Source organism: Centruroides vittatus, unplaced genomic scaffold, assembly GCF_030686945.1.
Source record: "Centruroides vittatus isolate TY-2023 unplaced genomic scaffold, ASM3068694v2 contig_943, whole genome shotgun sequence".
NCBI lineage: Eukaryota > Metazoa > Arthropoda > Arachnida > Scorpiones > Buthidae > Centruroides > Centruroides vittatus.
In genome coordinates this window covers 1,904,422-2,048,600 of record NW_027122626.1, presented here as the reverse complement: position 1 = coordinate 2,048,600, position 144,179 = coordinate 1,904,422, and the positions used below count along the sequence as shown (strand labels likewise).

General features: G+C 29.4%; 1 protein-coding gene across 4 annotated transcripts; it reads right to left on the bottom strand.

Annotated features, from left to right (window-relative positions):
* Positions 1-48,329: 48,329 nt before the first annotated feature.
* Positions 48,330-135,191, bottom strand: LOC136985031 (nephrin-like). Of its 4 annotated transcripts, none has more exons than XM_067282221.1 (23): positions 134,846-135,191; positions 84,627-84,761; positions 72,104-72,225; positions 68,450-68,507; positions 66,878-67,030; positions 65,706-65,873; positions 65,143-65,433; positions 62,942-63,153; positions 60,497-60,584; positions 60,221-60,357; positions 59,903-60,056; positions 59,653-59,711; positions 59,209-59,452; positions 55,604-55,900; positions 55,061-55,339; positions 54,501-54,806; positions 54,010-54,297; positions 52,479-52,655; positions 52,178-52,207; positions 51,919-52,067; positions 51,246-51,357; positions 50,616-50,728; positions 48,330-50,159 (listed from the first exon to the last, which is right to left on the bottom strand). In XM_067282221.1, exons 1-23 carry the CDS (start codon positions 134,916-134,918, stop codon positions 49,899-49,901), a joined length of 3,906 nt encoding a protein of 1,301 aa, XP_067138322.1. In that variant the 5' UTR covers positions 134,919-135,191; the 3' UTR covers positions 48,330-49,898. The 4 variants fall into 4 exon arrangements, with proteins under 4 accessions (XP_067138322.1, XP_067138323.1, XP_067138324.1 ...); XM_067282222.1 differs by having other exon boundaries at positions 51,919-52,064; positions 134,846-135,187; XM_067282223.1 differs by lacking the exon at positions 52,178-52,207 and having other exon boundaries at positions 134,846-135,187.
* Positions 135,192-144,179: the final 8,988 nt, after the last annotated feature.

The following is a 144,179-nucleotide window of genomic DNA, read 5'->3' as shown; positions in this document are numbered from 1 at the left end:
GAAAAAGACGATTTTCACAGTATTTCTCGGTGTTAACACCTAAACACTGTGAGCTGTGACCATGACCTTTGTCATAGGGCACTACAGATAAGTGCCCTATGACCGAATGGACCAGTGGCCGAATGGATAAAACCACTGAATATTGGTAGTTTGTATGGGTTCACACCTCACCAACGGGCTGGCCAAATAAAATTTTCCGGGTTTTCTTTACTTTTTAGCACCAAAATAGGGACCAGTTTCTCATAAAAGTCCTCCTGGGTGCCATTCTTCTCGGCATATCGCCCACGTGTCACACTGCCGTAACCAAATAAACCACCTAAACCAAACCCGATAATTTTCAATAAAATTTGAATTATCTATTAACTTAAAACATATTGATAAATTATTAAGTGGTCTTGTATCATTTTAAGGCTAGATTATATGAAAATTATATATTTATAAGGACAATTGATGGTTATTCAATTTTCCTTATAAATTCTACTCTCACTTTTAAAGGTTTTATTTTTCGTTATGAAATGATTTATTTGTTAAAAATATAATGAAATTAATATTTTTATAAACTTTATAAGCTCGTGAAAATTATTTAAATGTGATAATTTATTAAGGAACTATAATTAACATAACTTTTAGTAAAGTAAACGATAAAGGATTTAGATAATTAATAATGGAAGTCTAAGAATTTTTTCTTCCGTTTCGAAAGAAAAAATGATAGAATTTGTAAGGAAGAAGATAGATAGTCTCTACGTTGATAGAGAATAAAGCAACATGTTCATTCTTGTTTATTGTTTTTTCAATTTTTTTCTTCCTCTTTTGTACTTTTTGACTGTGTCATTGGTTTGTGGGGAAAACTTCGATTTTAGAAGCTTTGGAACTGACAGCTTTACAGTTAATCGTTAAATCTGATACGTACGTCGAATATTGATACGCTCGGTTGAAATTTCTCTTTCGTTCTTTTTATCAGAAGGCAATATAATGGAATTTTTTAAGGCCACTAATTATAATTTTATCAATTTTAATATTAAATTCTTAACTGTTAATGAATGAATTTTAATTTTATGCTAAACAATCCATGCGTATATACGGCGCAAACAAATTGATGAGACAATTATAAAACTTTTATATTTTCACATTTACAACTAATCCACTTCTAAACTTTTCTAGTGCATTTAAGATAAAAGATATTTCTTGATGTATATGACAGATAGAGCCAGCGTGAAGAACGGCAATGATTCGGTTGCGGCGAGAAGAAAAATAAGTTCTGTCTTCACTCCAACCAGAAAACAAGATGACTTCTGACTGCACCAATCTGTCATTTCCATTACTGGACACAGTTACTCTGGACCTGATAGGTCCTGCGGTGACCTGTTTTGTGTCAACGCGACTCCAGCGCTTGTAAGGAAATCAATTATACACCTGATGTCCGCAGCATCTTATTACCTCAGTTTGATTTATTGACTTCTGGTTTATTCTTGATTTATTACCGATAGAAGAAAGACTACTCAAAATTTCATCAATAATATAAAGCAAAATATCTTATATTATTATTTACAAAAAAATAATAATGAACCGAATTTTTATCTAAAGGTAAATTAGACATAACAAGAAGGAACTATATATGAATTCAAATATTTAAATCCCTATTTTTATATTGTGATCAAATATCACGCGAAGAGTTTTATTTCTATTCAGATCAATATGCATTATTAATGGAATTTTTCTTAGAGAAGAAGATAGGTGAATGTTAAGTAACCCATCTACTATTTACAAATATCTAGGGAGAGAAATTACGATCGTGAAAAAATACGCAAAGCAACTAACGTTTATCAAAATTACGTCCATCTTAATGCAATCCGGAGCAATTTGAAATTGGATGTAATCACTATGTGTAGTCTTTCTTTACGATCTTCTCCCGTCTTTTACGACAATATATATCCTCATAATCTCCAAGGTTAGTTTTGGAGAAAAGAGAATTGGTTTCGAAAGAAGCTTTCTACGCTACCACTTTAATAGTATGTATTACTACTTTAGACCTGTTGGTAGAAAACTCTAAAGCTAAGAACGGTGTCTCTTTGCAGACTAATAAAAGTTGGAAGAATCGTAAAGACTTGTGATTGTAACTTAAAAACAAGAATACCTATTTGCGCTCCTATTGGGTCGTTAAGAGGGGTTTTGATGAGGCACGGCTCTTCTCTTTCCCTGAGCTTAACAGAACTAGAGTTGACAGAGTCTGAAGCAGCTTCGATTTCTGGACTAACGTCAGCTGGTGGAGTCACATGTCTAAAGAAACAAAAGCTAGTCTTACCAGCACGTGCTACCATTGTATCAAGTTGGGCGCTTGTACAATGTTAATCAATAAAGCACGTAATATGATATTTTACTTTTTGTATAGATTTTTGAATATCTTATACAGAACAAATGGTGTGGTATCTATAAAATTTCCTCTGTACATTTTCCCTGAAAAATTACTTAATCTAAAATTAACAAGCTGTTATCAGAATAACTGCATCTTATTAAATTATTTGTTTTGATGTGAAAAAACTAATTTGATATTACAAATTAATTTTTTATATACTTTTGATTATATTTAACAATTAATCTTTAGAATCCTACACAGATATATTCATCTTATGTAAATATAAAACAAATTTAAAAAAAAGAAAATGTTTTATTAAAATAATTATTTCTAATTTAAATTGTTTTCGAAAAATATTTCATCTTATATAAAAGAAAAAATTTAATTTGCTATCATGTAATCCGAATATAAATCTACATAAATTATTAACTCGCATTACATTCGAGTAATAATTATCATTTATTATTTTACCCCGTAACAGGATTCTATCCGTTAATACTTGGATGGATATAACCCTTAAATTGGATATTTAATAATTATCTTTTATTTATTTTGTGCTTTCGCTTTGGTCAGAAGTTATCAAATTTAATTATTGAATTTACAAATTCATTTTCCACGAGAATATTTTAACAAGAAGCTCAAAAGTTGGTTTGTGACCATCCAGATAGAAACTATTGTATCTATATCGTCCGTAAAAATTATCTAGTGGAAAGAATCGAAAATATTCTTATTTTCATTTAATTTCGGGATGATATGATTAAATTTATTATTTACTCACTAGAATCAATTTTGTCTTATTACAATTACGACTCATATTAAAAAGATAATAAGTATACATTCTATGTACAAAGAAAATTATGTTGAGATTAATTAATTAATTACTTAGAAGGCTTTTTCTACTCCGTCTTCTACATAAAATAAAAATAATTTAATATGTCTAAGCCGATTAATGAAGAATGTTTCTTTTTCGGTAATATACTCGGTCGGTAAATAAACTCGGTCGTTTTCTTCGGAGCATTATGGTGAATGAAAATCTTTAAACGGGAATATTTTACGTAAAATTCAACATTTAGAAATAAATTTTGTTTAAAATCGAAATTTTGAAACAAACACGAGACTTTTCAGTTAAATAAAGTTCTATTTCTCAATGTAATTTCGAATTTCAGATTGAACTACATCCAGACTAATTAGAAAATTCAATGAAAACTTTACAAGATTGATTAAAAGGAAACTTAATGACATTTTAAATAACTTCATCATGTTATGATGTACACAGTACATCAGATTATTGTATTAAATATTTTAAAATGACATTAATTCGCAGTCTTTTAAATTAAAAATTTTTCTATCAAAAATGACAGTTTGATTCCTCCTAACAAATAAAGACCAGAACAAATTTCTAAACTTTAAAATTTAAAATTTTCTCTTATATATATAGATTTTACACACGCATATTACAGCGAATATACGTCAATTTTCTTTATTAAAAAAAATTATAAAATATTTTCCGAATCCAGATTTAGAATTGGACGAATTTCGAATTTTTAACGTTACTTATTTCGAATTCTGAAAAAATCTGTTCAATTCCGAAACATTCATCAGATTTAACTGCTACTTAACAGAATTGAAGGAATAATAGAATTGAAAACTCTCTCTACTATAGTGAATTGGCTATTTCCAATCATCTAAATCCCTTTCGTTACCCACGCTGAAACGGAAATAGGAATAAGAAAGATATCCTTTTGGTAAATATCTGGTTAGTAGTGATATTGTCAAAAATGAATATTCCCTGTAGATATAATTCGATTTAAATTTCATAAATGCATTAAGAGTTTTAAAATTTTTACGCTCTTCTTTTTTTAGAGAGAGAAAGAAACGTATCAAAAACAGAAATTTTACAATCTTCAAATTTATATTGTTTTTGCCAAGTTTCGAATCTGTTTATCTGTATATATTTAGCAAATATAATTTTTTAGTTTAATTGTAAACTCCTCTGTATAAATATTTCATTCCTCTTTTTCATTATCTTATTAGAAATACCTGAAAAATTTCTATACAATTTTGACAAAATTTTCTCTATTTTTGTTGTAATTTAAATTTTTAAAAGTAACAGTCTTTGTTGAAGTAGAAATATGACACTCGAGAAATAAACAAATAGAAAATATTGAAGAGACGTAAGAGAATGATTAAATACAAAATTGATGAGATTAAATTAGTAAAATTAATTTAGTTATTGTTTATTCTCGTCTTTCATTTCCTAAAATATATAACGTGAAGCGTTAATGGAAACAACATCGATGATAATGCAAATCAAAAATTGGATTTTCTCTTTAAATCACGGTAACAAGCAAATGAAGCTATCTGATTCGATAAGTAAAATGTGTATTGGATTCGACTGCCAAACGAAATTCGATTTGCTTAATTTCATCTCATTTAAAGTTATGAATTCGTAATTTAATAAATGAAATAATAACATTGATCATTATTTTTATAACCCGAACTTATAAGCGATAATTTAAATCTTCGATTAAAAAAATAAAAAAAGAGGAAAAAGTCAATAGTTTTGTATCGAATTGTATACAGTTTTAAACAAAGTTGTAAGACGATTTGCCCTAATTAAAGACGTATTTCAAATAAGGAATATTGTCATACTAATTTGTTGTAATTAGCTTGTGTTATAATGAAGCTTTGTCATAAAATTTTAAATCGAAAAGTTTACAACAAAGAGATTTTAAATCGTTCTCTTCTGATTACGATGAGATTATGGAACGACATTTAATTTTTGTCACCTGCAAATGATGATTTTAATGAGAATGAATAGAATTATAACTTAGTAATACTAAAAATTAACCATTGGCAATTTAAATTTCCATATTAAGCAAATAAGAAACGGTAAATGTACAGTACGATATAATATAATATTCTGTAAAAATGTGTTATTAATAGATATAAGTTTATTAAAATCTTAAAAGATTGATTAATGTCTTCTCGTAATATTTACGAAAAGTTTTAAATAACATTATGCAACTTTTATAAAGACTTCAAGAGATATAATACGAGATATTTCATCCAAGAATGATCGATGAGATCGTGTCTATAACAAAATAAATTTTACATTTTGCCTTTCTTCTGTTATCCTTTACAGAAATAAGGATAAGTTAAAACTGTAATTACATTCCCTAAAGAGAATTAGGAAAGTTTAAACAAATTAAAGAAACTGCCAAGTCAAGCTTTAAACTAGTAAGGAATAAAGTTCGGAATAAATCGGATTTCAAAAGTTCATATTTAATCCAAGTCTGTTATCCGAAGAAACTATTTTACAGAACTGACTTATTTTATAACTGAGATTGGGGATAACGCTCAGAATTCCAAGCATGAAATCACAAAGATTGTGCGATCAAAGGGAATAAACGAATCTTATTTTGCTTTAGGAGATATGTGATCGTATAAAAATTGCAGTAATAACACTTAAAATATTTTAAAAAATGATCCAAAGTTTATTCAACATATGGATTAAACACGAAGAAACTACCAAAGGATTTCTCTGATGGTTAATATATTAGATTTAAAAGTAATAAAAGAGTACAGTTTCGATAAGAGTGTGTTGAGAATTGGAGTTTTCGAAATTTGCCAATATTCTGAAAAATATAATGTTTATTTTTTTTCTTTCATTTCTAAAATTTTTACAAATTCAAAAGATTTTACTTCGGTAAATAGAGTAAAAGTTTAAAAGTTGAAGATTCTTTTAAAAAGATTTTGAGTATTTGTTTATCGATATTTTAGAAATCACATTTTCATATTTCCACTATTGTAAGTTATTCAGTATAAAAAACTCTACAAAGAAAATAAATATAATTCAAAAATAACTCTAAAATGTATTTATAAAGTATCAAAACAAACAAATAAATAAATAAAATAAGAAACAATTTTTTTAACGAAAGACTAATGCAATATTTCGAGAAGCATTTTTTATTTTTTTTTTGTTTTTAAGGATTAACGTGGTAAAAAATATTTGAACGGCGAATTTTAAGGGATTTGAAACCTTACGAAATATAAAGATAATGAAGCAGTTTAAAAAATAATAAATAAAATTACTTTACTAAAAAGAATTTGTTTTGTTATCGTTTTTATCAACTGTTACAAAATGGTAGAATTCTCTGTAATGGATATCAAAATAAAATCGCTAGAACGTAAAGGAATGAAGAATATTTCTTTAGTCTTTACCGTAAATATACGTAAAGATTAGGCGTTATTTATCATCAAGGTTTGTCTTGTATTCACAAGAGAATCATTGGTACATGGCTAACGACCGAGAGAATGGACACAGCTCACAAAGATTGATGTCGCCGTCAGAAACAGTTAACTCGGATAACAGACGACCTTTTCGTGTGACATTGGCCCTGGTTGTTCTAAGACAGGCGACATCCAGTCGAAATACAAGACGGAAATGGAAAATATGGAGAGTGCGGAAGTTGTAGAGTATTAGAAACTGCATCCTATCGAATCAGGTACACGTCTGCCAGTAATCGAATCGCTATAAGTGAAGAGAACCTTTTGTACATCCTTTCACGCTATCTAAACTACTCTGAACCTTTTATCTGTCTTCTGAAGAACGATAAGGGCAGGGATTGTCGACAGAAGTGCCATGTTGTCAACACAGATTATTTTCCCTTCTTCTATTTGAATTTTCTGAATACCACTTTAACTTATTCCAGTTGTTTTGATGAACTTAAAAATATATCATTCAGAAAAAAATGAATATAATAACAATTTAATTTTTAACTTTATATATATATATATAATTTATCTTTATTAATAAAAATCAGTCAAAATATTCAAAATTACTTTTACTCTCATTTAAATTTTAAAATAAAATTTTTGAGATTAAAAATTTTATTAAATTAATTAAAAATAACAACTGTAATTCGTTTTACAATATGTATTTTGATGTAAGTACAGTAACATAACCACAAGGAAGAAGAATTAGAAAACGATTACTTGAAGCAGTTCGATAAAAGACAATCGAATCTGTAGGATTATCAAACAAGTAAACGTTAACTGCAAATAATTAAGATAACATAAAAGCAGAGATTTTAATAACAATTAACGGAATTATATCCGAATAATTCAATTAGCAACTCTAACTCTGATGATGATAAGCTTTAATCTCCTAGAGAACTAAAAATCAATAAAATAGCAGTAGGCAAATATAGTCTATAACAAAACTTTTCGAACACAATTGGCCATCCAATTGTATCTACTATGGTATGAAGGATGTAGTGATGTGTCACTGAAAGAATTCTGCGGCATTGGAGAAGCGATTGCATTGTAAACATACTGGCAAAGCACTTATGAACGGTAAGTCCCGTTACTTCCGACTGACAGTTATTGAATAGCAACACGAAGAATTTAATTTTCCATCCAATTCGAATTTCCTACATCATTAAGAGGATTTTCTCACAAAACATTCATATCCGCTGGCGATCCGATGAAGTGGATTTTCGAAACAAAGCCAAATTACTTTCTTCGCTAACGGTGAGACTCTATAAACACAACTGTAAGTAGCCCTCTTTCGAAACGAAAACAATAGAATTTGCAAAGAATCAAAAGTAAATAATGACGTTAAACTAATATAGTATTGTAAATGGCTTTGATTAAATCGTTTCTATACGTTCTTACAAATAAGGCAAATATCAAGAAAATTGTAATAATTAATTTACATTTTACTGGCAATCGGAAATAAGAATATTTCATTGACTATAGATTTATGTAATTATGAAACGTCAAACACTGGAATTATCTATCTTTAAATATCAGATGAAATAATTTTATCTGTTTAAAGAGCTATTCCCAAAATTTATATGCTTATACAAATTTCTAACTCATTCTCAAAACTCCAAAATTAATTTTCAAGTTATATCTCAATCTAAAAAGTTAATTTTTTTTCCATTTATGTATAAAATGTGAAATAAAATTGAACGAAAATCTTTATTAAACATAATAATTAGCATTTTTAATAAAAATAAATTGTTAGAATATACGTACGTTTAATCTAAAAAATAACGTAATAACATTCCAACAAACAACATCATGTTTAATTAATTAAATAACAAGATAAACAAGAAAATGAAAAATAATTACTAATTAGAGACGATACTTTAAGAATTTGCTAATTAAGAAGATGTCAATGTTGTTATAATAATTTCTATCATCGATGCTTTCTCAATGAGTTTTCGTTGTCGCTAATCATTATTACTTGTAGATTATATGAATGGAACAATTACTCCAGAAAACTTGTAAGACCGGGAATTGTCATTACTGGAATACAATCTCAATCTTACCATCGATTGTAATTAAATCTCCTAAGGATGAATGGTTTTCATGTAAATGAAGTATTAGCTTCAATTACGAGATAATTGAGTTACACGCTGTAATAATTTCTACATATGGTTAAAGATTTTCCAGAATCTCTTCAAGTGTTATCCCGTAAAATTTATATTTACGTTTACGTATTAAGAATATTAATTCTCTTCTTTTTTCGTTAGTTAATATTATTTATTAAAGAAATAAATATTTGTTTAAAGGTAACATGTACAGTACACTAAACGTAGCAATTATACTATGTTTTTTCATTGTTGAAAGCGAAAGTTATAAATTTTCTTTTCGGGGAAGTTATGAATCTTATCTTCTGAATAAGTGTATGGATGTTGCTAGTATCATGAAATTCCAGAGCTAATACTTTATACATAATATTCCTGAATTTTTCATGCATAGAAGTAAACAGGAACGAAAAACAAAGGTGTGAGCAGATAAGACATTTCAATCACAAATGATAATTTTCATTAAATTTGTTCACGTTTGAAACTAAAATGTTTGGATAAAACACAACTATATATCAAATTAAAGACATTTATGTTATACAAACAGTTATTATATACAATATTATTTAGCTAAATATGAATACAAAAATCAATTTAAAAAAAACAATTCGTACATGACTTAAAACTGAAAAACAAACTTTTGTAACAATTATTTTACAAAAATGTATAAAAAATATTATTCATTCTATTAAAAACAATTAATTTATCTTTCATTTTACTAAACTTTATACAGAAAATGAGTTTGTTTACATAATATTCTCTACCATATTATTTTAATAGAATGCTTTGTGTTGTGTATAATATCCTATATAAATGCAAGGTAAGACATGGTAAACAAATTTGTTTTTTGTAAAGAATGTTTTATATAATATTTTCTAACATCTTTCTTGGCTTATTTCATTATTTAATGTACTTGGTTAATTTCTTTATTCTCTGTTCATTGAAATTTGTTCGTCAGAATATTATTGCTCTTGAAATATTCGTATATTTTAAAACACAGGAAAAAATGTATATTCTGAAATAAAATATTATTCAAATATACACTATAAAACACGTGTGTGATTATTATTTATTAAAATTTATTCTAGAAAAAAAAATTATAATAATTAACACTTGTGAGCTAAGGAATAGAAGAAATTAAAGGAATAAAAAGTTATTCAGGATTTGCATTAAAATACATTAGTTATAACTTAATGATAATTAAAAATAAAATTTTTAAGTTTTTATATAAGTTATTAATGTAATTTATACATGAGAATATATAATTATGAAAAAATACTTATTTTTATGCATAAAATAATGAAATATTGATTTAAATCGGTTTGAATACATAAAGAAATAAATAATATTAAAACTGAATTCATATTTAATAGAATATTCAAAACTTTTATTATTTCAAAAAATATATTATCAAATATTTACAGTGGAGACCTGTTATTATTAATAATTTCGTTATTTATTATTGTATAATATGTTGAAATATTCTAATATAAAAAAGAAAGGTTGAAAATATTCGTATTTAATCATTTTTACGTGAATATTTGTTTTTATGTTTTGAAGAAAGTTACTTGCAGACAGTTATAAATATTTATTATTCTTAAAATATTAAATTTAGCTATTATGAATTTATTAAAAAACAAAAATTAATAAATAAATAAACAAATTGAGGCAAAAGTAATTTGTGAAAGAACCAGAGATTTGCTGAAGAAATAAAAAAAAAGCAAAACATATGAAATAAGAAAACTGAATTAATATTTAAATAAAAGGTAACGTGCAAAATTATTTTCCATATTTAACGTCTCATTTATCAAAAATTTGTAGAAGAAAATCGTAGAAAAGGGTATTATTCTTTGTAATATGCTAATAATTTATCTTGTAAACGATATTCTCAATAATTTATTTCAGATTAAAAGGAACAGAATGTAGCCTATGAATGCTTTTTATATGATTTCAGAGAATGTTTAGCGATCTCAACGCGAAAAGACTTCATTTCTTGTAAAGAACATTAAATGGAGTCCTTTTTATAGATCTTTTAGGGTGTATTAGAAGAAATGAAGCGTCATCAGGTTGATCTGTCCACTGCAGCCTTCATTGCCAAGACTTTGTTCGGTTCCAATTTAGTCATGTCCCTGTATTGTGTTCTATGGGTATCATTAAGCGTTCTCTCTACCTATTACTGTACCTGGCAGGCTCCAATCTCGATGCTGCTTAGGTAGGTGATGATGTGGCATTTTGTACGTCGAAAGTTTCTTTATTTAATGGATCGTTTTTTCCTAATTTATTTCGTACAATAAAATTTCCTTTGTGTTATATTTGGCAATTGTAAAATTATATATATTATTATTATCTATAGCTTCTACAATCTAAATTATTTAAAACATTCAACACACATACATTAGATATTTTAATTTTTTTTTTAGTTTTGATATAACATTACTATTTATTTTTCGAAAAAGTTTAAATCTATCTATACCTTATACATTAGTTTTTTATACATAGTTTATTCCAAGGTTTAGTACAAATTTATAAGAATTAGAAATAAAAAAACAGAATATATCTACATTTTACAGAAATCCATTTATATGCATTAATATTGTTATTTATGCATATAAATGTTGTAATGTATATGACATGGGTGACACTATATTCACTATTTCCAACCCCCAATCTCGAAAAAAGGACCAAAAATATAATATAATCAGTACTTATAAATTAATATTTCACACGTGTATAAATGCATTGTAATGAGGCGGGGATGGGAAACTCTGCCCTCAATCTCTTAAAAAATTATCAGTAATATTCATTTGTAAATAATTTTATTCAAATTAATACCTTAATCTTATTTTTTAACATAAAATACTTTTAAATATATACTAATAAATTATCTTATTTTATTTGTATCATATATAATAGTATATTAAACTGTAAGTAATGTTAAAATAATTTATGACATACTCTAATGTTATTGCCTTTCTGAATAATAATTATAGATTTATACATTTAATTACTTTACCTGAATTATACTCATATCTATGTATAAATGAAATACATAAATATGAATTAAATTAATAATATTAAAATTCTTAAATGCACTCCAAATATATAAAATTACATCCTAAATTCAACATCCTAAATTGGATATTGTATATTCAACAATATTCAAATTACACACACACACACACATATATATATAGAGAGTTATTCTAAATAATAAGAACATTGTTTGAATAAGAGAAAATTATTTAATTATATAATGGAGCAGATGTTCATACGCTAAGGAAAATAGTTCCATGTTTATTACGAAGTAGAATACGAAACTTTATGATGAACATATATTAAAAAATTATGAGATGTGTTTAAACTGTTGTTATTTTTTGAAAATTTTCATATTTTTGCAAGAAATTTGAATTTATAAATAAACAAAAGATGTCATTGACGTATTGTAGCGTAAATTTTCGATTTTTTTAGCCATAGCGGCGAACTGATACACATTCAAGATTTAGCACATCGCCGCCATTTTATTCTGGGAAATACTACAGTTACAGTGAATGATACTAATTAGGTAATAATAAATTAAATTTATAAATAATAGCTTTTATTAATTAATCCTCAATCTAATATGTCCTCTAAAAACCATATTTTATATTTAAAATTGTTACTCAGTTCCTGTATTTTTGTTTCAGAATAATAAATTTCATCTTATGTGAATACTTAGAATGCATTACAGTGACTAAGTTTATTTTTTGTTTAAAAAAAAATTCTATGTGTAGCTACTTATGAATACTGCCATGTATAATTTACTGTGATGAAATTTCTTTATCAAATATACTGATGAATTCATAAATAACACGATGGTTACATTATGGAAATAGTAAAAAAATATAAAATTAAATAAAATCTTTTTATAGAAAGTATAGTACAGTACATACCCTCGAAAGCGCCTAATACGTCCTATCTTCCTACTAGGAAGTACTAAGTAAACTTGTTGTCACTTACCCATGACACGTGGCCAATCTTCAAGAAGGGGAATCTTTTCGCTTTCTCCAACTGTCCACGAAATATAAGCTTCCTCTTAACTCCCACCGAGCTTGATGCTCTCGTACTCTGACGGTACTTTACGATGACCTTTTCTTCCATCTCTTTCTAATCAATCTCTTGACCCTCCTCACTTGCCTCCTATTTACTTTAGGAGGCCTGACCAATCAAGGATAAGACGTCCACCACTTGATGGGGAACCTTAATTGTAGCCACGTGCCAGATGAATACAAAATTTACGAACCCATTCCTTTCTTCACTTGGAAGGATTTAGGATGTTTACTGTTTGTCTCCCTCAAAAACCTTTTTAAGCCGCTCTTTGTTCTTAATATTGGGTTTAGTTCGTTTTGCAAAAATTAATCAAAGCTTATTCGACTCTGTCAGTGAACAATCCAGAGAGATGCTCACGAAACGATTCAAGAAACAAGTCTTGTGGAAAAGACTTAATGAATTTATAGATTAAAATCTAAAATATACTAAAAAATGAACAGAAAATGGAATATGTAAGCTGGATTTGAATGAATTTCATTGATGTTTCATAAAGAAAAAATTGTTAAACTAATTGTTGAAATTCCAAACTTGAAATTCAAATCTTTTATTACACATTGTTATCAAGAAAAGTGCTCCGGTATATTAAAATATATATATATAAATGTAATTTTACAATGGATAAAGTAGTGTGATTTTAAACATTAAAATAAATGTTTTATTTGATGTTACATCAAAAAATTGAAAGTATTATTTCAATCAACATATCACTTTTAAAGAGATCAAGTTAAGTTTTTAAATTCAAAATATTTATTTGAGATAAATAAAGGATTGCATAAATTTTTAAAACGTACTATGCAAAATATTTAGTATAAAATGACTAAAAATTGCTTTCGAGAAACATAAAAAAACAATTTGTTAGCAATTACATTTAAAGTATAAGAAAGTATAATTTTATCAACACGTTAAATCAAAATTAACCGTGATTAATAATTTCACCAACCAAATACAGTATTATTTCCGTAATAAATATTGGAAAAAAGTATTTCAAAGTGGAAAATATTGTATCAGAAAACAGGTGGAAAGTATTATAAACGGCACTATAAATCCTTAAATTAAATAGAAAATTTGAAACGTAAACATTGAAGTTAGATATTGAAAAACTTTCTAAATTTAAAATATTTCCAGTCAAGTTTGATTACGATTTCTTCTGTGGGATAGATCTAGTATTTGTTACTAAGGTGCTCCGCAAAAGTATAGAACCGCTGCAAATTTACTATACGAAGGTTAGGAATTAACACGTATGATGTGTCTACCTTTCTTATACTGTTCAGGATTTATGAAAACATAATTTGTCGAAACTCATAGTTTCCTACATCGCAGCGAACAGCAGAAATTGTAAAAAATCTGATTTTAAGCACCACAAACGTATAGAATCGATTAGTAAATGAATGCAAAAAGCATTAAATACTACAAAATAGTTTAATTTAGTCATTTATTTGCGTACCTCCTGTATACTAATAACATCGAAAATGCGATTTGGTATGCTATCAACAAGGTTTTTTTTATGATCGATGCCTCAAGGGAGTTCCAAGCAGTGAAATTGCTTGTTTTAAGTGTCCAACGAAAGTATTTTGTTTCATCATGCCTCGTATTACCCATTTAACAGACTTTGAGAAAGGGAAAATTGTAACTTTGAGAAACATTGATTTAAGCCATCAAGCAGTAGCAAATAACATTAAGAGTTCGACTTAAGTCGTTCAGCATTATTTGTCAAATGCTGCAAATTATGGACCAAAGCGTAGAAGTGGACTTTTTTTAAAGCTTACCCCGCCAGACCACAGACGAATTGTTAATGCAGCCTCTAATTTCACCGCGTCCACGCGTCAAATTTGGGACGATTTGAGTATTCAAGTACAGTACATCACGAAACCATTCAAAGAGTTTTACACAACAACATTGTTCGGTCTCGAATGAGAAGTACTCTTGCTCTTAAGCCTGAGCACAAAGCTTCCCGACTCGATTTTGCTAGGAAAAATACGACCACTCAATGGAATGAGGTAAGTTTTTTTGTTTCGTTCAGTCCTATCGTGCTAGCACAAAAAATAACAACCCTTTTGTCGCCTAGGTAATCTTTTTGGACGAAAAAAAATTTAATTTGGATGGACCAGATAGTTTAGCGTTCTACTGGTGTGATTTACGAAAAGACCCCAAGTACTTTTTGCGAAGGAACTTCGGTGGTGGGTGTGTTATGGTTTGAGGTGATTTCTCTGCATTGGGAAAACTGGATTTGGCATTCGTTATCTGTCACATGGACAATGCCGACTATCAACAAGTTCTGGAAAACAAATTGCTGCTATACAAAGATAGATTCAAAAGAATTTTTCTTATTTTCTAATAGGAAAACTCATCTATCCATGTATCACGAGATACGAAACAGTGGTATGAAAATAAACGGATTGAACTTCTGAATTTGCCAGTTCTTTCTCCTGATTGCAACCCTATGGAAAACATTTGGGGGATCTTGGTTCGCCGAAGTTATGACCAAAATCGCCAGAAGGCCACATAAGTACAGAATCGCCATCTTTCTCGTAAGTTTCAAGTGTGAAAGTATTTTTTTCATTATGCCATTTAACAGATGAGAAAGGAGAAATTGTAGCTTTGAGAAGCATTGGTTTAAACTTGCGAGAAAGATGGCGATTCTATACTTATGTGGAAGTATGTAAATTGACTTCATCGCTGTTTTGCAGTCAGCCACGAATTAGAAGCTCAAGTTTCCTAAAATTACGTTTTTATAAGTTAGGTGTTGAATTACGCATGTTTTCGTAAGTATTGCCAGTAAATGCTATTAAACAATACCAAAATGAATACTGCATTTTAAATTATATATCTCAGTGGCGCGTTATCTTATGGACAAAAACGGCAATTACCTGGGGCCCCACCAACAGGAGGTCCCAAACTAATCTTTTATAAGAAAATATTTTCCCAAAGTAAAATGTGTGAAATCAAAACTTACAGTACATGGGGTCCCCTAATTTAAATTTGCGTTAGCCCCATGAAGCTATAACACGCCACTATTAGACAGTGTTTCTGTGATATTTAATAGCATTTATTGTAAATACTTTTAAATTATTTTATCTGTAATTACTGTTCTGTAATATGTAGATCTTGCAGATCTTGTAGGATTTTGCAAACCACTTGATAAATCTCGATGAGTTTCGAGATTTATCAAGTGGTAGATAATTAATTACAGCTTTGAAGATGCAATTTTTATTTTAAATTAGTGCATTAAAACATAATCTTATAAAATATCATATTTTATTTCAAGGTAATTTAAAATATCATATCGAAATTCACAGAAAATATTTAAAGAAGAAAATATTTTACGGAACTTTGTCCGTAATAATAAAGTGGTTCTTTTATATTAATGAATACTCCAATGAGAATTGAAGAAATTTAAAATAAAACATTGAATATTCTATATATTTAATAAAATATTGTTAATTCTACAATAAAATTTTCTAAATTAGAAGTCTCTTGTATGCTGTACTATAAAATATAAAATAATGTTTACCTTTTAAAGTATGTTTAGATAAAATAATTATAAAAGAGATAACTCGTAATGATTTAAAATAATAATAATAATGAGAAGAACAAGAACACGAACAAATATGATCAAACTTCAAAGAATTTCAAACTTTCGTTTTAATGGAAAGATCAATCAAAGTGGAGGAATGGGTAATTAAGTCAATGTTGTCATTACTTAAGGTATGAGTAAATTTTGCTAGAACACCAGTTTAAAATTCTAATAAATTGTTAATCTTAAAAGCTAAAAGAGTAACCCTCACAATAAAATTAATTCACTGTTTTGGAAAAATTAATCGTTTAAAATTAACAAACACTCGTGAATAGTCATCTGAATGCCTCCTGTATTTAAATTTTTATTCTCATATTAGTATTTAATTATTACTGTTAATGCTAAATAAACTCCTAATGTTTCGAAAAGTTTTCCATTAAAACTTCCAAAATAACTTTAAATATATTTATAAGAATTATAATTACTATGAAAAGGAAATAATTAAATATCGATAATACCTTTTCTGTTAAAAGCACAGGAATAAGTAAAAGATTGAAAATTGAATGAATTTGCAGATAAGTGTTATAGCCGACATAAGGATAATAGAATGAATTAATTCGGAATATAAACACATTACCAACTGACAATATCTGCTATCTATGAAGAAAAATAAATGCTCACAAACTATTTAGTTAATGAATTAATGAAAAACATTCAGAAATTTGTAAAAATTTAATAAAACTTTATCAATTTTCACGAGATTTTATAACAAATATTGAAATTTTTCCATTGGAAAATTGATACTACTGCATCATATTTTAATGTGTTGTTCTTTATCCATATCGTAGTACAATGAATAAAATTCTTTCTAATTTAATAAAAAAATTTAAATATTTTTATTTTTTATAAGATTGGTAATGGCTATTTTGACTGTTTACAATATAATTTTATATATAATCAAACAATTTTTAAAATAAAATTCGTTTTTAATGAAGTATATTACTTGTACTGGAAATAAAATGTTGATATTATATTATATTATATTAATAAAACTAAATTTTAAGTTACTAACTGTTTAATTGAAAACATGTTAATGGTATTGGGTAGTGCTTAAAAGTTATTTCTCTCTAAATAAATAAAAACGAACATTTTACGATTTAGATCTGCATAAACTTGTTAATAAAGTAGCTGTTCTGTTTCTGTTATTAATATTTTAATAGGATTTTGAATAATTTAACATGAAATTATTTAAGATATATTAGTTATATTTACATGGGAGTAATATAATTATGTCTTACCTAAAGATAAAAATTTATAAAAACGACAGGATCAAACTGGAAAAATATTATATTGACACATAAAATACTAAAATAAATTTTTCATGTAATATTGATCTATCAGAATATTAATATTATATAAAAGAATATTCAAATTTAAATTCAGTCAAAAAAGAAAACAAACTCGCAGCTAAACAGGATTATGCAAACAAAAAATATTTTTTTATGTTCAATAACGAATTGAAATGGTAAAAATAGTTTGTCACATCGATTTATGTTGAAATGAAACAAATCAATCAATAAAAATATTATTTTAATCTTCCACATTGAAGAAAAAGGGGGAAACAATAAGCACATCAACAAAATTAAATGCAAAAGGAAAAAAAAAACTTTAAAATTTGTGAAAATTTAACAAGAATAAAGACAAATTATTTTCGAAATAAAATAGGAAAATAATATTTTTAAAAATAAAGTTTCACGATTTTAATGCAAAAATTAAATTTTAAAATAAAGATAATTTCACATTTAATTTTTTTAAAAATCTTCATAATAAGGAATTATTTTTTGATATTATTTTAAAAAATGTAAAAAAATTATAACTTTTCTATTCACTTTTATAAAATTATAATTCTGTATAAATTACGTATAAATTTTATAATATAAGGTAAAAATATTCGTAAAAGTTTCTCATTTTATATCGAATATCTCTTCATCATGTCAATTATTCATAATCAATTAGTCATTTTACATCGAGAAAGATGAAAGCTTCACTAAACATTTACGAAGATTCAAATTCGATTTTTATGGCATAAAAATAAAATTTTATTCCCTATTAATTTAGAAACAAATACTTTCAATATAAATATTTCATTAGAAAACGAAGAGTTCGAACAAATCTACTTAAACAATTTATTGAGGCGATAACGTAAAAAGAGACGTATATATATATATGTATATATATAGAAAATCTACTTTTATGTTATCAAAATTTTCTAAAATTACAAAATTTAAGGAGATAAAAATATCATTGAGTTTCCTCGAATTTTCGAAACCAAGATATTTTTGAATAAAAGAATTTCAGAATCGTGCAATAAAAATGAAATAAAATTATTAAATGCAACCACCGTAATGAAATTCGTAACATTTACGATCATTTTATTATTACGGCTATCACCGTTTATCACTTAAATATCAAAAATTATTTGACAAGAAATATCCATGCTAATACGATCTTTTTGAAACTTTCCTTTCCTGAATACAAAAGATTTGAAAAGTTAAAAAAGAATTAAATAAATTGACGTGTATTATTATTATTCCCTATTAAAATTTCACTTTTAAATATTTAACTTATTTATAATGAATTATTGTAAAGAAATAATAAAATAAATAAGTGTAAATTGTAGAAAGTAAATAAAAAATATCACTCAGTTCAACTATTTTAAATCCTGTTTATGAATATTTTATGAACAAATTTAGTAATATTTACGAAGAGAAATGATTTATAACTGTATTGAAATAAATTATATTGTTTTACTGTTTTTATATTTATTTCAAATTATGCGTATAAATATATATATAAAAAATAGAATTGTAAAGAAATTTAATTTAGAAAAATACTACATGAAAAATAAAATTTGACAAGATTTATTGTCGGTTGAACAGCTTGTCAACAAGGAATTCTCCTGTCACTATAAGCATCCCGGTTCGAATCCCATTTGAATTACGTGATTTTTCATCTATAGTTCGGATTGGGACTTCGTTTCCCATTCCTTATTTATGCTAGTTATTCAATTGTATGTTAGGCTCTCTTCTAATCTATAAAATGCGAGATGCACTTTAATATAGGCCATAGGAACTGAAAAATAATTTATAAACAAGATGATTTAATCTATAATTTAAGAATAAATTAATTAATATGCTTACTCATTGTATTGTCGAATATTATTATTTATTCTTAGCACTATAATAGTATTTTATCTGGCTCATTTTAAAAAATAAATCTCAATTAATAACAGATGATAATTAAAAAATTGTAGCCATTATTTATACACGTTACCTATGAAGTTCATTATCTAACTTATAAAATGTGGAAGAAATTATATTATTTTGTTTTTTTTTTAAATCTGCATTAATCACTATTTAAAATATTTATTATAAAAATTTTAAATTAACTTTTTAATTTTTAGAATTAAAGAACTCCGTACCCCAACACATTATCATTTAATTTACATATAAATATGTTGTTTTCTTTATTAAATCACGTTTATTTTAATTTAATAAATTATGCGGATGGTATTAAATTCCTAAATAATGATTAAGAATTTTGTAAAATATTTTAAATCAGTTTTATTTTTTACTGAATTTAAATCGTTTTAGAAGTAATTCAAAAAACGAAAACAGGATATTTTTTTTAATATATTCAACACATGATATGTATAAACCATATCGTCTGTGGCCGTGTTCAGAGATTTGACTTGTATAAACAATATTTATTTACAGTTGTTCAATAAGTATAAACAATATTTAATTTTTGCAACCGTATTTTTAAATACTGTAGATGTAATCTAAAATAAAATTCAAGGAAATTCATGAGTGGAATTACGAATATGATATGCTGTGGTAAAAGAATTTTCTACTTGGTAAAATATCTCATAAAATCGTTCATTTCGCAATTTTTTAGATGGATATTGGAGAAGAAAATGTAAATTTTAAACTACATTCAAACCTCTGAACAACGGTTACTTATGGGAGTATAAAAATGGCCGTTGTTGGAGGTTCGATTCTGTATATTTATATCAGAATTGAAATAGAGGAATATTTTATTTCAGATTAGAAATTTAAACAGCAAACATTATTTTATTAATTTTAAAAAATTATATTGAAAACTTTAAAAGAAATTGTAAAGAAACTATCACTTCTTTTCTATTTAAACACATTTTTCTTTTCCGTTCTTCAATCGAATTCTGACGAGATGATCTCTTTCTCTTCACTTTTTTTCTGATTTAAATTATTAAAAAAATGAAATGATTTATCGTAATTGTAAATTCTTTAATGCTAAGAAAAATACAAATAATATTTTTTCACAACAAAATTGATTTGATGAGAAAAAAAAATTAAAAAAATATATTTAACTCATAAAAGCAATACAATTGAAATGTCTTTGGCAATAAAGTGGACATTTCACGAGAAGTCATTCTCCTTTATTTTTATAAGAAATAGAGAGTAATTGCAAAACTATTGATGTTTAGATTTGGTGCGAGTTTAATTTTGCTAAAGAAAAGCAAAATTTATCTACAAATAATAAAAAAAAAAACTTAAAGGAAATTTAAAAATCTCTATAGAAAAATCTTTCAGTTTAACTATAAATAAATATTTTTAAAATTAATTATAAATGTAAATATTTACTACACGAAATTAATTATAAGTTAGTACTACAACTTAGAATGATAAACAGGCATAATTATGAATTTTCTCAAGATTATTTTACTGTAGGAAACAGAATAAAATAACACGTAAATTCTTATTTTAATGTTAATACATTGACATTTTCATTTATTATCATATTTCAAATTTATTACAGTTTTCTACACATAAAATAGGATAAAATTGCTTAAAATATATGAATAATCTAAGAGAAATTAAATGTAAAGAATTTCTTAAAGTATCGTAGAGTACGTAAATGTTTGTTAATTGCAAAATAAATAAAAAGAAATTAAACTGTGAAGAAGACAAAATTAAAATCGTTTGAATTTTTCTAGTAATTTGGTTCATTCTTTACTACACCACTTCATTCATTTCGGTAATTCATCGAATCCTATTTAAAAATTATTATTTTAATTATGTCAAAAGCATAGTTTAATCTTAACAATTATAATAAATTATCTATAATGAATTCATATTATAGACCTGTTATATTTGTGTGAATTAGACCAATTCTCGAAATGTTAAATCAAATTTTAAATTAATTAATATGTGATAATTGAATATAAGGTTAATTTCGGTCATCTTTATTACTTTTAAACAGAACAATCAAAGGAAATTTACCAGAGAAATTCGCATTTCCACTTCATTATTGAAGTAATTATACTTTCATTTGAGCTGATAAATTTTCTGATAAACTCAATTCTCTTCATTCTGTCTGATAACTTTCTATCGAATTAGAGTTTCTAATGAACTGATTAGATATAAATGTATTTAAATTTAATCAGTTTATTTTTAAATTTAGGTATAAAAATATTTATAAAAAGTTACTCAAAATAAAAATTATCTATTATTCCGACAATGTAAAATAGTATATTTTAAATAAAATATTTTACTATATCTAAATAAACTCTTAAAATATAAGCCCTAAAACTGAATATTTAATAATTTTTCAATTTGTAGTCTTTTATTCGAATTCTTTTTCCATTAGAAACGTGTTATTCACGGCTACTTAATCTAAAAACTATAAAAATATTCCTTAAAATTTGTTTATAAAGCGTATTATATTCGATTTATAAATGAATATTCAATAGTTGAGTGTTTATATGAATAATAAATCTAAAAGGCATTAAATAGTTATTGTTTATGCTTGATTTAAAATAATTTATTTGAATATTTTGTTATTATTTTTTAGAATAAACAAATGATTTTTAATAAATTCAAGTTAATTTGACAATTTTGGAAGCGAAGAAAAATATTCAGTAATTGTAAATAATATTAAAAATTTAATTTTGAAAATTCCATGGATTTAAATTACAAATAAAATTTCTCTGAAAATTATAGTTTAGTATTAATTACATTCTTAATAGAAAATCATTTAAATTAGAAAAGGAATAAAGCAATTATCTCGTAAGAGTTCAATTGAGAGATGAATAATTTGAAATTAAAAACATACAAAAATAAAATGAGTGATGTATAATTTGACTGAAACTATATTCGTATTTAATATCGTCGTTTAAAAGAACACAGCAAGTGAATAATTTTATAATTAAGAGAAAATTATCCAGGATAAATAATCCACTATATTAGATTTATAAATGTCCATTTATAAATCCAATATAATAGGGTTTTACAAACAAATTTTAAAGAATATTTATTGGGTTACAGTCGAATATTTATTGTTTTTTTAGATTAAGTAGCCGTGAATAACACGTTTCTAATAGAGAAAGAAGTCGAATAAAAGACTACAAATTGAAAAATTATTAAATATTCAGTTTTATATTTTAAAAGTTTATTTAAATAAAATATTTTATTTATTTAAAACATCCGATTTTACATTGTCGTAATAATAGATAATTTTTTATTTTATTTTATTACATAATTATATTCCTTCAAGCAACCTTTTACGAATATTTTTATAACTAAATTTAAAATAAACTGATTAAATTCAAATACATTTATATCGATTGATTCATTATATCGACATGTTTAAACATTTCATAAAATATTTTAATGAATTTACAAGAATATTAAAAACATTAACGAGGATAACATTGTCAATGTATTTAAGTTTAAAAATTTTATCATTTTTAATAATATTATTTTAATTAATGAAATATTGACTATCATTAATTAAAATCTTTGTTTTTTTCTATTTTTATACTGTTATTATGAATTGTTATAATTGGGCTGCAATTTGAAAAAAAAATTGTAGATCTATAAATTCCCACTGTCGTCTGTCTGTTTGTCTTTCTTTAATCTTGAGAATGTAGTTAGATGGATGAAATCTGAGACCAGATGTGGATAGCTTAAGGGTAGAAAGTCAAGCCCCTATTAACTATATAGAAACGTCTGATCCAAACCGGAACTCATGTCATTTCAATCCAACGTTTTCCCCTGAAAGGGAACGACTCTTTTGTTAAAAGAAAGTATAATGTACAGGGGCAAGCCATTACTAATTTAAGATGGAGAGCATATACTTTAAATTAAATTAATTTAAAATATGATTAAAAAACAAAGAACAATGAAATAGAAGCTAAACTGCTAAAAAAATTTACCGTGAACATAAGATTGCTAACTCTAAAATTTGTATTCCTAACAAGATAACACAATAGTTTTTTAGGATGAAAATTCACTTTTTCAGCAAAAGTTATAATTTTAGCTCGTGACTTTGATCTGGACCGATTGGGTCTAATTGGCCCAATTAGCTTGAGGCTAGTTCAGCTTTGAATATAATTTTACGTTTCAGTTTAACATAATACAGAAGAGCCTTATAAAATTATGAAATCAGACAGGAATGTTTAATCTCGAGTTATTTATTTGTCTTGCAACAAGAATGCTAGTGGGGGCCATGTGGTACGAATGCATTAAAAGAAACCATTTACTAAATTATTTCATACCATATAATATTTTCAATACGTTTTTGTTTCTATACAAATAACTCAAGCGACTGGATGAATCAGAGGGAACAAACAATGAAATTTTGATTTCATTCTTGTACTCTGATGTATTGTACACAAACAAGTTGATATGTTTTCAAATTCTACTCCTTAAAATGACAATACGATATGTTGTCGTATTGTCTTACTAGCGATATAAAAATTTAATGCGTGGTTATTTTAATAGAGAGAGCCAAAAGTAAATTTTTCTGTCAAATATGTATTTCTTTTTGATATCTACAGCTACAAAATAACTTACTTGTTAGTGTTTAAAAATAATATACATCTTTCGTCCTTAAATTGTAGAATTCTTATGCAGGAATTTAGTTTAAAATTATATAGTTTATTACATGTTATATCTACGGTATATGGTGCATAATATAATTCTTTGTAAATTTTTTATTTGTGCATCTCAAAAGTGAAACACGAGATTTGTATGTGATTTGTATAATGTCATAAAAGTTTTAATTCTCGACTCTTATAAGCGTGCTTGATCTACTATGTGATTAGTTTAGTTTGTCTCATTCAAAACAATAACTTAATACATAAAATTATTTAAAATCTCGTGTAATTTATAAACTACCTTGTTTTTTATAACTCTTTCGTCTTGTGGGCACTAAGAGGACCATAATACCGAAAAATTCCTGAAGTTTTTCGGAGATAGTCTCGTCAGAATGCGATCCCTGGACCCCTTAATCGGTCAGCATCCAGCCCTCATTTTATAAATTACTAATATTAATATTAATATTTGAAAAAAAAAATTAGAGGTCCACTAATGGCCAAATAGATAAAAGGCCGTTGAGCACTGGCAGCTAGGCGCCTGACCAACAGGCTAGCCCGTGATATTTTCTTTGTGTGTTTAATACCTAATAGGAGCCAGTTTCTTATATACACAAAGTCCTCCTACGAGGCATCGCCTTTAGCAGATCGCCCGTGTGCTACGTTGCCATCAAACCAAACTATACCAAAACCATATGAAGATAAATTAACTAAAATCTTCAATTATAATGTTTTTTAAATCTTTGGATTTCTGGAATTGATATATTTTTTACGTATTAAGTTTCGTATCATACAAGAAACCACGACATTATATTTATTTAAGAACTATAATCACGAAAAATAGGATTACTTATATACTTAATTTTAATTATTTCATGTTTTCTCAAGTTTATTCAATTTAAGATTTCTTACTTTTATATTTACTTTTATAATAAAAGTACTTCAAATAAATTAAACAGCATTCTTCTCCCGGTAAAAATTCATAAATGTATTAAAGTTTCATTTATTTAATACTTTTTCTTTTATAAATATTAGAATGTCTTTAAAAATAAATAAAAATTCAAGTTGGCTACTCTGCCCATTGTACACATTAGAAGTTTTTGCTTTTTTTCACTTATCGTCAAATGATGACGAGGTTTGTCAGAATGAAGTCCTTTGAGATAGTTTTGAAGTATTCCACAAGATTTTCCGAATATTTTCCGAATTTTTTTTTTTTTTTTTTGCTCTCTTTCATTCGTGACATTCCAGTCTTAACTGTTGTATGGATTTTTCATGTCTACCTTGCTGAAAGCCTGGTAAAAGCCTGCTTTTTCCTATTTTCCTCTTATATTTTATTAAGTAGCTTAGTTGCATTTGCCATCATTTGTATGGTAGAGTTAAATTTTAGAATATTACGGGAATCATCAACGTCGGTTGATTGGCAGATAATTATTCTTAAAGTTCTATATTTGTTTGATTAAGCGGCTAGCAAATATAGAGTGCTAATCAATAGGAAAAATCTAAGGAATCAATCTGGTATTATTTAAATTGGTTATAAATATAATGCAGGTATTAATTAAGCTACCAAATATAAACTCATTTTTCAGACATTTTAATTTTAATCACCAAAGTTTAAATTTAAGAATAAACAAATTAATTGTAAGAATAAATTTTTAAGTAAAACCTAAAATTATATTTAAATAATTTATTCTTTTAAAACAATTTTTTTTTTCATTACTTGCAACAATTTCATTTAAATTTGCAATGTGAAAATTGCAATAAGAATCTAAACTGATACACTTGTTTTATTTCAACTTTGATTACTTTATCATAATTTGTAATTTTATTTGAACTTATTAATTAAATATATCCAGAAATTTTTAAATATTATCTTAATTTACATGAATAATTTGAATTTATTAATTTTATTTGATATGTTAATTTGTTTTCTTTAGGCTTGAGCTGTCTACTTTTACTAATGACTTACTTTGACGTTCTTTTCATAATAATAATAATAAATAAAAATAAATCAAAATTTTACGAGTAAATGAGTTTTTTCCTACATTTTTCTGCTTTATATTATCATTTTAACGGCGTAAATTAGTTACATAATGCAAGTGATAATATATTTATAATTCTAAAATTATATATACTTTAGGCTAAATATTGATCATTCTTCTGCTATGTAATAGTATACAAAGTTTACATTAACTACCTTAATTATTTATATTCAATAGTATTAAATTTTAGATAATATAATTCAATTCATACTATACATACAGCTTCATAGAGCAATCTGTAGTCTCTTTAAAATAGATTTATATATTTAAAAAAAAGAGAGAGAATATTCAATAATAATAATAATAATAATAATTAATTCTCCAATTTTTAATAAAATAAAATAATAATATATATAATATGTGCATTCTAAGTTATGGATTTGAATGCAAACAATCTTAATTCCGCCATATCGAGCTGTTTACTTCTGTATTCCGATAACGATTCACTACAGACAATAAATGGATATTATGAAGTGGCCTATATTATAAATGTAAATTGTTCCTTTCTGAAAATCATAAAACAGTTTATTTGAATGCAGAAACATGCTATATTTTATAATTTTATTCAAAAATTTTATTATTCCTTAGCCTGTAAACATTTCTAGAGTGTACACGAGTATTCTCATTCAATTAAAAATTGAACATTACGTTATTAAATTTATCAATGTTTACAGAAGTAAAAATAATAAAATCTCAAAAAATCATTTATAAAACTCTCATGCTTTATTAATTCGCTTGTTGAATTAATATTTATTCGGTATGCGACTGTATAGGATATATTTAGATTCTAGGTCTATCTGTATTTATGTTGGAAAACTATTTACTTGTCTTATTAAAAATGATTTGATATTAAATATTTAACGAAATAATAATAAAACGATACAAATTCATAAATATTAATTATATAAAATGAAAAACATTGGATTCAATATCTTCTTTCGTAACAAATGCATAACATATACATAACCAATTCGTGTTTAATTACAATTACGGGGTAATTGTAATTAAAGTACCCTATTTAACACCGTCTAGAAAGATATTAGCAGTACAGCTGCAACCAAATTTGATGTGGTGACATTTCTGGATATGTGGAACACATTTCCGTTAAAAATTAGTATCAAAACGCGTCACAGTCGCACTTTTGGCTCCATAAGCAACAATTATTTTATTTGTATAAGACACTCATGCTATACAGAGCAGACTTGAAAGACAGAAACTTTAGTTGTTCTAGGATACTACTTAATGTGGTACCCGTTCTGAAAATATAAACCCTAAAGGCAATGTGTTCAATTGCCAACCGTAATTGATCTTCATATGTTTGATACGGTTTTCCAAAGTTTCTAAATTTGTAATATTTTTTGAGGAATCGTACTTTTTAAGTATTTCACAAACAAAACTGCTGTTTCGTTGTTTGCAGCACCAAAAGTTCTGTGATGGCGAATTTTGGTACTAATTTTTTTAACGTAAATGTTTTCGGTATAAACTGAAATGTAGCTATATTAAATTTGATTGCATGTGGACTGCTAAATATCTCTCTAGACGACATTAAATAGGAGCATCTTAATTACTATCACTCCGAATAACAAAATGTAATGCATACATACACTGCATTGAAAGATTTATACATTCGGAAAAAATATTCGAATTAAATAAAATAATGCAAAAGAATAGGTAGAGATACGTATAGGAAAAAATTAAATTAATATAAAATATAAAATAATCATTTGCAACCAATTAATTTTATTGCATTATTTAACGAGAAAGTAGAATAGATTAAAATTTGTAATTATAAATATGGAACAACTGAATACAGCAACTTTAAATTAAATATACTCGTATGTGTGAAACATATTCGTACAGTACTAATAATTAATAAAATGTATTATTGAATAGATCTATTAATACATTGAATAACTTATAGTTTTTCTTTAATTTAGTTAACTTATAGAATTTGTTTCATTATGAGATTTTAATGTAGTAAGTTTATTTATGTGGTCTCTCATATGAAAAATAAGATTTTCGATTTTATATTAATATTCAATTGTAAATCTGGACTATATTCCACACGACAAATCAAACCAAACTGTCTTTGGCACAGCGGAATTTGGAGGTCCTGCAACATCCTTCGTGTAGTCCAAACTTAGCCCCCACGGATTTTCATTTATTTGAACTTTTAAAGAAATTTTTTGAGGATCAGGAGGAATTGCAAGACACCGTTCTGGACTACTTCAAGCAACTTGACAAGCAACAGTACCGTGAAGGGATGTTCAAACTAGTGTCATGCTGGGATAAATGTTTCAACGTTTCCGGAGACTACGTCGAGAAATAAACAAAAGTGTGTGGTTTTTGTGGAATGTATTAAATATTTTCTTTAATTATAAATGTTTGTAATTTTGATTTGTATCTTTAATTATCGGACACCCCCTCGTATTAAGTTAGCCTGCATAATAATAGAACAATATTAACTGACGAGCTGATTTCCCTGTTTTCAATTAGTTGTATTTGAAATATCTTTTTATACAGGTTTTGTTTTAAATTCAGTAAATCTATACCAGCTTAGAAAAGAATTTTAGCAAATAATTTAGAAAAATTGTTTAAGATAAAGTAGAAAATTGGCACACTATATTTTCATTCTTATACATTTTCATTCTATATTTTCTATAAATCCTAGGTAGACCTATAGTATACCTGTATATATACCTTTATTCTTTATACACTCACAACACTTTTACTCAACGAGTTCTAGTGTTGTTACTGCCGTTTCCCTTGCTATTTACGTTATACATTATAAAAAAATACAGATTAATAACTGGTATAAAGTAATTACTAAACTTTATTTTTTCTAAAGTATCCATTCCATTGTAATGAATTTAAAATGAATTTCTCATTTTGCTTTCGAAAGATAAGATTTTCATTTTATTTTATTATAATTGGGATTCAAGTTACTTCCATTATAAAAATTTTTCATATCAAATTTATTTTCTTCATTTATAAAAATTTAAATTACAAAATAAAATACAAAAATTAGATAGAAGTTTAGAAAATAAATGAAAGAAGTATCCTTTTCATTGCTACTAAGATCAAAAAATAAGATGATGTTTATAAATACATATACATAACATTATAAATAGAAAAATGTTTAAATATTTAATAAAATAAAGTAATATTTAATTTTAAAAAAATAATTAAATTATAATAAAAGTCTGGCAAAGTTTTTAAAAATTTACTTTGTCATTAGAATTTTCGAATGCATCATTTAAACTATTTAAATATAGTCATTTTAATAATTAATTGCAGAAAAAAATATTTTAAAAATGTCAGGAATACGTTTTTACGGGTACATTCTTCTTTTTAATAAATATATCGAATTAATATAATTCTCAATTAAATAGAAAATTACTTGTAAAAGTGATCAAGATTATATGATTTTTACATTGTTTACAACTAGATGAATTCAAATTAGTCACATAATTTTTTGAATGCCTTAAGCAGCCAACTGTTAGAATTATCTATAAGAAGGAAGGTAAAGTGTAAAGATTCTGCTTTATAGATGCTTACAAATGAGTGAAATAATTTAAAATTCAAAGAAAAATAACAGTTATGGAAGCCAATATAAATGTAATACTGCGAAAATTTCCAAGAAAATATGTGTAAACAAGTATTTCAATATTTAAAGACATGTGGAAAACTTTTTATCTCAGCAGGTAATTTATATTGAATAGTAACACATGTAAGTGCGTGGATATGCGTGTTTTTATTTTAATTATTTAAACTTTATCTTTCTTTTTGAAATTAAGTTTGTGTTTCATTTCACTAAAAAAACTGCTCATAATATTGCAACTAATTAGCGAAAAGATATTTGATATCATTACATATGTTTTCATTTTAAAAATCCATTCTCATTTTATATATCATTTGTGACTTCTGTAATTGCTCGTAAGAAATATCTAGCTCTTTTGTTAATTAAGTTAAACTAATAACGATTGTAATAATAAGGTTAATTACAAAATTTTATTATTTTAACAGACTGCATAATTGCCTGCAGTTATCATCGTACAGTAAATTTTAGTTACGGTAAGTCGCAATAATTCTTAATAGCCACCCTATTTTCCTATTTAAAGTGCATTAGGTGCGATGCAGTTGTTTTCCATCTCGATATATTTATTACAAAAATTATTAGAAGTTAAACGTATAAAACTCTAAAACTAAGAACTTTCTCTAAAAACAACATAATTCTGTATGAAAGGAAAGTTCATAATTTAGCTTCATAAAAACCTGTAAGCATGTAGCAAATAATTTACAATGCATTTCGAAATAAACTCCAATATTTAGCCTATTTTACTAAAGAATGAATTAATTTAATATGCTTATAAAAATCAAATTTGAAAACGTTTGCATAGAATACACTTTAATTAATTAATTTCCATCTTTTGTTGTTCTGTATATAATTCAGATTCATATAATAAGGGTTTACTGAACTATTAAAATATAATTAAAGCTCTTACTTAATTCAATATAACGTATTTATTGAATCGTACAGTTTTACTTGTATAATTAAGATTACATTGCGCTACATACTTAGTGTACATCCTCTTCTAAGCGAATGAACAGGATTTTAACTAACGCATTGTCTACAGCTAATTTTGCGAATAAATAAATAGAATAATCCCTTAATTACATATGTTTATAATTGAGAATAGTTTTTAAAAATTTTATTTACTCTATATTTTAAAAGTTTTGTAAAAAACTATTTTAAAAAACGATTTAAATCAAGAAAATATTATGCTCCGAGTGTATATATTGCTGAATAAGCGTCGCACATTGCTTAAATTTCCCATAAGTTTTGCATAATTTTCCAGTAGAATCTCTTCTCGAGTAAACAGTTTTCAAGGTTTTGACATGTTGAAAAATAGCTTAGCAAATAAACAAGTATTTTAAAATTTGTATTTTCTAGTATTTATTGTCGTTATTGTATTACAATAAATATATTTATTTTCTTTTCTAGATGTTCTTAGAAAAATGGTAATTTATACAGTTTAAAATTGAAAACGTTTTATAAGTTAGATAAGCGTAAATCACATTTTATTCTATTCTTATACACAATAATTTATAAAATTAAATAAATATTAATATAGAAAATTTTAAAAACAATAAAATTATTTTATAATTTTTTCTTCAGAATTATAAGAAATACTTCTATTTTAAATTTCTGACCAATGATATATATATATATATATATTTAATACAGTGGACGTGTTAGGCCAACATTTTTAAATCTATATAATTAGATATTCTGTGTTCAGTGATGCGGTATGGATGTAGGAGTGTTAGCCCGTCACTGCCTTTAGTCAAAATTACTAAATTTTGTCTAAGACAGTGACGGATTACACCTGTAATTTTAACTAAAAACTCCATATCGAATTTAAAAATTGTAGATTCTATGATTAAAACAGCTCATGATTTATTTAAATCTTGTTAATTACAAAATAAATACACTGACCATTTATATAAGAAAGCACATTTATCTCTTTCTTTGTTCAATTTCTCACTTGCAGCCACAAAGCAAAAAGATAAAAGTTACATATCTTGTAACAGACATTGCATGATAAAATGCATTGTTTCGTATTAGATTACCGACTTAAGACTACGTCGAACTACCAACAAAATAAAGATGACCCTTACGTCATTCTGTACAAATCACTTCAGAAGGATACACAGAAATGGAAGAAAAGGTCTACCATTAGAAACAATTACGGTAAATCAAATATCCATTTATCAGGCGACTTCTATGCTGCATGTCTCGGAATGGAAAAGGAATGACATGATGGATATACTGCCACTGGTTAACCCGATCGAAACTAGCTGCAGTTATAAGATATGGTAGTTGAAGCCGACTTAAAGTTTCGAAGCATCAGCCTGAGGAGAATAATTCCAGATTGTGAATCTATTGTGTGAGCAACCTGATGCTGAATCTGTGCTCTTATTAATAAAAATCGTTTACGGCTAAGTGAAAACATATATAGACATTCATATATAATAAGTACTTAAATTAAGAGACGGTGGAATCGATAAACTATTCCATTTTCGTATTATGTTTTTAGATCAGATACGTGAGAAATCTTTGTACTTTTCGTGATCACGATATCTGTAATATAACTAACTCATTGTAAAGATTGTTGTAATGAAAGAGTAAAATAAAATGGAATCCGAAACTCAAGACACGCTATTTAGCTATTTATGAAAGATGTCTTTATAAATAATTGCATTAGAAAAAAGAATGGAGAGTATTATCAGTTATAAAGCCACGCGGTTAAAATAATTAATGATATTTTAAGAAAAACTTAGATTTTTATGAAGTGACATGCAATATAATCACGCAAATAGGAAAATCGAATATGAATTATTCTAATATATATATATATATATATATATATATATATATATTAATTTTTCGTATAGAACAAGTTATCTACAGTTAAAGTTGTAGTAATTTCCGATAACGTTTAGGTTTTGAGCCTAAAGGCTCAAGAAATTAAGGTTCTTTATATTGTATCCGGTCGACCTTTACGACTAGCTGCGTATAATAAAAGACTTCTACGAGATATATAATCACGTTACACCGATGAGACGAAAAAAAAACATCAAGAAATCTAGTCATTAAAGCAGAAGATAGGCAAAAGACTTAACTCGTTTATTATAAAATTGCTCCACCTGATTTAGATGTTTTTTATTTTACAGAAATGCTGCTTTTATTTACACTTTTTAAATAAAACACAAGAGAAAAAAAACAGTTAAATTGTAATTTATATTACAAACAGCATCTTGTTATAAATTTTTTAATACGCACTTTACGAAATGAAAGTAATTGTTCAATAATTATCTTACTCTCTTCACGTGTTTCACCAAATGTTTCGAATTTAATTTTTAAATTTTATGTTGTTTTAGAATGTTTTTAAGTAGCGTTAAGTTTCATTAAAAATAATCCGAAACAAAATATTAAAAAAAATAAGAAAGAAAAGGAAGAAAAGCAAGCTAAGCGAACAAGTTATGTTTTTATTCGAGTAGTCATTAATATAGGGAAGAGAATTTTTAATTAAATAATTTTTGTAATATAAACCAATAAAAAAAATTCGATGGCAACAACTTGTTTAAAAAAATGTAGTTTTGGCCTAATTCGATTACTTAATAATCGTATTAGCAGATATGATTAAACTGTCAGCTAACAGGATTTTGCAAACTCCAAACTAATAAATAAAACTGAAATTAAAGTTTGGTTTAATTTCGCTAGAGGATACTATTAGAAAAACAAATGGACCGAGTCTTATTTTAATGCTCACTAAATTTACTAAGAAAAATATCGAAGATAAAATTTAATTATTCTCATCCAAAAAATTTTCGATACGTCTCAAAGTAATTTAAACATTGTAAAATTTATTAAGTATAAAATATACATACTGTGTATATATATATATGAATTACCCTATATAATTCCCGAAATATCCATTTTTTTATATTTTAAATCTGTTTATTACGCTATACACTTCGATGTTTATTCATCTATATTGGCTACATTAAATTTGTGTGTCGAGGACTTCAAAAAAGCTATTTTGAATTTCTTATTTTAAGACAAGATTGGAGAGAGGAGGAACATATTGGAAATGATGTTGAACACTCGTTTCTAAATGGGAAAAGAAATTAAATAAAAATAAATATCGTTAAATTTAAATAAAAATACATTCGAAATATTAAAAGTAAATCGTGTTTACTACGATAATATCTAATTTTTTTGTATATATTTTTATAAATGGAAGTTCAAAAGATTTTTTTTTTTTACAGTTATTGACAATTCGTAATTGATGATTTTTTAAACAACTATTGAAATTTGATTACCATATACATTCTATTATTTAAATTATTTTTGAATAAAATTAATAAAAAGAATTATGATACGAAATATGTAAAAACATATTCCATAGTATGATTTTTTTAATCACAAAACATATTTTATAAACGGAAAAATATATAGTTTTTTTTTTGTATAAAATAAATATTTTGTATTTTTTAACAGATTAAGTCCATCTTCGTACAAATACAAAATGTATACAAAATTTTGTACGCATTTTTTTTTTTTTTTTTGTTAAAAAAAAAGTTCCTTAAAAATAGCTGCTATTTAGAAGTGGCCGTTGTTGCTTAAAAATGGCTATTATTGGAGATTCAACTGTATAAAGTAGGCTATTCCTCTTTCTTTTAAATTTTTCTTTTGTTTCAGTTGAAAGTCTGAAGTCATATTCGTCTCTTTTAAGGAGAATACTTAATTATTTAAGAAAAATACTGGATTTTCTCAGTATATCTTTGTTGTAATCTAAGTAAAAATAATTCAAAAAATATATTTATGTTACATTACTCAACCAAGAAGAAATTATTTTTAATACTTGTCTTTTAGAAATATATATTTTTAATTCGTTAAGGATACTTTTCGTTCGAATTACTTTAATTATATTCATTCATATATACAACAAAAATATAAATTTACAACTAAGTATAAATATATATATATATATATATTTATACTCATTATTCATTCGTTAAACATATTGATTAACATCAAACAAAATTAGCAAATAACTTAAATATATATACATAAAATAAATGTAAAATTTAAAAGTAAGAAATAATTCATATTGCAATTTTAATATTGGCATTTCAATCCTTATGAATTTTTAATAGATTGTGGGGAAAGATATAATATGAGACAACCATAATTAATCGTAGCTTTAATTAACTAAATGTTAATAATGTATGAAAATAATGTGTTTGTAAATCTAGTTATATTTATTGAGAATGATTGATAATTCGAAACGAAAGTGTCGATAAATTCATGAATAATGGACTATTTTTTATATAATTTTTTATTTCTTTGTTACTGTTTCTATCATACAAATATGAAAGAAACAAAATTACATTTTTGTAAAATGTTAGATGCTATAATTCAGTGTATATAAATTTTTATTACGTAAGTAAACATTTCTCGACAAATTTTATACTTTCTGATATACCCTATCTTCTCAATACCCTGCTGAGACCCTCTCTCCTCTTTGTTATCTTTTTTCTTATCTCCTCATCATCTTCCTTTCTTCAGCTAGCCCTAGACTTTTGAGTAGGCTGTAACTCATAATAATAATTAGACAAAGTTATATAGAAATATTATATTATTATAAGAGAATATAAGTCAACAATTTAATATACTTTGTAAAAAATTTCTATATTTTTGAAATAAAATTAAACAATGAAATTTAGATTTATATAGGAAAAAAAAATTTCTTAAATTATCTTAGTTAGGAAATATAATTTCAATCAATATATATTAAAATATGTAACATCTCGATAAATAAAAAAGATAAGAGCTTTTTATTTTACAAATTTTCAGAAAAAAAATTAACCATATTCATCAGCAGACTCAACTCTGACTCTTCTATCATGTTTCAAAGTAATTTAATTGAATTCATTAACGGCACTCCTTGAAGAACAAAGAAATTTTTATAATGTTAAAAACGAAAAAACCAGATGGCTTTTATAAGTATACTTAATACAATGTATCAAATCATAATAATGTTAAATTAATTTAAAGAAATATACATTAAGTCTAAGTAAATAAGATAATTATATTAAAATTAATTCGAATAAATTTTAATTAAATGAATATAATAGCATCTTTACACTTTAATTTGCATATCAAACGCGAAAAAATAATAAATTTCCGCTCTCTGTATATATTTTTTTAATACACGTTTATGAAAATTATGATCTGTTGATAAATAGAAAGAGAATAAATTACTCACGAAAGCAGCAAGTGTTATACGATTGAAATAGGACAATATGAATATTAATTAGTATAAAAAAAAGATAAATAACCTCGTTAAAAAAACTAAAATATTATATTATTTATTTAATATTGTCCCCGACATTAAAATAGAAAGAAAAATCTTCTTGTACTGTACAGAAGAATCAGACAAGCAACTTGTTTAACATATTTCTTAATAAAATTGAATATACTATTTTAAAATTGACATTTAACTATTAGGTAATAATAACATTAAGGTTGTAAAATAATAAAATTGCGAGGCTATTTTTAAGAAACAAGAAAAAGAAATAAAACTTTCTGAATAATTTTTCTGAACGTATGAGGAAATGAGAATGAAGTCAATAAGAATTCTTTCTTAAATTTACGAAATAATTAAAGTTTTGTTTTTAATTTTAACATGCAAACTTTAAAACATTTGTTTTGGCAACATTATCTTTCTTTTTACTGGAAGAAGTTCTTATTAAGTAAAGATAATGAACTTTAAATTCATAATCAAAAAAGATACGATATAACAGTTCCAACTTTTATTTTATTCTTAAATTTAATCAACGTTTAAATTATGCTGTTTATTATAATGCAAATTAATATATATATAAAATTTAAATTAATTAAAATCTTGTTTGGCATCTTTTTCCGTAGAGATGACATATATCTTAAAATTAATTAAGGCGTAAAATTTCATTTCAAAAATCAAATGTTGTACAGATGATTGAAATCAGAGTTCGTTAAAGCTGATTAACATTTCATTTTCAAAATGTCTTATTAATTAAATGAAATTCCAAATTCAAAATCAAATCTTTATTGTATTAAGAATTTTTTCTTCTTCTTGCGGGGATTTTTACGTAAGAACATAGTACAAAACAATAACTATTTCATTTTAATTTAATATGACCAGCATCCTAGGTTTACTTAACTATTCGTCTTGATATGAACACTAATCTTGTTTAAGAAATTTAAAAAAGTAATTATACATCTGTGGTGTACTCTATGAAAATACAGATACATTTGGTTCTCATCCTCAAATATTTTCAATTCATTTAAATTATAACACAAGCATAACTCACGACCGTCATTACACAAATATAAATATGCATTTTCGATTGCATCTTTGACAATTATCATTTAGAAAAGCGTACATACAGGAGTTCATAATTACTTTATTCTTGTTCAATTTCATCTGAATTGACCACAAAAATTTCTTGACCAGTAAATAAATAGGTTAGTTATTTATTTCTGGATAACATAACGTAATTACATGCCAGTTAATCTCTTCTCTACATTAATCTTATCCATAACATGAAATAATGCCGAAGAAAATAAATTCTCTAAGTTCATTTCTTTTCAAAAATTAAATGAAATTCAAAATAATTATGGATTTCTGACTTTACTATACTGTATTATCCGATTATCCGAGGTAATGTGGATCGAGTACACTGGATAATCGAAAACTTGCATAATATGGCCACAACCATTTCGGATTAAAATTTTCAATATAAAAGATTTATATTGTGTATCACTTTTATGTTATTTTTATACCAAAGTAAATTTAATTATGTGTAAGTACAATAATTTTTACATCATTTATCATACATCAAATACGTGCGATAATTTTAAAAATAAAACAAGTGTATTATTGTAGTTACATTTTAATATCTAACATTGAAGTAAAATGATTAAAGTAAACAGAAACAATTTCATAATACTTATTATTGTTTTAAACTCTCTTTTATGAATTACAGTGTAAGGATGTGTATATAGTGTATATATATATCACTGTTTATTATAGTATTATAGTCTATATTTTCCCTTTATTTAATATTATTCAACTTATTTTGAAGTCACCAGATTTTGATTATTATTATTATTATTATTAGTTTCAAATAACAAATCTTATGAATAAATTACTCGAAGCAAACTACTTTTAAAAACTAGGAAAATATTTCCAAATCATTTTAATTAATAAAGTAACACTCTTTTATAATGAAAGAACGTTCTTATTAATTTAAAAAATTTAAAAACTGAAGAATATATTTGAATCCAATAAAATAAATATATTTCAAGTTTTCTTTACAAAACTCGCTGCTCTGAGTAACATTTCATGTACAAATGTATCTGTTATTCGGTTCTCATATATTATTTTTAGTAAATTGACATTAAACGACAAGCTTGATAAGCCTAGACAACATACAGTAAAAATATAACTTGAATGTATTGGGAATTAATTCAGTGATTGAAATATAAACGATAAGTAAATAATTAAGTAATTATTTATTTAGGTTTCAGCCCCTCTTTAATATAATTTATACGAAAAAGTAAAGTTTTTACAGAAATTTATTCCTTCAAGTGAGGAAAAATTATAAAATAAATTTGACACAAAGGCCTGACAATACCGATGAACTGATAAAATAGGATCAAAGGCTTGACAATATAAGTCTAATAGATGAAAGATATATAGCGATAGGAACTCAAAACTATACGAGACAAAAAACGTGTCTTTTTGTGATAATATTTCTTTTGTCAATAATAAAATGGAACGGTTTATCTTGCAGAAATTCAGAAGTTTTCATAATAAACAATAAAACTGTAAATTTGCAAATATATTCACAGAAAAAAAAAAAAGATGTGTATGTACAGTACAGTATATATTGGAAAACACTAGATACTAACGAGAATCATAAACTACAATGAAAATAAACATTCGTTTACAAATGAATATCGTCAGCATTACGTAAAGTCTTGCATAACAACTTGCTAACAATTATTTTTCTGCCCGATTACTTTTGGGTCGTTCGATTCAAGCCGATACAAGCCAATAAATTCTTGCAACAAACTTTCTTAAAATGTTTGAAGTAATAATTTGGTCTCATTAAAGTCTATTCTCTCGGCCCAATTCAACTAGAAAGTTGTTTAACGATCGATTGTCTCTGATCAGAGAAAGGGCGGTACTCTCCTGTTCAATCAAACAGTTAATTTGTTTTCGGGTTAAACCTCGACCTTAACTTAAAATCATCTCATTTCCTATTTTTCCAGTATATTAGAATATTTTCTTTGAATTTTTTTTTTCAAATTGGTTATGAACAATATTCTCGAGAGTATTTATTATTTTTGAAGAAGTTTTACCTGAAAAAAAATCGAAATAAAACAATATATTTGGATTTTGTTTTCGAAAAACAACGTAACGAGCCGCGATTCGTGAAACAGAGTTATTTCCAAATTGATCAATGGTAACGTGTAGCAAAGGAATGTCTCTAATGTCTGACAAATTCACCTCCCCTCTACTTATCGTGCAAACACCATAGCAAGCCATCTATATTCGGAATATTTCAGTATCATGACTCGTCACCTTATTTTTCGAAAAAATTCAATACGAATTAGTTGGATTTATAATAGATTGGATTGAGTTAATGGAATAATATAATGCAACACAAAGGGTGCCACCCAGGAAGACATCCTGTTGGAAACTGACTCAATTTAGGTGTTAGACAAACGAACAAACACCAGAAAACTCCAAATGGCCGGCCCGTTGATCAGTCTCGAAGCCGACACCATTAGTGTTAAATGTATTTTATTCACTCGGCCACTAATGGGAAAATTGGAATGAGAATAAATTAAATTATTTTTCAACATATAAATTGAAATGACACTTCATTAAAACCATATTAATTTGAAACATATCTTATCATTTTAATTAATAGAGTAAGTAAATTTTATAGAAACAAAATATACAGTTATATTTTATATTATTTGAGACATTTCTTTATTAGTTTTAAAAACAACTTAAGATGAATCTTTGTCTTCATTCATATCCAAATATTATTTCGTGAGAGAGTTTTAACGTAATAATTATTAATACATTTTTACTTTTGACAATCCACAATAAATGATATCGCAACAATCACCAAGCCATAATGAAATTAGTTCCGTATCTTCCGTCCAAGAAAATAAATGTACTCCATTCAAATATATTAATTTTTAAATGTAGTCTTGATGTGATAAACTTTGTTCTTAAATGGAGATTTGCTTCCTTTCTAAATATTACTTACAATAATTATATATATATAACTTAAAGGTAGAATCATAATTCGAATTTAATTATTTAAGAATTGAACTTTTTTCCATCGAAATCGAAATTGATAATAAAAATGTGTAACAGAAATTGTCTCATTGATATGATTTAAGAAGTAAATGCGAGATTCGCCATAAAATGAAACAATTAAATTATTAATTGTGGGAATGTTTCCAATTACCAGCATTATTTTCTAATGTTGTACTTTAATATTTTAGAAAGTGTTTATAACTCTGGTAGGTAATAACTTCTCGACTGTAAAATACTTCCTGAAGTAATTTAAGAGTCATTCTTCTTTTTATATTATCATCACACTTGTTTTTCATACACGTCAAATTTAATTAAATATATGAGTTTGGTAAAATTCTTATCTTTATATACATTTAATATTTATAAACTGCTAAGTTATGTAAAAGTTGAAATACATTTAGAGATTGACAATAAAGGATTTTAATTTTATTTCCTGTATAAAATCACATTAACCAAATACAATAAAATATAGTTGTTTTTTTAATATTAATATATTTAAAATAAAATAATTATATTTTGAATATTTTAAACGTTTATATGTATATTCAAACCTTAATGCATAGGCGCTTGATTTTGCTTGAGAAATTCCGTAATGTAAGGATTTACTTGACCCTTGCTTTTATATTAAATGAAAAATAAATATGAAAACTTATAGAATGAAAATATAAAGTAATTGGAATAGGATGTAAGACGGTGCAACGAATCGACATGTAAAACGAAACATCATTAACTGAATGAGATTAGTTAGACAGTAATTACATTCGCTCTTACAATGGAATATCATTATATTTAGGAGTCACTTTCTATCAAACAATAGCTATAAAAACAACAATACCGGGAGGAATTGATACTATTTAACCAATGTAAATTTACTTTTCATCGAGTATGTTTATTCAAAATATTAACACGCTATAAGTTAATTAAGATACTATAAACATTCCAAATCTTATTTTTCAAAAAGTAAAAAAATAAAAGCCATACCCGACATAATCGAAGAGAATTTTTCCATGTAAAATGAACTATTGCATTTGTACGAGTGATTATAAATGTAACAAACATTAACGTGTTAAGCATCTGATAAGTTTCGACTGGAGATACTTCTGTATTAATTAATTTATAATGTTTACAACATAAAATTATTGTACAATTACTTTAAAATATCGAGAATAATAGCGATAAAAGATAAACAGGCTCGATAAAGCGAATGAATATCAATATGCAAAACGAATTCGGATTTATAGTATAATCAATTGCTCCTAGATGGCGCTGAACCGAATATCTATTTTCGTAATCTATTTTGTGGAAGATGGAATGACTCTGAAGATTTTTGCCATAAACTCGCATATTTCGTCCTTCTACTATTTTCGTGAAATGAATTATAAACGAATTTTTCCGTTTTTATTCGAAGAACTACAAGAGTAGTGACATCCCAATCCATTAACCCAGCTCTTTTCTCGCAACCTATCCATCTTAATTAAATGAAAATAGTGTTGTTGCTTTTACTGTCATTTTATCCAATTTCTTTTCCAGTGCAGAGAGCGGAGAATTCCAATAAATTGAAGAGATGCCATATAGACTAACCCCGATGCCACTCTCTGCTCTTGCAACCAAGTTAAACTAATAGCGACAGCCAAAAAATAATTAGCTTAATAAATATGATTAAGGCTAATATCCATCCCTTATAATTTTATTAATAACAATTAATTACGAAATAAGTAAAATATAGCGTTAACAATTGAAATCCGCGCTTTGCGAAATCTGAAATCACAAATTCGTGCCAATTATTGAAGAGTAAAATTTATAGTTATCATATAATATTCATTTGAACACATCCTAGCAAACTGCAACAACATATAACGACTGAATCTAAATGGTTCTATCGAACGAGAAGAGAACCAATTGCCTAAACCAAAGCAGCAAATTCGTTGTAGAGACGAACTTTGTTAATTTCTCGGAGGGATAATTGCCTAATGAAAATGGTTATTTTGTAAACGATAGTCAGTTTTATCGAACGGATACACGTTAATTTGTTTGCAGAAATAAGCAAAGTCGATTTACAAACAAAAACTTTTAAAGTCGATCGCAAAACATTTATTCAAAGTAAAAAACAAATGAGTCGCTGGAGAAACAATTCCGTTACAAATGTAGAAAGAATTTTTTTTTTGTTATTTTTTATTTTTTGCGTGAGGAAAGGGATTAGAGCTATGACAAATCAGTCTGCGAAAACTCAATTTTAAGTCTTAAGGTGTGCCTACTTTTTTTTATCCACTTAATGCCATTCGTGTTTATCAATCACTTGTGATTGCGTTCTCGAATTTGCCTAAGAAAAGTAATGAAGTATCGCAGAAATTCATAAAACTTTAACTGAGTACTTTGTCGGTGACAGTAATAGACACCGGCAGACGGAATTAATGAAATTTTAGTAAAAATTTGGCATGAATTTGATGAAAATATCCGGGCGGGGCCTTACAAATTACCACGAGTTATTTTAAATGTAATATCGAGTTATTAAGAAATAGTCTTCGATTCCTTTTTACCGCTACTTCTTCTATTAATAATTTATTTATAGCCGAGTTAATTCCCAGAGAAGAAAAATTACAACCAAAGAAATATTTCCTCCTCGAACGAAAAAAAAAAAAAAAAAAGTATAATCATAGGAAATCTGTAAAAGGCACGTTGACAGCTAAAATAATTAATATTCAAATGATCATTTGGTTATTCTATTGTAAGAATGTGATTTTAAAATTTATATATATAAATCTTTCTTATTATTATTTGACAAAAGGAAATGAATATTTTACTTTCTGGTAGAGTTTTCTGAAATCAAATTTTCTAGATTAAAAGTTGTGTTCAAATTTTAAGTTTGATTATTTGTACTTATCGATTTTTTTGTTTTTATTTTTTGAAAATTCATCGTTCATTTTGTAATTCTGCCATTGGATATCAAATCCACTCACCGAGGCGAGGAAACTACTTCAATCTCCTTCAATGTCTTTGGCCATTACTGTTAGTGTGGTGGAAGGAGGGATCAATGGAACAGTTGGTTTGGGATGTCGAGGAAACAAACTCTTGGATGTAATTCCGTTCTGGCTTCGTCTGCGGAATTCAAAAGTGGGACAGTTAAACATTTTGTAGCTCGACTTCGAACGTAAAACTAAAAGTGTTCGTATATTTGGACTTTGCAACAGACGTGATCTGAAAAATTAATTTTGTTTCGTGAAGCTTTCATTGTTGCAATCCTTCAAGAATTTCATGGAATGTTTAAATTTATCTTTTCAAATTTTCGTATTTGACTTTAGAAATTTCATACTTATGTACTGTACATTAATCTACTTCTTTTTATAAGATGCAATTTTGAGAATGAAAAGCAACATTATAAGATTGAGCGTGTTATTTTCAAAACTGAAGACTGCAATTTATAGATTTAAATTTGATAATTTGTTGTCCAGGTCTTTCAGAATTTTGATAATAATAATTATTATTATCTAAAAACAAATATTTTTTATTATATAATTAAATAAAATATGATAATAATTATTTATAAAATTGGTACAAGAAGGGACATGAAAGTTATTAAAAGATGTTTACTGTAGCAAAGGTTGTCGATAAACCATAATAAACTACTTACCTTCTTAATTCTGCTGTTATTTTAAGGAAATATTGAAAATTAAATAGTGGAGAATAGTAATTACTTTAATTAAAAGATAAGTGATACTCGATAAAAATTTGTTAGCAAACAAGATTAAAAATTAATGGATTTTTCATAGTTTAAACGAATATATTTTAAATAATACTGTAGTAATTTAGAAAAACTGGGAAGAAAAAAACAAAATTTAATTTATCCGGATATTTAAACGATACCTTTAAATCTTCTTCTTTTTTTAATAATAAATTTTCAATTTATTTTCCCAATACAATTTTATTTACTTTGATTTTTAACCAGTGGATTAAATACAAAATAATAACAAAAGATTTCTTTAATTCATTTCTTCTGCCTTTGATAAATTATTAAAAGACAAAACTCTATCGACAAAAACAGATTTTCATCCTTTCAGAATTTAAAATAAGCTTGGCGTTCTTCAAATATTAAAATTCTTAAATAATTGGAAAATTCATAAATATTCATTGTTCTTGACTTTTATTTTAAGTCGGTATTTAATATTGATAGAAGATATATTCTACTCCTTGGCAACTTTTATGTAAATTGGTGTAATTAATGTCGACTAACTGTAATTGCTTTTTATCCAAATATAAATTAAAATCAGAAAAATTATTATCGCCCGTTTACAGACGTGGAATGGATACGAGTGACAAATTATGAATATTTTTAATTACATATTATTCAAAAAGTGTCAGTTCAGATATGAAGTTAATTTTTTTTTCTATGTGTACGGCTTAAAAACAAAGTAGTTCAGTGCTTCTGAATATTTCTAAATTTATAACATCATTAATGCTAATTTATTAAAGTAATTCGTTTAAAAATTATTTTTAAATTTAATTGAAGAAATTTTTGACATTTCTGATTAATTCTATCGGATTAGAATGGCTTTTTTTAATAGTTATTGTATTCAATTTTAATCCGGAAAATATTACTCAATTGATTTAAATGGTATAGTAAAATTAGAATTATATTCGTGGGTTAAGAATATAAACTTAAAGTTTCATACATTTTATACATTATCCTATAAATATAGGCTTATACTACTTATTAGCTGTATCTATTCTCTTAAACAGATGTGTATATACATAATATAAATACGTACCTGGAGTCATCGTCGAATTAATGAGCTTATGTTTACGATTAGATCTAATGTTCCTAAATCATTTACATGCTTTGGAGTTAGTAAATACCATAAAGATTAATGTTGATAATTATTAGTAGCAATGTTTCGTAATAAGAGACACGAGTACCTTGGCTGAGTTAAATTGTAATATATAATAGTATGTCTATCTACATTCAATAGCTTAAGCAAATATTAGCATAAAAAATGATTTATATTGTTGTTAAACAGCCATATATAGAGTTAGAATGAATATTCGGACGTATCATATGATATTCGCTTATGAAAATATGTATGGAATTGGCATTATAAATAGCAATAATTTAAAAATCTTTAATATTTGATTTTTTTTCGCCGAGTGGATTCATATTTTTTGTGGTAAAAAATGCTGATATATATAGAGAAAGTTTACTTCCCCAGGGCTGCTCGTTCAGTCGATATCGATTTAGCCTATATCTTCTCTAGTACTCGGACGATATTCGATCGATACTTTGATAGAATTATTAAATCTCGTTGCATTAGTGATAAATAATTCCAAAGGTGATGTCTGGTGTGCGTCAAAATGCAAAACCCATTAAATTGAGAACAGAACGAACTTATCGAATTTTACTTTGTTTCGCATACATTGCGATCAATTACGGCTCTCTATCGCGCTGTTAATGCATTCCTCTAGGAGAAAATGCTCAGCCGCAGTTTCGTGTTCGCTGATATTAATAGGCCTTGTGTATTATCGAAGCCACAATTCAATCCATTCTAAACATTTAAGCTTATTGATTCACTACATTTATTCAAACGACTTAAATGTTAAAGTTCTACCAAACTTGAATGATTAATGTCTTTCAGATCGAATAACTCTAACCTATGTTCTCGTAATGTCTCTTTTGTGTAGTCTGATCGGCTCTTCTCTGTATCTGTTCATTTGAATTATTCCATTATATTAAAGTCCACCTACTGAATGACTTTTTCATTCTGAATTCTTCCGCCATTTTCATTACTTTACAAATAAAACGTTTACAATTCATACGTTTATAGTAATTTCAATATAAACGTTTTTCATTATTGAAATATATCCATATTAATTATAAAATATTTTACAAAAGAAAATTATTCAGATTACTTTACTTATGAAACAGGATATATGATTTTTAATTGACTTAAATTTAATTAAGTAAATTATTAATTAAACTATATTAATGCATTCTTATTTTATAATAGTCTTATTAATATAAATGTTTAAATAATTATGAACACGCCTACTGGAATAGGAAAGATGCAACTTTGCCCTTTCGGATCGAAGGTAGTGCCAATTGAATATCTAAAATTCTCTCCGTTCTCTATAATGCAGGATATATTGTACTGTATAAACTTTATGGTCTGTTTGATCATGGATTACATATACTAAAATATAACAAATAGATTAAGCTTGATTACTTATGGATTTAAAATAATATATGTTAATTTGTTATGGACATATCATATGCAAATTACACGAAAATTAATGTCAAATATTGAACTCCGAAGATTGCTACATTACAATGAAAAGTAACTTATGTAATTTTTAACGTTACTAAACTCTTATATTCATCTACATTCGATTTATCCACTGTGAATAAGTCGAATAAATTTTACATAAGTAAATTGACGTTATTCATCTTTATAAAGTTTCCGGCAATATTTATCATTGTTATACGATACCTTGTAAATTATTTATAATATATACTCAATTATTCGCAGAAATTTTAGGATAAAAATGCTGTCGACATTGTCTGGAAGTTAATATCTCTTCGTTAAATAAATTCATTTCTCTATTATATAGCTAATAAATTTGACTTTTTATTCCTTTTTACGCATTAGAATAAAGACATTCAATGTAAAATGGATCAATAGAGCTTATATAAATTTTCATACATAAGACTTAAAGAATAATTTATTTTATGTTTACTTTTATACATTAAAAGAATTTGATGTACAGTAACTTACATTCAAGTACTTATTATTGTAGGTGTAATCAAAGTATGTGTGCTGTATTAGGATACATTGTAAGACGATTACAATTAATTTTAAAATAATTATAATTATGAAATTAAATGTACTCGTATTACTATTTTACAGTATATATCGTGTAAACTTCTCAAATCTCCGAGGAGTCTTAGAAATAATTAGGCAGCTTCCAAATTTTGAGACTTCTTACTTTTTCGATTCGTTAAATATAACTAGAGAAACGAAATTCGTAATGAATGATATAAAGGAAACGTTTTAAAAGTTTTTAACGAGGGAATCGTTTGCTTCAATATATAACAACTTACTAATTGTATATACCAGGGGTGGCCAACTTTTGTGCACATAAGATCTACTTTTTATCGTAAAAATGTGTCGCGATCGACTTGTTGTCATAGGCATAGTCTAAGTGGGGAGGGGGAAGTGTGAAATACATGCTATGTTTATACACTGTTTCAGTACGAAGTGCACTCACTGCTTATGAGTCGAGTCATAACTGCATGCATACAGTTGCATTCGGTTATAAATATAATACATTAAGTCAAGACATCACTAGCGATCGACCAAAATTGGCTTGGCGATCGACCGGTCGATCGCGATCGACTTGTTGGCCACCTCTGGTATATACGATCCGTTAACACTCCTGAATCCGGTAATTTTTCACTTTTATTTTATCAGCAGAATCAATGCCTTAAGAAAGAATTCCTCATTTTATTTAGCATACTTATACGCTTTTTTGTTGTGATTTTTTTTTACTTTTCACAGATTAAAATGTAAATTTTCACCACATTGTTTACAGTCTTAATTTTATAATTTTAAGCAATTTTTACGTTAAAATATAATTGCTGTTATAAACAATTTTTAATGATAATCTCTTCTCTTTACTGATAGATTAAAATATTACAGAGAAAGTTTTTTTTTTTTATTTTAAAATCTAATTGTTTTATAAATTTAATTTTAAAAAATGTTTTGTAAGGTAATACAAATACAATCTTCTCCTTTCCACCAAGAAGATTAAGATGTATTAAATCTAAAGCTATTAAGTTATATTATATGACATAAAAAGAATTTGCAGGATGATTTCATTAGCAATATAGATCTCCTGTACCCAGAAAATAATGTCATTTTCGAAGGTGTAAAATTCCCTAGAAGCAATGTGTCGATTCTTCGACTGGTAAACGGCTGAAGCCAAGCTTTCAAACGAAGAAAACCACATTTTGTCAAATTTAAAATTCAGTTTCCACCCAATTTCACATTTGCGGTGGAAAAAAATCGTATTTCGAGATTGAAGGGACACGACAAGAATTTTTATTTTCGTACAAGTTTGTATTTATTACCGTTCTGTATACAGCGAAATCATAACTTCGTATCTCCGACACAAAACACTTAACAATACAGAAAATTGTTATTAATAAGAAACAGTGATATGGACATGTAATGTTGACACAGCATTATAAACCTGGCATGTACAAAGGTCTAAAACAATCAGCGAGATCTCCATCTGTCCACAATAGCGCATCACACTTCATTTACTCAAACCACTCTACACAGGATCTTTTTTTTGTGAATAAATAATTTAATTTATTGATATTTTAGTTTTTATTCTGGTGTGCTTTTTTATGTTCGGTCTAACTTACATATCTTTGGTGGGAAGAACGACTAGTGTTTTAGTAACCGAACTTAAAAATTTTTTCACGTAACAGAAAGAATAGAATTGAATCCCGATATTTTGATCTTATTTACAATATTTACATGCAATTTGATAGAAAACAAAGCGAAGGAAGATTTAGATAGTTTTTTTTTTATGTGGGCAGTTTCGATACATACTGAAGAAACATCACGCTTAATCATTCAATAGTATAAATCAGATGTGAACGGAATGTAAATAGAAGCTAAATGTGTAATACTCGATATGTAGCAACAAGGAATCAAAACATTTGCTATTCCAAAAACGTGCCCATTCTTTCTCGTTGAAAGTTAGTTTAAACATTAAAAAAAATGCAGTCGAGATAAATAAGTTATAAACGAGTATGGTCCCTTTTTAAATGTGCTATGCTATGTTACAAAATATAAATTGCAGTGATGAACAAAGCAAATATTGCAAGGAATATAATAAAATTATATAAAGTAAAAGAGTTCGATTAATAACATCAATCTTCTCTTAGTTAAGATGGTTCTCACCTTGAACATCGACGACGATATACCAAGTAATTGCCATCTGCAGACATAAACATAGGCACAAACGACTTCGAATTGATTCTTTTTTTTACAGGCACTCTCTTATCTCTCGGCTCTGTTCTCATAGTAGTTTTCCACGGATCAGTTCCTTTGATTTTCTGCTGATTACCTAATTTTTATAGTAACAACATTTGGAAAAGGACGTGTTTATAAAGATAATACCCTGTTCCCAAGACAGTTTTTAATACTCAGAAACTTCCAACGGAAGAAATAACGGTGGAACAATTTTCCACGGACTCTTTTGCAACTTCCTTCAACGTACGTTTGCTGAATCGGTATAAGGCACTCGTTTAAAATCACATTCTTGTTACTGTTAATTAAACGACGGTGTAAAGCTGTGAGCACCAAAATTTTGTGGTATAATTACACCGTTTGAATAGGCAGGAACCTCCGCTAACGAATACATCTGGGCTTCTTTAAAGTTTATGCCATTGAATCCATCGCACGGATCGTTCGAATGAACACATACACGTACACAGACACATCTACGAGTAAACACCCCCACGACATTTATTTGCAGCTTTCCGGAGCACGTGTCGACTTTGACGAACTTCCATACCTTCGGATGAAAGGAAGGGACCTGGTCCCACACTAATTTATAGTTCACCAGACGAATAGGTGTAGCGGAGACTGGCGTCATACAAGATGGCCGTCCATTTCGTCGCGAACAACAACACCATCTGGCGGAGGCACCATCTGATGAGATTGGTGAGGTGGCACGGGGGAACCCTGGTAATTTGGATTGAACGTTGTAAGAAGCGGAGTGGCGTTGGCTACCACATGCGGTGCAACTGGTCCTACTGGATAAGGAATGTAACGAGCATTCTCACACATGTCGATATTTACAACACTAGCGTGCCCTGGTACTATCGATGGACTTCCGACTTTGTATCCCACCTGTAAAATTTAAAATAATATATTATAACGTCCAAAAGATTAAATCTCACTTTTAAAAATAAATTTAATCCAATGTTAAACATTAAACTTAAATAACTTTAAAATTGAATAACTTCAAAAAAATTTTCTAATTCGATTTAACTTTTTCCTAATTTAGAAATGGCGAATAATTATTTCCAACAATTTTAATTACAGTTTATTTTATTCTCAATGCTACTATTGCTTGAAGTACAAAAATTACAATTCGAATTAATCTTCTTGGTTTACAGAATTAAAATTAAAATTTTAATCCGTCTGTAATCATTTTTATAACAGCATTTGCAACGAAAACTAATTAAAATTTATATTTTACTGATTCGACTGTAGTTAAATATATAAATATATATTATCAAAATAAGAAAAAGTAATAGAAAACAAAGTTTGAATCATATTTATTTGAAATCAATGTCCACTTACCTTTTGATTATAAGCATTTCTCCTTAATGCATCCGCATATGTATCTTCTTCGGCTTCGTAAATATTTTTGTTTGGTTTTTTAGAATTTTTTTCCAGCGTACTATATCGAGAAACTGAAAATATCCGTGAAAAATCCGTTAAATATACTTCTGTGTCATTAACTTCCTATCCAAACATTTCACTGTTATTTTAAAACCAATCGTTTTCTAACTCGTTAAAAATGAAGACATTTAAGAAGAGCTTAACCAGATTTAAAACATTAGTGAAACATTAGAAAAATATTCCTTATAAACCTCGAATAAGTTTCGAAATTGCTTACTCTTTTATTCAACTTTACAATTTTTTTTTAACCATTAAAATTCCTTTTATATATTCTTACAAAACTGAGAATTTGATATGGAAATTTCTTTCTTAAATTACTACTTGTGAATATTATAAATTTAGAAAAAAATTATCGATAATTTACATTAATATTCCATTTAGTAGAGAGAAAGTTAAAATTACGGAAGGTTACAAAAATCTCTTAAACAAAAAGATGTGGAAGAGATGGAAAATAATGATAGGATATTACTATAACATATATGATTGATCGCGTGGATGTAGTAAACACAATATTTCATGTTTACCTACCTTGATCTAAATACCTATAGGTATTATACTGTCCTATCGTCCCGTCAGGTATATAGGTTCCATCACCTTGATCGATCAAGTAAGTCGTAGCTACTGGCTTCCCCTGTTCCTCCTACCGGATAAAATCGAAAAAAAAGAAAAAATTCCAACATCAATTTTATCTCGGCATGTCTCTTGAAGCATGACATAAGAATTTATTTTTTTCTCGCGGAAAGACAAAAAATTCTAAAGAAACAATGTCTTTAGACTTAGATGTTTGATGAATTTTTTCTTATTCTTTTTTAAAGTCATATTCAATGATTTCAAATGTAAACATAGCAAATCAAATTGCTCTTTTCCTAGAATTGTGTAAATTAGTTCTATTCACATGACTGTATCTCCTACTTATTCTTATGTAAATTAATTTACATTTAAATTAACCTTATGTGTATTTCGTTAAGTAAACTTCAAACACTTATAGACCACTTACAGATGTCACCTTGAAAATATCATGATGAATCTACATGGCTAAAAATAAAAAGAAACAAAAGATAGACGAAGGCTCCATAAAAAGATAGTCGTAACAAAACCTTAGATTATCGATTGATTTTTAAAGTTTACAGTTGTGACATTTGCGCGAAAAGGGTTAAAATATTAGAGACAGATGTGACAGAAGACAAGATTCTACACTTACCGAATATTCTCCAGTGCTTCTTCCATCAGAATATGGTTCACTTTTTTCCGACGTACAACTTAATGTTTCTCCGTTCATAGTCTCATTATAGCTACTTGGAGCATACATTTCGATGGTCGCCGCTTTGCTACTGCAGTGGTCACTATCTTCTGAAACAATACGAAAAATGTCTTACGAACAAGCGACATATAGTCAAATTTATCGAGAAGAAAGATAAACAAGAAAATGGTAATACCGTAACCGTTAGTAGCATACTTACTTTGGCATAACTTTGCCAATCGCTGTAACACTTACAAATGCAGCATGCAGGAAAGAAACAGAAAAAGATGTACGATAATAGAGTGACTAATAGGAGTAACACATCTCGAATTTCAATTCAGAAACAAGTAATTCTAAGTTATAAATTAGAAAATGTATAGAAGGGCGTTTTACAAAGTTAGATATTTTTGTAATGAAATAATAAAATTTGGATAAACGCGTATTTTTAAGCCACTTATATTACTTCGGTAAGAATATAGATAAATTATAAGAGGATGAAAATTGATCGGATTTTCCCCTACCTTCCTCTAATCTTTTCTTTCTTCTCTTTCTCACAAAGCAGATTACCAAAATGATATTTAATATTAGTAGAAAGCTTCCCACAACAGAAACTGTGATGATAATGATTCTTGGTATGTCTCCTTTGCCCGAGAGCACTTCCGTTATCACTGGTTTAGTCTCATTTTTAGGTACTTCACCTGTTCAAATAGCAAAAATATTTTATATAATAAGTTCGATTTTAAATTTCTTATATATAATAAATGAGATACCGTAATTGCCAAAAAAAACAAAGCATTTATCCTTGAAGTTTGAAAATTTTAATGGGAAAAATATTTCAAAATTCCCAAACGAATACAGCTTCATTTAAATATTTTTAATATTAAATATCAATTTCGTTCGCTTGAATTATTTGTTTATTTTATCTATTTTTTTATAACCAACAATAAATATAAAAACATATCTTTGTTTAATTAATACAAAAATTGCTATAGGGTGAATAAAATATTGCAATTCTTTAAAGTTGAGGAGAGAAAACATTTTATATTTATCCAGACAATTTTTAATAAGTATTCGCCATCTGTTATTTAAAACTTTTTTCTTATTATAAAAATAATATATTATCTCTTGTTATATAATTGAAAATATTCTATGATATAACTCATTAAAATATTTAATATTTATGCGAAAGATACATAAAATGTAAAGAAATAAAACATGTCAAGACAAAAATAAAAGAAAGTAGTTAAGAAAGAACACCCCACTAAATCAAAATCAACGAGAGAAATGTGTAAAAAGATTATAATTAAGTACAACCATTGTTGTGTGCATGGCATCTTTTTCGGAAAAAAAAAAAAAAAAATAGAGAAAAACCCACATGATCCCATTTTCTTCTACACAGAATTTGCATCGAATAAATTTTATTTTACAAACACAGAATAATAGAGAGTGTTTGAATAAGATAACTGAATATTCGCCACCCTATAAATGATGGCAGAAAACACCGGATGGGAGGGAATGATATTTCGACGATATCGCACACGAAAATGGTCTCCACGGAAATTCCTACATTGAAAGATAGAAAAACGCCCAGTCCGGCCCTTCGACAATAAAGGAAGTAACCGATCTACGCTATGAAGTTAACATTAAAAGAACAAAGTCTAAACAAACAAAAATATATCGATTTTTCTTTTATTATTTAAAAAAGTTCCTTTTCTCCTATACCATACCAGTTCTTGGCTATTGAGCACGAAATTCAGGAAAATATTTTTATTATTATTATTTTTTCCTACTGTCAGAGCTCGAAAATAAAGAAGCAAAGGGGTGTTTATTAGACTCACCCATTAATTCTATAACCAACGATTCAGGGCGTTAGATCCGTTTGTTTCGTGACTCTCGGGAGTTGCTTATATGTTTAACTAACCTACGCCTCCTAGTTATAATAATTCCTGTACAGTGCGCAAATTAATTAAATTTGAGAGTAAACGAACGGGATCGAAAAGAAGAAAATGTGTTTAAAAAAAATAAAATTATTGTAAACTTCTATATACTCACTTGAAGTAGTGACTCTGACGAACTTTTCGGAGACTGAACTTTCTCCCAGTTCGTTGATAGCAATCAATTGAAAGACGTAAGTAGTTCCAATCTGTAAATTTGTGACCGTAAACTCGGTGGCGTTGGAAGGAAACACATCCGTGAACATGAGTGGGTAACTATCCAGCACCTGGTACCTGACACGAAAAGATTGCTCTCTTCCACCGTCGAAACCCGGTAGCCATTTTAAACGAACAGAGTCATGCGTAACATTAAGTGCTTTGATATGAATGGGAGGATCTGGCACGGCTGTTAAACCATCCAAAAAATTAATAAGCGATAAGAATTGGTCATAAAAATACTATCTACACGGTAATTAAGACAAAAATAATAAATTTATTAAAAAAAATCTCTATTATTCTAACATTAAATATCGTAAAAAAGAGAGAGAGAATATATTAAATACTAAACTCTATTTCTGAAATTCGATTTTTGTAAGTTTTTCGACTTACACAATCCTTCTAAGCTGATGGTACTCCTGTCAGTTCCCAATTCATTCCTGGCAACGCAATCGTAAGATCCGTAATCCACGGTACGGATTTGATTGACGTTAAGAACGGTTTCCCAGGTAATATAATCCACTTGGTACGATTCCATTTCGAATTTATTACTGAGATAATCTCCAACACTCTCCCCGTTCCTATACCAACTGAATGTAATATTTGGTGCACCGTTGGCACGACACGTGATTTGAGCATTTTCTCCTTTATCACCCGCAGCTTTTAAAAATGGAGCAGACTTGTCGATAACTGGCTTATCTGTGGAAAACATTAAATAGGATTGAGTCGGGTTTAAATAGAGTCCCAGGTGAATCAGTATCGTCAGAAAAGAATCTAGAAAAGGCATTTCTACAAAACAAGTAAATTATCTTTTCGATTTTAAAGAATTGCAAAGCGTAGAATTTCTAAGCGTTATGTTTATATATATTTTTATTACTACCGATCTCCTGGTTATTTAATATTTTACATTTAAACTTGTAAATTTTCAAATCGCCTTAGGACAAAAAACTCACGTTTCACGACGAGAATTGCAGTTTTGGCATCTTCTGTGCCAACACCGTTGTTGGCTGTGCACGTAAACTTTCCCGAGTCGTCTCTTGAGACGTTGTAGACAGTTAAGTAAGATTTTCCGCCTTCGGCTCTCTGCTGAGTTCTTATCATGTCGAAATCGGAGCGCGACCACGTGATCAGATCGTCGGTGATGGGGTTGGCATCAGCCACGCACTCCAAGAAGGCATTATCCCCTTGATCTACAGTAACGATCTCTGTTATCCTCGTAATTTTCGCACCACCTGATAATATAAACATATCTTATGTAAATAATTTAAAATTTAATTGCTATTCTTTTCTATACACTAAGTGTAAAGCAACCATTAATTAAATTATATTAATAAACATTATAGCGTGTTAGTAGCCGAGGTAATAAATATGCATCAAATTTAATATCCGAAAATTTTCAAGTAAACATTTTATGGTACTATTATGCGGAATAGCTCTTTTACAGGGTAGCGAAGTGAATAAAAGGGGTGACAAATGATAAAAAATAATTCACGTACGGTGAACATTGACTTGAATTGTTATTTTATTGGTGCCTTCTTCGTTAGTTGCCTCGCAGCTATAAGCACCTCCGTCGTCCCTTTTTGCTCCGTTAATATGAAGAAGAGGCCCTACAGCAAAGATCCTGTACTTTGTATTGTCCGCATCTTCCACGCTGGGTACGACGTTTCCACCAGTTGTCCAAGAATATGTGATGGACGAAGGATTGGCTTGAGCGGTGAGATTGATTATAGTTGTCTCCCCTTCAATAACGTCGTAGGTCTGGAGGGAAAACGACTCTGGAAATTCTGGTTTGTCTGAAAGATTCAGTCATATCTCATTATTCATACTGGAAAATAAAAGGTATTTGTAAAAATGCCATACGCGATATATTTATATGTGTATTTGTTTCAAAGAGTATATCAATTTCTTTGACAATTGAAAAGAAATGCCAAATTCTATTTTTAAGAAAAAAATAATTATTCAAAAGTCATTTATGTCACTGCATATATATTAATTTTAACAAAATTCTCAAATATATTAAAGTGTAATATATTTATGAAATAATTATTGGTTGACTATTTAATAAACAAATAGCAAGTGCATCGTGATGTCTGTACTTTAGACGATATTTACATTATGTTCACGAATATCTTTACATCACAGATTCCAGAAAATCATATTTATAATAATATTTACAATTTAAATATTGGTATAACGCGACAAAAATAAAAGCGTAAACATTAAATATAATTCCTAATTTAAGCTTCGTTCAAACCATTACAGAAAATGAGAATTAATAACATCAATTTTAATTATAATTTTATTAATTTATTATATTGGAAATAAAGTGCAATGCATTTAATATTATTAAAATTATTTAATGGATACGGATAAATGAATTTCTTTATTTTAATTTCATTTTAAAATTTAATGAATTCTAATGTTGATTACATAATTAAAACGATTAAATTCAAGAGATTATTTATTAAAGCGGTATTAAAACTTTTATTTGTATTAAGTCAAAAACGAAAGTTTCAATTTAATGTAATGTACAAACAAAAGAAACATCTTATATTCATGTTCAATAATGTTATCGTCAATAAATAATCGAAATACAATTAAATGCTTAAAACACTGTTAAATATTCCAATAATGTAAAGATGCCTAAATCTATTTTTAAGTATAAATTCGAAAGTTTTCTATCCATTTTGATTTTTTTGCAAGTTGGAACCATTGGACACTAACAAAGACATCCAAAAATCAGACTCGTGCATATATATAAATTTTATAATACTTTATTATAATTTCATAATGAATTTTAATATAAAATTTCAGATTGATTTAATATCTAGGAAGTATATTACACTATTTTATACAAAATTAAATTAAATTAATAATTCTAAAAATTGCAGAAATATCGTTTCTTTATACATACATATCCATATATTGTTAATATATAATTTTTTTAAAAATACATTAGAAAATAAGAATGAATAATTCCTAAATATCTCTAATAATTAAAAAGTAAAGATTTCAAAAAATATATATATTTTTTTATTTTAGTTTTTTCGTTGTTTCATATTCATTGAAATGTCATTTGATCTAGTTCATTATAAGGAATGCTTTCATTAGAAAACAAAAATGATCTACCTGTATTACTGCAATCGATACTATTCTAGGATACTAATATATCGAACGTATAGCTTAGAATTTTCTGCATTATGCAAAGAGAAAATTTAAAAAAATACACATATATATATATATATATATATATATTATATACGCCTGTTAAAATTCTGGCAGTAAAATATGATAGCTCTTTTCGATCGGCTATTCTAGATCGATAAAACTTAAAAATTTCTCTCTTTTATTAGTTAAAGAAGCGATGATTAATATAATAATAGAGTTTAAATATGTATAATTTTTGTACTACATTTTCATATTCGTAAATATTTTTATTATAAATACTATAAATCGTTTATAATTTACATTAAATTTTAAAATTTTAATAAAATTCTGAACGTATTTTTTGAAAATTTTTATTATTTCTTTGGTTAGAATTGAAAGCTAGAAGAAATCTAATCTCTAATAAAGCAACAAGATTGAATCTTATATAAAAATCAATGAGAAAAAATATATTTTTATTACCGTATATATTTATTTATTTTTTACAAAATAATAAGGAAAATTATAATTATATTGTAGTAAAGTAATTTTCTATACATTAATGTATTCATTAAGTGTTTTGCAGATATTAGTTACCTATTATGTGCTCAAGTTTCATTTTTAATGATTAATTTATATTTTCCAATTTTGTTCAATGATTAACCCTTTATAAATATAAAACTATTTTCTTAATTCGAATTAAAATTCACGTTTGTTAATTTATAAGTTCATATTTCATGAAATGGACTTAGTTGAAACTTTAGCGATTAATTTTTCTGTTGAACTAATACTTAACATCTCTTCTCAATTAAAATAAATTTTACTTAATTGGAGAAATTTTTTTTTTCTTTTATAATTGACAGTTCGTGAGAGAGACGATATTTTCAATCTAAAAATAGCTCTTTCTTAAATGACAATTCTCTTCTACTTTTAGAAGTCATAATTATCTCCGTGATTTTTCTCAATTGTCAAATTAACGATTAAATAATTAAATACCAAGTTTTAGAATTATTCTTAATTTAATTTCATTATTATTCGGAAACTAACCATTATAGTGCCAAGATTTCTAAACCATTCAAACTCTCCAGTCTTTCTCTCTCTCTCTCTCTCTCCATCCTCCAAAATCCTTCAAACTTCAGAATGCTGTTTTCGCATTCTACACCGCAATGTAAGTTCAAGAACATCGATGAAATTTATAAAAAGAATTTGAAGATGTGAACTTCATTTTTAAAATACGTTATTTCAAATACATACGGGTATATATTGTGTATAGAGTAGGCTATATGTATATATTTATGTACAGTACTCTCATATTCAGTATAAAACTATATATATTAAAAATATATAAGTTTGTAAAGAAATATGACAGAATTCTTTTCATCATATAAAACTTCTTTTTTTTATATTATTATTTTTAAAGTAAACAAATAACAAAATAACTTATTTAATAATAATAAAAAAATTTTTATTGAAAGATGCATTCAGAATTCCAATTTGATATTGAATTGTTGAAGAAACTATTCAATCGGAAATTTATGTAATAAGCATAGTTGCAGGATACAATTGACTAGTTTCTTTTATGATTTCTCAAGGGAAACGTCTTACTTAATATTTATATCTAAAGCTATTTAATATAAATAAGGAATTTAAAAGTTAAATATTTTAATAGGATAATAAGGCATTTGTTTTTATAACGGGACATTTGTAATTAGTAGAGTATCTGCAATACCTGTTACATTCTAGATAAAATCTTCGCGTGTTTCGTGTTTTGAAGAAGGAAAAAAAATGTCACGCAATGAAATCATTTGAATATTTTTACTATAAAAGGCTGAGATAATAAACATCACTAGATAAAACCGATATTTAACAAATTCCGCGCTTTTTATTGAATTTTTCGTGGAAAAAATTCCCGAAGCAATTTTTTTATCATTTTAAGTAAAAGAAGAAAGAAACTCACATAGGACATTGAGCGTGACGGCATCGTGAGCACTTTGTTGCAATAAATGATTAGTGGCTTGGCACGTATAAACCGCACCGTCGTCACTGGATGTCACGTTAAGATGTAGCAAGTTTCTTACGGATTTTCCGCCATTTGGGGCATCAAACACACCATCGGGAGTACCCAACACAAGAAAGCCATCTTTCCACCACGTAATTGCTGCCTGAGGGTTACTGCTTCCAGAATCACACACAAGAGTCACCTATTTCATTTCAAATAAAAAATCATCTTCTTTCATTATTACAAAAAAAATAAATAAAAACCAAAAGAGAATACAAGAAGCGAAACATAACACAATTCTCACTCGACTTATTTATTATATGATTCGAATCTTTTTCAATAAAAATAATGTTTACTTTTATAAAACTTCTATTAGTTTCAATTTTCCGTTTTTTTTATTACCTTTTGATCTGCTTTAGGCTGTTTAGGTTTGATCTTGATACTGACTCCGCTGGGTGGAACTGAAACGGAAGTAATTTTCTCTACATTTTTGATAGGAAAAAATCTTTTTATTACATCTAAAACTATGTATAAAGTTTTATTATAAAAATACAAAGTTGAGATCAGTTTAAGAGGTTTAAGACGATTGAAATTCTTACGAATTCGAGCTAGCAAAGGAAAAATCTCGATACAAACAAAAACCAATAATTACAATGTACTGTGAGTTTGACTTTTCTGACCAAAGGCTCGGGAGCTGCAGAATTGGTGGCTTCACATCTAAAAACGGCTCCGTTATCACTGGATTTAACAACTATGGATAATTCACTGGTGACCACGTTGCCATTAGTGGTGGAAGTAGACTTGATCTGAGGAAAACAAAACAAAAAAAAAGCTCTTTTAGAGATCTATAAATAGAAACAAAAATAGCCACCAACCGAATATAAATGACGTCGAACAGAGATTTCCTTTCTGGATGCCAAAATACATCGAATATATTCCGATCGGATAAGAATGGTTTTAAAATGCCTACCTCCTTCCCTTCCCTGAACCATTTAACTGATGGCAGAGGATTTCCTCCGTGCGCCACACACGTCATCCGATGTAAAGTGTCCGTCCGGATAGGTGTTCCTTCCGCATAACCAAAGATGTTGGGTTGGTCGGGAGGATCTATAAATGGAAAGTATTCGAGAAAGAAAAACACATTTTTAAAGTGAAAAGTCCAGACTAAAGCTTCTACTATTACTAAACTTGGCACAAAAGCTATTATTTAGGCAGTAGTAGTAGAGGGGAAGAGATGATAACTTACAGAGAACACTAAGAACTGCCGTCTCCACCACAGTTTCTCCCAGGGCGTGATTAACGGCGTAACAAGAAAACATCTTCATGTTTCTCTCCTTTAAAAATTAATAAAACTTATAATTATCATCTATTCTGTTTAAAAGATATTATATTTTTTTAAATTAAAATTAAGAAAAAATTCAAATAATGATTTTACTCACAAAAAATAATAACAATAAAAACTGGATAAATTCGTAAAGGTTTTTTTTTTTAATTTTCTCTTCGTTAAGTGTAAGATTATTTTCTGTGACGTCACCGAAAAACGAAGTAAAATTAATGATGAAGAAAATAATAATAAATTACATCCGAGCCAAAATTACAAAATAATCGATTTAAACATTTTTTTTTAAATTTTAATTTTAATCTCCTTATTACTTTTTGAAAAATAAAACCACCTTATAATCGCTTTGAATTTACTTAAGAATAACATATAGACAGGAATTCGTTGTTACTTTCGAAGAGGGAGAGAAAGATAGAAAGAGAATACGTAACAAAAGTTTCTAAAATATATAAATCTCTCGAATAAATGCTATTATGTAAAATTGCGTAAGTGCTGTATGGAATAATGTATTTACTTCATACAATTCGTGGGCAAATAAAGAAAAAAATGGAAAGAATTCGAGAAATAAATAATCCAAAAATCGGAATGGAAAGTAAGAAAAAGAAGCGTCACGTTACATAAATATGAATGAATAAAAGCACGTGACTAATTCGCGCGAGATGCTGAAGTTAAACAAGAACCGGTTATTCGACTTCTATTCACGAACTACATTGTCCAATAATATAATAAATAAAAACAGAGACGTAAAGAACATATAAATAACCATAAATTAAATTAAATTATCATCAATTATTTAAAAAAATTATACGTAGAAAAATCGTTAAGATATTACTACTCTGCTGATATGGAATACAACATTCCGAAAACGTTTACTATTTCAAGATATTTTCTTCATCTTCTAACAGTTCAATAAGTTACAAAGAAAAATTATGTTAAGAGAAGTGTATCAGACATAAATATGGAAGAATTGAGAATTTTTGCCTTTACCAGACAACCGTTGACATGTTTTTAGCCATCATTCGATTGGTTTGAAGCAATTTGTTCCGGCCAGCCGAGTGTTTATGTCAACTTTACAGAGAGAAACAATACGTCACGACTTCAGCGGCAACGAAAAATACAAGACCACAAAACGGTTACTTGTTGAAATCATTTTACTTCACCTAAAGCGGGTTATACGATGTAGTAAAATCCTCATAGAGATGAGCTACCATCACTACTTAAAATAAACAGCTACTATATATGATCTGTCCGATAAGATAAAATTTTAGCTCCTTCCAAATTTTTATTTTTATTTATTTTTTCCTATCGAAGCTGCAACAGAAATCGTCAAGAAAAGTAGTCGTTACGTAACGCTACAGCTCGATGCATCAAATATTTTTTTCTTTTTTTTCAGAAAATCGAAATAAAATATATTTTTTTCTTTTTTGTTTTTTGGAAAATGTCGCGCAATATTGGAAGACGGTACCTTAGCTTTTTCTTTAAATCGAAACTTTAATTAAACGAATTTAATAACATTAACCACAAAATCTATCGATTTAAGGGAAAGATGCTTTCTTTTTCTTCCGATTTTATAACTAAAACTTCTTCAATAAAAAAAATATATATATAGTGGTAATATAAAAAACATTAAAACAATGCTTTATCAAAATCACGTAATCTTTACAGAATGGAATATCGAATCAGAACTTTAAACAATAACAATCCAATATGTTCTGAAATTTCAGTAATTCTGAGAAATTGTAGATTTCAGTCGGTTTCGTTGGGAAAAATTGATTTAATTTGTTTACGTGTTAAAACACCGTAACATATTATTTACAATTTATCGAAATATACAGATTTGTAAACTTAAAAAATAAAAATCTGTAAATTAAAATTTTTAAATTTACAATTCTGAGAAGGAAAAAAAAATTCGAAAAAAGATTGTTTTTAATCAGTTGGAAAATATATTTTTTTTTATCTTTGTAGAATTTGAATGAAGCAAATTATTTAATCTTTTTAAATTACTGCAATTTCCTTTCTTTTTTAAAAAAAATAAAGAGAGAAATAAAAATAAAATTTACTTCTAAAATGAAAATTTTCCAAATGAAAACTGACCTCATTATTATTTATTTATTTTTACAATTATTCGAAAACAGAAATAAATAGAAATCTCATTCGAGTGAATAAATTTTTAAAATTCTAACTATACATTTACTTTAATTTTAATGAATTAAGCTATTCTGTAGACGAATGTTTGACACTCTTAATAAATTATAAAGCATAGACAGATTTATCTACTACCCGAAAATTTATCATCTTTTAAGTTAATATAGACTACAGTAGATGTAAAATAAATCACGAAATGCCTCTGACCTGTCCCGTGATGGTGACAGTGATGTTGGATGACGTCACCCAGCCTCCTCCGGGGTCGGCTATGGTGGTACTGTTGGATTGTATGGGTCTTCCATCCACGACCCAAGATATTTCGGCAGGAGGATTACTCGGATCCGTAATGCACATCATGGTGACGTTATCTGCCGCTTTGGCTTCCTTGGAACCGCTAATAGTGACCTTTGCAGGAGCAACTATATATATATTAAAAAAAAAAAAAAAAACACACTGATTTAAATATAAAGTACGTAAAGTTATTTAGGTCTTCATATATTTAAGTGAATATATATTCAAATTTCGCTTTCAGAATCAAATTGAATGACCTAGTTTCGGTTACTTTACAAAATGGTTCTTGGTATAAAAGAATCAAAGGGAAAATATAATTCTCGTTTCGTGTTTTATGTACTAACCAAAGATTTCATTCGATTTATTTGGTTTAAGAGTGATTGGTTTATATATATAAAAAGCTATTCTTCGAACAAAATAGGTTGCGGCGTCAAACAGATGGTATCGAATTTTAATGTCTTCCTTATCACCTGACTTTTTTTTATACTCACTAAATTTGCCATTTTGATGTTTACATTATTCATGTGGGATTTTTAGCACGTGGCGATTATTTAAAGCATGGCAAAGGCTAAAGTGTTTGATGCGCTCTCGGTAATTTCCAACGAATTGAAGCACTTAAATATTCCTCAGAATATAAGTGGCAGAGGAAACATCGGGAAAGCACGCTAACTCTTGGAGAAACAAAACACGTACCAAACATTCCAGACTGCAAATGCTGGATAAAGTAAACATTGTGACTGAGAAAATCCGTCCCCCGCTTCTCTATCTAACCTTTATTACGAGAAAAGCTAGCAATCAATGAAAGACTCGCGCTGTAAGCTCTGCGGAAAATAAATGGAATTTTCAAAACATTCAGTTCGCGCTGTATCAACTGCATTCGATGCTTCACTTTTCAAACCTTTCCAATTTTATCAAGAAATTCCTTCCGTTCCAATATATACTTTTGTATTCGTTCGAGTAAAACAAATGGAAATTTTTTCCCGGATATCTATAGCTCTGTACAAAAGGATACGCTAGTGGATTAGTAAACATCGAATCGTTTCTTAGAAACTAATAATTTTTCATAATATTATGAATTCTAACCACGATTATTTAAATATATAGACATATGCTATTGGAAAACTTTGCTATTAAAGGTAGATATAGATTAACAAAAGTTTTTCCAATAAAAATAACAATATATATATATTTCCTCTGATTAAAATTAAACTAACAAAATTCTAAACTTTCTAATTAATGTAGAAAAAAATAGGCATAAATTTAACGTCAATATTTTACTTGGTATTTAAATAATGGAAGAATTTTTAAAGAAAAATAAAGGTAAATTATTCCTAATGTGAATAAATAAATTTACATTTTTTAAAAAATTGTATTTGCAGCGTTTGATTTAATTTTTAATGAAATCTTAAGGAAAAATAAGTAAATTAAAGCAGAGAAAATGTGGTAGAAGGTATCTCGCGCCGCATCCTCATTTACCCCATGCCGCAGTCGATCGAAAGAGGAAACGAATGGACAAAAGTGATAGTGAGTCGATCGTTAGCGAGAGATGCCGAAAGGTAGCAGACAGAAAGGGTACGCTAATGACATCTTTTTTGAATTAACCGATGAACCGTGAATCGTTGCTACAATATTGTAATAAGCAAAAGTTTTCCAATTAGTAAATAATATTAATAAAAACTTATTGTTTACAGAAATAAAGTGTTTCTAAAGACTGAAAGTTTAGTTATTAACACCAGAAAACTCATACACGGAGTAGAAATAACAAGTTAATGTATGGTAGTTAAAGGACTGTAATTCAAACGGGCGACGTTTGAAAATTTTTGCATTCGTAGAGAATATTCAGACTTCGTTTACCACTCATGACTTACAAGTTAAGAGAAGCGAAAGTGTAATGAAACCAGAGCACGTGTTCGAGTTATGTAATTACTTGAGTTACCGGTGACAAGCGAATTGAAAAGGCTCTTAGTATTCAAAGTGTTACATCTGATTAGAATTTGGACGAACCGGCGCTAGTACAATCTTTCTCTTATTCAAATAATACTTAAGAGTAGAGAAAGAAAGTCTGCTTGAAAAGAAAAGAAAAATAAACAAGAGGGAGTGAAAATTGATTAACTTACACTGAACTGTAAGTTTTGCCGTAGCCGTCATTGGTTTCGGACTGACGACATTGAATGCCTCACACTTGTACAAGGCATTATTATCAGATGCATCCACCAATATAGTGATGGTATTGGTTGACTCTCGACCATTGGTTGTGTAACTGAAATCCACCTGTTCTTCGTTCTTATACCATATAAGCTGAGCTAAAGGATTGCCGCCTCGGGATGTGCAGGAAAGGGTCAACGTATCTCCCATCCGAATAGTTTCTCCTTCTTGATAACCTTCTATTTCTGGAGGCCCCGGAGGAACTAGCCAAATAATGAATAGAAGATTAAGATTGCTTTTTATTCATTCATTATATACTCCCTTGCCTTATCAATTATTCGCTATAAGAAATCAAATACATAAAAGCTACTAAATTTTTATACATTTGTGGTATACATTTATTTAAGAAAACATTAATTACGTTTATTTCTCCCGTAAACTGTATCAGTTCTTCAAATATTACTAATGTAATTAATTAAAAAATCATTAACCCAAACAAATCCATTGTGAATTTTCAATATGTGTATCAACTTACATAAAACACTGAGTTCGACAGAAGTCCTTAATGGCACGGACAGGGCTTGGTGAACGGCTTCGCAAGTGTACACAGCCCCATTGTCATCTGGATTCGGATACAGAGTCATGGTACTAATGGCATTTTGACGATGATCGTCAGCATCTTCGACGCTCACTTCTACGTTATCTGAAACAAAAAAATGGAAGAAATAAAGGAAAAAAATTTGCAGAACCGAATCTCACGTGACCCGAGCATATATCTGCTTTAAAGTCAACGAATAAAAATCGTTACGACGATCCATTGAACCTATTCTAGAAGACAACAGTTAGAATGATGCCAAGAATGATAAAAATAGAGCAATATATTCGAGGAGTTATATATAAATACAGGTTTATACGATTTCTCCTTTGAACTCTGCTAATTTATGTAAGAATTTTTTGGTGTTATTGCTATAGGATAAAGTTAAATACTGCATATACTGTATTTTTACTATTGTTCTTCCAATAAATCTCGAGATATATGATTCAATGTATAAACCAACAACATGAAAAAATAATCTGTATCCTGCATTTCTTTACGATCCATATGAATATTTGATGTTATTTTCGGATTGGACCATTAAATATTTTATACGATTTATTCTATATTCTTTACGATATAATTAAAAGCAAATATTTTTGCTTACAAAAATTTGTATCAGCGATTAAACAAAAATCTTGCTGATTTATTCGAACCAATATTCACGGAAGATTAAATCGAAAATTAAATGTTGCGTGTTAAGTACTTAAACAGGGTTCAGCATAAAAATGAACAATTTCACTTGTTTAAGCTATCGTCATATTCGTTCAATATAATTCAATTCCACATATCACACTTTAAAAAATTCGTAAACAATTACAAAAATTTGATTTTTTTATCATAGAAAATATATTAAAAAAATTATCAAAGTTATCCATCGCCTTTACATCATGCAGGCATAGAAAAAACTGAATCATTTTCGATATAGAGTTATGAAAAATTATTGTTTTTTTGAAATATTTCTACCGTGAAATGCAAAACGATAAACTTAAAAAAAGCTTCGATACAGTAGTTATCCATTTACATCGGTACTCGTGTTTTAGACAGAAAAGTAAAGTGCAATATGTAAATCAATTTAAACCAAAATAAAAAAATAAAAAAAATAGACTTACCTGGGCGTAGTTCGACGTTTTTCCTGTACCATTTGATTTCTGCAGCAGGCTTTCCTCCTCCAACTACACAAGTAAAGGTAAGTGTTTCGGACTCTCTCACTTCCACCGTGCTTCCATTAGGATGTTGCGTTACTGTAATGGTTTTAGGCGGCACTGTTTCCGAGACAAGAAAAAACAAACAAAATATAAAAAAAATTCGTCCTCCAGGAATTATGAACTTTATGTGACTAAATGAATGACTTTAATTAACAGCAATGTATGGCTATGACAAATGAACGAGCTAAGTGAGCGTATCGATTTTTCTTCGTCTTTTCTCATCATTTTATGAGTCAATTGTCTTGCTTCTTTTAAGTTTTCCTGCTAACCGAGCAAAGAAATGACTCCCATTATGTGAAACCAACGTCGAGACTCATCGTTCTCATTATAATAAATGTTTGGTGTTGTGTGAGTTTGTTCTACCTGATAATAAATTATATCTGTCGGGAATGCTTAGCTTCTAATCCCTATAATTCGCCTTTGTACTCTAAAGGCCCATTGGTTAAAGAAACCGGTGTTGTATTAGCTAGGATACACATCTCTCCAAATCGATTTTTGTATTATTTCTGTACATTAAGCTTATCACTGCTTAGATAAGGACATTTGAGAATTAATGCACTATAACAGACAGCAAGAGCTTCTCTTTTCCGAACACGACGTGATTTAGCTTTTATATAAACACTCGAAGCGCTGTACATTAATTGCTTTCTACTCTATCATTAGATGCCAACATTATAAGAATGAGTTAAGAATATTGTACAACCATTTTTTCTTACTTTTTATCATTAAATTTAGTTAAATCGGTACTTAGCCAGAAAATGGATGTAACTTTAACGTATTAAATTTATTTAGAATTCGAACTAAAATTCTAAGCTCTCATCGAATTGAGATCATTTTTTTTCCGAAAGTATCCGAGATATCTTTAGACTTCATCGATAAAGCTACCTTTGTATAAAATTGCCATTAAGACTGTCGCTTTTAACGGGCGATATCAAAATACGGAAATTCTCGAAAGTAGAAAAATCAAAAGATAACATTTCAGAAACGATACGCGTTTACCATCCTTGTCCAAGATTCAAACATTGTATCCTCGGAAAATGCTACACAACGAAACAAGATCCAGTGTTCCTATTACATAAGTAATGACAGATCTGTCATGGATTGGAAAAGAAAGGAGTGGGTTATCTCGAGAAACAAAAATCCTTATGAAGTAGGGAGGCTTGTATCCACATGCGCTACACTGAAAAGCACTTGTCCGAGAAAGAAAAAGACATTCGCATGCTTTATCTGTCACAAGTCATTGACATTCGAACCACGAAATGAAAGAGAGGTGGTTTGAAAGTATCTAAGGAAAAACGAAAAAAAACATTTCATATATTTCTAGAGAATAATTGAGAGAGATGGAAATCTAGTGTTATTTCAAAATGCTACCGTATTAACACGTGATGCTGACTTATTCTTGTATTAATCATGATTAATCTTTCTAAACTGGAAATTATGACACTGATTACGATGATGTGATTAAAATATACTTACGTAATACTGTAACGTGTGCATCGGCCCTGATGGCTTTGTTGTTCGCTGCTGGACCAACCTGTAAAATAATAATAAAAAGAAAATATGTAACCAAGAATCAGCAACAGATTCGTATGGCATCGTATCGGAGAACTAATATCGCTCATCTATTAAATGTCAAAGATATATGAGGACTAAAGAGCTGCAGTTGCGACACAACTCTTACTAAATCCCAAATGTAATTTTAGAAAGGACTCTTGTCGAATTAGGAAAAAATTCTAAATTTAAAACGAAGTGTGCAGTAGCAGTATCGATCATAGTAAAAAATATCTTTAAGGAAAAAGAAAAAGAAGAAAGATATTTAATGTTTTAGTCAATACGAAGACAGAAAGAATCACGAAAAAGAATGGAGCTAGACTTGTACAAAGTAGATTCTACAGCTCGGCCTGATGACTTAAAGACTCGGTTCTGGCCGAAGAAAAAGCTAATGATGCAAAGAAGACCGACTACTCAAACTGACTTTTGAGAACTGCAATCTGTCATAAAATTGAAAGAATGAATATATAGTGAGGAAGTGTGTTTGCTTGTGGACTCTCGGATATTTTTTTCTCGTAAAGAATGTAAATAAAGAGTAGAACTGTCAGGTGTCGAAAAAGTATTTGGCATTTAGCCGATAGCCCGCTGAACGAAGTGCTTTTCCAGTTTTTTTGTGTTATGATGCCATATTGGATCTATATGCAGCTATCTGTCACCAACAGGGACACCATTATCGTATCCTCTGCCAAACAGCCAAAGAAGCACACAAAAAATTGTTTGCTAAATAACACAAAAGGCAAATGTTTGTGAAACTAATCGAATTGTATATAAAATTAGCACGCGTGATTTAATTTGTAGAGATCTTACAATTGATTCGAACGTGTAACATTTTATTTGTATTAATTAGTAGGCATTTGCTTTAACCGTACTCTATCTATCAATTCTGAGTGTAATAAATTGCGTAAAAACTGTTGGAAATTAAAATGAATCTTTTAAAATGATAAATTACGCTTCATTAATTTAGTGAGTGAGAATTCGGTGGGAAAAAAATCAGGAAAAATGATCAGCTGACATCGTGTGTCCGGTCAATTTATAAGAAAATGTTTGGCACGAGTTGACGAAGTAGGCAGAGTTAACATTGTTATTTTCTGATATATGACTCGATGTAACTTGATTATACTAACCGATGTTTCCTTTCAAGAGTTTTTTCAGAGATTTGAGATATCTTAATCATAAATTTTTAATTTGAAATTTTATAGTCGGCCACTGACACGAAATAAATTAAAAATGACATCAAATTATATTTAGAGTGAACGTAATCGGGAAGGAGGCCAAGCAGAGACGTCTTTAAAATATCTTCGATGGAAATAAGAAGTGGATTGTACTGTTTACTTTAAGTGAACTTTCTAATAAAATTTGCAAAATTATGCAGCCAGTGAATGTTGGAAAATTGGGATGAGGCATTTTATGTAAATGTAAGTAGTAAACTGATTATTGTTCTAACTCCTGTCATGGAAGAATTCCTATATCGTTAGCCCATTTTGCAAATCACATATGGAAATTGAGAAAAGAGCATTCAACATTTCCATCACGTCTCTCGTTTCTTTCCAGCTGCGAAAATTATGAAAAGAAAAATGCTAACATGCAAAAGCACTACGCAACTAACTTTTTTTAAAAAAATATTTTTTCCATACTATTTTTTCCATATTTACAATTTAGGACAGGACATCATCGTTCATTATAGAAACATCATTATAATATCTATCAAATTTCTCTGAATAATTATGAAGGAAAATCATTTGATTATTTCAGGATAACTAAAATCTTACGTTCAATCAACTCAATACTTTTAATTATATTGTTTAAAATAAATAAATAAAAAGAATCAAGCCGATATTTTCATTTACAAAATGAATCTAACTCCATCTGAAAATGTTGAAGATAAATTGAAAGAAATTTTACTCCGCTAATTATGCAAAAGAATTAAAATTTTTTTTTCCTTCGCTTAATTATTAACTTGATTTATATTAAGTTCTAAGTTCTTAATTTAGTTTTATTAATTATATTTTTAATGAACTCTCGATATTATATAGATATATCAAGAGAAATGTAGGACGTCAAAAGTCTAACTTGGTGACTTCCCATTTAAACAGTCCCATATATTTGGTAGGAGGTCGTTTAGACTGCGATCGAATTAGTGAATGCCACGATATTTCTGACAGAACTGTTACAGTTCAACGATTGTGAGATTGTTATCGGCACAATGAAAAAGAAAGATTTATTTATGGTCTGCTAGATATAGTGCTTTTGGTATTAATTTTATAATTTTTGGATATCTTGGGATCGATCAGAGAAGCTCTAATTGTCAAATTCTGCAAAGAGCTTATTTAAAAACCGTTTAAACATTCCACTTTGCGATTTTCTCTCCGTTTTCGTGATGGCAGAAATAAACGCACCACGAAATAATTTTCAACTATGCTATTTAAATACTTGTCAGTTAGCTAACACGAATCAAGAGAAGAATCGAGATAAGGGGCGAAGATCGCCAAAAGGAAAGAGTAAATCCAGAGGATAATTAGGAGAGAAAAGAAGCAGCGACAGAGAAGCAATCTACCACAATCACGTATCTAAACTTCACTAATGACTTGAGACTATTGTAAACTACTATTCTCTTAAAGGAGGGTCAACTATCAGAGCCGTAGAAGGATGGTTCGTCGCTTGTCTCCAATAAAGAACTCGTGACCAGATATCAGTCTAACTTTTAATTAGTCATCGGCGAGCAAACGAACGAACCGAATTGATCGGGATGTTGGTATCCATCGAAAATTTCGACTATAAAAGCGGAAAATCTCGCGGGTATCCGTGGCAAATTAAGTTATCGACGGAAAGAAATCAATCCCGTGCAGGCCTGCTCCTGACGTTCCGCTAATTACGATGGGTAAAACAAGTACTTTTTACGTTTTTCTTGCATTTCTGCCCAACTTTTAATTACCGCTGGCAAAAGAGATGGAATATTCACACGTGGGAAGAAAACTTTAATTATTGCTGAAATGTGAAAAAAGTACGTACATCTGTCCTATTTCCACAATAAAACAATATACTCTCTTGTGTTTCCTCGGTTTTGTTTTATCCCACTACAACAAGGTGACTTCAAGTTACAAAATTCCAACATCTCGGCCTGGCATACAAATTTTAATTTTCCTTTCTCTTTAAAGTATATTCATAAAAAAAAAATTCAAATATACTGCTAATGGAAATACAATTGCAACATCCAATTAACTGTAGAGTTATAAGAGGATATAATTAATATCTTTTATTATATTTTAAAAATCTGTTATGAAATTTCATAATGTTTCTTGAATGCATCTCAGTAGAGATAAATTCCTTATTGGAATTAAAAAATTAATTTCCCTGTAATTATTTGAGAAAATTTCGCATTAATTTTTACAGATCATTTGTTAAATTAATGTAATTTATGAATAAATCACTCACTCTTGTGGCTAAATATTTTTAAAGACGTATCTTGTTAATTAAGTTTCGGAAGCATTTATCACAGATATTACTTACAGTATAATTCCAGATATTATAGATAATTTTTCCAGACAAAAACGAAAATATAAAAACAGATAATTCTCTCACCTGACATTGATACTCGCCATCGTCGTCTAACTGCGCATTTTCTATCTGCAGATTGTGAACTCCATCCTGAGGATTACCTATCATCTGGTATCTGGGATAACCTGGGATTGAGCGGTCGAAACCTGGAAAAATCGATAGATTTTAGTCGACTGGCTTTCTCGCTTATTTTACCACGAAAGAAATATTCAATTATTGAAATATCGAACACTTCGAGAGATATGACTTTGTTATGATGGACTTTTCGCCCGTTTTTCTCTAGTCTTAAAAAAAAGTTTTTCCCTCTTCTTCGACCAATAGGCTTTTTACGAGGTAATTATTATATTCATTAAATTAGCTGATGCCGCGAAAAAGTGCAAAGATTTTCTATAAAAATTGTACAACATGATTTACTACTATAAAACTTCCAAAAAGTGCAAAGACGGACACAAACTCGGGTTATTGACCCGTTAGCTCGAGGGTCCAAGGACAACTTTCTGTTCTAGCTACACATTCTGCCAGTTTTTATTCTTTACTAGATGCCTCTTTTTTTTTTCCTCTTCTAGAATCTACTCTGTTTTCTCTTTTTATACAGTTCGTGCAGCACATCTACCGCGCACCTCATTATCTCCTCTCCAAGATAGAAAAGTAAATGCACTCAATTTTCTTCCTCGTGTTCAATAAAATTTTCAAAATTTTGTGTCGCTTTTGTTTCCTCTTTATATCAGTATCTGTAAAAACTATGTAGAACACAAAAGAAAAGAAAAAAAAAATTTTTTTCTTTAAAATTTCACGAAAGAAACAACAATAAATTATGCACCGGTATAAAAATTGAACATTTTACTAAAAGGGAGAAGAGAAGAAGTGCGATTTTTCATTATAAAATTAATTTATTTTCAAATAAAATTTCATTATTTTTAAATAAGATCGAGTTCGTATGCAGTAAGACACTGACAGACTCGTGCTTTAACTTCAAAAATATTTTTTGCATCTTCAGTTTCCCACGTTATATAAGAGAAATTAAAGTTGATTTTTTAAATATTATTTTGATTTTAAATAAAATTAAAACTGCTATTTTATAATTAACGTGTATAGCTTATAATATTTTTTTTTATAAAACTGAAAAAATATATATATAAATTTTTATATAAAGTATCAATCTCGTGGGTGAATTATAAAAATAATTTTTATTTGAATATCTTTGTGTTTATTAAATTATTTAAATTAAATTCTATATAATAAACTATTTTAAATAATAAATAATAGAAATTTTTAAAACTGAAGACAAACTGTAAAATTACAAAAATAAGAGAGAATTTTTTCCCTCTAAAAATACCTGATAAATGGAAATTACTCTTGAGTTTCTTTTACAAAATAAATTATATAATTATTTCATATAATTTATGTAAATTAATGCTGGGAATTAATTCAATTACTTTATATATTCTCTCGTTAAGTTAATAAAACCAGTATAATGTAAAAGAATTACTTTTTTTTTTTAACTTCACTGTCAATAAATCAATCAGTATGTTAGAAAAAGAATAATACTATATCATTACTTAATTACTTAAAATAATTTTTTAATATATTCTTTACTAAATATTTATTTTTTAAAAAATAATTAACTACTACGTCGTATAATTATAATTAAAATTATCATCTAAATAATTTAAAATTCAGATTTAAATTCAAGAAAGATTAATTGAGAATTTTTGGCATTTAAAATACGAAAATTCATTAATATATAAAGATAACTATTTATTATATTCTTTACTTTTTTTATTGCTATTTTTACAAGAAAAACGTTCATTATTCATTCCGTATCATAATCGAGTGAATTACTATTAAATTTTCATATAATTATAGAGAAGTGGAAGGAAAACGACGAAGAAACTACCTGTATTTGAGATATTTCGCCGTGAGATTCATTAACTTTCATCAATAAAATAGTGAGATATTGCCTGAGGCAAAACGGCGGAGGAGAGTTCTTGACGATTGTGCTCACAGTTTATTTGCAACAAGTTTGTAAAGTACGAAAATGTTTGCCTCAGCACTCGCCTCAGCGAATGAAACTGTTCTTTATTAAAACGTATTTAATACTGGAAATCTAAAGAATCGCCACGACATCGACATTAACGTCCACTTCAGAAAGAAAGGAAATGCGCTGCGAGTTAACGAAGTCGGAATCGTAAGTTAATTTTCGGCTAGAAAAAAAAAAGTCGCGAAGATTCTTCGAATGGATATAATTATTAAGCATGAAAGCAAACACTTCTTTCGCTCCAGTCAACCCATAATTATAAGTAGAAACGTATGAAAGCTGGTGAGACAAACAAAATCGATGCATTCGCTAGGTTCGGTGGGGCGTGGAAATTACACGCAATCGATAAAGAGCTTCTCTAAAATCTTTTCCAAACAAATTTTACTTTCGGAAAACTCTTAATAAATAAGTAATGTCACGCTTGTCGTTTCAAATATTCTGTTGTTTTGTTCTCTGCTAAGCAGATTTAAGTTGACTCTCTAATTCTTTTATCAACATTACTTCAATGCCCATCGTCTTTGACGTTTTCATATTTATCTTCGACTAATGGAGCTTCATTTTTAAACTCTCACTACTCGATACACTCTACAAAGTTTCAACCAAGATGAAAAGACAAAAACTAGTGTTTATTTAAATATGTATATACACAAATATACGAATATGTCTACCTTATAAATTTTATAATTGATTTTCTATCAGAGCTCAAGTATTTTGAATCCCCGAGAATAACTTATTAATTTACGAAAATAATTTCGACTCTGAAACTTATTAATCGAAGTTTATAGTGAATACCTGTTTACTGAAGCAACTTTCTGTAAATAGACCTATAAAAGAATTCCATTGCGAGTTCCAGGTGTAAAACTTTTCTTGCAGTTTCTTTATAAACGAATATAACGTTTACTCAACGTAATGAGTGTAATTGGTCTTCTTGTCTTCGATACACTTTTCCCATTATACGGATAATCAACTTGGCAAATCTGTTCATTCTACTTGTTTCTTGCACTTCTCTGGTGTCCTCTTCAATACTCGTCTCGGGGGAAACAGAAACAGGAATGAAGCGAATTGGATAGTCCTCTCTAATTTACACATCACACAGATCCCGAGTCTCGAGTTACCTGGTCTCGCGGGATGTCCGAGGTTCTAACTGAGTGTATCGTTGGAGAAGCCATGCCATGTCACTTATTGGCTAGCCTTAAGTTTATTTACGACCAGCGAAGTATCTAATCGGAAGGTTTTCTCACGTTGGTGTCAATGATTTCTTTGATGTATGGCAGCTTCTGTTTTAACAACAAAAGCCCTATGCACGAGATCGGATCCGTCTGGAATTTTAAGGAAGCTTCTCTTTCCAAACAAAAAAGGAAAAGAAATTTACATTTTCAGAAACTTGGAGTATAATATAACTCTTTACTGAAGAAACTTTTATTTTCTAATAAAAAAAAGATTCGAACGGATGCACTCTTTTTTGAAATAGTTTTATAGAAGTTATAAAAACTTTATTTATAATTTAAGAATAATACAGGCGTTAAAACGAAAATTTGATCGGATGAGAAAGAACTATTACGTAAGTCTTCGGTAATTCCTCTCGAGACGAGTTGATACATAAAAAAATAAAAAAAAATCTTTCTAGTTCACTACTGAGAGTTGTAAACACAGCTTTATCGTGAAACGGCAAGTTTTTCTAGATCTAATTTAGACACACATGGTCAGAGGGAAAAAAACGAGTGAACCGAGATAAGGAAAGACTCTAACAGAAATCTCTGCGTATATCTTAATAGACAGACGCATTAGCTAATGGAGTCTTCATTAAATATTATACTAGAGAGTTTTTAACATTTATAAATCCAGTTTTTTTTCCTTCTTCTTCCTTCTTTCTCCACTAAAAACACGTTCGATTCAGTAAAATAATACACTTAATTCCAGCTTTTCACTCCTTCTAATTTATAATTACAGTCCACTGCTTCACTTACTGATATAATAGTGATATTTTTAATGAATGTGTGTTTTCGTTACCTTCCAAACCGAAATTATATGTACGGTTGCATTATGTGGGCTAATATCTACACTGTATATTAGCCTACATGAATTTTTGCAATTTTGATAAGATCGAGATACTTCTAAGCTTTTTTTATTAGCCTGCTGCGAACAGAATTATCAGAAGGGAGAGAAACTAACGACCATCACAATATTAATAGGGATAATTTTGGATTTCGGTTTCTTTTTTTAGATCGTCCGACTTTATATGTGGAGTTTTATTTCACTCTCGGCTAATTTTATCAACTTAATGTTCTCGAGTCGAATGAGATTACTGCAGAACAAAGTAAAAGTCGTTTCTAACTTTTGTCTCCAGCTAGTATTGTTTGGCTTCGTTCTTTATTTCATTTCTTGCAGAAAGTTTCTTTTGAGACTCCTTAGCATTAATGACATCCCTTATTGTTGTACGCGAAGGAGATACTTTAACAGAATTTCGAGGAAACTTTTAACCCGGGAGGTGTTGATTTTCGAAAGTTTCACGTCTCGTGTATAAGCAATTACACAGACAGTCCTTCATCGCAATATTGGATGGTCTGCAGAAAGAATGTTACTTAAAGGTTTGATTAGACTTATTGCATCTCAGATGCGAATTCCGAGAATTCTTCCTCGACTGTTTTCAAAGCAAGGTTATTAATGACAATTGCGCTTTATCATCAAAGGAATGCAAACGAATATTTCTTTAATCTTAAAACTCGGCATTTACTATTAATTTTATAAGTCCAAATATGAAAAGATATACCAAAAAAAGTAAATTTATTCACGAGATACGAGTCAAACGTTTTAACTCCTCTACCTTAATTAAAACAGTGTTTTTTTTCCTTTAATAAAATAATTAAGTAAACCGTAAGATAAGTGACCTCGATATAATTTATTTTAAAACGAAATTTATTGCAGAAATGAACAGGATACGATAATTTCACACGAAGAAATCTTATCGAATCCTGAATTGGGAAACTTTCTCTATATTATTAATATTAGGAACGGAGCCTAGAGATCATCATTGTGACGTTCTCGTTTCACCAGATAGAGCATGACCTATTTCGAATAAGCCTTCCTTTCAGTATGGCCAGTCATGACTGCGAATACACATTGTTGAGAATTTTGGCAATTCTGACCGTCACTGATGAGTCTTCGCGTTTATCTAGTTGGCGATAAAATAAACGAGGAAAGTTAAAGTTTAAAATGTTTTATCTGAGCTTCTTTTATTTATTATTATAAGCAGATACGAAGACTGTTTGCCAGGATGACTGTCCTATATCTCGTCCTTTATTTAAGCAAAAAAAAAATAAAAAGAGAGAGAGAGAGAGAGAATATTCTTCTTACAAAGAGAGATTTGTTCGCCAGCGTTGCATCAGATTTTTAACTCGTTTTAATTAAATAATATTTCCGCTTCTTATCAAATATAAAATGTAAAATATATTCCCTATATAAAAAGAACCTTGCTCTGTATTTCGAAATTCTAATTATAACCGCAGATGAAATTAAATGCCATATACACTAGATAGTCTGGAGGACATAGACACGAAGATATAACTTTATCTTTCTTTATAACATAAAAAATAAAATAAATATGAAATCCAAAGTCTAAAATTAAATCTTTCTCGCTAATGGGGAGGGAACCTCGTGGTACCAAAATTAGTAGTGCCAAGGTCTTTCGATAGGTGTCGCCAAAATCGTATCGTCTTTCCTAAACAACTGGACTTTAGTATATATATATACAAGTTCTTATTAAAGCCAGATGTTAAATTTCTTCCATTTGACGGAATAATAAAATTGAGCCAATTTTTGTTATTCGATTCCTTTGCCAGTACACGATGAAAATAAAGATAGATAAACCAATCGATTTCTGGTATACCATCTTCAGACGATAAGTCTCCAGAGATAAATTTTATCGTCTCTTATCGTATATTTTCGATATTTAAACTTATTATTATTGTAATAAGAGTCTAACATATTTAGATGATTCGACTTCCTATGATAAAGTTGCCCGAAACAAAATCATAGTTACCTGCCATTTTTATCTTGCAAGTATTCAATTACATCCATGGCTATCTTATGTTTACCGCTTCGGTACCGATAGAGATTTCTATCCCTAGCCACCAGAGTTTCGGATGACAAATGTTTACTTTTGTTTCGCTTCTCCTCTACTTTCCTATCTAGCATTTTTCTTTTTAACTTTTCTAGCAATTAAGATTGATGTAACTGGAAAAAAATCATTGGCTTAAAGAATTATCTTTTCACTAACTAATGGTAAATATCTTAGCATTTCTTTTTTTTATGTTTTATCTTTTTCTTATGACAAAACACTAAGATTCCTTCATAAAAACTAATATTTTCTTATATATTTTAGTTTCGAATAGAAGTGTATTCACTTCTCCATAATGTTTACACGTTGAGAACATAAACTAAGAAGTTTTTTTTTTCAAGTTGTCGACTTTAAACAAACTATTTTCGGGTTGCCAAGTAGGTTATTTAATGATACAGATTTATGATATTTACATCTGGATTTCGAGTTGTTTCCAGGAATGTTGTAAATAATGTAGCATTTAGCAAGGTAAATGCAACCTCCACGATGTGAAAATAGTAAATCGTAATTAGTTTCAAATCTCTTAGATACTTCGATGGTTTTCATTTAAATGAGATACAAAATAGCATCGTCCTTGTGTATTTTAACTCCGGAATCGATTCTAGAGATTAGGATAGAAGTATCATGCTATCTGCTTGTATCCAATGCGGGCAAAGAAAAAATAGATTAGAAATATTGATTTACTGTAATAGTATTCTCAGAAATACGGTACAAGTGGTTGTTTGCTCCGATATAGTCTGTGTTTATTTTCTAAAAATAACATATCACACGAAGGCAACATTTCAAAGATGACGCTAATTTAACTATCTATTGGTTTCAATAGAGTCAATTTTTCTATATAAACAATTTACTTATTAGGAACCCAAACGATAAATATACTTTCTATGATTTGTTTTCTAGTAAACAAATTCGAGTTTTGGGAAGAAATGGAAAAGTTTGCTTCAATATCTATTTTCGGTAAAAGAAAAAAGAAATGGTAAAAAATTTCTTTCGAACTGCCGAAAAACAGCTGTAGGTGAGTCAAGGTGCACTTTGATGTCAGATGACAAGAAAAACGAATTTCCACGATAAAAGAGGACAAGACCACATCCAAATGTTCTGTTGAAAATACCATACACAACATATGAATTTTATAAGAGTGAAGGCATCTTTTTAAACAAATTTCAATATATGGAAATTGAAAGCATTAAGCCAATAGTATAAAAAACACGGAAAATAAGAGAATAACTGAAACGTTATTGATTTAAAAAGTTGTTAAAGTTGCAAGCATAGTTCGCTTCCAGGCAAAAAAAAAAAAATATCTTACTTATACTTTCTGCATGTTGGTCTTAGAATCTCGATTATAGTACGTATATACCTCATGGCTACTATTTTATTTTGGTTGATGGAACATTTTGAAATCTTCAAAGTTTAATAAGTCTTATCGAAGCTTCCACGCTAAACATTAAGGATTTTAGATATTTCGTAATTTTGTTTGTTATTCGTCGAAGGAGATATTGAGGATTTAAATATAAATATAAATATAAGGATTTATAAATTTTCTGTAAGTAAAATAGTAATGATTTTATAAAGGAATATTCTATTTGAATTGAACCAATTAATTTTCACCGGAGCTCGTTAGACCTTAAATTATCTACTATTCTTGAACAGACAAAAACAATACAAGGATTTTCCTTTATATTCAAAGTGAAATTGTTCTTGATTTTCTACATTTCTCAAGAACTTTATAAAACTTTCAATATTCCTCATAGTAAAACAGTACAAAAAATGAAAGAATGATATAAAGATATATAGAATGGAAGTATTAAAAAAATATTAAATCGAAGTAATTTCGTAACTTCGGGGGCCCGAGTAAAAGGTGATTCGTCTCCACTGACTCATACAGTAGGGCCATGTGTTAACCATCTGGAGTTAGTGAGAGACAAGCTATTTATACCCAGTGACCCCTCACATAGCACGTGCTGCCACAGTTATAGGACCACCCGAAGACCTAATATCGGCAGGAGAAAAGCAGTTTTCCTATTTGTGTAAATGACCATTTCATGATATATTGAACGACTTAGTACTTTACACGACCCAATAAAATTGGAAGCATCTAAGTCCAGAGCTAACGATTATGATGGAACGTGTATCAAAACTTCCAAAATATCTCGGTAAATGGAATTCTGAAATATGGGATCATTATTGTGAATGTATGATCCATTCAATTTATCAACTGTTTAACTTTTCGTCCCGCTTTAGATCAACGAAGCAATGAAATCTAAAGAAGATACTTTATTTTTTTCTTAAATAGGAATCTAAATTAGCTTTTTCTTTTCATTATTGCCTTGATTATTGCTTTAAATATACAATTTTGGCCAAAACATTTTCTAAAATTGTATAATGTTCTTAGTACTACTTAATGGTATTACCTGCTTTCATTTTATTGTTTTCTTAAACTTATTTAAAAGATTGGCTTTTCATTTAAAGGAATGTTATCTACTTCTGTCTTAGAAGAGTTCACTTTAACATTTTTATGTAAAATAACCAATATTAATCGAATTTAAGTTGATAAAGTATAACCAACCATTATAGATTCTTTGCATTTACATTCAAAACTTGTAGTAATAATAAACGAAATTCATAACGTTTAGATAATATAGAAGAATTATTCTTTGAGAATATTCATTATTTGAGATATATATATTCACTTTTCAATAGTTGCAATATATTTAATCGATATTTATTAGTAGGAGAGAGAAACTGTATCAATCGATAATTAATACATAAGTGCATCATCTACTATAGAATTAACACTTAAAAGTATTAATTTTTAAAAAGTTAGCATAAATACAGTATTTATTTTAGTTTTATAATAAGCTATTCATTTTAATTCCTGAAAAATACAGGTATAATTCTTTTAATTATGTTTAATTTTAATTAATTTCTTCTTTTTGTGATAATTAAAATTTAAAACGAATTTTGATAAATGACTAAATAATGAACTTGTCCTTTAAAGAAATATATTACAATAAGAATGGATGCACAATGGAAACGGAAGTAAGCTCTATATTCTGTGCGGAAAATCCGCTAACAGAATAATTCACAATTTACGTAAATATGATAAACAAGGAGACACTTTTGGAAATCTAGGTCAGGTCATTCGTCGCCTAGTCACTGCACGAATATTTGTCCTTCTATTCATTAGCACAGAGAACCGAGAATCGATATCGCTCATTAACGAAAGCATTCATAAATGCAGAAAACTGGACATAAATACATCAGAGTTGGCGTTTTACTTGTTTCAATCTCGAAGACGGAAAAAAAAAAGCAATATTTAAAATTCGTTTGTTTTAGAAGAACAAACTCTTTGATGATTAGCTGAATATTTTATATTATTTTTTAAAAAAAGGTAAAACCGATCAATTCTGTTCGTTAAGAAAAAAAAACTTTACTTTTTACTCAGGATTTGTTTTGTTTTTTTTTAAAAAAAAGATAAAAGTTGTATGAATTAAAGTTGTTTATCTGTGCGCGTTACCGATTGGTTGTCGAAGAAAAAGGTAGATGTTTTAATTGAAGATTGTATTGTATTTTGTGATAGTAAGAGCTTTCGAATGTGTGATCTAAACATAGTGTTTACAAAGACAGAACTCTCCAACACTCTGATGTAATTTAAGTGTCAAAGATGAGAGATAAATCAATCGTTTTAAGATGCCGTTGACCTCCTATCGAAAAGAGATTCTCTAAGTCAATACAAAACAACTTTTTCCCTCTTTTTTTCAAAAAAAAAACACAGAAATAAAAAAATATTACATTTTTCTCTATTGACAACTATAGATTTACAGCGATTTTACAGGATAAGAAAATTGATAATTTTTAGGATAAAAATATTAGTTTAAATAAAACGAATTTATTTTTTTAGAAAAAATAAACTTATTCCGTTACAGTTTTAATATTAGTTTAAAAAAGTGAGTCTAAGTAGCAATCGATGGATACAAATGATCCCATTAGAGAATGTAATAAAGGTTCCCTACGAGGTAACTTCTGTGAAACAGTCTCTTTAACTCGGGTTTCAAAATTCTGTAAAATCAGCACTTTATAAAAGTTTATAACAAAATCAGTTCTTTAAGGGAGTCAATTTTTAGATTAAACTAGTGTTTGTGTAACATCAGTCTGCCGGGTTGTGAAAACATGACTGCCATACTGATCGACTCGATCTAAAAGAATCAAAAAAGCCATGTCTGCACTGCTAATGCGAGGTCGAGAGTATTATAAAGTATATAAAGGTACATTTGCTGCAATCTAGCTTCATCTGATGGATGAAGTTGGTCAGTGAATGTCACAGGGTCGTTGCTCGAAACAGTTTAAGTGGTTTTTCACTTCATCAATCACAGAAATTCAAGAAACAGCTTTCCCCTCACCTATGCAGCCAGATACAACAGACAAAGTCGAGCACGATCTGCAAGACGATCGATTTTGTCCCCAAAAAGATAGTCTACTTGTAATTCCTTCATCACTTGGGCTTTGATAATTTCTGATTTATTCAAGGGAGAAAAGTGACTTGTAGCAGTATTTGAATAACTATTCTTAAGCATTTAAGGCATTTTTGTATGTAATTATCTTGATAGCATTTAGTAAATTGGCTCAAATTCATTTTCTTATTTTAGAAATGAACAGTACGACAGAGATTTTTACCGATCCTAAGGATGCTTTTTATTAAAATACTTCATTTTTTATGATTAAAAAAATGTTATTCAAACAAATTTTTAAAAAATGACTCGCTTATTTAAAAATTACAAAAATGTTTTTCATCAAAAATATTACAATAAAGATAATTAACACGCTCCAACTAGAACGATGCATCCAATCGAAGTTTCTCATATTTTTTAGGCTAAATTTTTATAAACTACACGAAAATAAAATTTGATTATTAACTTTTTTATATGAAAGAAGTGAAAAAAGTTTATTTACAAATTTAAAAACTGCTGGATGATGTTTTATTAGTTCGCAGCATCCAAATTTTATCTGATATTTCGTCATATTTTGAACACGTAATGAAAGACTTAACAGCAGTACTTTTTATAATCTTCGACTAAAAAAAAAAAAAAAAGTGTTTTTAAATTTCTTCGAACTTTTTTCTATCGCGTGCATATATTTAATTTTTAATAGCATCCCTTCTTTTGATACTTGAAATATGAAGCTACAAGTGCAGTCGCGGTGATCCAGGACTGACCCTATATCGGGTTTTTTCACCTGTCGTTTATCTTTACCAGTTCCGCTCGGCTAAATACGATGACGGATGAATGAGTTCCTCCACGAAAACAAAGTTCAAAGCTGTTTAAAATCCGTCTTCTACTCCTCCATATTTCGTCACAAGTTTAGATAGCGTACATCGTTAAAAATGATGTAGAAGAGTAACGAGCTAGAAAAGTACGCTGCCCCGCTAAGTTTCCGAGCTATGCGGAGAAGCACAACTTCTATAGCGACCCCTCTTCAATATTTGACGTTGTCGTTGACAGGATAAGAAGAAGAATAAAGTAATTAAATTAAAAACATGACGTAAATAAAAATCTAAATTTCCGTTTTCATTTTAAATGCATTCGTCGTATTAAAATTCAGTTTTAAAATATATTTATAAAATATCCACGTATTCGACAAAAATATGAAAACATTTTTAAAAGAATAAATGTTATTATATTCTCACTTTATGATATTTATTCTAGGTTAGATCTCTTTTAATGGGAAACCGCATTCAGAAAAGGATAGTTTTCGAAGGTGGTGGGTGAAATTTTTTTTTATTTTTTATTTTTTAAGTGAAGTGGCTACGATGCACTTAAGGAGAGACGTTGGAAGATAACGAAAAAGAATGGGAATAAATATATTGTGGAAGGAAAGGAAAATCCTCTGCCGGTTGTGGAAAATCGTCAGTAATGCTGACTGCACAAAGTCAGGAGTTTGCTAACTCCCCAGGAAATTTGATTGTCACGGTTAACAATGGCTGAAGCGGAGTAGCTGATACTGTCCGGCCGTCTTTTGTATCCTCTCTTCTGATACTTTTCTCTCGGTTGGAGTCAGACCTCGACAACAATGGCTGTCGCTAACTCTTTTGCCATAGATTAACTCTTTTAAAATTGCCTGATTGTTAGAAAATCGATTCCATCTATTTATATATTAACAAAAAAATTCCGACTGGACCGTGATTCGTTGGAAATTATAAATAGCGATCGAAATTTCGCCGAAAGAAGTAACGTTTAAAAACGTATTGGAGCTTTTCAGCCATTTTATTATCGTGTAGATTCATTTCCTCAACGATAAATGGACGGAAAGAGCTATATTTATCCGCTTAATTAAAAAGAATGAAGAACGAATGATAAAGAGAACGACCGTCTACATTAGAAAAGACTGTCTCTTACCCAGAACAAATCCGTCTTTACTCCATTGCACAGCCCCAGCTTGGTTTTCCACTTCACAGGGGAGAATCAGCGTGTGGTCCTCGATCACATTCGTGTTCTGTGGTTTCGTCCGGAAAAACTGCTGATCTCCAAAAACTATCAAAAATCATAGTTAAAGGTTAATATCTGAGTTATCTAAATAAATATCATTTTTAAATATTAATGTAATTTTATTATAAATCTCATATTTTCAACTATTTATTATTAAAAAAAATTATCACAGGATATAAAATTTTAAACATATCAGCAGAATTCGTCTTCGTTTCGAGTCTAATTATTATTACAATATTAGCTAAAGTATTTTTACATTTTTATTTTAAAAATTACAAATAATATCAAAAAATATTAATTCGATAAAAAAAAGGAATCTTAAGTTTTCGCTCGTGTATCCTTACAGTTTTTTTTTCTTTTGCAATTCGAACAACAAAAAGTTAAAGTTTTATAAACAGCAGAAGTACCAAAAGGTAGGAAAGAAACAATATTTTATTCCAGTTGTGTTAAACCACAGGGCCATTGCACTAAGGTCGAGAGGGATGGAAAAAAGATAAAGGAGGAGAAAAGAAAAAGAAAAGCCTGCCTTGGATGACATCCAAACGGTTTATAAATGACTTGATAAATGTAAGCCAGCGAACGAGACTCGAAGTCACAGAACAGCTCTTTTGTAGTAAAGCCGACAGATGCGGGGGTAGTTATTCGACAATAACACGGGTATCGGCAGCAATTTTAATTTTTGCACCAAAACATGGATAAGATTTACGAGGTTGGCAACCGTAAAATACAACAGTTTTAATTCGTTTTCGTTAATTACATTCTAAATTTTCATTGTTAAATGCAAAACTTAGATGGTGAAATTTCCAGTAATAAATTTCGATATTAAAGTAAAAGATATCGAAACTTTTGATAAATTATTAGAACGAATGAAAGGAAAAAATATATATATATAAACAATGCTCGCTGTACAACAATATATATATATATATTTAGGAATCAGAAACTAATCCGATATTTACGAGAGAACAATCTAGAGTATTACCCAAAGGCAAAATCTTTTTATTGCTCGGCTATGTACAATATCATTTGATATCATCCCACTTTCTCCAGACTACCAATGGCATCCAGTACTTTTTATACCATACTATCCATCTTTCTCGGCTTTTTTCAGGAAGCATTTACACTTTAGACTAGTTTTAAAAAAAATTGCGGAATAATCCCCTAGGATTTGACGTTCGTTCCTAATGAAGTAGGGAATCTTTCGTCGAACTAAAAGATAACTTTCGTTCTTATTGAAGCATTCAATATCTCTCATCCACCTACTCGATATTATAAAATTTGCAGAAACTCGATTTCGTATGTCGCTAAATGCAAAATCATTGAAGTATAAACTAATGCTAACGATATATTTATACGTACGAACGAAAAATATTTCTGAAATATCTTTAAATATATTTGTTGCATACGTAAAACTGAATAATGAAACGATTTATAACAGTGTTTAAATTTTAATTACTTAATGGAAGCGTCTTATTAAGATTCATTTATAAGAATTTTTAATATTTTATGCCATACTTTTGTCGTCAAGCAATTCTTCAGATTGTTTACGAAGTATTTAACAGGAAGGAAAGAGAAAGACATCGCATTTATCATGAAAATATTGGTTAAACTTTGTATTAAAACACTCTGTTATAAACTGTTTACTCTTTTGTCGTCAAAGAAATATGGTTCGAATAAAAATAAATGCCGAAACGTTTAAACGTCTGAAACCTTTAGTACCGATAACATAAAAATTCTCGTTTCATCTTTATATGAAGTCCTGTCTACATGAATAGGATGCAATAGCAACAAAGATGTGGATGAGAGGATACTCGATTTACATTTTTTCTTCTTTTCTTTTTTTATAAAACAAGTTTATGTATCTATTCTAACTCAGTTCGGATTTAAACAGTTTTATCAAACAGAAAAAAGGAAAAAAAATCATTATTGTGATTTGAAAGGAGAGAACTGAAAAGAGTTAGTCTGGTTGATTGGAAGTTGCATTTTCAGTAGACTATTTCCAGGAAAACACAGTTTAGGTTAGGTGGAAAGGTAATATCGATTCGGCTAGAAAGAAATGAGTTCTATTCGTTGTGTGAAAACCAAACCAAGAATGTTCCAGACACTTCTTTCCCTACTTTAACAACTTTGAAATTTTATACGCCTTCAAGTTTGCAAAAATAAACAATTCTTTTAAGAGTGACACCATAGGATCCATCTTGGCAAACATATTTACTCGCTTTAATCAGTTTTTTCGAGAAGGTTTCTAGGATACGGTGTATAAAATTCCACAAGCAATTCTCCACCATCACGAGCGATAGTTACAGATATATAACAAAAATTCATTCCTTCATTCAAAATTACCATCGTAAAACTATTTTTCCCCCTATTGAATAAAATTGAAACAATTCAAAATATTCAAAAGAATAAAAATTATTAATTTTGTATTTAAATAATTTTTTTTAAATGGAAAATTTAGAAGGTAAATTATTTAATTCCATCATAAATAATTGCCGTTATTTAAATTCTTTCCGAGATTTTACGAATATATTATTGTTTTCCAGTATAATATCTCAACATTAGCCGAGAGAATTATAATGTCATAGGAAATATGATGATAAATTATCACCGATGGGTGCATCATCATCATATTGCGAAGCTAATGAGACTTTATTATCCTTTATCCTAACGAGTGTTCTGTCAGTAATCGATAGCAGGTAGTCTTATTTCGGTAATCCAGGCATTCTGGCTTCTCCATTCACCTATTAGCTGCACATTAATACATCTCGTAGAATGAGCGATAAATGATTAATGCGATTTGTCAAAATTCTTTCCTGCTTTAATTTCCTTTTCGATTTCGACTGGAATTTTAGTCCATTAGGCTATGGCTTTTAAATTAGTAAAGTGGGATGGAGTTTGGAAGTAATTCCATTAATTCTTCACAAAAAAAAAGAAAAGAAAAAATGTGATCTGCATAAAAATCATCTCATAGATACATGTTTATAAGACATTAAAGCAATAAAAAATATTTCTGTATTTTAAACTTAAAATTCGAAAAAAAAATCTCTTTAATTTATAAAATACTTAACGAAATATTTTTGATAAATTATCTGTTCTTTGACATAAAGTAATAATAACTGTGGTAATAATTATAAACAAGTATTTTATAAAAATTCAGTTACAAGATAAGGAATTTTCACATAAATTTTTATAAAATAATTTAGGGTAATTTAACAAACAAATTTAAAAGAAACAAAATACTTAGATAATATAGACAAAGAATATTTTAGCTAAAATATTTCCTAGAAATAAAGATAAAAATTTTTAACATTAATTTATTTATGGAATTTAAGTAAGATAAGTAGCATAAATTATAAGAAGCTAATAGTATCTAATCTCGAAATTGATCGGGAAGAAGAAAGGCTGTTAAGATCTTCAGTTCAGATAAAGCAAAACCATAGTCGATACAAGTATAAAATTAAAAAAAGAGAAATGATTAAGGGACAATGAAAATAACCTGTTTTCCATACATCGTGCCTGAAGGCATGCGAAGTTTACATAACATACATTTCGATCACAATTCCGATGAAAATTCGGTTACTAATACACTAATCGATAATAAGTCGAATCAAAAATTTAAGGCTCTTAAATTGGTTTATCGGTTTACATATTGATAAATAATTCAATTCATAAGTCGAATTAGAAGTGTAATTTTCTGATTTTGAAACGATTTATTTGGCTTTGGCTTCACAAAATGGATACCAAAGTCTTTACTACTAGAGGAACAAAGAATGGATAAAACAGTCTGTCGAAGCAATAATAAATCTTTTTTATTTATTGCTGTGCCGGAAAGGGAATCATTATTTAATAAAGAGTTCGATATTTGGCAATATCTTTTGTGTCCATCTGATTCAGAATCCATCACAGAACTGACACGCAAAGCTCGAGTCGACAGTAACCTAAACAGTTAACAGGATTACGGGTGATGAAATCTGGTTTGTGAGCAGCCATGCATCATTGTTAGCAACATAATGAAATAGAGACGGTATAGGTGACATTCGCGTGATGTCAGAGATACTTATGGAGACGTGAAGATTGCGTGATGACTCACGAAACAAAACTGTGTCGGCGCTAAAGCGTATCATGCGAAGAAATGCAGGTGGTTCGTATTTATTACAAAACGAGATGAAGTCACCCAGGCGAAACGCAATTCCCTGTTTCGCTATCAGATAAAGAGATAATTATCTTGCGTTATATCGAAGATAATTATCTTTGGTTGAACGTAAGGTCCGTTATATTTTTCTAAAGTAGCTTACCTTTCACGTTTTCTTGTAACAATATTATTCATTCCTGAAGATAAACATCTTAAATAAATGTTCCCTCCAGCCAATTAGAGACGTACTCCTTATTTCTATCATTTAATTGTAATAAAGGTTGAGATTCCAAAGATTATAATCCTCTTAACATTCTTTTCTATATTTTAAAATTTAAAAAAAAGGTATCGAACAGTTTAATTTTAAATGTATAGAATGTTTTCAATTACAGGTGTTACTTCTGTTTGGCCCGGGGCCGACAATTAATACACGGCACCTGCATAACTCTTGAATTATTCAATAAGATTTCGGGCCTTCCCCCCGAAAAATCAGTCGATACAAATTATTACTAGGTGTAAGAATGCATGGAAGTCATGTTCGTAAGTTCTAGTTCAGTTTTCGAGCTGCTAGAGGTAGAAAGCTTGTTAGAAGAGTTCACCTAACATTCACCTCAAAGGATTGATGGCAGTGACTAAAAACCGGACGAGAGTCTTTTCGCCTCAGGCTTGAACAAACCATGGCGACGTTCTCACTGAGACTGACACGCAAGGTGTTTTGTATTACAGTTATACGTAATGGTACGTTCCCACGCTCATGTGGCTGTTATAAAGATGGTTCAACATCCTTCTAAAATTACTCTATTTTAATCTTAAGATTGTAAAATGACAATAATAGTTTTTGTTTCTCGTTATTAGCTTCTAGTAAAAAGTGGAAGAGGGGAAAAAAACACATTTTTTTACAAATAAAAATTATTTTTTTTATGTTCATAAAAGTAAAATTTATATTTTTATAAAAGCAAATATGTGGCCAGAAAGAATACCTCAATGACATCTTATAAAATATTGAAGTACGTATCTATTTAAACAATTTAGTAATTAATATTTCTGATATATAGCCTACAGTACATCAGATTTATTGACAATTGTTTAGTGTCATAACAGTTAAAAATAAAAAAAAAGCTCATCCATTAATGAGTAAAATATAGAACTCGCTGCGTATATCGATTTGGAAGATTGAGTAAAATCTCCTAACATTTATTTTTGTCTCTTATTTTTACTACTTGTGAGAATTTATATTTACTTTATATGAATTTAAAAAGTAAACTAAAACTTGTATTAAAATTAATCAACCTAAAAATAGTTACAATTATGAAATTTTTATATGTCCTAGTTACAGTCCGTAACCAGGACATATAAATCACTTGGGGAGGGTTAGAGAGCTAAACTGAAAAAATTATGACCGGTATTTTTTTTCCAGCCAGCACTAGACCTATTAACTGCAGTTTAAGCGTAAAAATAAGTAACAATAGCTTAAATTTTCCTATATATATAATAGGCCTATATACTGCAAATGAACACTACTAAGCTAAAGAGATTTCACCACTTCATAGCTCCCTGTAGCTATGAGTTTGTCTAATTATGGAAAATTATAAGTTATATTTTGAATGATAATACGGTGTGTTTCTAGTACCGAATAATCTCTGTCGGAAGACAGAAAGCCAAGACAACCTGTTTGTTTGATCTTAGTTCTTTCTGCCAGCCAAATAATCGAATCATTCTGTCAGAAGAGCCTGTTCAATGGGAACACACAGGGACACGAAGCACAAGGGGATAGTTTAGCTATCAAAGGAAACCTTTGAGATTTTCCCAAATCATTAACTAAAAAGAATGTTACAAGTAAGGACGACATATGTAAACAATCTAATGGATAAAGCGATAAACAACGAATGATTTGCTTACAAAGTATGATATATTATTTATATACAGTGTAAGAAGTTAAAATCTATTAAAAGCTCAGCTTTGTCTGAAAGAAAAATAATAATAAGTAATAAACTTTTTATAATATTCGAAAAACCAGATTTGCTGTTTTTGTTTGAAAATGGTGTATTTTTATATTTAAAAAAAAACAAGGAGAAATTCGAATCAATTAATTATGAAAGTTTAATGGTTAAGGTTTACTTTAAAAAAATCAAGAAAAACGATGGAGACGAAGAACAAACCTAAAACAGTTTCAACCGATTTTCCGGTTATAGCGTTAATGAAGGAAAAACTGGCGTCAGAAACTCGGTTCAATGATCTTGGGCCTCTTCTGCTCTCTGTCAAGGAATAGCTTCTATAGACTACATCGTTGTTCCAGACGTTTTTAATGCTAAATTTACGTTATCCATTAACGCGATCGATTAAAGCTGTTTAGAAATAATTTATTCGTTTGTTTATAATTGTAAGATAGGGAGAAAATAAAAACTCTAGGAAACACAAGTTGTTTTGTAAACGTCTCTTAAAAAAAAAAAGAGAAGACTTATTTTCATTCCGCCTACAAGAAATGGGATCGTTCTAATTATCGAAGATGCTCGGGGTAAAAAAAATAAGAGGAAAAGCATTAATAATAAGTAAAATTTGTTTAAAAGTTTAAGTGTGTAACGCCCAAAGGAAAGACATTTGGGAGTAATTTATAAACAATCTCGAAACTGCAATTTGTTTCACGCATTTATAATTTACCTATTCAATTTCTCTTCTCGATTATTTTTAAATTAGAACGAGATGTAAATTCTCTTTATCCTCTATTAAAAATGTATTCAGATACAATTCCAAATTATTCATTTTAAGTCTACGATGTTTGACAGCATTAATTTATTAAAATAAATAATTATAAATTAAATCGTTAATAAAAATAATTCACAAATCTAGATAATATTTTTTTAAAAATTTTATTTAGAAATTATTGAGTATTAAAGTAACATTAAAATATATTGAATTTTGAAAGGATGCGGACAAAACGAAAAGATAAACTCGAACAAACAAAAATCGATCGAATAAACAAATTCAAGAATATATAATAGTAATAACAATGACTTTGTAGAGTTAATGTATTCGTCAGAATCTATTATCTTGCAAATATTAACCAAGCAAACGATGAAAATTGCATTTTATAGAAAGCTAACTTCGTAAATGCATTTTATATATTAAGCTTATCACAAATTCAGCAATGTTTATAGTTATATTTCAAAATTTTATACGCTCTACGCTTTCTCATCTCGAGTTTTGTGGCTCAGTAATTAACTTCTATCAAACGAATGTCATAAAGATCGATACTTTTCATCGAAGACATTTTTCATATAAATCATGGAATGAGATACACTCGCTCTTCGTTCTTCTTGCAATTTATTTTGTTATTTCTTTGTTATATAACTTTAAAAAGTTTATTAATTTAATAAACGTGTTGGTAAAATATCCTCCAAAATCTAATTAGTAATCTAATTAACATTCAACGTATTTGCGAATTAATAACTTAGAGCTAAAAGCTGATCAATAAGCAAGATTTTGTATAGATAAATATCAAATAAATATTTATTTGATAATATTCTAATAACTGAACAAAATTTTATATAGCCTATAGGAAAATTTAAAATTTAATTGTTCGTACAACCAATTACATTAATAACTAATTTCGATAAATAACACGCTCTTGACCTTTAACCTCTACCTTTTGTAGCAACTTCATTAACTAGTTTATTCGTGTAACAATATGACAATTTACAAAATAGCTTTGTATAGAACGAAAGCATAACCTATTAATCGAGATTTCAGAATTAATCATTGGTGTTTTCGTTGTTACGTTCATTAAATCTAGTTAAATTCGGCTTGGAAAAATAAAAATTCGAAATTACATCCAGCTAGATTATGCGCTACCAAGTCTAGATTAAAAATTATTACACGAAATTCATTCGGGATTTTCTCACGACAACCGGATAAGATTAATAAACATATTAACAAGCTTAACTTGTAGAAATTAGCCAGGTTAGCAAAAGTACGAGACTTATCATAGAGAAGACACCAGCTACGAAATAAAATGGGTTAATGACATTAAACAGAGCAGAGAAGATACTGCGAGTGGCTACGAAATTCTCTAATTATATTGTAGCAGGGTAGAGAAGAGAGTACCGGAAGGTTTCTATACAATTTTGCTAACAATAACAACTAAATTCAACATCATAAACAAATTTAAAATACTCAGATTTTAATTTAGATCAGCGATAAGAATTTGGATGGGAAATTATGTTTTCGTTTTGTAGCGATAGTAGGCAAAACGTGTGAAAGAAACTAAACAGGTCGACGACTAATGTAATTTATAATACACGGCTAATTAACATCCGAAGAGTCAAAATGTTATCATTCGCACACTCGTTATTTGGCAGAAATCCAAACCAATAAGCACTACTTGGATATAATCAGTTATCAAATTAACGAGTTATCACCAAAGGGGTGAAAGTTATAAAAGAAATTCGAAATTAACCAAACTCAAATCTCTAGTAGGTGAATATTTAATGGCCTGTTTTATTGTTAGAACGTAGTTAAAATCTATCATAAATATTTTTCGGAATTTTATGCTTTAATCGTTTAAGCTTCCACATCTGAAACGTAACAGCCACTTTTTATGTTTCTGCAACGGAAAAAATTACAGAAAAACTTTACAGAAGTATAAATACATGTATGCATTTTTTGCATTTCCTTAATTGTCAACTCTCTTCTGGCTTCTAATTGCTTCGTTTCGGAGAAAAAACCGGATTTAGATTACATTTCTAAGTAAGATTGATGAAAAATTATGATATTTTATTCCTTTTAAATATTACTTTTGACGCTACCAAATTATTATTAATGTTTATATATATATATATATTTTATTTTCATATTTTTTCTTATTGTGGCTCTTGATGTGTGACTATAAATTGGGAAAAATCTCGGCAACGTCGAGTTTACGTCATCGATTTTATAACGTCACCTTACTCCCCCCACCCACAGGATTCAAATAATGGGATGCGGCACGGATGAAAAACACGTTTTTTTAATTTTTTAACAATTTTATTAACTCTATTTGTAAATACACTATATTCGATCGAAGAGGAAAAGAAATAAAATATATTTATTTTATCATATTTAATATCGTTACGCGGAATATTAAATCTAAATTCGTCGGAATATTTTTTAATTTAATATTATCCATTTATATCTAATTTAATATTTATTGGATTCGGAATACGTTCGGTCGATACGTGTATCAACAATGCTGAACAGTTTGACTGCAGTGAAATCTACCGTTTTGACCGGAAGTTTAATCATCGACCCGGAAGTAGAAAGAATTTTGCATACGTCGTAAATAAAAGGTTAAATTATTGATACGCGTAACATTCTTATTAATAATGTCAACGTAAGTAGAAATAATTTTCGATTAATTCTACTAAATTCTATTTGTTCTAATGAAAATAAGACAACGGCACAAGCAGACGGGCCTTAGCTAATGCAACCATATTAATTAGGAGAGATCAAACTCATTTAATTAATCGTGCTTTGAGTATTCGGTATTTAAATGTAATTAATAACTTTCCCAATTATTTTAACAATTTCGATTACACGATATCGTACGCAAACATCTCGTCTCTACAGTAAATCCTTTGGTAACGAGAGAGGATAGATACACTACGTAGGAGTGTCGTCCCCTGTAAGATATACGATGGCCTATAGAATGAGTATACGACACTCGTCTCTTGGCACAATTATCCATTCATCGTCTCGCCACGGAGTCACGTGTTGTGATGTACGAGGGAGAAGGGCTGCATTGTAAAACGGCGCCATATTTGATGGCGTAATAAAGAAAAAACACGAGACAAATTTAAACGAAGGGTTATCGATAAACATTATTGAAATGATTCTCCTTGCAACAACCAGTGAATTAGAATGAAAAACAAAGTCGGAGATTATAAATATGAGATGGATTTATCTGGCTGGGTGCAGGCTTTTGTCAACTCGTGTGCCACACGTCGAGGACACAAGCTCTTGCGGGAGGATCTTCTAGGCGTCGTTCAGTCGAGTCGACTAATTTATCGGACGGCGGAGGTCCGGGCTAGTACGAAAAATGTACGAGCGGTCGAAAGATGAAGTGTGTCTATTGGAAAAACTTTAGAAAGGCGACATTCGTCTTTTCCCGCGTATCGCAAAAGGAAAATACAACAATTACATTCAGATAATGTCTCTGACGGGAAGGTTAATATTCTGTTTAAATTTCAGCGAATGATGAGCTTGACCTCAGACTTTCAGTTGCGAAAGCTTAGTAATGGCCCTACTACTACCTTAAAAACAAAAAAAAAACAAGGAAAAAACACCTAACCAGTTTTGATCGGGAATTTTCTCTTTTGAGCCTTTGGCAACGCCTCTTAATTTGTGCCCACCGACCATTAGCGACCTCCCGGAGAGCAGTTATTTGAGAAAATGAAGATGGGTCGTGGCCGAATTCTACCAAAAAGAGAAGGTTCGACCGACCAATCTCCATAAACTGTGGAGGAGGCGGTTATCCGAGCAATGGATAAGTCGACACTCCAACATCTAAAACAAAAGCGAAGATGTGTAAGGCGTTTCACCCATCTCCATAACTCGTGAGCTGGGTGTTCCCAGGAGATAAGTCTCTACTCTTCTGTCTTTACGTAAACAGGTCGTATTTTACGTTCGAATGTACTCGGTTCGATACCAAACTTCCAGACTAAAACTCAGCAGAAATGTATGTCGCCTTTATGTGACCTGCAAGAGGAGGTTACCTTCTTTGTCTTGCAATAACTGAGCCGTAACCTCGAAAGGAATCATAATCTCGGGTAATTCTGACCCATAAAACTTGGATTCCTTCGATAAAATTTGTCTTATTATCGATTATTGGAAAAGATAAATCTGAGTTTTAACGTTATAATGTTTACAGATTAAAATATACTTTACAAATTTGATACAAGAAATGCATAAAAATTAATAGACAAACAGACAAACGAACATAAAATATTAAATTTTATTATAAAAAAATAATAAAAATTGAATTGATTACGATAGAGATTTTTCGCTAAAAATGATATCAAATGTGTAAAATAATGATTACAATATTATATATAAAAACTGCAACAATATCGATCTCTATAACCAGAAAGCTTCGAATCCTTAATTTATCACAGCATAATACAAAATTATATAATTATTAGAGACATTTTTTATAAGTTTATTAGTTTAAACGATTAAAATACTTGGATTCCCGATTCACTCATTATTTTGGATACATTACGACTACACTTGGGTGTCACATCGTATCATCTTTCACTCCGGTATCCAGGTTTCAACAAGCGAATGACGCCCCTTTCTGAATCTCAAATGGCGCTAGAAAATTTAAATTGGTTTGCTTAACTGGAAATTCGGCTCGGTTTATTTTAATTAAAATAGTGGTGGTCTTTATTAAAAGTTGTCCTCCCGCTAGAAAGTACTGTACTTAAATGTTGTCGATAGAATTGCGTTAGAGAAATGCCCTGGTCGTGCAAACATTGGCGCTAATCTCGAAGTTAGCCTCAGGTGAGGCAAACAGACTCATTGGTTATATTCCCTTCGCGTTATAAACGCAACTCGCTTCATCCAAGTCGAAAATTGCAGATAACACCCTTTACCTTGAAAGTTTGAAAGTGACGAATAACAAACATGGCCGGCCGCACTTTAAAATCGTTGTGAGTCGTCGAGTCAGCTTTTATAGGTAGAGATAGTGAAATTTAATTTAAAAGTTTGTGGGTCGAGATGACAAAGTGCTAAGGAGTAACAACGGGATGCGTTGTCCGCGCCTGTTACTCCGACCGGTTTGATGGGTCATCGGCAAGTCAAACACTATTTTTAATGCGAATGCACCGTCTATACACGTAGGCAAACACGAAACGAACGATTGGACGGTTCGAGGACGTTCGATAGATCACTTTTTTACGTGGGAACGGAAATGCTCTGACAGCTTTTCCTAACTTTATCGCGGCTCTTTTAATTTATTGAATTTATACATAATTTACGGACGGACCGATTAAAATTCGACCTCACTTTTTTTTTATTACGTTACGACTTATTCGGTTATATTATCGAATATTTGCCAGAAAAAAATACCGTAGTTTTCAATTGTCAACAATTTGTTATGGATAAAGTATATTGATAATTATAATATAGCTGAATTTATTATTAATTTTGGACATAAGTTTTGATAAATCTAACACGTTTTAGGAGTTGCACGATAAATATTAAATAAATAAAACACTGTTAATGAAACTAAATCCTCGGACAGTTTGTTTTCATCAATATCCTGACAACACTATTAATAAATCGTGAAATTCGACCATTTCTCTTTCTTCTGTGATATTAAATCATATTACAAAGAATATATTTATCAGAATATCAGACTTAAGTTCGCTGAGGTTTGTTAAAAATTAAAATTCGTTGCATAAAATCGAACCATTTTAAAACACAGAACTCATTTGATATACTAAACACAAGAAAATATGAAAAATATTACATATATATGGAAGTTTATATCAAGATTAATTAAAAATTAAAACGATATTTCGTTTATATTTTGCAGCTTTAAGTCAATAAAATATAAATGTTTATTTGCTGTTATTTTATAGTTTTACTGTGAATCTCTTCATTTTATTCTATAGTTTCTTTTCCTTTCATCTAAATGCAACTAGCTAGTCACTAACGATGCGATCGGCCATAATAGTTGCAGTGGCAGACTGGATGGAAGGTCGCGACGTGTGAACAAAGATGGAGATGCGGCAAGAACCGGTTTGCGACTGCAATAATAAAATACATGCCGAATTTAGATGTATATTACTGTAATCTTCATAAACTACGTTCAAACTTTGTGAAAATCAATGAACGCCAAATGAATCTTTTAAAAATTCATATGGATACATGATATAATATTTAGAAGCTAATACGACTGAATATACCTTAATCGAGGGAATAGATAAAATTCAAAGTATCCAGAAAAAATATTTTTGATTTTGTTGATAAGCTTTAAAAAATATTTTTTAATTAATAGGATAATATTTTCTGCTAGCAACATTTTCAAATAACAATTACTAACATTTACATTTATTAATATTTCCAAAGAAATCAGAATTTTACTTTTAAATGGCCACGTAAAATAATTCAATTCTGTCCATTCAAACTGGATATTATTACATAAAATTATATAAAACTGTACTTTAAAAAGCATAATATTACAGTGAACAAAATAAAAGTTCAAATTAGCGAATTGAATGTTCTGAACAGCTATTGTACTTTCAATGAATCCTTTGTAATCGTCACTTGATTGCTGCCGCTTCAACATTCGTTTACCTACTTTTTTTCCTAATCAGACGTCACACTGTTCAATTCTAGTTGATTTTCTATTGATTTCAACAAAATCTAAGCAAATACGATATATGTGATTCGGTTTACACATTATAACAAAACGAAATACAAGAGTTTGAACATTGTATTCATTTATAAAATTAAGCCATTTTAATTTTAAATCCTATTAATTTTCATAAAATGTTCCATTAATTTCTATGTATATTAATAATTAATATGATGACCAGAGTTGAGAATAAAATAAAAATGAGTAATTTCAAACAATACTATTAATTTGAACATTACATTCGTTTTTAAGAGAAGTTTTTAAATCTATTATTAAAATTTTAATTCAGATTAAAAATCAGAGAGAAGATTGATGCATTTCTTCGTCTCCAGCAATTAATTTTTAATAATTAAAAGAGTATTATATTGAACTAAGATTAATTGGAGAATTTTCGAAAATTTAAAAAAAGAAATGAAATTATGATAAATTAATTATAGAACATAATTATAAGGATTAAAAATAATGATTTTTAATATTAAATTATCTATAATTCTTACATCAAAAGTAGTGTGTTCGAGAAAGTATTTTTTATATAATTATAATTATATTTTTCTTGAATTATCTTAATTTATTTTCTATGTTATTACCAAATATTTAAAGCCATACTTAAAAAAATATATTTAATTTTTTCATATTCTATTCATGTTCACTAATGAGACTTTTGTAGATCCCAACTCTCTCTTTCTCTCGCCTCTCTCTAATCATTCAAATTAATTATTTAATGCGCTAATTGCCGCTTGTTATTATCACACACAATGCAGAACCGTTGAACTTATATACTGTATATAACAATTGTACTAAGCATTCGTAATTATTCCTTGCTCCGTAATAAAATTAACGGGATTGCAAATATCTGTTAGTAGACTTACTCACATTCTGCGAAGAGTATTGTTATTTAGTTCAAGATTTACGAGATCAAAATCCGAAAACGTGCATTAAACTGTTTGTAATCTACACTCGATAAGTAGAGCAGCATATAAAGTAGATTAAAATTATTCCTCTCGAGTATATTATCTTAATTTGCAAAAGTTTTCTTTGAATCAATTTCTAAGAAATTTATTTATTTAAATTAAAATTTATGATATTTTTTCTCTTCTCTAACATTTCCATAAATATAAAAGAATACAATGAATTGTTTTCGATACAGGGGAGGGAAGAAAAATGTTTGGAATAGAAATTTCAAAATATTTATCTTTCTTTATTATTTCTCGGAGTATTAATTCTTATAAGCAATTTTTGCAAAGATTAAAAAAGAAACAGCTATACATCATCCATTTTGTTTCACATTTTCTTCAGTAAGTTCTTTCCTGTGGGATAGTTTATTCGTTATCGATTGAACAAAAACAGGTCCTCGTTTATTTTCCTTAGCTTCGATTGTATAAATTTACACTTTAAGTGAATTATTGGGCAATAGTTTATGTTACGTTTAATCAGAGCCTAACACGCCGGTGACTGATGTAGTCATAATCCAACGCTCCAGAGATTTTCTCTTCGGTGTTTCGGTAGTAAACGAGATACAGGACTAGCAACCATCATTAGCCACCACCCAGGAAGGGTTCCGTACATTCCCCAACTACTGCTTATAATTTATAACGCAAAATAACTTACCGTTATGAACGACCTATTAATAATCATCGATGGATAAATAAGCTGACAATAATAATACTTAATGCCAACTAACTTTGAAATTTTTTTACGTATAAAATACAAGATTATCTCCATAAAAGATACATTAAATAAATATTTTCCTAAATTACAACATTCCCGAACAGTAATCTGCAATGGCGATCTAAGGAATTTTTTACTATGATTTCAAGTCGAATGAGTTTTTTTTTGTGTGTTTTCTTTCTTAAAGTTTCCATCCCGCTTTCCTAAAATTCGTATCGATTTAGTAAATTCTAAAACTAAAAAATGTCTTTTTTATTTATTTATTTATTTATTTTTTGTTCGGCAATTTGTTTTTCAAATTTTTCACTTTTTAAACTTTCATCTCTTCAAAATGGAAGTGTGTTTACTTCTGTTCGATATTACGCTAGACATAAGTATTAATTATGCGACTGTAATTTTGCTTTGTGCTTCGATAAGCCAGCAAACGTAACGGGAGTTGTACGATTATTTATGATAATTAAAGCTGTTGAATTAAAACTGAATATACAAACCACAAATTTATCCATAAATTTCTCGTTTCTGCTCTAAAATTCAAATTGCGTACGCGATTCCGTATAAATGCGGCCATACAGAATTCAGTATTTAGCAAGAGAACAAGAAATTAAATTTAAAGATCCGCCCTTTATACAAAAATACTTTCATATATTTATATAATTCATTTTGATAAAAGCAAGAATGTTATGAAAATTTATTTTTAAATCTAGAACGGAAATTCATCTTGAAAATCGTGCTATATCCTACTTTTTCAATTTTATTATTATTATTTTTTTTCCACTCGAAAAGAATAACTGGAATGTCATGTTTAGTAATTTTAATTTTTATTTAAATATAAATATATATTTTTATTTCTTTTTACAAAACTATAAATCTTAAAAATCTCTCTTTTTTTGACTTTTTATAATGTTTACTAAGCTTATATTATTTTAAACTGAGTATTTTTTCTCATGAAATTAAAAAAAAAAGTAAAGTGGTGCTTCTTGCATATTAATCATTACCAAGATAATACGCTCTTCTTTAATTAATATTCATATAAAAACTATTTTTTCTTTTAATATTTTTTTATTATAAAAGCTAAGAATATATTTTAAATTGAATCATTTCAAGTTTTTGCTTATTTATACGAGATAAAAATATTTTTTAATGAAACATCACAGCTAAAGAATAAACGCATTATTATTATTATTATTATTTTTAAACAGCTTTCTTTTTAAAAATATATTATAACGAATCCAAAAAAATAAATAAATTTTATTTAGAAAAAAGAAGATTCGAAAAATCGAAAATTTAGTAAAAAATAAAAGCAATTTAACGATAAAATATTTTTTAAACAACGTTTAAAAGATACAAGATACAATTAAATCCTAATATTCGATCATTTTGTATCATTGGAATAAACAAAGCTTTCAGATCTTAAGCTTAACTATGGTTTCAGATAAGCTCCGTATTTTAGTTTAGATTTCTATTTCCTATTCCAATTTAAATTCTAAAAGAGGATAAAAAAAATAAATAAATAATCCTTTTATAACAGAAAAATACATTATATATATATTTAAAAAATCAATTGCTGTTTTAAGTTCATTAAACTTGATACGAAAGTAGAAGTTATCGAAGCGTTATCGAATTTTTTTGTAAGTAAATTTTTAAAAATAATGTAAAGTAATTTGTGTAAAATACTTCGAGGTTAAATGAAAATTAATCTTTTAATTTTTTTTTTTTTTTTTTTTTTTTTTTGTATCTTTCATTAATAAATCCACAACACGTGACCTCCTAAAGAACGAACTGTATAGAATTTCCTCCGTTAGATGGCGCTATCGTCGCGTCATCGATTTTATTGTGGCCCAATGCCCAATTTTATATCGAATCCAATGTTAGTTCTGTATACACAAAAGAAAACAAAATCAAGGATAATAAATGTGTAACAAGTATTATCGTTATAGAAATTATAACTTTTATATTGTAAATTTTTGAAAATATTTGGTACTATCACTTTTTTTTTTTTATTTTTTATTTTTTTATTTTACTGAAATTCCCATTGAATAAACTGAATATTTTATTTATTGTACAAGTTTTAAATTTAATAATTCCCTCAGAAAACATCAAAATATCGAATAGAATTCTTGTGACTTTGATAAAACGTTTACCCGGATATAGAATTGGGATTTTTCGCAATACAATATCAACGAGTTCCGCTGCATAATACGAACTGTTATAAACGAATAGAGAATAGGGTTGTTGTTTTCTATTCATCTTGGATTTAGAAACAATTTTTTCTGTATTCAATAGCGTTTTCTTATTTTTATTTAACAAAATCTGTGACACGAATCTCGGTAAGTGACACGGAATTAAATTACAGACATACAATTAATGAACACGAGAAATCATTATCACTTGTAAAAAAAAAAAAAAATGTTAATTCAATGTAAAATCTAAATAAAATTGATTCGAGAAATTTTTTTATGATGGACTCAAAAAAATTCGAGCGTATAAATGAATTTTTGATACTAAGAAATTGATATTATTTAAACATTTTGGATTCTGCATTTAACGAATTTAAAGTTAGTTCAACAGATGTTATACATTTTAAGAAATAACTCAGTAATGTTTGCTTGATTTTTGCAAATGAATGAATATTACATTAAAATGCTATTTAGTCGATCGAAATCGCTTGTACAGACAGACAGGCAGTATCAATACAATAGCCAATTCTTCATCGAGCAAACACTTATTATTAGTTTTTATTTTTAAAAAGTCTAATATTAAAAAAATAGAATACTCTGAACCTTTACACAAACTGCGGCATTTATGTCAACGATATAAAAATTATATTTGGTTTTTATTTTATTCTGTATAACACGATAAATTGATAATACTGTTTAAAGTTACTATAAAATTTTACTCTCAAAAAGTGCAGATTAAATTATACTTTTACATCGTTTAATCCTCTCCATAAAAACATAATATTCTACGCTTTATAGCAAATTTAACGCATGTTTTCATCGAAAAATTACTAATTGCGCATTCTTTTAGTTTACAAAACAAACTTTAAGTTGATAAGTCATATAACTTCTCATTTAGGAAATGAGAATTTCCTATATAAATTTTCATTATAACCTAGATATAAGGGCGATGAATGCAGGCTATATTAAGAGCTCAGAAGCTTTGCATTTCATCCCGGTATTCTTTTCTCCATAATGGCATCTTCCTTGTTTTGCTGTTGATGATGATCATTGCCGTGTAGACCTATTAAGTTGAATACCAGATGTCCTGTTAGGCTAGTTCTCGAAGAACCAGATGTTTAGATGTCCACAAATAATCTATCTTGTAAATTCCTACCGATCACTTTTATGTTCGTGGTGCAGTTTTATGAATGTCCAAATAATTCGAGAGAATAAGCAATATCATCTGTTAGATTTAATTGCTGGTCTGTATTGAGCGATGAATTGACCCCAACAGATTCATCTTTTTCATCATTATAAGAGCAAATTATATTAAGCTGTTGTATCTTAATGTCTACTTTTCATTTTTCTGCAGTGCAAAGCATTGGGTTTAATCATCAATGCCTAATGCAATATAAACTATCTTCATACCATTTAGTTTCTCCCTAAGCAATTTTCTCCAGGCTCGACGGGCAATAAGTAATAGTATATAGTTTATTTATTTTTTATTATTTCATATATTTACATACATTAGTGTCCCTATAGAGTTTGTTTTTCTCACGTAACTTTGTGCTGAAATTCTTTCAATAAATTCCAAGTCCGAAATGTGTCCATGAAGATATGAAACGATCGATCAATAAGCCTGTATGTTTAAATCTTTACTCATATAAATTTGCTTTATTCTACAGTACTTCACCAGTTTCAAATCAAGAGGTTTATAATAAAACTTAATAGGCTTTTCTTGACAAATTAATAAAAAAATTATTTAAAAATACTTCCTTACATTTAAGTAATACACTGATAATTTAATAGAATAACAAATTTTTATACATATTTTTTCAATTATAAACTTTAAAGTGTGCTAAGAAATATTATAGATTATATATTAACTATTAAAAATTAATAACATTTAAATACATAAAAATCTGTTCATAATTAAACAATTTTATTTTGATAAAGTTTTATTTAGAATTTTATTCGAGACAAATGTTTAGACACATACTAAATTAATTTGAGTTACATTTTTATAAATACCGCTTTAAATGTTTGGAATAATTTTAAAATTTAATAAATAAACATTTAAATTATATTTAGTTTTAATTTTCCTTAATTATGCAGAATAATTAATCAAATTTTCTTAATAAACGAGTTACAATCGAGTCAAATAAAATCGAGAATTTGTTATACTAAATTGCGAATAAATTCACTGCATTAAGGATAAGTTCAATTTTCTTTTTTATTTTGCAATTTCAACAAGAGGAAATATAAATATCTCAACATATTCCTGTATTAAAGTAAGAAAAACGTTATTTTAAAATGTATTACATTTAGTAAATAACTGTTAAATCTCTTTATAAAATTTTTATAACCAACATATTAAGAATTTTAGTCAAAGGATTTTAAAAGGAGCTTTTCATATAAATTCTCCGCCAAAGACTTTACATAAGTCTTTACTATAATTCGAAATAAAATCCTTCGTGTCACAATTTAATTATGATTTATAGGGTACGTCAATATTAAAAATGAAAGGAACGATGAAGTAAAAGATTATTTCAAAATTATTAATCCAGAAATTTTTTCGAAAATCTGATGATTGTAAGTAATAAATCGATAGAATAAAAAGAAAAAAAAAACTTTAATGAAAATCCTTGCAATCTCCGATACAGCTTAAAACAGTAGAAAGCTTTCCAAAAAGTAAGTAAAGTAGATTTTGTTTTTCCTTTCTTCCACTCTCTTCTCTTTGCTTACAACTCGTTAAACAGAAGCGAGCATTCTCGTTTAACTTAATTTGTTAAATCGAATAATTTACGTATTTAATAAAAATTAAAATTCTATTTTATTTATCAGAATTACTTTAAAATATTGTTGCATTTTGAAGAAATTTTACCGTTTACACTAAAAATTAAAATTAATTTGGAGGTTCATACATACAAAAACTAATATACAGTCGAACCTCTAATAGCAGGAGACTTAAATAGAAACCGTCTTTTCAGGATTTTATTTTAAACAAAAGTACATATAAAATAACCTTCAAACAACGGCCAAATAATCTCAACGACCAAAATAAATGTTTTTCTCAGTGATCGTTCTTCAGAGGTTTCATTGTATTTATAAATATCCCATGATAAACAAAGAATAATTGGGAGATATTTTGAAGACACGTGGACAGTATTTTATTTAACTTACGTATATTTTAAATACTGCAAAAATATTTTAAAACACGCGAGATGTAAAGAAAATTTAAGTTTGGATATTCATCCAGTAAGAAATTTGATTATTAATTAAAGTAACAAGCAATCTAAATCGATAACTTATGCTTACAAATATAAAACTTATTCTTATGTATAATATGTCAATAGTATAAACTTATACTTCGATAAATATACAGAGAAAATGCAAGTATAGTTCAACATGCATATTCATATTTTGGCATAGAGGAGAGAAATAGTCGGTGTTCTTGACATTGGAAGCTTTGACCGCGTTATGAAATTCACATTAAGTAGTCAAATGAGAAACGTAATTAATGTACGATAAAAATAAAGTTAATATACTCGAGTTACGCACGGGTAATTTGCTTCTAGTGTTCTTGACTTCTCCGAATTTAAACTCCATTTATCATCGTCCTTACAATGAATCTTCGCCATTGTCAACGGATTTAGTATCTAGCAATAAAGACAGCAAAAACTACCAAAAGATCTCCGAGACAATTCTATAAACCGTAAACTTTTTTAATGAAAGTTTTTACTTCTAAAGGCGAAATCGAAATTGCATCCTTTTTCTGAGAGAGAATATTCTTGGCAAATTTACTTCTTCATTTTCTAGCTATGACATTCCGTTTTTGAATAAAACTTTTGTACTTAAAAGAATTGTTTTCCCTTCCTCTTCTTTTGGTTTTTTTTTTCTTACTTTCTTTTTTCTTTTTCTTTCTTTTTCTCTTCCTTTCAATAGATTCATTCGGTGTCATAAATTAACTAAGTTAAAACTAATCAAAATTAAATTTATTTACTCTTATTAAAATGTTAATATAGTAGGGAAAAAAACAGATACTTTCGTTTTTAATTTGATAAAGTAGAAGAAAACGTAGACGTATTTTGCATCGAAGAAAATCGAGTTAGGAACAAGTATCCAGCTCACACCCACTTTTTCAACTTTAGAACGTGGTAGAAATCTTGCCTAAGAGTAAAGTGAGTTTGTATGTTTCTATGCGACTGAGTCACGACGTGTCTCTGTTATTACGAAACGCGAGGGAGATGTCTTCGAATAAAATTTCTAAAACTTACGAAGAGGAGAGCAATTTTAAATTTTCGTGCGATCAAATATTCTGTAAAATAGCTATAAACATAAACATAAAGGAAAACCTACTGGGAAAAGAAGCGTCAATTCTAATTTATTTAAATCTTTATAATTTTCAATACAGTAATTTTTTATTAGATAATAATGTAAATATTTTTCGTTAGTATTCGGTTTTAGAAATTATACTGAAACCTAAATTATAAATTATTAATCTGCCATTGAGAATATAAAATGCGAAAGTTTAGTGTTTATCATTTGTCTATCTGCCTAATTTGTCTAATTTTAAAGCATTTCAAGCAAAACACATGGAAAACGATGAAACAAAACATACATACGGTCTTAAAACTTTAGAATTTTACATCGAAGTTTTCGAAACAATGACGCAGTTACCACATTTTTCTCCCTCAATACGTCTCGACTATAAAACTTGCAAGCTGAATTTTCAACGTGTTACGATATATAAATATCAATATATTTTCAAATATAAAATTATTACCTGAACTGTTACTTGGAAGATAACTTTCCTCACTTTCTATTTTACTGTAACAGAAACTGCTCTAAATCGAACATTTTTTTCTTATAACTTTCTTAAATTAATCTTTTTACAACTGGATCGATCGATTAATCGTTCGAACCACATCGATGATCAGAGCAGCAAAGTTCTTGTTCGTAGACTCCGAATCGAATACATCAAATTCTTGTTTGTGTTCCTGAAGGATGGAGTCGAATACGTGCCTGAGTAGGACGTCGTTACTTGGTCCAAAAGTACCATGCAACGAGGAAGGTCCAGTGAAATTTTCTTCGAATGAAAACTCTCCAATTTTTCCTCTTTTTTTCATTTAGATAAAAGGTTTATCATTTATTAATTATACAGGTGAAAATAACTATCAAATTTTGCAATTTTTTTTTAAATATAATTTTTATAAATGTTTTATAGGATCACAGTTTTATTTACTGGACCTTTCATTTTTCTTTTAGATTCTACACTTATTGTGAATTTTGTCAAATTATATCCTATCAAAACCTGGATTTATAAAGAGTTAACTGTTTTTTTTTCGAATAATATTAGAGCAGAAATGTAAGTTTTACATTGTTTCCGGATAGCATTTTCTAAATATATATATATATAAAAAAGTAAATAGTAAAGATTAAAATATCTTAAAATATTTTAATCATAATGTTCCGTATTGGATGTATGAAAGATCTCATTGACAATAGTAAAGATTTTCTGTCTTCATACGATGTCACTAAGGTTATTTTAGATGTTAAAAGAATTTATTTTAACCTACGAAATGTACACCAGAATAGGATTTGATGACTTAGATTCAACCAGTGAAGCACCAAAAGGTGCTCTCATAGTTTATATCGAACGGGTGTGAGGAAAAGATATTCGATCGGTATAAAAACGTTTTTTGATATTTCGTAGCCGGTCCATTTTTCAAAATCCTTCACTTTTATAAAATTAATATGCTAAATCGCCATTTAATATTTTCGAGTGTAGGTAATGATAAAGTTAAATCCTCCGTCTATAGAAGAAATATTCGGGTAAAAGAGAAATTCTAGCTAGGAAAGTATAGCAGAAAGAGAGGCATTGAGAGATCGATCATATTCTATAGGTGGCTTTAGTAAAGGTAGAGCAACAATATTGCCGAATAAGGCTACGAACAGAATGTACAAAGACGAAAATGTTTCGCTCTCTCTATCATCATTTAATTCATGCTGCACTTATTATGAATAACCAGTTTTAATAACGAGAGAAAAATAAATATTTGATATATTTCTCAATATTTATATAAATATAATCATTGACTAGTTAAAGATTTCATTGGAAAAAAAGAAAAAAAAACTGAAAGAACTTTAACAGTTTTGAGGGTATAGATATGAATTATTATTGTTAAATTTTAATTTAAAAATAGGCAATTTTTATTAGCTTAATTTTATTGGTAGAACCGCCTGATAGCTTATAATTTCTGATTAACACGCTTCCTCCTCAGCAGTAGGATCTGCGTGGCTTAAAATCGTGACTAAAAGGATAATGTCTGGTTAGATAGGAATTGAGCATTCTAATAAACTAAGTGTGATCAAAATGGTTGTGACTGAAGGAAACGAATCTTCGGTCATTGAAATTTTATCGCAAGATTTAACCGTTGAAGCGTTTAAACAAATATTTCCAGCACCTGTGGATCTTCTTTAACCGGATTCTCCGCTTTTTTTTTTCTTCTTCTTCTTTCCAAACATCTTTTACCGTTATATTCAACAAGCACGTAACTGAAACTGGTTTCTTCTCGTGGTCTCTGCACTTTTCTGTGAGTTTATCACACTTTCCATAATATAAAAATTGAATTTAAAATTCAGAAATATCAATCGTTTCAATAATTTTATACTGAATTATATAAATATAAATGTTTAAAGATTTTTTTAAAAATTCTAAATCAGGAATAAAATCGTTAAAATTTCTTTTATAAATTATTTCTGTTATAAAACGAGAAGTTTCTAAACTTTCTTAAGATAAAAATGAGGGAGATAATCGGGAGGTATCAATATATTCTATTTTAAAATGTAAATAATATCAACTTTAGAAAGTTAAAAATATTTTAAATAAAGTTTTTATAAAAAAATAATCTAAAAATTTGTGGATATAAAATGAATATCTCATCTCTAATTCTTTATCGATTCTATACGCATTCTTTGATATGCAAATCAAATAGGAAGTAGGTAATATTTTCTGACTGAATTTCGGATCCTTCTCTGTCGGGACCATCGGAAATCAATTCGTAGGCATTCGAAAAATGTTCCTTTTGTCCGAAAAGTAAAAATAAAATAAAAAATACTCAAAATAGTCCACCAAAACGTTCGACTCCCATCTTTCTTCTTCTTCTTCCTTCGGTATCTTTACGTGTTGGAATGAGTAATGCAAAATTCTATTTAACACAAATTTAAAAAATCGTTACCTGCGAAATATTTTGATTTGAAATTGGAAAAAAAAATTCTCCAGACAAAACGAAACTTTGCAATTTTCATATAAAATACTCGTAATTTAATCGTTACTTAAAAATTTATATTGATATTGTGGACATTTTCTCTTACTTGGAATATTTTGTCTTAAAATGAAAAGTATCTCTCTGTAGATTTTCAATTAAGAATATGATTAAGTTTATATAGCAAAGTGGCCACCTTTTACACATTATAAAGAATAAAATTTTTAACTTTCACACTCGGTAGTTTGAAAGTAAATTTTTTAATTCACAGTTCCTTACGGAATACAGTTCCTTCTTATTTAAAATTAACGGACGAGAAATTATTAATAGTTTCATTCTATCAAAGCTCGTTGTTAATTTAATCGTGAAAGTTTCTATGCTGGAAAGTTTGTAATGGTCAAAACGGCAAGCATTGTTTTCTATCTATATTCTAAATTTTAGTTTCCAAGTAATAATTCATTAACATTCATTTTAAAGGAAACTATGTAGAGGATATAATTTACATAATTAGAGGATGCGAAATGACTTTTATATAAACGGCATTTCTATACAATTTAAAGGTAAATGCCAAATTGTATTAATACGAAGTATCATTGTACAGAACAGTACGTGCCTATAGGTGGACACCATTCCAAAAGCATTCATCGGAACGGACGTAGATGAAACCATTTAAAATGAAAGGAAGGAAACGATGGAAGTCTGGTTATATTTAATTACGTTACAATATCGAAAAGATTAAAACGAGTCAATTGTGTCTGATAATCAGAGCCAGATGTATCGGAGTATCGATAGTCAAGGCTAAACAATGGCTGAGCGCGACGCATCGCACTCCTTCAGTCACGCGTTATGATGCGTCACGCTAGGTTACGATTCCGAAATAAGTCAAGCGATACCAATGTCGTGTTTACTCCATGTCGAACAACAAAGTGTAAGGGTGTGGCCGATACTCGCTCTACTGGCAAGACGTAATTTGTTGTAGATACCAGCTAAACCATGTCTAAACAAAGAACGTAAACGATGACCACAGCAATGTCTTTTATAAACTTCCTACGTGAATTCTTCAGGTGAATGGTGGTGGCATTATTAAAGTGACGGGTAGCTCACATTCCACGTTATTTACTTAATCGTTGTTCATATCGGTTTGCTTTACAATTAATGACAAGATGCGCTTACTAAATACTTTGTGCTCGATTTAGCAAATTTTAGAGTCTATTAATGTTAATTAGATTCTGCCTTCCGCAGGAATTTCGATGATTGGTGACTCTAGAGAATTGAAGTAATTCCCCGGATAACGTAAACACTCCTCGAGATTTTCAAAGAATCTACAGAAACAATAAAACATGTTTAAAATTGTTTACCCAATAAGAGTCATTTCGGTTGTGAATTCGGTCGGCCAAGCTTTAATGATCATTAGCTTCGCGTAAATCTAATTTATTCTCGTTTTAAATTAGCCTAATAGTAAAATTTCACCCATTCCTTATTTATTCAACGTCTCTCGCTTAAATGGAGACTTTTTTTCTTTAAGTCGATTTTATTCTTTTTATGAATTGAGTAACTTTTATAAATAGGTAGATAAAGAACATGAAGCTACGAGAATTAATTAGAAATTTGGAAAAAATGGAATTTTCCTCGTTAAAAGAATAGAAAAAGAAAAAAAAACAGGCAAAAAAGAATTTCGAGAGCGTTTAATTTTTCATATTTCACGGAAGGGACGAGGAGCTAGACAAAGAAACTTTTTTTTATTATCCTCGAAGAGACGATACAATATCTTAGACGGGTGGCTGTAATAACCCTGTGGCCAATATATAATCGTCGAATGAAAGCCATGTTTTGTTTCTCGAGATAATAGAAAAGAGAAGAAAAAAAAAGATAACCTGAATGAAACTAAGGTGACGCTGATTGCTGCTTCGAACCGGTCATTCAGTAACATCAGAAGTATTGTTAGTCTGACTATTGGATGTGTGGGAACCACCATTCGCTGATGAGAACGGGGCAATGACTCGGATCTTCAACAAAATTAAAAATTCGCTTATTCAGATACCTCGAATGTATCCTTGACACACATATCCTTAATCACCTGACGATTTAAAAGATAAAACTTTCTTGAAGATTTCTCACACCTATAAACAGGTCGAGACTGTTTTAATTATTTTAAACAATAAAAAAGAATATTTCATTATAATAAATTAAGTCGATTTTTATTTCAAAAGGAGTAAGAATTATATATATATTTTAAAAGCTTTCGTCAGTTCAATAAACAAGAAGAAAAAAATTTGAAGACGAGTCAATTTCTTTCTGCAGTTTACCTCTTTTCTCAACTTGTCCTTCTCTCGAAAATACTCGTGATTTTCGAGTATTAATATCCAGTTTAGTTGCAATGATGGATGACATTTGGAGCCGCGTGATGGATGGACAGTGTATACTCTCTTCACCTAAATAGAATCTCTTCTAGGATACAAAATCTGTGTGAAGATGAATCGTATTTCCTCGCTGTAGTAATCCCTTGACGATAAAAAAAAGCCAATGGTAATGACTTTGCTACAATTTTTCTGTAATCAAAACTCCAGAGAAATTTAGTCGCATTAATTTATAAATCTGGAGAATATTTTATATATATAAAGCACAAGAAAAGTATTTTTAGATTCTTTTCTTCATAAGAAAAAATATTTTGAAAATGACGTATATATATTTCAATCAACATTCTTTTCGTTATCAGTTCCATTCTTTACAGCAATTTTTATAGATGTGAGAAACGACTTAAGACATGGCTTTTATATAGGTCTAGGCCTACTACTTAAACTATATTTGCTCCTGTTAAGATCGTGAAATTATTTTCTTTGCTGCAAAAATTTAGAAAAAGTGCTGTCGAAATAATTATATGAAGATGTATCTTTTGCTTGTTATAAGTCGATCTCTGCTTGTTAAATAAAATTGCTGACAGTAATTTACGTTGTAGAAGATTATTATTTAAAGATAATTAGCCAATTATAAACTTATAAGCTATAATAAGCCAACAAAGCCTTCATTTAAAACTCACTGTATACGGAAAGTTTAAAGAGATATATATTTACTTTTTTTAGGTTTTAGGAAAAAAACTTTTCAGCATAAAAAAACAGGAAAAGAAAACTATTATCAGACACAACAAACCTATCGACAGACCATTAACCCAACAGAATAAGAGTACCGCCCCCTGAACCTTGACTCCAACTGACGAGTTGTAAAATGGAGTGAGAGAGTGAATTGGTCTAACAGCATCGTATTACTTCAGAACCAATACGTGCAATGTACCGAAGCTTCGATGGTCGGTTCAAAGTGCACGACATCTCGATTTCAAACTACGCTCACTTGTCTTGGAAATCTTATAAAAGATCTTTGAAGGAAACCGAGATAGAGAAGTGGAGGATCGTGTTCCAATAAAGAACATGTATATAATAGAAACAACGGTATACTTTTCTTGACCAATCAGCGTCTGACAGTGACTATCGCAGGTGTATCAAGAGGTTTACAGTCGAAGACAACTCGATCATCCATCATTTCGAGTTGACACAATTTTGTTCTCAGGTAGACATTTCTATTGTTTTACCAAAACATCTCTCAATTTTTTGTTAAAAATCTTCGTATAGAGTAAAAACCGATTAACTGAGCACAATTACAGTACAAAAGGAAAAAAAATCAATAATAATAATAAACCAGAATCTCAATGACGTAAAAAGTCTACTTGTAAAATTATCGTGCTGGAGATTGAAATGTTTATAAATTGGCTGGCAGATTCTTAATGGATTTCAATGGAATATATTGAAAATTCAGATGTTTTTTATATGGTTACTAGGAGATGTTGGAAACAAAATATTCCCTTCGATAAAAGAGCAGTGGGATTCACTCGAACGAGCAGAATCCATAGAAACACAAAATTATCTATTACTACACACTTAGCTCGTAATTTAGCAAGTGATTCTCACGAAAACGTCTCTTCTCTATGATTAATGGTAATATGTGTATTATTGGGAAAACGACTTTTCCCGACTTTCAAATGTAGTAGAAATTAATTATCGCTTTTATTAAATTGCCACCGGAAACTTATCTGTAAGAAATTGGGAAGTTTCCCAGGCAAAGAAAGGTCACAGTTTAGACACCTTTATAAAGACTATATTAAATTAGAGAACGGATTTGACGTGAACAGAGTTAACACTTCCCGTACCATTTACCTACAATCCATTGTTGTCTTTACGCAGAAAATATCCCTAAGGCTATTTCCCAGACCTCGCAACAGTTTCAAACCTGTTTCCAATGCGATTTCATTCATGTCTTGAAACAATGCTATCGTTCTTGATTATTAGATTGTCGTCTAACATGTTACGTGATTCGATACATCGTCTGAGAATGCCAAGGTTTTTAATATTTTCGCTTTCAATATTTATCATGATGATTTACACTAAAATATACGGTATTTATAACTTTCTCATTGAAAAATGATTATATTTCTTAATTAGGCTGAAATTAACACTTGTAAACTTATAAGCAATGAAAAAACACGTGAAAAACTATCCTAGTTAATTAGGATTTAAGTGTATGACATCCAATTTACTATTAATAAATGCTATTAAATTTCACTCTTTCTAAGATTTTTTTTGCTATTGTAGAGGCAGTTGAAACGTTTAAAATACAAATTAAACTATATTTAAGCAAATATAATTTTATAAATGCTGCAATGTATTTAAATTTCTCTTCCAAATTATTTTCTTAGCATTTTAAAAAGATTTTACTTTTTAATCTTAAATTAATGTGCAGTATAGTTAAGAAAGAAGAAACAGTTTTTAAAGGCTAATTGTGGTTTTAACGAAGAAAAAAAAGACGAAAAAATATGTTTTGAGATTAATACTATTGATAAAGGAACCAAAGAACAAGAAAAGATATGCCGTAATGATAAGAAATTAATATTAATTAGTCAAATGATATATGCTTATTTTGCATATGACAAGGACCTATTTATAGCGTGATGTTACGCTCACTTTCTTCCTACATTTTTTTCTTTTTTTTTTTTATTGCTTGAAAAGTTTTCATCCGTTACGATAGATAATGTAACTTATTCGCGAATAAAGCGGGTCTTTACCCTCGACAGTAATTAAATACGATTTTTTTTTTTGTAGATTGACCAACCAATCGGAGAATTGAAACCATCCAATCAGTCGATGGCCGAAACCAATTTGGGAAACAACGTAAGCGGATGTGACGTCTCGGCGAAGCGGAAATTAGTTATGTCACGTGATAGGATCGTAATCCGAGCCGACGTCACTAAACCCGCTCTTTGCCAAGCGAAAGGTTCCACTTCAGTGGCAAGAGACATAAACACTACTTCTAGACTTATAAACAAAATGAATTTGGCTACTCCGCTAACACCTTAGCTCTTTGTTAAGTCTCTATAAATAAATGAGAACACTTAGAGATAAATTAATTAATTTGTAAACATACGAAATATATTTATATGATTCATTCACTCGAAAATAATATAAACAAACTTAAATAAAATCTTCCTCGAAGTCAAATAACCTGTATTAGTTGTGACGTGTAACTTAATAAAGATGAAAAATTTAAATTGTAAATACTAATCATATCATATCAAACCAGTGAAAATCATATTTGCTAATAAGCTTACAGACTTACTAAGTTTAGTTAACAATCAATAAAATCATTTCTACAAAAGAAACCTTGCAGGACATCTATAAATAAATCAGTGGAGAACGTACTTTAAATAACACTCCATCGTGACGTGAGAGTAAAAACATTGGTGGTATTTCGAGTCACTTTACTCCTGGGGAAAATGAGGAAAATTCTAAAATGAGACAGTTCCTCACCTCCATTTCCTATCCATTCCGTTCGACAGAAAGCACTTTAGAACCAAATCCAAGTAATTGTGTGTCAAATGCCATCATTTCGACTGAAAGTGAATTGCTGGGTTATTTTACTTTCTTTTATTATGGCATCTCACCTCCCAATATTACCAAGAAAATATTACTTTTGTACAGAAATCAAATCTAAACACATTTACGTAAGCTCTTGCATATTTTTTCTCTATTCATTTATGTAACTCGTGTAGTGTACGATTATCGAATAGGGTTATTTTTCAAAATATTTCTAATAATTTTTTATACGTTCGATCATTTTAATTTTGATCAAAGAACTTTAAAACGGACAAATATTACAGGTTATTTATTACGATAGAAAGGTGATGATGCGAGAAAAGTTCCGGAGGCTGCGAGAGATCTGTTCACGGTCGGTTGAACTTATCAAAGATATGATAAAAGTAAGTGGGTCTCCAACCCCGGGCTACAAACAAATCGAGCATGCATCAGGTAACTCTCATCACTTGACACCACGAAGAAATTGTCCTTTTTTTCCTTTCTTTTTTTTTCAACGATAACCACTAAGAAATTTTTATAAATTATAATTTTGATATTATTCTATTTCGACGTTTCGACTGTTCTCTTGATATAAAGGTATCGTCGCGTGGTATTTTTTAACAAGTTTGATAAATACTAATTCGTAATTAGATAGTATCAGACACTAGATTGATTGACGTAACAGGTGTTACTCGAGTTTGTGAAGACACACACACAAAAAAAAGAACATGTAACCCTTTGTAATATGCATGATGTTTATCAAACGAAAATTTATGCTAAATACATCCTTACGTACTAACAAGAAGTTCCGTATATTATATTGTTTAATAAGTAAATAATTATGAGTTCTGTATTTACTTAATAAAACTGCGAAGAGATATTTGATGCAAATGAAAGGTTTATATATATTAAAATAAATTAGAATGTAAGGAATAACAGTTCTTTATTCCTAGAGGCATATGTGAAGAAGTTTTTGTTTCAGCATCATTTATCTTTTTTCAAAGGAAGTGAAGGATTCTTTTTTATACCATCGATAGCAGATGGTAGTTTTACCACAATGTCAAATAATTTTCCGTTCCTGATGACATGCAATTGTTACAAAAGGAACAGGTGCGTGAAGAATTAACCATCTGCTCACAATATTCATCCACACTCGGCTAATCAGCCTCTTTTCATCGTATTTAGTTCAAGTGCTGCAATCTTTGCAACTCCGACTTAATGAAAAGAAGTTGTATCTAGAAATCAAAAGAAGATTTCGATTGCCTGTTTAATTATTTATAAAAGTTTTAAAAATTAACCAAGATTGATAACATGGAAATAACTTTTGAGATTATGAATTATTAATTAGATACGGAATATTGAACTTTGAAAATATTAATTCTAAAGTAGTTTCTTCCCCCAAGTTTCTATCTACTTTATACTTATTAATATTCCCTATTTTTCAATAACTCGCACCCTTGATGTCTATATAAAAATTAAGAAGAAACATTCATTTATAGAACAAATATAAATTCGTTTTAAAGCTTGTATACGTAGGAGGTAATTTCATGTGGGATAAATATTAATCAAATTTAAATTTAATCTACAGAGATTAATATTCCTTAATGTAATTTGTCGATTTTACATAAAGATCGATAGCAATATCACTATTCGCGTTACTGTTATTATATAGTAAATGATGGTAATCCGATTTGGATTCTTTATTCCTTCTGTTTTAAAATCCCATTATACAAACGATGAATTAAAAGCCACTTTAAAGAAATATTTCTTTTAATGTACTGTTTTAACTTATTATTTTCTTTAAAAATTTATCATATTATACAGATCTGGATATATTTTTCGTCTACATTTTAACATTTATGATCAAAGATAATAACATTGCATTATATATTGAATATAGTACATTGAATATTTTAATCTAACAGAGGAAAGTTCAATATAATTTTTTTTTTCTTTTCCATATTTAAAAGGTTTCCATAGCCATAACTAGTTGCATCGTTATAATAAAATGTTCAATCTGGACACTCAATTTCTGTTCTTTTGTCAACAAATTCGTGATTCTGTCTAATAAAACTTATTATATCTGTTGACTAAATAATCATCAAGCATTTGATACTTATGTAAGTCACACTTAAAATTCTTTACATTAAATATATTTGACACTTAACTATAATAGAGTAATCCAAGCTCGAATATGAGCCTGTATGAATTTATAAGATAAAATGTATTAATTATATAAAATATAAAATATACTGTGAATTTAACATTGAAATTACAATATAAACCTATTAAAAATTTCGAATTAATACTACTTCTTAACAAAAAAAAAATCATTTAAATGTTTGAGTCTGAAATTTAATTATTATTATGCTTTTTAATTAAATTTAGAAATAAAAGTGTTCCAATATTAAATAATTCGTGCTTTAACACCAATTCTGACAATTTATTATACTTAAATATTCATTTCTCCAACAATAACATTCAGTTAAGCTCATAAGTTAATAAAAAAAAATAATTTTGAACCTGTTTCATTCAATCTTTGTGTATAATTTCTCTCTCCTTCTTCTCCAAATTGCTTAAAACCAATCATTGAAATATCTTTCAAACAAAAATATTTAATAAGAGCACAGACTAGGAAAATATTAGATGTTTAGAATTATCTTATAATTATTAGTAATGTAAATGTAATGCATACTTAAAATTAGAAATGGAAACGGAAACAGGAAATAAAGAACATTTTAATAAAATTCTAAGTCAAGGAGTGAAAAAATATGTTGAAACATGAGGAAACATATTGGAAAACTACAACAGAAAATAGAGAAAAGTCATAGTTTTAACCGTGTCAATAACGGTTGTGATTGAACGTCGCTGTTGTGTAAATATTTGGCTGAATAATATAAATGTTCTCGGTGAAAAGTTATTGCTGATGCAAGTGACAGAAACCCTAAAAATATATTAAAAGAATAAAAGAATTCAAATTCAAAATATTTCGTAAATAATAAAAACAACATTACTGTTTGATAAAATTGAATAAACCAATTAGCATAACTATTATCTGGAAATTTTAGCAACCTTATTTTAGAACTGTGTAGAAAGATTGTAAAGAGGTGCATTATTATATTATCATAATTAAATATTTATGGATCAAGAAACTTGATTTCAATACACTTAAACTTGGCATTTCCTTATTTCGTAAATAGGAGTTTTATAAGTTAGTCTAGGTCAATGCACATTCGTTAAAGTAACCTTTGTGTGATTTGGAAAGACAGTTTCGTTATATTTTCGTTGACATCGCTAATTAAAGTGCTTACTAAAATATTGTTTATATAGAATTATAAGCTTATCTCTTAAATCTTTTATAATACTGAATGCAGTCTCCTTGACTCCAATATCCTTTTTTATCCAGGAAATTCTATACTAAAGAAGCAGCCTTATCTTAAAAGTATTTCTTCAATGCAATCGAATATACTATGAATTAACAACGTTATCGGGCGATGTAGTCGTTCAATAATGCCGTTTATATTCAATATATAACCTAGATCAAATTAAACAATCCACTCATACAAATATCGATTCATTTTCGTTTATTGAGCAACAGAAGAGTCTTTAAATTCATTCACCCTGTCTATAGAGTTTATTATTCATTCAATTGGCAAGTGACAACGACTGACCTTGGTTTTAATTTATCGCCTGTAGGAATTTTAAGAAATTATATAAAATCTTCAGCTAAGATTATTTAGAATTATAGAAATTAATGAACTTGCAATTGTATTTCATTTATCGAGCGAAACGAATCGAAGAATTTAATTAAGTAATGACAATTAATGGCCTTAGACAATTACAAAGAACATTTCCCTACTTCTAATGCAATTTCTATCTTTTCATCGAGCCAAGAAAAAATTAATACCTTCGAAGAGAGGTTAGTTAAACGGTAGTTCTTTCACTAGAAGAAAATCGATAAACACAGAAAAGCACATTTTAGTCCAGTTTCCTTCGGTTTATATTCGCCACCCCTCAAATCCATCCCACATAAACCATTTAACAGATCATTTGACGAAGTTTGCTGAATTTTCTTTTAGTTTTTCTTCGAAATCGATACATAGGCGGGTAGATACAACAAATCCTCAACACCATTTCAACCTCCTGACGAAATAGCTTAAATCTCTGGATAAAATCGAATGATATAAACACTGTTCATTACGGGGTGGAGTCAATAGCCTCATAAGCATACGTTCATGAAATATTAATTCAATAAAGTAGTGTTAATAAAATTTTAAACTTTCCAATCTCTTCTGATCGATAGCAGCTACTCTATTAAATTTAGAATTATTTTGCATTTTAATGATCTAAATCTTAGGAAAGTTTTGAAGCACAGAAGAGAGTTTCGAGTTTGTAACTATAAATTTTAATTAATGGACTTACGAATATCTAAAAAAAAAAAATTAAATAATTTCATAAAAATACTTATTTTCAGCTAAATAATCACTCGCATAGTAAAACAATAAAAAGTTAGATTTATATCGAACTTAGTTGTTTATTAAATTATAATTTTAAAATTTATGGTTTTAAACTGATCAACAAGCCCGAGAAAATAAACCATAAAAATAAATTAGACCTCTCTTAAATAAGGGTTATAAGTAGGAATATGTCATAAAATGGTGGACATTGTGCAACATTTTTCTTTTGCTTTTTATTGCTAAATTATGATTACAGTATTTTATAGTTGTGTAAGGTTATTATGTTTGAAATTTTCACGATTTCAAAGAGATAGAGAGAGAGAGAGAGGGAAAAAAAGTAAAAATCTGCATTAAAATGGAATTTAGAATGCTGCGAGGTAGAAGGTTCATACTTCAGTTTAAATTTAGCCAAGCAGTTCCTTTCAGAAATTTATTAACTCCTCTAAGGAAACCGGAAAAGAAACGATGAAACTCGGGTTGATGAAATAACGGGAAGAAACTGGACGAGTGGAAGTTAACTGAATTATCTTTCGTCTCGTAATTACGACTTACTTTTATCTCGCGACACTTTGATAAACTCTCGAAACGTTTCTTCCAAACTTGGATTGTTTTTTAAATTAATTTTTCTTTCGAAAAACACATTCCTAGAATTTGTTTCTCGCAAAGAATTCAATTCTCCGGATACAATACGTCGATAAATTCACTATTGATTATATTCTTCTTTATGAAATGTATACAGTTGAATAAGCAACTTCTTTACTCCAGTCTCTTTGGATTAATTAATTAAAACAGAATAATTGAAAGGTTATTTCATAAAATTACCCAGAATAACATTTATCGAGATTTCTGTCAGACAGATTCTATCGCAATCACAATCAAGATCGAATTGTTTCGCATCAATAAAGAATTTATTCAGAAAAGGCCCTAGTCGAGAATTTCTAGATTCGTGCAATCAAACCCTATCTTTACTATCGATTGGCAAAGCGCCAGACAGATAACGATGCAATTATCCTTGTGTGTTGGCAGATTGACATTCGGTGGCAGTTGGTTGATGTCGAACGTGTCCTCCGAACATAATTATGTCTGTCATAGCAAAATATATCAATTATCTGTCTGTACAGCAATGTTGCTTTGTGGTCAAGATTCAATTGCAGGGGATTCCTTTCCCAGCACTTTAACCATCTACACGTAAAGTGCCTACTTGAGTAAAATAATGAGAAAAGAATTTTTTGAAACTTCATTCGTGTTAAATTCGATTACTTTGCTTAATAAACAAACCATTTAAAATTTAAAATTTTAGCAAGTTCTTTTTCTTTACTCCTAAAGTGTTTTAAATTTTCAAAGTGGCATATCTAAATATTAGATAATGTAATTTTATTATACTAAAATGGCTTTGGATTATAACATAAATATGACCATTTAAGAACAAACAAATGTTTTAACAATTATTTCTTCATTGTCAATTATTGTAAAGCATTCGACAATACCTATCGCGTTAAAAGCCTACCGATTCAACGAGATCAAAACTAAATTACATAACTTTTCTATTATATAATAATATACAAAATTCATTTTCTTAATATGAAAACTGTTATTTTCTTATAAAATTAAGAAAGCTTAGAGAATATTTAAAATGTTATCTCGTAGGAAAATGACATTGAAATACAATGCTTGGTATTAGATTGCTGTAGTTCAACAAACTTGTTAGAAAGAGAAAAGTAGGTACTTTTTTACGCACAACTTTCTCATATTGTTTTGACCGTGAAGTTAAAGAAAAAGAATAAGGTAACCCGAACAAATTACACCGTCTAGAGTCTAGACTTTAGGTCATTTCGAGAGAAAGGTACACAGGTGTTCCCTCCCTATATTTCCGGTCTGAACTGGTTCAAATCTCGTCGAGCGAGGTCAAGAAACGAAAACGGATTCGGATAACAGAAAGGTCAAAGAGAAAAGAAATAGACGACAGGTATCTTAAGTCGATCTAGTCTTTCCCGCTGAGCCACTCGAATCACGTGACTCTTAAATCAGACGGAGTGACTAAGTCAAGGTTAAAGGTCATCACAGTCGAGTTGACAAAATACAAAAACCTATAGTCGTTTTGTACGTTTATTGTTCGGCTTGGTCGATGTTGCGTATAAACTGATATACGGAAAGCAGGTAATACAGGTTTGCCCACTTCTCTGTGTTCTTTCGCACAGTTACCTCCGTTTCAGCAGATGTCGCAATGGGCTCCGTAATTAGACTTCTTCGAGAGTCAATTAGTGTTCTAATCAACATGGAAACGGCAGGAAGCGACGGAAGAAGAAGCAACACATTATCTTTGGTTGTGAGCACATGCTCGTATCACGCACAAATAACCAGATCAGTAGAATTGTAGCTCATTAAATCGGCGCTTCAGGCTAAGATACAAATCTAGCAGCGGGACAGTTTTTTGAGGGTTAACTTAGTTTATAAACATCTGCAGAATATGTAATGCTTCCTGTCGACCATAACCGAGTGAAGTTGCACGAATGTCTTTTTTTTATCTTTTGCTTTATTCCTTTTTTTTTCGAGAGAAAATAAGTTTTCCTTTGTCTGCACAATCAACCGTATTACCGTAAATAAAATTTTCTTTTAATGTTGTTGTCGATCGGATGTCAAAGTCTGACGACAAATCAAGAAGTGTGACTAACATCTCGACTTCAACAGAGCGTGATGAAGCAGGTGTGACTGCTGGTGACGTCTGATTGAAAGACAATTTAACGGGTCGAAATCTGGCTCAAGTTTTTCTAGAAGTTTGAAAGAAACTCATCGGCCGAACGGAAAGAAAAATACTCCTTTAACGTGAGAAAAGAGTAAAACACATTTTAATAGTTTATTAGATTTTTCAAACGATAAGCACGTAGAAAAATGCGAAACATTAAAGTTTAAATGAACAGTTAAATTTTTATTTAAAGAATTATAAAGACAATCAACTACTAAAATAGAAATAGATCAAAAACAGATGGGACCTTTTGAGAAATGATAAGAACATAAATATAATTAACGCCTATAATTGGAAGCCAAGTTTGTCCAACCATACATCATTGTTAAACAATGTTAGCTTTATTACTTCGACATTATAATTATCCACAAAGATAATTTCATTTTCCTATTCCGTTTGTTTCTGAACGAAAGACTATTTAAAGTTGGCACAAATTATAAGGATTCATCTTAACGAGGAGAATTTTCAGATAATAATAAATAAAACCGGCACACTACTCCATATAACTGCACGGCACACAGAGTTTAATGATTGATAGGATAGGTGTTGAAATATTTAATATCTTCTTTGATTGATAATAGTCTACTTTAGTTTATATCTCGACTTAAAGTTCAGTATAGAATACGTCAAAGTCAACTGATACATCTTACAAGTTCGCGGGTCATACGCTTCTCGATACGTCTAAATCGTAGCAATGGCGCCTTACTTTTAAAAATAAAAAATAAACGATAAATTATATCAATTAAGTAATGTCAGAGTTCTATCCTCGAATCTCGCGGCTCAATCGGAATAACGAATCAAATTTATAGGGGTCTTACATATATAATCAATATTCATTTTTCAAACACCGAGCTTCATTACATGCAACAAAAAAATGACGTGTAAATACTATATACTATACTAACCTAATAGAACGAAGACTAGACAGCAGTTTGCCACTGGCGATGGAGCCAGTTCAACACGAGACACGGTAGGTAGTTAGGTAGGTGTAGGATACATCGATCAGATAGTCAGACACGCACGGAGAATTCATCAGCAAACTCTTTTCCTCACACGAAGAGTTTTCGTGTAACGAAATATCCATGTATAACTTATATGGAGTTTGAACTTTAACGTTGAATGCCGGAGAAATAGATAAGATGGGACTAGAGAAAAACACATTCGTCTATGAATATTCATGATCCTTTTTGCATTATAAATAAACGCGTGCCATCTTTTCAGAAGAATACATTCAAAGACACGAGAAAGCATTCGCCTTTTTTTTTTTTTTTTTTTTATCCAAATAAATAAGTTTAGCATTAAATTTTCTAGGAAATATCTTATCTATTATCGTTCACAAAACACGTTTAATGCAATTTTAACAATTATAAATGATCCGTATAAGCAATTTTAATGTTTTCTCGGTAATAAGGTATTTCAAAGAGATAACGCGGATATAATATATTGAGGAAGTTGCAATGTTATAGATAATTAGCATATAGATTAATTTAAAACATTATACCGCTGTTAATTAGCGAGATTTATTTTCGAAATTTATGTCGAGAAATTTGGAAATTTACGAAAATGTTTTGTATTCATTTATTACGGAGAAATCTATGTAATTTGTTATCGGTGCATTTTCACTCGACGATAGGATTGACCCACTTTTTTAATGTTTTATATTAGTTTTATACCAGAGGCAAAACAGAATGTTTTGATAGATAACAAACAAAAGTAGATATCTCGTGAACAGTTAATTAATGCTTATAAATAATGCATTGAATGAGTAAAAGTGGAGAAATCTGTAAAGATCAAAACCAAACATCTGCCATTTTTTTAAATGAGCGTGATGGCCTCATTGAAATAAATAAATAATTTTATTTTAATCCAATAAAAATTTATCATCATATTTTATCCGAAAATATCATTACCACTTTTCATCGAAAGAATATTTTTTGTCGCACGCTACCATAAATTTTTATTGCTTATTTATCTTCTCCACTTCGAACAGAAGTTCAGCATTTTTAATCCCAGATTCAATCTCCTTTCTTTCCCGAATTAATTAACATTAAACTATTAAATGTCGATAAATTTATCAGAAATCTTAAACCTGTATTTTTCATTTAATACAATAAACACGGCTGGTTTCTTCTTAAAAACTATAATTGGCAGATGTTTTTATTAAGACGAGCTAATGTTTTCCCCTTCGATTTTTATCTCCATCATCTCAATAATCAAGCCGTTAATAATTTAACTACTCGGTTTTTAAGAATGTTTTTGTATAGAATATGAAGAAAATTTCTTAAATAGAATAGACAGATAAATTGCTATGACATGATAAAATATTTTAAAAATTTATTTTCGATACACCATTCACTATTTTGACTTTTTCATGGTTGTAACTGGAGAAGTGAGGCAGAAGGAAGAAGAAAAGGGGAAAATAGAATCTATTCGTGGTAGTTGGAACGGCTTTTATGATTTACGCCGGTTTCTGGCACGTTATATATGATAATTCTCCTCCATTAGAGCCTCGATCCTTATTTATACTCTTATATCCATCGAACGAATTAGGCGGAACGTTGGAAGACCAAATCGGAGACAAGATTTATTAAAAGTAGCGAATGTCATTTTGAAGAGGATAAGTGTCCCCGATGTTTACAGTCTATTGTATCTCGATATTAATTGCAACTGGCGAGATCATTAGAAACCATCGTTTAATTCTATTACAATGGAAAACTCCTTTCAACCGTCACCATACATCATCGGACGTCATCAAAATTTGTCACGAAACGGAATGGTAGGAAAAGGAAAAAGAACAACGTCGCAATTTTGTTTAAAACGTTTGGCGCATCGATAACATCGACAATTTCTTTAGCGGGGAGATGCTAAACTAGCTACTATCGAAAGTCGATGAGACCATCCTTATATCCGGAACAAATGGAAGACGACAAGAAGAAAAATATTATGGGCGGAAAAAGGATTTGGAAGCTCATGTTTCGAAAATGGAAACTGTCGATGGTTTAATGGTCGACGGAAAAGATGCTGCGCCGAATTTACATGCAACTTCCATTTGGAGGGATGGGGAAAGGCAAACCATCATTAAAACATCGACCGCCAAACGACTGCTTACATCGACAGATGGCTAATAAGATATGAAAATTCAATCGCGCTTCTAATGGGAGAGATCTCGGCCGGACACTTTAGAACCATGTACGACAGACAAACGAATCGAACGGTCCAGCGCTTCTTCATCCTCCTTTTCTCAATCAACTTTATTAACATTCAACTCTCGACATTAGACCATGTTAAAGTGGCGCCGATCCCCCGTCCATCGATTTTTCGTTTCGATATCGAAACTTTCCCCCTCGTTTCTTCGACTGTAGCCAAACAATTCTTGTTTTTATCCGACTTTCGACGTCATTCGATAATACTCGGGGATTACTGATTAAACTTTGATAGCATTAAAGAAGAGCGGGTCGACGAATAACCTTCCACATCCCAAGTAATCTTTTCTTATCTAACAAGAAGCGGTTAGAATTGTTTCCAAACTTCTATCATTTCCAGTTAGATATTTCGTTTTTTCTTCTTGTTTCTCCCCCTTCTTCTCGGTCAGGAAATGGCGGCTCCAAATTGGTTCCGAATACATTTCCCGAAACCAATTCTTCCATAAACATTCGACCTTTTCCAATTCGGATAAACCGATTGCTTTCTTTTTCGTGTAAATAAATAATGTTCATTTCTACCGAGATTAGACTAAAGATAACCGAGATAAACAGCAGCAAGGAACCATGTTTCTCTTACGCGATTGAAGAAGCAAGCAATTTTTTTCATTATTTACCAATGTCCCGAATTTCGGAAACACGATTTTTGAGTTTAGCAGTAAAGAATAAAATTCTATTTAAAGACCATTTGTTGTTGCATCAATGGGGTTGGTCTGCTAGTGACATCTCGGATGCTCTCGAGTTTGGCTGGTCGACACTCGGAAAACTCTCCGAAATTGGTTGCATTTAATCACACAGAAAACAAGGATGGTTGTCTTGGAAACCGTACAAAGACGACACGCGTTTAAAAAAACAATTCTCGGTTTCCTCTTTTTTTCAATTCCTCGTCCTGTATTACGTGTCTGGATGACGTCACCTTACGATAGACCCGAGAATAAGATAAAGGAAAAGAGAGAGGTCGACAAACTCGGGGCCCGATGTAATTATATGGCGGGAAGGGCCGATCCTTCCAGAAACTGGCTGGACCACTTCGAAAACCAGACTAGGCCCGGGGCTAATTTTACTTACTACGAGGCAGGTGAAAATATCGACAGGAAGTTATTAAAGCTTCTTTTTATCGCTCTTCCTTTACAGAATTTTCTAACATGTAGAGAAACTAATTTTATTTATATGACCATCTGCCTACGTTTATCGATCGATCGGTGGATGTTCGACCCATGCTGCTTTTTGTTTCATTTCTTCCCCCTGTTGTTGTTTCTCTTTTCATCCCTTCAGGTGTCAATCTCCCGTCGAAGAAAAAGGCTACTTGACAGTTTATGACACTAATAAGGAAGGCAAAAGTCTCATCTAAGTGATACGGATACGGAAAATGTAGCTTTATAAGTTCAGTCAAAAATCCATTTTATAATTTCTAGAAAAAAAAACAAAGAAAGAAAGAAAATCGATTTCCGGCGAAAATTAATTGCACGACATAAATAAATTTAATGCTAATTGAATAGTTAGCGAGCGTCCAGGGTAATTCCGCGCAAATATTACACCGCGTGGCATTTATAAAGCGGAAAATCGATTTTAAAGCAGCCGAGTAGCCGTTGGAAAGCGATTCTAGATCCATTATCTAAAAATATAAGTAGCGAAATCCGAAAGAGCTTTACGCAAACGGGGAGGGCTTAAAATAGAAGAGAAGCTCTTTACCCCGTTAAATTTAGTGCGCGATATCTTTTAAAACCCACCAGCACGTAATTCCATTCTGGGAATTAACATTAAAACTGCTTAATTGACCGCAATTGTAGGTCGATCCCGTTATCCCGATAAAACACTATTCCGGAGGAGGAAGAGGATAAGGCGCGCTAGTTTACTGTTCTATTCTTCTCGTCCTTCTATCAATCGGTGGAGCATCAGAAACGGATAGATAACAAAAGTAAACTCACGACTTTCGACCACCTTTAACATTTTTATCGATCCAAACAGGAAATAGGAGGTCGGGTTCTTTCGATATTTACATTAATATTGAAGAATATACACAGAAAACGGGCACGTGCGTATGTCCGACGTATTAAACGTCGGGTCGGATCCATCACGTATCTATTGACTACATACATTAATTATGTCTTTGTGGGTAGTAAGCCGACGGGATGGGTCGAAAGTGATCGGTGGTAACATGCAGCTGACGGTTTTTATAGATATAAGCACGCGTATCACGAAGGGCACGCGTTTAACGGAGCTAACCGGGACGCGGTCGGGGTTAGTCACGCTTTTATGTCGCGATGACATCATTTCCGCCAAAGACAATAGTGATCGAAAGGTGTTTATTTAGAATTGCTTCGATTCACGAATGTAAATATCGGATATAACCGTTTCCATTTACAACTTATTAACGGTACTTCGAGCCTATGCCAATTCAAATGTAACGGTTTAGAATGGCTCCATTCGAAAAAGACTCTAAACATCAGAAATGTTTACAAAGAATTGCCGATCGTTTCCATCTTCTATTAACACTCAACACGAACTTAGCATATTTAGTAATCTCTTGTTGATAGTGGAGATGAAAGAAGAAAAGTTAAAAGACTTTTAATAAATCTGGGTGGTCCTCTGCTAAACATATAAAATTTAACAGCTAATAAATTTTAATAAGATAGTTTATTTGAATAATACTTGAGAAAATAGTAATAAACGAGTGGAAAAATAATTCCTCCTTTAATATCATTTCCTTAGTCAACAGTCATTAAGACAACTATAATGCCCATCCATCTTCAAAATCATATAAAAGCTCTTGATAATTTGGCAGAGAATCTCCTTGATTCTTTAACTTTTCAACTTTCCTTTATCTATTATAGTCGAAGTTTATTGTTTTTAATAACTATTCGTACCGCATAATGTCAAAATAATGTAAGAAAAAGAAAAGTAAGTGTACATTGTAGCGTAGTCCGAATATCAGGATGAACTGACTTTAATGAGAAACATAACTGCCAAGTGGCATCTAATTCAATTTTAGAAGTATAATTGCAAAGTGGCGGATGTATACATGAATATCAAATCGAGTCTCCTAATAGATTGCGCCGTGTCCTTTCGGAAAGCTGCCAGTTCCACTTCTCGGCTGCTAAATTTAGTTTTGTCCTGGATCGATCTCCATCGCCTTCTGAAAGCTTAAATCCGAGTTGAACAACCACGTGGATCGGACGACGAGTTAACTCGATTTTGTCCCGAATCGGCTTTTAAATCACCAGCCCGTCCAGTCTGACGTGTCGTCGACGTAACAATCGGCGCGTGGAACGTCCGGGCCGGATCTCGCGATAAATTCCCTGTGCGTTATTTCCGACGACATTGGCCACAGCTGCCGCTTGGGGGGAACGAAAATCATAACCTCTGGACCACTCGGTCTACTAGGTGGCCTTACTAAACTTCTTTTCCCCCGACATTTTCGATCCCCTACTAGGAACGAGACCGGACGGCCCGCTCTCCTGATGTTCGATGTCCTTCGATAACTTTACTGCCAACAGTTAGGGGGTGGGAGGATCGGGTGGAACGGGCAGTTTTATGGTAGCCGCTCTCTCCTTTAATAAATACAATGTCGGCTCGACATCGGGATCCGACGACAGGTGCGGCCTTCCATGTCCAATAACGGTTTCTATCCTTCCTTACGCCGTGTATATTATAGATTATTGGACTGCCTACATTTTTATGGCGGGTCTAGGGATGTGTCGAGCGGAGAAGTCGCTTTTAAAGGGTGTAGTCTAAGTTCCCATATATATTTTTCGAATTTAAGTAACTGTAAAGGCGACAGGATCGATTTTTTTCCAAACAGTTGGGACTCGGCGACCTAATCTCCATCTGAACAATTCTTCACTTGTTATTCTTCGCACGCCGACCGCATAAGCTGACAGAAAGAAGAAGCGCGTATTGTATGCTAATTGGAATCTGCAAATAAAATCTTTCGATCTTGACCTTAATTTGACAGATTGTAACCGGTCCCATGCGACAAATCCGGTCGCTTCGATTTGTATTTTTTTCCCCCTCCTATATTAAGTTTATCGAAACAAAGACTATTCTAATCTTTAAACTCTCAGATAATCGACTCGATAATTAGGTAGCGAATTAATTTTCTAGTGGTTACCGTTAACGAAGAGTTATAATTGTGAATAAAGTTTTTATTATTTCGTTCTCTAGTGGGGATCTACTTTCTTCGTCTAATGAGACACCTTAACATTGCCAGATCTGAAAAATGTATTAAGAAAAATATGTTTCTCCTACAGTTAATGATTTCACTCCCTTTGATCAACCATCGTCGTCTTTTCCCCTTTCTTACCCTTAAAAGCAATAGACTAGTGCGTTAATTAGAAGTCACTGATATTACGCTCCTTCAATGCTTAATTAAGGTTTCTCTCGACCACAAACGTCTACTGAGAGGGGAATTTCCCTCTTTTTTTTGTGAGTCTTTACAATCCACGTACGGCTTCTAGTCGAACCAGACGAAAGCGGTGGTCCTTTACTCCTCGTTAAGTCACTGGCTTCTTAATGTCGCGACTGAAAATTTTATTTTTGAAGTTACCGCTCGAGAAGTTTCTTTTTTTATTATTATTTTTTTTTAATTGGAAAGAGAAATCTGTACACTTTTGATAATCACTGTGGCGTACGATTTATTTTTATATACTTACTCTTCGATTTATTCTCCGTTTGTCGATGTTCATTTACCAATTACACGTTTTGACAAATGGTCCGGTCGTTGGGGAGTTTGATAAATGGCCAAAATATTTCACTATCGACTGATACCGTTGCTAATTTCTTTCCACTGTAATTAACATAATTACTTTTATAGAATGCTAATTTGTGGCAGCAATTTGAAGTCATTAATGTAATTTGGAAAGTTCGAAAGATGCGAATCGAATTCTAGAATAGAGAGGAATATAATCCTTAAAAGAAACAAAAGGAAACAAAGGACATAATCTACAAGTTACGTAAAAACATTATTACATTAGCAATTCGCTTTCAGAAATTTTATTTAGAATATTTTTTGATTACTTAAAAATTAACAAAGCAGATTACACTCGAGAGGTTATTTCATTAAGACTTTATTAAATTTAGCGAATGAACATACTTAAATCACAAAAAGAGATAATCGTAGTTTACTACGAAGCATAAGAAATTTTTACTACTTCTAAAAATAATATTTTAGATTTTTGTCAAAACTCGACCTCTCGGGCTAAGCAGGAAATAAGTTGGCAACTAGAATACATGCGGACTAATAAAGAAGTCTAGAAGGTCAAAAAAACTTGATATTACTCCAAGTTGTTCAAACAGGTTCTAAGGTCAATGTTACGCGCTCGAGTGCGAGTTCTAGGCCTACATATGGATAAAGAAAACTCTGGGTCCAACGACACCGTAGTAAATTGCTATCAAAACTGGTGTTGGGGTAATAAAAAGTGATTAGTGTTACGCGTAGTACTTAATCGTAAACTTTTCTAAAACGAAAAACAAAAATATTATAATAACTATCTTGTAATTTTATCAACCTCCATTTAACAGGTTTAATTTAAAATACTGTATAAATATTTATTTATAGTAGAAAATTATGTAAAAAAAAAATATATAGATCTTTGTGTTACCTCATTTAACCAATCATCTATTGATCGATATTCGATTTTCATTATAACTTCTAAGTTACGTAAGTTACGTTCGATATAAATTGATAACACCCAGACTGGTTGAGCAACATTAGAAAATAATTTAAATTATTATCTCATTTATTTATATGTAATTTTACGATATATATTTATTAAATTGAAAAGAGTCTTGTCTTTACTTTTAATTTTGTAAATTATATATCTAAATAACTGAGAATAGATAAGGCTATATAACAAGATCGAAAAAGAAAGACCACAAAATCCAAACAAATAGAGGATTATCTGCTAAACGAAAGACGAATTCCAGAAAGGAAAAAAGACGGAAAATATAAATATGTCAGATTTGGGTGGCAAATGGAAATGTTTTAAGGGTGCTCACCCGTATCTTTTTCCGGCTTCATGCATTTACAATGAAGAGGGGGTGTGAATCGAACCAAAGTCGAAATAAGACAATCATCGTTTTAGTCTTTTACTTCGGTAATGTTATATGAAAAAGAGAATGACAAAAATCTCCTCCACTTTGGAATATCAAGGAAACGAAGCGATTTCCCCAAGCGAAAAAGACGAACGAGCTTAAGAAATAGACTGCATTTCTTGGGATAGTCAGAAGAGTAAAGCTAGAAAAATAAGGGAAAGACGGCATTTTCCTTTTTAGACACAGATGTATCCCATATGGCGAATAACGCCCACCCCCTCGCGACCAAGACGACAGCACGGGCCCATCGCCTCTCCTTTCTCGTCCTCTGCAGGGTATCAAATGGCCAGTCTTCCTTGTAGGGGATGTCTGCGTGGGTCGGGCTTTATATACGGTCAGCTCCGATTTGGTTCTTTGTTTATCTACCAACGACCCCCCAAAGTTGCCTACAGTAGAACTTCGAAAATATAAAGCCTATTATAGAATTATTTATTGCACGAAGAAATAAAATCCGAATTTCTCAGAAGTTTTGATATTAAACACGCTTAAGCGCACGTTTTTATTCAGATTAACTACAATATTTAATCTGTAAATCGGCAACATTTGATAGGAAAGACTTCTTTCGGTAGCCATTAATAATATAATGGAAGAGAAGAGTAAGGCATCGGATTATGTTGCTAGGTAAAGATTAAAGCATCGCATCACGTATTGCTATTGACGTTTCGTGTCAAATGCATATACACAGCGCAATAGGATATCACCACTTAGCCAACTAGCCGACCATCTGCCGTATCCTCGCCCCATTTCGATATTTAATAAATTGGGATGGATAGCTAGCCTAGTATTAGCGTTACCGCCTATCCACATCCGGCATTAATGCGCCTGGCAGTGCCAAGCAACGAAACACGAACCTCAATTCTTTATAAGAAGCAAGCGAGTAGAGTCTGTAGAGAATATCTACCCATAACCAGCACACTTTGTTTTCTTTATACAATTGTTCTCATTCGTCTCGCTTTTCTTATGTAATTATAAGTTTCTTTTAAATTAGAAATCGCTATCGACCAATAGATGCTACGAGACGTAATGTCAAGGTTCAGGTGGCACAGATGACCCGATCAAAACCGCTGAGAAAGCGAATGAGGTCGAGGATGAAAATGCTCTACTGACATTTCCGTTCTGATTAAACCATTAATACGTGTAAAAAATATCACTTTCTACGAAATAAAATAAATTTAAATTACACGGTATCGTGTACTATTGAGTGCAAAATTCAATCCAAATCCTTTATAAAGGGTGTGCCACGAATACAAATAATCTTTCATCACTTTGTTATAACCTATTTGCCAATTAAACTTAATTACAAAAGTGATATCTGTTTAATTTACGTTCATCACATTTACTTACAAACTCTATTTATCTCATAAATTTTTACCAGTAGGCTATCTTTTAGAATTACTCGCCTTATCAGATTCTCGTATGTTTATCGAATTAATTAACCGAATTCCGATAACTGACCTATCAATTCTATAAGCATTCACGAATGCTCTAGCATTATCCGAACCATCCTCTGGGAAATTATGTTATAATAGGATATAATAGCGATAATAAGAGGTTCCGGAAATATTAAACCAATTAAAGATGATACTCGAGTTGCGATCTTTTTGAACTATTTCTACTCAGATAATTGTCGTTTCTGCCAACAACCCATCCGAGAAGAACGCTTGTCTGTTTGTTGTTCTGTGGATGTCAAACACGAAATTTTATCGGTTGTTTCGTAGCTAACAAAAGAAAGATGCGAACCGAGTCAAAAATCGGTCACTGACGTGCGAAGACTATATCAGTAAAGAACAAAACTAGAACAAAATGCTCTTTTTTTAATCCATTGTTCGAATGAATGAGCAGTGAATTGAAAAAGGAAAAGCTCGGTAACACTTTTCGACACTTACAGAAATGAATCTTCCATTTCATTTATTTCTGGAAAGATTATTTTTTTTTAAAAAAAAGAGAGAGAGAGACACTTTTTAAAGTTATCAACGTGAAGAAAAAACGTAAATAGATGAAGGAATAATTAGTTTAAAAGTGCATTTTATGACCTTTTGTGTAAGATAAAGTGCAGTTTAAGTGAGCGATAAAAAGTTAACAAATTCCAAGTTTCAAAATTGAATCAAAAGAAAGCTTGTTCTTCAAACATTTATGTAAAATTTCGTCTGTAGATGTTCGTTAGGAGATGAAACTGTGCGTGATTTTCAGAGGTCATTCAGGCGATACCTGACTTGGAATATTGCTTAAAAACTTGATAAATGAACCAATCAAAATCATATCTCTCGATGACGTCATCTCCAGCTGTTATTTGATACTCGATGCACGTGTTTGCTGGCCAGAAAGGTGGAACTGCGCAGGTGTAACCAAGATCGACGATATTTTTAAATGAGGCTTTTGTTTTCTTTACGAAAAACAAAACGGGACAGGAATAACTCCGCAACTTCTAGCGGCGCGCAAAACTCATAAACAAACTTCGTATCGATCGGAAATTAACCAAATCTCTCGTTCAGATTACGATATTTATTGTAAAAAAACACGATAAACTTTAAAACGATTTTCTTAGCCACATAAATTCGACCAATAATCAAATTATCACTCCGTTTGAATAAAAATTCCAACGAGCGATAGTTTCGAGTTTCGCTTCAATTTTTATTATTTAGGAAAAAGATATTTCGTTCTTTTTTTAAATTCGACGATAATAGAAGTATAAAACTGAAGTCGGACACCGCGACAAATACTCGAGATCGATTCAAACTTCGATTTTCGATGAAGAAAGAACTCGACAAAGTGACTTTAGAGAAGAGGTGTCGGCGGAAGTTCGCCTTTTTCTCTTTTTCTTAAATTCTCTTTTAACATATCTAAAATAACCGTAAAGATAAACAAACTCGGACCACCCTCCTGGTAGCGAGAACGGAATAAGGTACGGAAGACGTCATAGATTGGAGCGCGATTTGAACTGTTAGAAACAAACAAAAAAAAAAAAAAACAAAGAAAGAAAAACTGATTCACCAAGAACAAACCGTTTACGTCTTTTTCCGATCGTTTAACTCTCAATAACTTTTTCAATCAGTTCTTATCTTTTAGAAATTTTTCCCGGGAAACTGGAAGACGGGAAGAGAATGCGGGATGCTCTTACCTGATTTAAAGCAGACCGTTGCGGATGCCAGAATGAGCGTGATCCTTACTCTTTCCAGGCACAACATGGTCATTAGGGAACATGGGCGCTTTAGAAGATATATAACACGTTAAAGTCCCTCGTGTCCACCGCTCGGGTAGTTTTTCTCGTTTCCGGGTCCAGTTATGTAACTAGAGTCGATGGTACCTCCGTTGTCACCGCGCCGACTGCACTGTAGCCGGTCCCAGCAAACCGACACTCAGATCTGGGCTGGGTAAGGCGCCGGTTCAGCTGCCCGAGCTTCCTGCCGCTCGACGAGCATACAGATCCCTCTGTTGGAAAAATATCGAACTAAACGATAAATCCCGGTTCCTTCCGAAATCTTATCGCTGTAATTAAAACGTATATGAGTTAATTTGGCGATAATAGTCCCGTTTACAAAATACCATTTTTTTTTTTATTTAGAATATATACTTCTTTTACTCCATAAAAAATACAGCCAAGGTGACTATCCAGATGCGTGTCACGTGTTTATCACAGAGACTGGTAAATAGCGCCCTCCCGTGTTAAGGGTCAAAGCACGAATTTTTTAAAACTTCAGCGGTTAAACACTTTCTCTCGAAAGTTCTTCTGTAGAGAATTGTCTGCCCAATCGAATCTTCGTTCGGTATTTTAAGTTCGGCATTGTTATTTCGTTGGCGTCATAATTAAAAGGCGATAATAATGAAAGAATGATGCCGTAGACCGGAAACGACCTGAATGGACCACAAAACGCCTCTGTGGCATCCTGATAAATGTATGCAATTTCGCCAACAACATCCGATATACATATTTTATGTCTCGTTTCCTTTAATGATTTTTATTCATAAATTCCATAGAGGTCGAAAACTGACGTCACCGGTTTTAATTTCCTAAAGCGATATTGACTTAATTTAAAGTGAAAGTTGGGGTCTGGACCATCCATTTCTATAATTACGCTTCGAGTTATTCGTGGAAATTGAAATTTTAATACTAATGATTTACTTTGAACAAGAGTTCTCTCGATACGGCCAATGAAATGATATTTACCTCTCTTTATTATCTCCGACTAGTTTATTTGATTTTAATTATTATTATTAAGCTTGCTGCATATTATCGAACGTGTTACACTTCCTATTTCTTCGATCTTAATTACAGATTTATGAATGTCGTAAAAAAATCTTCGGAGTTATCTTTAATTATTATTTAAAATACGACACTTTAAAGTGTAAATTATCTGTATTAAATTCTGTTATTTATTAATTTCACTTTTATAATTAATAAAGTATAAAAATTATAATTTTTGATTCAATATTTATAAATTTATTGAGGCTAAATTTCGAAATATCGATATGAATATTAAAGAAATGTATAATTAAGGAAATTATGATTATAAAATAACGTTTATATTTCGGACGTAATATTTTATAACATTATTAAATTTTGAAAATAAAAAAAATTTATAATTTCTAACTTATGATGTTTCGTCGATATTATTTATTAAATCAAAAAGAATTTGTTCAGCATCTTTTTACGTTCATCCTGCACCGTATCAAAATTCGCAGGTGTCACTGATGGGGTCGAGAAGGAAATGCCACTAGCCACGTGATTACGTGGCCGCCATCTTTGTTTGTCTGATGGATTTTTCCGGGCACAGATGTAACTTCAGCGCCACCTGCTGGCGGTAAGTGTGGCGATTTCCTGCTTGTAGTTCGTTTCCTCCTGTCCATTCCGTTACTATTTTCGTCTTTCCTTTCCTATCGTTACATTAGAAAAACCTCGGCATTTAAAATGGCAGTTCATAAAGCAAATTTTCATTTTGAAACTAATATGTAACTAAATATAGAGGAGTAATAGTAACTACGCCCATCTATCTATACATGTAAGCTTTTTATTACTAGTTATTTAAAATCAAGAAATTACCTGTGCAAAATATTTAAGTTCGAAAGGGTCGGTCCTTTAATTAACGTGTAGCTGAAAACCTGTATTTATTGGAGAAACGTAATCATTTACTAGAAAGAGCGACTGTTTTCAATGCTGTTATCATTAGGTTCAAAAATGGTCGATAACATTGCGACAAGTCGAAAGATTTGGCACATTTCCTCTAGATTATGGAGACGGAAACTCCCGATGCGAGAGTAGGACCCCGAATAGATGCCCTAAGAGATAGCTGCAGTCACTGAGAGGACAGAAAATATATCTTCCAAATACTTTCCTTTTTCTCTTACTGTAAAGGAATTTTTAAAGTAAAACTTCAAAGAAAAGAAAACTTTTGTTACGTTTTAATTCATTTTTAAAAAAAACTTAAAAGAGCGGGCCTATTGCTACATTAATCCATGGTTTATTCTCATAAGATGCCACTTATAAAGTTTAGAAAAGCAAATTAGGCCTATATTATAACTATATGTTTGCTTTTATAACATCTCGGATTTCTTTAGAAATAAATATGAAAATAAAACTACTACTGTAAAAAAAAAAGTCTATATTAACTGAAAATATTTGGTTACTTAATATAGATCATTTATATATTTTGGCATGATCGTTAATGTAAACGACTGATTTCAACAACAGAATTTCGTTTATGATGTAAAAATGGAGGGGAATACTGTCTCATTTTTGAATTTCGAAAACCATATTTCGCAGTGAAGATAAAAAAACGAATATTTAAGAAGAGGAAGAGAAATGAAGAACAATAATAGTAATGATGGATCATACGCTCGGGGAATCATAATTACTGAAGAGAAAAAACTTAATTAGGTATGTGGATGGTTGGCTATTATATCCTATCCCCGGTTTCTGAAGTTTCCTTCATATAGAAGCGACTCCCCGCGGTCATTTCGGTCGACCTCCTGTATAACAGTGCGTCTCTCTTCTCGCCTCGGAATTTGTCACGCCTAACGAGCCACCATTGTGGCCAGGCGCGGAATTTCGGTCCTCAGCTTCCGCGGGGGTTCTTCCTCCACCCGAGAAATGGGAAGGCTGGCAGAGGCGAAGCAGCCTTTGTCGTCGACCAAACAGAAAGCAGACAATAGACTCGCGGGTTCTTCCTCCCTATTGCATGACGTCAGCGACCAGAGAAGGCGTCATCGGGCCTGAGGACTAGACACGTTTGTCGATGAGCGGGCCGTAATACATCTTTGATAATGGTAGAAAATTAATTAGGGTAATTTTCCACACAAAACGGGGTAGTGATCGTTTACGTAATAAACTTGGCTCATTTACAACAAGCTTCTAGTTAAAGTCGTGCACTACAATATAGCGTATCGCCTCTCGATTTTCGAATTCGTGCCAAATTTTCTTTTCTTCGAAATTTGCTGGAGGCAAAGACTGATGTGTATTTTCGATTTAACGATTTTTTTTACTTACGAGACTCGAATCGATTCTACTAATAATGCATTATATTTATATGAAATTTTCTTTTATTAATTCGAAAATAAATTTGAGTAAATAGCCTATAGTGTTTTATAAAATTAACCACACAACCTAACTAATTAACTTTGAATTCAAATTACAGTTTATTATGATAGATAATAGACAACCTCAAAAAATCTTAACGACAGAAAATTAAATTTAGTGGATTAGACAAGAAGGTTGCTTACTAATATCATAATCTTGTTAAATTTGGAAATCGAATAAGTAACAACAGTTTATTTGTCGAAGTTTTATTAATTTATTCCATTGTCATAAGTCAGTAACGACGCGAAAAAACTCATTCTATTTTTAATGTTTTATTGAATCCCTTGACCGTCGCGTGAGGGAATTTTCTGGTTAAACGAGTGAAGAAGCGCTATTTTTACTTCATCTGCCACGTGAGGCCTTGTGAGGAAATCATCGGATGTAGTTCGATGCATGGGGAGGATCGTTTCTCCACACTACAGTAATTCATTTGGTTCTAGTGCTTACGTTGCTCTTTTCCTTTTGTGAATAGAATTCGAGTGTGATGTTATATATTTGAGAACCGTTAATAATGATTGATTTAAAGTAGTAATTTATTTATTTATATAACTTAATAATAGAAAATGTAAAATATTTTAATATACTCGTTTAATTTATATGTTTATAAAAGATTTTATAAAAGATTTTATAAAAGCACAATTGAACCTTTTACTGTAAAGTAAAAAGTTAAGAAATTTTTTCAGTGGAAATCAAAAGAGAAATTATTTTTTCTTGTTTTTTTTCCGGAGAGTTTCTAATTTCAGTAAATTGAAAATATAACTTAAGATATCATTTTTTTCATTTCGGAAGATGTATCGTTTCTCGTAGCATGTGTCATGCCCCTAAATATCACTCGTAATATTCGAATTGACACCATAAAATGTCACCTGAAATGATATTAGAAAAGGAAACCCGACTATCGGAAGTGAAATTAAATACTTAACTCCAATCATATTTCCTTAAATTTTAAGAGTGAGACTATACTGCGTTAATGTTTCTAATTTAAAACAACTTCCGCTTCCGAAAGTTAGTGTATTGCGTGACGGAAGAGAGATTCGAAGTTTCCTCTGTTTATAGGCGTCAGATTCCCCCGTCGTCTCTTCATGTGCATAAATTTTGTAAATACTCTCAGGATACATGTGAATCTCGTTGATCCTTCTACCTTAATTCTTCATTTTTTGTTCTGTTAATATATTTTCAGTTCTAAATCATTTCGATAATCATTTTCTAGTTCGTAATAATTCAATTGTCACCATTTCATGCTTTGTGCTTTCCCAAATAATAAAATTATCCAGTGCATAAAAGTTTTCTAATTTTAAATACAGTACTTTATATAGATTAGCATGCGATATACGTAAAGCGGACAATTTAAGTGTATTAAAATATATTCATGAATACATGTTAATGAATATACTCTAGTTATACTTTATTTATTTTATTGTAGAATATAAGACGTGATATTATTATTTCGTTAATGAAACAGATTTGCAAGTCAGCAAGAAGTTCTTATAACTCGATGCGGGTTTGGTATTTTTGTATTTATAATAAATGCATTAATTTAAAAATGAATAATGAACTGTTTCGTTAATTAGTTCCATTAGAACAGACAGTAATTCTCGAGATAATTGCATTCTGTTATATGGGTCTTTATATCGACGATTGAAACTTTTTCGAAATAACGTTACTATAATTTACAAATATTTTAATGGATCAATTGTATATGAAAATATAAACAATTTTCATATATATGTTTTAATTTAAATAAACACTTCATTCGTTGAAAAGATAAATATATGTGTGGAAACAGGCTTAAAATTATCAAGACTTTGATTCAACTGCTTATGAGCAGATGCACAAAGTTGATTTTTTTAAAAATGTAATGATGACTTTGAGCGATGGCACAAACACCACCTGTTGATAATGCTGGGCCTCACTCGCTCCACAAGGAAGTGCTAGAACGGGCGAGGAGGGAGTTTGGAACACTAGAACGGTTCATAGCATAATCTCCAATTTTACTTCAGAACTAGATGTAATTTGAAAGAAATCAAATCCGAGTTCTGCTATTACCTATCTATTTATATTAGTTTTATATTAAAAGAATCTACCTTGATAGATTCATAAAAATTTGCATTAATCACCTGTCTTTCCTGTTAAACTCTTTCTGAAATAACAGCCGCACAATAAATTGCTCGGCAATAATTCTATTAAGATAAGAAATTGATTTTGAAGCAGTTAAGATTTATAAAGGTTGCAGTAACGTGTCCACATAAAAGTATTCCATAATACCAAATAAGTTTACATTTAGAATGTACTGTACCATAATTACATATTTTCTATCCGTCCTTTATGTGAAACAGAAAGGATGGTTTATTATGGTTAAATATCTTTTTGATTTATATTGTCAACATATTTCTTTCTGTCTATATCGAACTTCGAATAAAAATAAAATGACTTTTTCCGAAGAGTAAAAGTAATAAAGAAACTCGATCAAAGCCAAATTCAGCACAAAAGAAGAATAATACAAGAGTGATTCGAATTGGCATTGAAGAATAAAGTTCACAAAAAACATCAAGAAAATAAATAAACTACTTCAAATTATAAAAGAGTCAATATCATCCATCAGTGTATCTCTAAGTCTGATATTAAGTTTGAAGTTTTATTGTTAATAATTGTTATAGAAAGAAATTTGTTTATATTCGATAATTAAACAAATATTCACTCGAGTAAATTTAGTTACAACACATTATTATCTGTTGAATGAGTTACTTCGAAATTCAGATTAACAGAATTTGAGTTTACTTACAGATTACATGATAAAGTAATTTTTTTTTTGCTAATACCCTCTCAAAAATAGCCGTTTAGGATACTTTTATAAATGATTAAAGCTTGAATGCAGCCATATCACGGACAATGTAAAATTTATGTACAGTCAAACCTCTGAACAACGGTCACTGACGGGAACATGATCGTTGTTTGAAGGTTATTTTGAGTTCAGTTTTGTTTAAAAAATAGTCCTGAAAAAATGGTCGCCGTTGTTTAGAAGTGGCCGTTATTGAAGGTTCCAATTACATGTAGAAAATTATTGCGAAATAAAATCTAAATAAACAACTGTTTAATCGATTAAACATTCTTCCAATAGAAAATACATTATATTAAATGTTATTTTTCGAAGTATCTCAAATCTACAGGAAAAAATTGAGATTTTTCAAAAATGTTAAATACATTAAACTATTTAAATCTTCATTCATTTTATAAAATTAACAACGCTATTTTTGTTGTTTTTGCAAATTTAAGTATATAGGCCTATATATGATTTAACTGAAACAGTTTTTATAATAATTCAAAATACCATAGAGATAAGGAAGAAAAAAGAGAGAAGAGATATGAGAGAAGAAATTTGGATAGATCTTCACGCATTTCTACGAAAGATTAGAAATAAACGAGTGCAGTGACTAAGTCGACCGGAAGCAACTCGTCAAGGTGCAAGTGAAAACATTCATTCGCGTGGCACTACTCGACATTACTACGAAATACCTCAATTTGCATGAAGGACATTCAGAATTTTAACTATAACATTTCGCTTACGAAACAGATTTTGTAATATTTTCTCGTATTCTAACTTTCACGAGATTTATGGTTAAATAAATTCCAGAATATAAAAGGAATGAATGACGCCTATATTTAATCAGTTTTCCGGTTTAAGAAGACCGGATACAGAATTATAGAATTTTATATAAAGCGTTATTTGTTTTATTATGAAAGCATCGTCGCGCGTTTCCTAAAATTCCGAAGCGTCGAGGATTTATCGGAGGATGTCGATCCGGAGATCCCGTCGATAGCTTGTTATGTTAAATTATTTCCCTTAATAAATAAAATAATTTACAATTCACGATCCGGATGTGAATATTTATTTCTTTCGTGTCAAAGTTTTTGCCTTCATTTAATAGTTCGCTTGTTGAGAAACTGTTATCTAATACGCAACAGTTTTCCATACGCCGAAGCGATTTGCGTCGGATGGCAAGATGGCGACGAGTAACAGATGAAGACAACAGTTGGTTAATAGATGGCGCGCGTACTTTCAGTATATACATTACTAACAAAGAAAACCCGTTATGTATATTTAACCAGCTTTTTTACAAATAAAATAATTTAAATCCTAAAAAACACTTTTTAATTCTAATTTTCCCGTAAAAATTTTACGAGACGATTAGAGTCGCTTTTAATTTTTTGACATACAAAAGTGTATATTAAATAACAGCAAATTAATAATTACGGTTTATTAGAGTCTATTCTATAAATCTAAAAAGAAAAAGAAGAAATGTCGTCGGGATTATACTAAACGTTTGTCTTGGCCCGAGGCCGGTAACCCGGGTTGGGAGAGAAGCCATTAATTTCCAATGTCATCTCATAAAATCGTCAAGATTGGAAATTGAGTTTGCCAAGAGAAATGTATCGCCTCTGCCTCCTATTGTCCTTCTCTGTTTACTCTTTGTATTCGATTAAAACTTAAATAAAAAACGTATTAATACATTTAAGGTTAGAGATAAAAAGTAAATAAAAAAAATGTTCGTCTCAAACGAAAAAATACTTTCCTTTTTTTCTCCTTCGTCTTTATTAAATAATGTTTGAAAAGTTATCAGCGAAATGCCGAACGCTTTTTAACGTTAAAGTAAATTTCGATCGGAAGATGGAAGATAATAAAACCTACTTTCACGCTCGTTCTACTCGAAAAATGTTTCTACTTTATTTAGTAAATTTCGTGTGGTGATTAATAAAGACCGGAGTTTAAGAATTTGACTTTTTATTACATTTTAAACGATATATTTAAAATAAAATTATGTGTTTTTCTGTAGTCATTTTTAAAACCCAATTGTTAAGCAAATTGCTGTGTTGAACGAAGAAAAAGATTGCCGTATCATCAGCCTTTTTTTAAAAAAATAATCTATTTGTATTAATTTTATCGGATTGTTCTCTTAAATATATTTTGATTACATCCGGTGAATGTAAAGTACTTTTTCCCGTGTCCGGTAGTGCGAATCAGAATAAAAAAAAGAAAAAAAATATAGAGTTAGAGACTGTTCTTTCCTTTTTTTGGTTCTATCAATTTTTCATTGTATATAATATATTCGTGAGAACAATAAATTACGATGTATTGTTTATAAAATAAAAATGTTTAAAATGACTCATGTTCGCCAATAAGTCATTTCCAAAAGGATTTTAAGTATAAAAAAAAATTTAAAATATTAAATAAAGATTGATATCGACGTATTAAGTAAACTAATAATGAATAGATAATTAATTTAGTTGTTTATAGTTATTTTTTTTCTATAAATTTTAGTGTTTTAAATCATTTTGAACTTTATAACACTCGTTTTCCTTTAATGTAAATTGTTTCTCGACAATTTTCTTCGCTGAAACTTCTCGTGACTTAACAATTGTTCCTTCGAGGGAGTTTAGATTCGTGACAGAATTGGTTGGAGAAGTTCAGGCGTTAATTTAATTATCTAACTGGAAAACCGAGTTGCTTTTAACTCTTGGTTCACGACACAAACGGTAGGCCTACGTGATCGAAGAAGGTCGCACTCAATCGTGACCCGTTCGAATTTTTTCACGTTTACCATAATTCGTCAGATAGGGATTTTACGAGGAGATGGAAAAGTAAAATGAATTTTTTCGCAACAGACGATTTATAAAAAAAACGTTAATTTTTTCGGGAAATGCCTGGTAACTGTTCTGGAAACGGACTACTTGTCGGAAGCGAGTCTCCCTCAATTCGACTTCTGGTACGAATGAAAAAAATAGGCATAGATAAGGTGAGAGTAGGAGAGAAAACGTATTTTCAATTTAGTCCGGCTATTGTGTTCTGTTGAATAGAATGAAATTTCTTCCGGACGACGTAGCT

Excerpts from the sequence above, each read along its gene's own strand:
- LOC136985031 (XM_067282221.1), bottom strand. The coding sequence starts at position 134,918 with ATGACCATGTTGTGCCTGGAAAGAGTAAGGATCACGCTCATTCTGGCA. Across the intron at positions 63,154-65,142 it reads GGCAAAACTTACAGTTCAGT|TTGCTCCTGCAAAGGTCACT; the intron begins GTAAGTTAATCA and ends ATATATATATAG. Across the intron at positions 52,068-52,177 it reads ATTGGCAAAGTTATGCCAAA|AAGATAGTGACCACTGCAGT; the intron begins GTAAGTATGCTA and ends GTATTGTTTCAG.